This window comes from Mustela lutreola, chromosome 6 (genome assembly GCF_030435805.1).
Source record: "Mustela lutreola isolate mMusLut2 chromosome 6, mMusLut2.pri, whole genome shotgun sequence".
Taxonomy (NCBI): domain Eukaryota; kingdom Metazoa; phylum Chordata; class Mammalia; order Carnivora; family Mustelidae; genus Mustela; species Mustela lutreola.
The window spans coordinates 126155460-126295754 of record NC_081295.1 but is presented as its reverse complement, the minus strand read 5'-3'; positions in this window follow the sequence as shown (position 1 = coordinate 126295754).

Genomic DNA, 140295 nt, shown 5'->3' with positions numbered 1-140295 from the left:
GCGCTCCCCAGAAACAAGTCTGGGGAAGGCACAGCACGCCGCCCCCAGAGAAGAGAAGGAGCCATTGGCCTTGGGGTCGGGAAACGGTCGGGAAGCAGAAGAGCCTGCCCTGGCAGGAACAGCAGGCCGGTGGCAAGACAAATGTCACCCGCTCCCTTTGCAGAGAGACAAAGCCTGGCTAATAAGGAGACATGAAGGGACGACTAGGGCAGGGACGCGTGCTCCACTCTGAGGAAGGAGTCTAGGCAGAAGGCAGGCCTGTCCAGTGCCTCTGGTCCCAAGGGGACAGCATCTCCTTGGGCAACTGTCCGTAGGGCAGACTTGGGCTAGCTACCTGGCGCCATACCCGGAACTCGCAGAAACAGCTCCCTCGAGAAATGCGCAGTCAGGTGCCATCTTCCTCCAAGATGTGACAGCATTGTGGGCGGCAGGGTGTGTGCCGGGAAAAGAGTGGGGACAATCCCCGAAAGCTCCCCATTCCAGTAACGGGCAGTGTTCAGGGATCCTGTCGCCTCTCCTCTCCTGTGAGGAGGACACTGACCTAGCCCGCAAATCCGCCTGAGGGCCAGTGCCAAAGGCCAAAGTTGCCTACACCGGGAGATGGTAGTGTGCATAGAGTGCCATCCTAGGCAACGCACGCTGCTGCAGGGTTGTGGCTGTGTCTGCTTAGTTCACCCTGGCATGGTGAACCCAGGGCATCAACATGGAGTCCGGGAAAGCAAGGCCCAAGAGGCAGCAGCTCTCCCGCAGCTCTTCTATCCTGATGTGACAGAGCGAACAGCCAAAGCCTTGCTGAGGAAACAGCAGCGAAGTGCGGTTCGCGCCAAGGTGAAAACCTCTGCGAAAGCAGAGCAGTCGCTGGGAAATCAGAGTCTGTTCTGTGGGCTGCTGTTGCTGCTGGCCTTAGCCTAGTATTCGCAGCATGGCCGGAGAAACCCGCATAAAGCAAAAGCCTCTTTGCACTGGCACAACATCTGGGAAAGCACAGCATTCTTTGGGAAATCAGAGTCGGGTCTGTGGGATGCTGCCTGTTGCTTTCCAGAGCTAGTCTCCACAGCACGGTGTAATAAACCCGCATGGAGCGAAATCCTCTTTGCCTGGGCATCCCCTCTGCCTGAGAGAGAAGCATGGTTGCATATGTCTGTCACTGCGCTCCCTAGGAGCAAGTGTGGGGAAGGCGCAGCACGCCGTCCCTGGGGAAGAGAAGGAGCCCTTGGCCTTGGGGTCCGGAAACGCTCGGGAAGCAGGATAGCCTACCATGGCACGAACAGCAGGGCGGTGGCAAGACACGTGTCACCCGCTCCCTGTAATGAGAGATGGAAGCCTGGCTGCTAAGGAGACATGAGGGGATGACTAGGGCAGGGGTGCGTGCTCCACTCTGAGGAAGGAGTCTGGGCAGAAGGCAGGCCTGTCCTGTGCCTCTGGTCCCAAGGGGACAGCATCTCCTTGGCCACCTGTCCCAAGGGCAGACTTGGGCTTGCCACCAGGTGCCATACCCGGAACTCGCAGAAACAACCCCATGGAGAAACCGGCAGTCAGAAGCCCTGTTCCACCAAGATGTGGCAGCGTTGTGGGTGGCAGGGGGTGTGCCGCGGAAGGAGTGGAGACAGTACCCCACAGTTCCCAATCCTAGTGCACGGGCCTTGTGCAGGGATCCTGTCGCCTCCTCTCTCCTGTGGTGAAGGCACTGGCCTAGACCCCGAGTCTGCCTGATCGCCGGAGAAACGGCAAAGCCTTACCTACGCCAGGAGATGGTAATAGGCATAGAGTGCCATGATAGGCCACGCACGTTGCTGCAGGGTTGTGTCTGTGTCTATTTGTTCGGCTTAGCAAGGTGAAACCCGGGCGCGATCTTGGAGCCCGGAAAAGCAACGTCCCAGAGGCACCAGCTCCCCCGCAGCTCTTCTTCCCTGCCGCTACAGAGCGAACAAACAAAGCCTTGCTGAGGAAGCAGCAGCGAAGTGCGATTCGTGCCAAGCTGAAAACCTCTGCGAAAGCATAGCCGTCGCTGGGAAATCAGAGTCTGTTCTGTGGGCTGCTGTTGCTGCTTGCCTTAGCCTAGTATTATCAGCATGGCGGGAGAAACCCGCATTAAGCGGAAGACTCTTTGCACGGGCATCCCCTCTAGGAACGCACAGCATTCTTTGGGAAATCAGAGTCGGGTGTGTGGGACGCTGCCGGTTCCTTGCCAGAGCTTGTCTCCACAGCATGGTGTAATAAACCCGCATGGAGCGAAATCCTCTATGCCTGGGCATCCCCTCTGCCTGAGAGAGAACCGTGCCTGCGCCTGTGGAAAGAGCCTTAAGGAAAGGGACATGTCTGTCACTGGGCTCCACAGGAGCCTGTCTTGGGAAAATGCAGCACGCTGCCCCAGGAGAAGAGAAGGAGCCCTTGGCCTTGGGGTCGGGAAACGGTCGTGAAGCTGGAGAGCCGGCCCTGGCAGGAACAGCGGGCCTGTGGCAAGACAAGTGTCACCCGCTCCCTGTGCAGAGAGACGAAGCCTGGCTGCTAAGGAGACATGAGGGGACGATTGGGCAAGGGAGCGTGCTCCAATCTGAGGAAGGAGTCCGAGAAGGAAGGCCTTTCCTGTGCCTCTGGTCCCAAGGGGACAGCATCTCCTTGGCCACCTGTCCAGAGGGCAGAAGTGGGCTTGCCACCAAACTCCCGGCCCTGAACTCGCAGAATCACCTCCTGGAGGAATGGGCAATCAGATGCCGTCTTCCTCCAGGATGTGGCAGCATTGCCGGAGGCAGGGAGTGTCCCGGGGAAACAGGGACAGTTACCCATTACTCCCCATCCCAGGGCACGGGCGGTGTTGCAGTGATCCTCTCACGTCTCCTCAAGGATGGGGAAGGCACTGGCCTAGTCCCCTGTCCACCTGAACGCCAGAGCGAAAGGGCAGGCCTTGCCTATGCCGAGAGATGGCATTGTGAGCAGAGTGCCATCCTAGGCCACGCACGCTGCTGCAGGGTCGAGGCTGTGTCTGCTTAGTTCGGCTTAGCGAGGTGAACCCCGGGTGCGAACTTGGAGCCGAGGAAATCAAGGCCCAAGCGGCACCAGCTCTCCCGTGGCTCTTCTTCCCTGCCGCGACAGAGGGAACGACCAAAGGAGCAGTGAAGTGTGGATCGCGCCAAGCTGAAAACCTCTGCGAAAGCATAGCAGTCACTGGGAAATCAGAGTCGGTTCTGCGGGCTGCTTTTGTAGCTTGCCTTAGCCTAGTATTCGTTCGCAGCACGATGGGAGAAACCCGTAGAGAGCGAAAGCCCCTTTGCTGTGGCATCTCCTCTGGGAAAGCACAGCATTCGTTGTGAAATCAGAATCGGATGTGTGGGATGCTGCAGCTGAATGCCTGAGCTAGTCCCCGCAGAATGGTGGAAGATACCCGCATGGAGCGAAATCCTCTTTGCCCTAGCACCCCTTTGCCTAAGAGAAGCATGTTTGCACATCTGAAAGGGCCTTCAGGAAAGGGAAACGGCTGTCACCGCGCTCCCCAGAAACAAGTCTGGGGAAGGCACAGCACGCCGCCCCCAGAGAAGAGAAGGAGCCATTGGCCTTGGGGTCGGGAAACGGTCGGGAAGCAGAAGAGCCTGCCCTGGCAGGAACAGCAGGCCGGTGGCAAGACAAATGTCACCCGCTCCCTTTGCAGAGAGACAAAGCCTGGCTAATAAGGAGACATGAAGGGACGACTAGGGCAGGGACGCGTGCTCCACTCTGAGGAAGGAGTCTAGGCAGAAGGCAGGCCTGTCCAGTGCCTCTGGTCCCAAGGGGACAGCATCTCCTTGGGCAACTGTCCGTAGGGCAGACTTGGGCTAGCTACCTGGCGCCATACCCGGAACTCGCAGAAACAGCTCCCTCGAGAAATGCGCAGTCAGGTGCCATCTTCCTCCAAGATGTGACAGCATTGTGGGCGGCAGGGTGTGTGCCGGGAAAAGAGTGGGGACAATCCCCGAAAGCTCCCCATTCCAGTAACGGGCAGTGTTCAGGGATCCTGTCGCCTCTCCTCTCCTGTGAGGAAGACACTGACCTAGCCCGCAAATCCGCCTGAGGGCCAGTGCCAAAGGCCAAAGTTGCCTACACCGGGAGATGGTAGTGTGCATAGAGTGCCATCCTAGGCAACGCACGCTGCTGCAGGGTTGTGGCTGTGTCTGCTTAGTTCACCCTGGCATGGTGAACCCAGGGCATCAACATGGAGTCCGGGAAAGCAAGGCCCAAGAGGCAGCAGCTCTCCCGCAGCTCTTCTATCCTGATGTGACAGAGCGAACAGCCAAAGCCTTGCCGAGGAAACAGCAGCGAAGTGCGGTTCGCGCCAAGGTGAAAACCTCTGCGAAAGCAGAGCAGTCGCTGGGAAATCAGAGTCTGTTCTGTGGGCTGCTGTTGCTGCTGGCCTTAGCCTAGTATTCGCAGCATGGCCGGAGAAACCCGCATAAAGCAAAAGCCTCTTTGCACTGGCACAACATCTGGGAAAGCACAGCATTCTTTGGGAAATCAGAGTCGGGTCTGTGGGATGCTGCCTGTTGCTTTCCAGAGCTAGTCTCCACAGCACGGTGTAATAAACCCGCATGGAGCGAAATCCTCTTTGCCTGGGCATCCCCTCTGCCTGAGAGAGAAGCATGGTTGCATATGTCTGTCACTGCGCTCCCTAGGAGCAAGTGTGGGGAAGGCGCAGCACGCCGTCCCTGGGGAAGAGAAGGAGCCCTTGGCCTTGGGGTCCGGAAACGCTCGGGAAGCAGGATAGCCTACCATGGCACGAACAGCAGGGCGGTGGCAAGACACGTGTCACCCGCTCCCTGTAATGAGAGATGGAAGCCTGGCTGCTAAGGAGACATGAGGGGATGACTAGGGCAGGGGTGCGTGCTCCACTCTGAGGAAGGAGTCTGGGCAGAAGGCAGGCCTGTCCTGTGCCTCAGGTCCCAAGGGGACAGCATCTCCTTGGCCACCTGTCCCAAGGGCAGACTTGGGCTTGCCACCAGGTGCCATACCCGGAACTCGCAGAAACAACCCCATGGAGAAACCGGCAGTCAGAAGCCCTGTTCCACCAAGATGTGGCAGCGTTGTGGGTGGCAGGGGGTGTGCCGCGGAAGGAGTGGAGACAGTACCCCACAGTTCCCAATCCTAGTGCACGGGCCTTGTGCAGGGATCCTGTCGCCTCCTCTCTCCTGTGGTGAAGGCACTGGCCTAGACCCCGAGTCTGCCTGATCGCCGGAGAAACGGCAAAGCCTTACCTACGCCAGGAGATGGTAATAGGCATAGAGTGCCATGATAGGCCACGCACGTTGCTGCAGGGTTGTGTCTGTGTCTATTTGTTCGGCTTAGCAAGGTGAAACCCGGGCGCGATCTTGGAGCCCGGAAAAGCAACGTCCCAGAGGCACCAGCTCCCCCGCAGCTCTTCTTCCCTGCCGCTACAGAGCGAACAAACAAAGCCTTGCTGAGGAAGCAGCAGCGAAGTGCGATTCGTGCCAAGCTGAAAACCTCTGCGAAAGCATAGCCGTCGCTGGGAAATCAGAGTCTGTTCTGTGGGCTGCTGTTGCTGCTTGCCTTAGCCTAGTATTATCAGCATGGCGGGAGAAACCCGCATTAAGCGGAAGACTCTTTGCACGGGCATCCCCTCTAGGAACGCACAGCATTCTTTGGGAAATCAGAGTCGGGTGTGTGGGACGCTGCCGGTTCCTTGCCAGAGCTTGTCTCCACAGCATGGTGTAATAAACCCGCATGGAGCGAAATCCTCTATGCCTGGGCATCCCCTCTGCCTGAGAGAGAACCGTGCCTGCGCCTGTGGAAAGAGCCTTAAGGAAAGGGACATGTCTGTCACTGGGCTCCACAGGAGCCTGTCTTGGGAAAATGCAGCACGCTGCCCCAGGAGAAGAGAAGGAGCCCTTGGCCTTGGGGTCGGGAAACGGTCGTGAAGCTGGAGAGCCGGCCCTGGCAGGAACAGCGGGCCTGTGGCAAGACAAGTGTCACCCGCTCCCTGTGCAGAGAGACGAAGCCTGGCTGCTAAGGAGACATGAGGGGACGATTGGGCAAGGGAGCGTGCTCCAATCTGAGGAAGGAGTCCGAGAAGGAAGGCCTTTCCTGTGCCTCTGGTCCCAAGGGGACAGCATCTCCTTGGCCACCTGTCCAGAGGGCAGAAGTGGGCTTGCCACCAAACTCCCGGCCCTGAACTCGCAGAATCACCTCCTGGAGGAATGGGCAATCAGATGCCGTCTTCCTCCAGGATGTGGCAGCATTGCCGGAGGCAGGGAGTGTCCCGGGGAAACAGGGACAGTTACCCATTACTCCCCATCCCAGGGCACGGGCGGTGTTGCAGTGATCCTCTCACGTCTCCTCAAGGATGGGGAAGGCACTGGCCTAGTCCCCTGTCCACCTGAACGCCAGAGCGAAAGGGCAGGCCTTGCCTATGCCGAGAGATGGCATTGTGAGCAGAGTGCCATCCTAGGCCACGCACGCTGCTGCAGGGTCGAGGCTGTGTCTGCTTAGTTCGGCTTAGCGAGGTGAACCCCGGGTGCGAACTTGGAGCCGAGGAAATCAAGGCCCAAGCGGCACCAGCTCTCCCGTGGCTCTTCTTCCCTGCCGCGACAGAGGGAACGACCAAAGGAGCAGTGAAGTGTGGATCGCGCCAAGCTGAAAACCTCTGCGAAAGCATAGCAGTCACTGGGAAATCAGAGTCGGTTCTGCGGGCTGCTTTTGTAGCTTGCCTTAGCCTAGTATTCGTTCGCAGCACGATGGGAGAAACCCGTAGAGAGCGAAAGCCCCTTTGCTGTGGCATCTCCTCTGGGAAAGCACAGCATTCGTTGTGAAATCAGAATCGGATGTGTGGGATGCTGCAGCTGAATGCCTGAGCTAGTCCCCGCAGAATGGTGGAAGATACCCGCATGGAGCGAAATCCTCTTTGCCCTAGCACCCCTTTGCCTAAGAGAAGCATGTTTGCACATCTGAAAGGGCCTTCAGGAAAGGGAAACGGCTGTCACCGCGCTCCCCAGAAACAAGTCTGGGGAAGGCACAGCACGCCGCCCCCAGAGAAGAGAAGGAGCCATTGGCCTTGGGGTCGGGAAACGGTCGGGAAGCAGAAGAGCCTGCCCTGGCAGGAACAGCAGGCCGGTGGCAAGACAAATGTCACCCGCTCCCTTTGCAGAGAGACAAAGCCTGGCTAATAAGGAGACATGAAGGGACGACTAGGGCAGGGACGCGTGCTCCACTCTGAGGAAGGAGTCTAGGCAGAAGGCAGGCCTGTCCAGTGCCTCTGGTCCCAAGGGGACAGCATCTCCTTGGGCAACTGTCCGTAGGGCAGACTTGGGCTAGCTACCTGGCGCCATACCCGGAACTCGCAGAAACAGCTCCCTCGAGAAATGCGCAGTCAGGTGCCATCTTCCTCCAAGATGTGACAGCATTGTGGGCGGCAGGGTGTGTGCCGGGAAAAGAGTGGGGACAATCCCCGAAAGCTCCCCATTCCAGTAACGGGCAGTGTTCAGGGATCCTGTCGCCTCTCCTCTCCTGTGAGGAAGACACTGACCTAGCCCGCAAATCCGCCTGAGGGCCAGTGCCAAAGGCCAAAGTTGCCTACACCGGGAGATGGTAGTGTGCATAGAGTGCCATCCTAGGCAACGCACGCTGCTGCAGGGTTGTGGCTGTGTCTGCTTAGTTCACCCTGGCATGGTGAACCCAGGGCATCAACATGGAGTCCGGGAAAGCAAGGCCCAAGAGGCAGCAGCTCTCCCGCAGCTCTTCTATCCTGATGTGACAGAGCGAACAGCCAAAGCCTTGCTGAGGAAACAGCAGCGAAGTGCGGTTCGCGCCAAGGTGAAAACCTCTGCGAAAGCAGAGCAGTCGCTGGGAAATCAGAGTCTGTTCTGTGGGCTGCTGTTGCTGCTGGCCTTAGCCTAGTATTCGCAGCATGGCCGGAGAAACCCGCATAAAGCAAAAGCCTCTTTGCACTGGCACAACATCTGGGAAAGCACAGCATTCTTTGGGAAATCAGAGTCGGGTCTGTGGGATGCTGCCTGTTGCTTTCCAGAGCTAGTCTCCACAGCACGGTGTAATAAACCCGCATGGAGCGAAATCCTCTTTGCCTGGGCATCCCCTCTGCCTGAGAGAGAAGCATGGTTGCATATGTCTGTCACTGCGCTCCCTAGGAGCAAGTGTGGGGAAGGCGCAGCACGCCGTCCCTGGGGAAGAGAAGGAGCCCTTGGCCTTGGGGTCCGGAAACGCTCGGGAAGCAGGATAGCCTACCATGGCACGAACAGCAGGGCGGTGGCAAGACACGTGTCACCCGCTCCCTGTAATGAGAGATGGAAGCCTGGCTGCTAAGGAGACATGAGGGGATGACTAGGGCAGGGGTGCGTGCTCCACTCTGAGGAAGGAGTCTGGGCAGAAGGCAGGCCTGTCCTGTGCCTCAGGTCCCAAGGGGACAGCATCTCCTTGGCCACCTGTCCCAAGGGCAGACTTGGGCTTGCCACCAGGTGCCATACCCGGAACTCGCAGAAACAACCCCATGGAGAAACCGGCAGTCAGAAGCCCTGTTCCACCAAGATGTGGCAGCGTTGTGGGTGGCAGGGGGTGTGCCGCGGAAGGAGTGGAGACAGTACCCCACAGTTCCCAATCCTAGTGCACGGGCCTTGTGCAGGGATCCTGTCGCCTCCTCTCTCCTGTGGTGAAGGCACTGGCCTAGACCCCGAGTCTGCCTGATCGCCGGAGAAACGGCAAAGCCTTACCTACGCCAGGAGATGGTAATAGGCATAGAGTGCCATGATAGGCCACGCACGTTGCTGCAGGGTTGTGTCTGTGTCTATTTGTTCGGCTTAGCAAGGTGAAACCCGGGCGCGATCTTGGAGCCCGGAAAAGCAACGTCCCAGAGGCACCAGCTCCCCCGCAGCTCTTCTTCCCTGCCGCTACAGAGCGAACAAACAAAGCCTTGCTGAGGAAGCAGCAGCGAAGTGCGATTCGTGCCAAGCTGAAAACCTCTGCGAAAGCATAGCCGTCGCTGGGAAATCAGAGTCTGTTCTGTGGGCTGCTGTTGCTGCTTGCCTTAGCCTAGTATTATCAGCATGGCGGGAGAAACCCGCATTAAGCGGAAGACTCTTTGCACGGGCATCCCCTCTAGGAACGCACAGCATTCTTTGGGAAATCAGCTCGGGTGTGTGGGACGCTGCCGGTTCCTTGCCAGAGCTTGTCTCCACAGCATGGTGTAATAAACCCGCATGGAGCGAAATCCTCTATGCCTGGGCATCCCCTCTGCCTGAGAGAGAACCGTGCCTGCGCCTGTGGAAAGAGCCTTAAGGAAAGGGACATGTCTGTCACTGGGCTCCACAGGAGCCTGTCTTGGGAAAATGCAGCACGCTGCCCCAGGAGAAGAGAAGGAGCCCTTGGCCTTGGGGTCGGGAAACGGTCGTGAAGCTGGAGAGCCGGCCCTGGCAGGAACAGCGGGCCTGTGGCAAGACAAGTGTCACCCGCTCCCTGTGCAGAGAGACGAAGCCTGGCTGCTAAGGAGACATGAGGGGACGATTGGGCAAGGGAGCGTGCTCCAATCTGAGGAAGGAGTCCGAGAAGGAAGGCCTTTCCTGTGCCTCTGGTCCCAAGGGGACAGCATCTCCTTGGCCACCTGTCCAGAGGGCAGAAGTGGGCTTGCCACCAAACTCCCGGCCCTGAACTCGCAGAATCACCTCCTGGAGGAATGGGCAATCAGATGCCGTCTTCCTCCAGGATGTGGCAGCATTGCCGGAGGCAGGGAGTGTCCCGGGGAAACAGGGACAGTTACCCATTACTCCCCATCCCAGGGCACGGGCGGTGTTGCAGTGATCCTCTCACGTCTCCTCAAGGATGGGGAAGGCACTGGCCTAGTCCCCTGTCCACCTGAACGCCAGAGCGAAAGGGCAGGCCTTGCCTATGCCGAGAGATGGCATTGTGAGCAGAGTGCCATCCTAGGCCACGCACGCTGCTGCAGGGTCGAGGCTGTGTCTGCTTAGTTCGGCTTAGCGAGGTGAACCCCGGGTGCGAACTTGGAGCCGAGGAAATCAAGGCCCAAGCGGCACCAGCTCTCCCGTGGCTCTTCTTCCCTGCCGCGACAGAGGGAACGACCAAAGGAGCAGTGAAGTGTGGATCGCGCCAAGCTGAAAACCTCTGCGAAAGCATAGCAGTCACTGGGAAATCAGAGTCGGTTCTGCGGGCTGCTTTTGTAGCTTGCCTTAGCCTAGTATTCGTTCGCAGCACGATGGGAGAAACCCGTAGAGAGCGAAAGCCCCTTTGCTGTGGCATCTCCTCTGGGAAAGCACAGCATTCGTTGTGAAATCAGAATCGGATGTGTGGGATGCTGCAGCTGAATGCCTGAGCTAGTCCCCGCAGAATGGTGGAAGATACCCGCATGGAGCGAAATCCTCTTTGCCCTAGCACCCCTTTGCCTAAGAGAAGCATGTTTGCACATCTGAAAGGGCCTTCAGGAAAGGGAAACGGCTGTCACCGCGCTCCCCAGAAACAAGTCTGGGGAAGGCACAGCACGCCGCCCCCAGAGAAGAGAAGGAGCCATTGGCCTTGGGGTCGGGAAACGGTCGGGAAGCAGAAGAGCCTGCCCTGGCAGGAACAGCAGGCCGGTGGCAAGACAAATGTCACCCGCTCCCTTTGCAGAGAGACAAAGCCTGGCTAATAAGGAGACATGAAGGGACGACTAGGGCAGGGACGCGTGCTCCACTCTGAGGAAGGAGTCTAGGCAGAAGGCAGGCCTGTCCAGTGCCTCTGGTCCCAAGGGGACAGCATCTCCTTGGGCAACTGTCCGTAGGGCAGACTTGGGCTAGCTACCTGGCGCCATACCCGGAACTCGCAGAAACAGCTCCCTCGAGAAATGCGCAGTCAGGTGCCATCTTCCTCCAAGATGTGACAGCATTGTGGGCGGCAGGGTGTGTGCCGGGAAAAGAGTGGGGACAATCCCCGAAAGCTCCCCATTCCAGTAACGGGCAGTGTTCAGGGATCCTGTCGCCTCTCCTCTCCTGTGAGGAAGACACTGACCTAGCCCGCAAATCCGCCTGAGGGCCAGTGCCAAAGGCCAAAGTTGCCTACACCGGGAGATGGTAGTGTGCATAGAGTGCCATCCTAGGCAACGCACGCTGCTGCAGGGTTGTGGCTGTGTCTGCTTAGTTCACCCTGGCATGGTGAACCCAGGGCATCAACATGGAGTCCGGGAAAGCAAGGCCCAAGAGGCAGCAGCTCTCCCGCAGCTCTTCTATCCTGATGTGACAGAGCGAACAGCCAAAGCCTTGCTGAGGAAACAGCAGCGAAGTGCGGTTCGCGCCAAGGTGAAAACCTCTGCGAAAGCAGAGCAGTCGCTGGGAAATCAGAGTCTGTTCTGTGGGCTGCTGTTGCTGCTGGCCTTAGCCTAGTATTCGCAGCATGGCCGGAGAAACCCGCATAAAGCAAAAGCCTCTTTGCACTGGCACAACATCTGGGAAAGCACAGCATTCTTTGGGAAATCAGAGTCGGGTCTGTGGGATGCTGCCTGTTGCTTTCCAGAGCTAGTCTCCACAGCACGGTGTAATAAACCCGCATGGAGCGAAATCCTCTTTGCCTGGGCATCCCCTCTGCCTGAGAGAGAAGCATGGTTGCATATGTCTGTCACTGCGCTCCCTAGGAGCAAGTGTGGGGAAGGCGCAGCACGCCGTCCCTGGGGAAGAGAAGGAGCCCTTGGCCTTGGGGTCCGGAAACGCTCGGGAAGCAGGATAGCCTACCATGGCACGAACAGCAGGGCGGTGGCAAGACACGTGTCACCCGCTCCCTGTAATGAGAGATGGAAGCCTGGCTGCTAAGGAGACATGAGGGGATGACTAGGGCAGGGGTGCGTGCTCCACTCTGAGGAAGGAGTCTGGGCAGAAGGCAGGCCTGTCCTGTGCCTCAGGTCCCAAGGGGACAGCATCTCCTTGGCCACCTGTCCCAAGGGCAGACTTGGGCTTGCCACCAGGTGCCATACCCGGAACTCGCAGAAACAACCCCATGGAGAAACCGGCAGTCAGAAGCCCTGTTCCACCAAGATGTGGCAGCGTTGTGGGTGGCAGGGGGTGTGCCGCGGAAGGAGTGGAGACAGTACCCCACAGTTCCCAATCCTAGTGCACGGGCCTTGTGCAGGGATCCTGTCGCCTCCTCTCTCCTGTGGTGAAGGCACTGGCCTAGACCCCGAGTCTGCCTGATCGCCGGAGAAACGGCAAAGCCTTACCTACGCCAGGAGATGGTAATAGGCATAGAGTGCCATGATAGGCCACGCACGTTGCTGCAGGGTTGTGTCTGTGTCTATTTGTTCGGCTTAGCAAGGTGAAACCCGGGCGCGATCTTGGAGCCCGGAAAAGCAACGTCCCAGAGGCACCAGCTCCCCCGCAGCTCTTCTTCCCTGCCGCTACAGAGCGAACAAACAAAGCCTTGCTGAGGAAGCAGCAGCGAAGTGCGATTCGTGCCAAGCTGAAAACCTCTGCGAAAGCATAGCCGTCGCTGGGAAATCAGAGTCTGTTCTGTGGGCTGCTGTTGCTGCTTGCCTTAGCCTAGTATTATCAGCATGGCGGGAGAAACCCGCATTAAGCGGAAGACTCTTTGCACGGGCATCCCCTCTAGGAACGCACAGCATTCTTTGGGAAATCAGAGTCGGGTGTGTGGGACGCTGCCGGTTCCTTGCCAGAGCTTGTCTCCACAGCATGGTGTAATAAACCCGCATGGAGCGAAATCCTCTATGCCTGGGCATCCCCTCTGCCTGAGAGAGAACCGTGCCTGCGCCTGTGGAAAGAGCCTTAAGGAAAGGGACATGTCTGTCACTGGGCTCCACAGGAGCCTGTCTTGGGAAAATGCAGCACGCTGCCCCAGGAGAAGAGAAGGAGCCCTTGGCCTTGGGGTCGGGAAACGGTCGTGAAGCTGGAGAGCCGGCCCTGGCAGGAACAGCGGGCCTGTGGCAAGACAAGTGTCACCCGCTCCCTGTGCAGAGAGACGAAGCCTGGCTGCTAAGGAGACATGAGGGGACGATTGGGCAAGGGAGCGTGCTCCAATCTGAGGAAGGAGTCCGAGAAGGAAGGCCTTTCCTGTGCCTCTGGTCCCAAGGGGACAGCATCTCCTTGGCCACCTGTCCAGAGGGCAGAAGTGGGCTTGCCACCAAACTCCCGGCCCTGAACTCGCAGAATCACCTCCTGGAGGAATGGGCAATCAGATGCCGTCTTCCTCCAGGATGTGGCAGCATTGCCGGAGGCAGGGAGTGTCCCGGGGAAACAGGGACAGTTACCCATTACTCCCCATCCCAGGGCACGGGCGGTGTTGCAGTGATCCTCTCACGTCTCCTCAAGGATGGGGAAGGCACTGGCCTAGTCCCCTGTCCACCTGAACGCCAGAGCGAAAGGGCAGGCCTTGCCTATGCCGAGAGATGGCATTGTGAGCAGAGTGCCATCCTAGGCCACGCACGCTGCTGCAGGGTCGAGGCTGTGTCTGCTTAGTTCGGCTTAGCGAGGTGAACCCCGGGTGCGAACTTGGAGCCGAGGAAATCAAGGCCCAAGCGGCACCAGCTCTCCCGTGGCTCTTCTTCCCTGCCGCGACAGAGGGAACGACCAAAGCCTTGCAAAAGAAGGAGCAGTGAAGTGTGGATCGCGCCAAGCTGAAAACCTCTGCGAAAGCATAGCAGTCACTGGGAAATCAGAGTCGGTTCTGCGGGCTGCTTTTGTAGCTTGCCTTAGCCTAGTATTCGTTCGCAGCACGATGGGAGAAACCCGTAGAGAGCGAAAGCCCCTTTGCTGTGGCATCTCCTCTGGGAAAGCACAGCATTCGTTGTGAAATCAGAATCGGATGTGTGGGATGCTGCAGCTGAATGCCTGAGCTAGTCCCCGCAGAATGGTGGAAGATACCCGCATGGAGCGAAATCCTCTTTGCCCTAGCACCCCTTTGCCTAAGAGAAGCATGTTTGCACATCTGAAAGGGCCTTCAGGAAAGGGAAACGGCTGTCACCGCGCTCCCCAGAAACAAGTCTGGGGAAGGCACAGCACGCCGCCCCCAGAGAAGAGAAGGAGCCATTGGCCTTGGGGTCGGGAAACGGTCGGGAAGCAGAAGAGCCTGCCCTGGCAGGAACAGCAGGCCGGTGGCAAGACAAATGTCACCCGCTCCCTTTGCAGAGAGACAAAGCCTGGCTAATAAGGAGACATGAAGGGACGACTAGGGCAGGGACGCGTGCTCCACTCTGAGGAAGGAGTCTGGGCAGAAGGCAGGCCTGTCCTGTGCCTCTGGTCCCAAGGGGACAGCATCTCCTTGGGCAACTCTCCGTAGGGCAGACTTGGGCTAGCTACCTGGCGCCATACCCGGAACTCGCAGAAACAGCTCCCTCGAGAAATGCGCACTCAGGTGCCATCTTCCTCCAAGATGTGACAGCATTGTGGGCGGCAGGGTGTGTGCCGGGAAAAGAGTGGGGACAATCCCCGAAAGCTCCCCATTCCAGTAACGGGCAGTGTTCAGGGATCCTGTCGCCTCTCCTCTCCTGTGAGGAAGACACTGACCTAGTCCGCGAATCCGCCTGAGGGCCAGTGCCAAAGGCCAAAGTTGCCTACACCGGGAGATGGTAGTGTGCATAGAGTGCCATCCTAGGCAACGCACGCTGCTGCAGGGTTGTGGCTGTGTCTGCTTAGTTCACCCTGGCATGGTGAACCCAGGGCATCAACATGGAGTCCGGGAAAGCAAGGCCCAAGAGGCAGCAGCTCTCCCGCAGCTCTTCTATCCTGATGTGACAGAGCGAACAGCCAAAGCCTTGCTGAGGAAACAGCAGCGAAGTGCGGATCACGCCAAGGTGAAAACCTCTGCGAAAGCAGAGCAGTCGCTGGGAAATCAGAGTCTGTTCTGTGGGCTGCTGTTGCTGCTGGCCTTAGCCTAGTATTCGCAGCATGGCAGGAGAAACCCGCATAAAGCAAAAGCCTCTTTGCACTGGCACAACATCTGGGAAAGCACAGCATTCTTTGGGAAATCAGAGTCGGGTCTGTGGGATGCTGCCTGTTGCTTTCCAGAGCTAGTCTCCACAGCACGGTGTAATAAACCCGCATGGAGCGAAATCCTCTTTGCCTGGGCATCCCCTCTGCCTGAGAGAGAAGCATGGTTGCATATGTCTGTCACTGCGCTCCCTAGGAGCAAGTGTGGGGAAGGCGCAGCACGCCGTCCCTGGGGAAGAGAAGGAGCCCTTGGCCTTGGGGTCCGGAAACGCTCGGGAAGCAGGATAGCCTACCATGGCACGAACAGCAGGGCGGTGGCAAGACACGTGTCACCCGCTCCCTGTAAGGAGAGATGGAAGCCTGGCTGCTAAGGAGACATGAGGTGATGACTAGGGCAGGGGTGCGTGCTCCACTCTGAGGAAGGAGTCTGGGCAGAAGGCAGGCCTGTCCTGTGCCTCAGGTCCCAAGGGGACAGCATCTCCTTGGCCACCTGTCCCAAGGGCAGACTTGGGCTTGCCACCAGGTGCCATACCCGGAACTCGCAGAAACAACCCCATGGAGAAACCGGCAGTCAGAAGCCCTGTTCCACCAAGATGTGGCAGCGTTGTGGGTGGCAGGGGGTGTGCCGCGGAAGGAGTGGAGACAGTACCCCACAGTTCCCAATCCTAGTGCACGGGCCTTGTGCAGGGATCCTGTCGCCTCCTCTCTCCTGTGGTGAAGGCACTGGCCTAGACCCCGAGTCTGCCTGATCGCCGGAGAAACGGCAAAGCCTTACCTACGCCAGGAGATGGTAATAGGCATAGAGTGCCATGATAGGCCACGCACGTTGCTGCAGGGTTGTGTCTGTGTCTATTTGTTCGGCTTAGCAAGGTGAAACCCGGGCGCGATCTTGGAGCCCGGAAAAGCAACGTCCCAGAGGCACCAGCTCCCCCGCAGCTCTTCTTCCCTGCCGCTACAGAGCGAACAAACAAAGCCTTGCTGAGGAAGCAGCAGCGAAGTGCGATTCGTGCCAAGCTGAAAACCTCTGCGAAAGCATAGCCGTCGCTGGGAAATCAGAGTCTGTTCTGTGGGCTGCTGTTGCTGCTTGCCTTAGCCTAGTATTATCAGCATGGCGGGAGAAACCCGCATTAAGCGGAAGACTCTTTGCACGGGCATCCCCTCTAGGAACGCACAGCATTCTTTGGGAAATCAGAGTCGGGTGTGTGGGATGCTGCCTGTTCCTTGCCAGAGCTTGTCTCCACAGCATGGTGTAATAAACCCGCATGGAGCGAAATCCTCTATGCCTGGGCATCCCCTCTGCCTGAGAGAGAACCGTGCCTGCGCCTGTGGAAAGAGCCTTAAGGAAAGGGACATGTCTGTCACTGGGCTCCACAGGAGCCTGTCTTGGGAAAATGCAGCACGCTGCCCCAGGAGAAGAGAAGGAGCCCTTGGCCTTGGGGTCGGGAAACGGTCGTGAAGCTGGAGAGCCGGCCCTGGCAGGAACAGCGGGCCTGTGGCAAGACAAGTGTCACCCGCTCCCTGTGCAGAGAGACGAAGCCTGGCTGCTAAGGAGACATGAGGGGACGATTGGGCAAGGGAGCGTGCTCCAATCTGAGGAAGGAGTCCGAGAAGGAAGGCCTTTCCTGTGCCTCTGGTCCCAAGGGGACAGCATCTCCTTGGCCACCTGTCCAGAGGGCAGAAGTGGGCTTGCCACCAAACTCCCGGCCCTGAACTCGCAGAATCACCTCCTGGAGGAATGGGCAATCAGATGCCGTCTTCCTCCAGGATGTGGCAGCATTGCCGGAGGCAGGGAGTGTCCCGGGGAAACAGGGACAGTTACCCATTACTCCCCATCCCAGGGCACGGGCGGTGTTGCAGTGATCCTCTCACGTCTCCTCAAGGATGGGGAAGGCACTGGCCTAGTCCCCTGTCCACCTGAACGCCAGAGCGAAAGGGCAGGCCTTGCCTATGCCGAGAGATGGCATTGTGAGCAGAGTGCCATCCTAGGCCACGCACGCTGCTGCAGGGTCGAGGCTGTGTCTGCTTAGTTCGGCTTAGCGAGGTGAACCCCGGGTGCGAACTTGGAGCCGAGGAAATCAAGGCCCAAGCGGCACCAGCTCTCCCGTGGCTCTTCTTCCCTGCCGCGACAGAGGGAACGACCAAAGCCTTGCAAAAGAAGGAGCAGTGAAGTGTGGATCGCGCCAAGCTGAAAACCTCTGCGAAAGCATAGCAGTCACTGGGAAATCAGAGTCGGTTCTGCGGGCTGCTTTTGTAGCTTGCCTTAGCCTAGTATTCGTTCGCAGCACGATGGGAGAAACCCGTAGAGAGCGAAAGCCCCTTTGCTGTGGCATCTCCTCTGGGAAAGCACAGCATTCGTTGTGAAATCAGAATCGGATGTGTGGGATGCTGCAGCTGAATGCCTGAGCTAGTCCCCGCAGAATGGTGGAAGATACCCGCATGGAGCGAAATCCTCTTTGCCCTAGCACCCCTTTGCCTAAGAGAAGCATGTTTGCACATCTGAAAGGGCCTTCAGGAAAGGGAAACGGCTGTCACCGCGCTCCCCAGAAACAAGTCTGGGGAAGGCACAGCACGCCGCCCCCAGAGAAGAGAAGGAGCCATTGGCCTTGGGGTCGGGAAACGGTCGGGAAGCAGAAGAGCCTGCCCTGGCAGGAACAGCAGGCCGGTGGCAAGACAAATGTCACCCGCTCCCTTTGCAGAGAGACAAAGCCTGGCTAATAAGGAGACATGAAGGGACGACTAGGGCAGGGACGCGTGCTCCACTCTGAGGAAGGAGTCTGGGCAGAAGGCAGGCCTGTCCTGTGCCTCTGGTCCCAAGGGGACAGCATCTCCTTGGGCAACTCTCCGTAGGGCAGACTTGGGCTAGCTACCTGGCGCCATACCCGGAACTCGCAGAAACAGCTCCCTCGAGAAATGCGCAGTCAGGTGCCATCTTCCTCCAAGATGTGACAGCATTGTGGGTGGCAGGGTGTGTGCCGGGAAAAGAGTGGGGACAATCCCCGAAAGCTCCCCATTCCAGTAACGGGCAGTGTTCAGGGATCCTGTCGCCTCTCCTCTCCTGTGAGGAAGACACTGACCTAGTCCGCGAATCCGCCTGAGGGCCAGTGCCAAAGGCCAAAGTTGCCTACACCGGGAGATGGTAGTGTGCATAGAGTGCCATCCTAGGCAACGCACGCTGCTGCAGGTTTGTGGCTGTGTCTGCTTAGTTCACCCTGGCATGGTGAACCCAGGGCATCAACATGGAGTCCGGGAAAGCAAGGCCCAAGAGGCAGCAGCTCTCCCGCAGCTCTTCTATCCTGATGTGACAGAGCGAACAGCCAAAGCCTTGCTGAGGAAACAGCAGCGAAGTGCGGATCGCGCCAAGGTGAAAACCTCTGCGAAAGCAGAGCAGTCGCTGGGAAATCAGAGTCTGTTCTGTGGGCTACTGTTGCTGCTGGCCTTAGCCTAGTATTCGCAGCATGGCAGGAGAAACCCGCATAAAGCAAAAGCCTCTTTGCACTGGCACAACATCTGGGAAAGCACAGCATTCTTTGGGAAATCAGAGTCGGGTCTGTGGGATGCTGCCTGTTGCTTTCCAGAGCTAGTCTCCACAGCACGGTGTAATAAACCCGCATGGAGCGAAATCCTCTTTGCCTGGGCATCCCCTCTGCCTGAGAGAGAAGCATGGTTGCATATGTCTGTCACTGCGCTCCCTAGGAGCAAGTGTGGGGAAGGCGCAGCACGCCGTCCCTGGGGAAGAGAAGGAGCCCTTGGCCTTGGGGTCCGGAAACGCTCGGGAAGCAGGATAGCCTACCATGGCACGAACAGCAGGGCGGTGGCAAGACACGTGTCACCCGCTCCCTGTAAGGAGAGATGGAAGCCTGGCTGCTAAGGAGACATGAGGGGATGACTAGGGCAGGGGTGCGTGCTCCACTCTGAGGAAGGAGTCTGGGCAGAAGGCAGGCCTGTCCTGTGCCTCAGGTCCCAAGGGGACAGCATCTCCTTGGCCACCTGTCCCAAGGGCAGACTTGGGCTTGCCACCAGGTGCCATACCCGGAACTCGCAGAAACAACCCCATGGAGAAACCGGCAGTCAGAAGCCCTGTTCCACCAAGATGTGGCAGCGTTGTGGGTGGCAGGGGGTGTGCCGCGGAAGGAGTGGAGACAGTACCCCACAGTTCCCAATCCTAGTGCACGGGCCTTGTGCAGGGATCCTGTCGCCTCCTCTCTCCTGTGGTGAAGGCACTGGCCTAGACCCCGAGTCTGCCTGATCGCCGGAGAAACGGCAAAGCCTTACCTACGCCAGGAGATGGTAATAGGCATAGAGTGCCATGATAGGCCACGCACGTTGCTGCAGGGTTGTGTCTGTGTCTATTTGTTCGGCTTAGCAAGGTGAAACCCGGGCGCGATCTTGGAGCCCAGAAAAGCAACGTCCCAGAGGCACCAGCTCCCCCGCAGCTCTTCTTCCCTGCCGCTACAGAGCGAACAAACAAAGCCTTGCTGAGGAAGCAGCAGCGAAGTGCGATTCGTGCCAAGCTGAAAACCTCTGCGAAAGCATAGCCGTCGCTGGGAAATCAGAGTCTGTTCTGTGGGCTGCTGTTGCTGCTTGCCTTAGCCTAGTATTATCAGCATGGCGGGAGAAACCCGCATTAAGCGGAAGACTCTTTGCACGGGCATCCCCTCTAGGAACGCACAGCATTCTTTGGGAAATCAGAGTCGGGTGTGTGGGATGCTGCCTGTTCCTTGCCAGAGCTTGTCTCCACAGCATGGTGTAATAAACCCGCATGGAGCGAAATCCTCTATGCCTGGGCATCCCCTCTGCCTGAGAGAGAACCGTGCCTGCGCCTGTGGAAAGAGCCTTAAGGAAAGGGACATGTCTGTCACTGGGCTCCACAGGAGCCTGTCTTGGGAAAATGCAGCACGCTGCCCCAGGAGAAGAGAAGGAGCCCTTGGCCTTGGGGTCGGGAAACGGTCGTGAAGCTGGAGAGCCGGCCCTGGCAGGAACAGCGGGCCTGTGGCAAGACAAGTGTCACCCGCTCCCTGTGCAGAGAGACGAAGCCTGGCTGCTAAGGAGACATGAGGGGACGATTGGGCAAGGGAGCGTGCTCCAATCTGAGGAAGGAGTCCGAGAAGGAAGGCCTTTCCTGTGCCTCTGGTCCCAAGGGGACAGCATCTCCTTGGCCACCTGTCCAGAGGGCAGAAGTGGGCTTGCCACCAAACTCCCGGCCCTGAACTCGCAGAATCACCTCCTGGAGGAATGGGCAATCAGATGCCGTCTTCCTCCAGGATGTGGCAGCATTGCCGGAGGCAGGGAGTGTCCCGGGGAAACAGGGACAGTTACCCATTACTCCCCATCCCAGGGCACGGGCGGTGTTGCAGTGATCCTCTCACGTCTCCTCAAGGATGGGGAAGGCACTGGCCTAGTCCCCTGTCCACCTGAACGCCAGAGCGAAAGGGCAGGCCTTGCCTATGCCGAGAGATGGCATTGTGAGCAGAGTGCCATCCTAGGCCACGCACGCTGCTGCAGGGTCGAGGCTGTGTCTGCTTAGTTCGGCTTAGCGAGGTGAACCCCGGGTGCGAACTTGGAGCCGAGGAAATCAAGGCCCAAGCGGCACCAGCTCTCCCGTGGCTCTTCTTCCCTGCCGCGACAGAGGGAACGACCAAAGCCTTGCAAAAGAAGGAGCAGTGAAGTGTGGATCGCGCCAAGCTGAAAACCTCTGCGAAAGCATAGCAGTCACTGGGAAATCAGAGTCGGTTCTGCGGGCTGCTTTTGTAGCTTGCCTTAGCCTAGTATTCGTTCGCAGCACGATGGGAGAAACCCGTAGAGAGCGAAAGCCCCTTTGCTGTGGCATCTCCTCTGGGAAAGCACAGCATTCGTTGTGAAATCAGAATCGGATGTGTGGGATGCTGCAGCTGAATGCCTGAGCTAGTCCCCGCAGAATGGTGGAAGATACCCGCATGGAGCGAAATCCTCTTTGCCCTAGCACCCCTTTGCCTAAGAGAAGCATGTTTGCACATCTGAAAGGGCCTTCAGGAAAGGGAAACGGCTGTCACCGCGCTCCCCAGAAACAAGTCTGGGGAAGGCACAGCACGCCGCCCCCAGAGAAGAGAAGGAGCCATTGTCCTTGGGGTCGGGAAACGGTCGGGAAGCAGAAGAGCCTGCCCTGGCAGGAACAGCAGGCCGGTGGCAAGACAAATGTCACCCGCTCCCTTTGCAGAGAGACAAAGCCTGGCTAATAAGGAGACATGAAGGGACGACTAGGGCAGGGACGCGTGCTCCACTCTGAGGAAGGAGTCTGGGCAGAAGGCAGGCCTGTCCTGTGCCTCTGGTCCCAAGGGGACAGCATCTCCTTGGGCAACTGTCCGTAGGGCAGACTTGGGCTAGCTACCTGGCGCCATACCCGGAACTCGCAGAAACAGCTCCCTCGAGAAATGCGCAGTCAGGTGCCATCTTCCTCCAAGATGTGACAGCATTGTGGGCGGCAGGGTGTGTGCCGGGAAAAGAGTGGGGACAATCCCCGAAAGCTCCCCATTCCAGTAACGGGCAGTGTTCAGGGATCCTGTCGCCTCTCCTCTCCTGTGAGGAAGACACTGACCTAGTCCGCGAATCCGCCTGAGGGCCAGTGCCAAAGGCCAAAGTTGCCTACACCGGGAGATGGTAGTGTGCATAGAGTGCCATCCTAGGCAACGCACGCTGCTGCAGGGTTGTGGCTGTGTCTGCTTAGTTCACCCTGGCATGGTGAACCCAGGGCATCAACATGGAGTCCGGGAAAGCAAGGCCCAAGAGGCAGCAGCTCTCCCGCAGCTCTTCTATCCTGATGTGACAGAGCGAACAGCCAAAGCCTTGCTGAGGAAACAGCAGCGAAGTGCGGATCGCGCCAAGGTGAAAACCTCTGCGAAAGCAGAGCAGTCGCTGGGAAATCAGAGTCTGTTCTGTGGGCTGCTGTTGCTGCTGGCCTTAGCCTAGTATTCGCAGCATGGCCGGAGAAACCCGCATAAAGCAAAAGCCTCTTTGCACTGGCACAACATCTGGGAAAGCACAGCATTCTTTGGGAAATCAGAGTCGGGTCTGTGGGATGCTGCCTGTTGCTTTCCAGAGCTAGTCTCCACAGCACGGTGTAATAAACCCGCATGGAGCGAAATCCTCTTTGCCTGGGCATCCCCTCTGCCTGAGAGAGAAGCATGGTTGCATATGTCTGTCACTGCGCTCCCTAGGAGCAAGTGTGGGGAAGGCGCAGCACGCCGTCCCTGGGGAAGAGAAGGAGCCCTTGGCCTTGGGGTCCGGAAACGCTCGGGAAGCAGGATAGCCTACCATGGCACGAACAGCAGGGCGGTGGCAAGACACGTGTCACCCGCTCCCTGTAAGGAGAGATGGAAGCCTGGCTGCTAAGGAGACATGAGGGGATGACTAGGGCAGGGGTGCGTGCTCCACTCTGAGGAAGGAGTCTGGGCAGAAGGCAGGCCTGTCCTGTGCCTCAGGTCCCAAGGGGACAGCATCTCCTTGGCCACCTGTCCCAAGGGCAGACTTGGGCTTGCCACCAGGTGCCATACCCGGAACTCGCAGAAACAACCCCATGGAGAAACCGGCAGTCAGAAGCCCTGTTCCACCAAGATGTGGCAGCGTTGTGGGTGGCAGGGGGTGTGCCGCGGAAGGAGTGGAGACAGTACCCCACAGTTCCCAATCCTAGTGCACGGGCCTTGTGCAGGGATCCTGTCGCCTCCTCTCTCCTGTGGTGAAGGCACTGGCCTAGACCCCGAGTCTGCCTGATCGCCGGAGAAACGGCAAAGCCTTACCTACGCCAGGAGATGGTAATAGGCATAGAGTGCCATGATAGGCCACGCACGTTGCTGCAGGGTTGTGTCTGTGTCTATTTGTTCGGCTTAGCAAGGTGAAACCCGGGCGCGATCTTGGAGCCCGGAAAAGCAACGTCCCAGAGGCACCAGCTCCCCCGCAGCTCTTCTTCCCTGCCGCTACAGAGCGAACAAACAAAGCCTTGCTGAGGAAGCAGCAGCGAAGTGCGATTCGTGCCAAGCTGAAAACCTCTGCGAAAGCATAGCCGTCGCTGGGAAATCAGAGTCTGTTCTGTGGGCTGCTGTTGCTGCTTGCCTTAGCCTAGTATTATCAGCATGGCGGGAGAAACCCGCATTAAGCGGAAGACTCTTTGCACGGGCATCCCCTCTAGGAACGCACAGCATTCTTTGGGAAATCAGAGTCGGGTGTGTGGGACGCTGCCGGTTCCTTGCCAGAGCTTGTCTCCACAGCATGGTGTAATAAACCCGCATGGAGCGAAATCCTCTATGCCTGGGCATTCCCTCTGCCTGAGAGAGAACCGTGCCTGCGCCTGTGGAAAGAGCCTTAAGGAAAGGGACATGTCTGTCACTGGGCTCCACAGGAGCCTGTCTTGGGAAAATGCAGCACGCTGCCCCAGGAGAAGAGAAGGAGCCCTTGGCCTTGGGGTCGGGAAACGGTCGTGAAGCTGGAGAGCCGGCCCTGGCAGGAACAGCGGGCCTGTGGCAAGACAAGTGTCACCCGCTCCCTGTGCAGAGAGACGAAGCCTGGCTGCTAAGGAGACATGAGGGGACGATTGGGCAAGGGAGCGTGCTCCAATCTGAGGAAGGAGTCCGAGAAGGAAGGCCTTTCCTGTGCCTCTGGTCCCAAGGGGACAGCATCTCCTTGGCCACCTGTCCAGAGGGCAGAAGTGGGCTTGCCACCAAACTCCCGGCCCTGAACTCGCAGAATCACCTCCTGGAGGAATGGGCAATCAGATGCCGTCTTCCTCCAGGATGTGGCAGCATTGCCGGAGGCAGGGAGTGTCCCGGGGAAACAGGGACAGTTACCCATTACTCCCCATCCCAGGGCACGGGCGGTGTTGCAGTGATCCTCTCACGTCTCCTCAAGGATGGGGAAGGCACTGGCCTAGTCCCCTGTCCACCTGAACGCCAGAGCGAAAGGGCAGGCCTTGCCTATGCCGAGAGATGGCATTGTGAGCAGAGTGCCATCCTAGGCCACGCACGCTGCTGCAGGGTCGAGGCTGTGTCTGCTTAGTTCGGCTTAGCGAGGTGAACCCCGGGTGCGAACTTGGAGCCGAGGAAATCAAGGCCCAAGCGGCACCAGCTCTCCCGTGGCTCTTCTTCCCTGCCGCGACAGAGGGAACGACCAAAGCCTTGCAAAAGAAGGAGCAGTGAAGTGTGGATCGCGCCAAGCTGAAAACCTCTGCGAAAGCATAGCAGTCACTGGGAAATCAGAGTCGGTTCTGCGGGCTGCTTTTGTAGCTTGCCTTAGCCTAGTATTCGTTCGCAGCACGATGGGAGAAACCCGTAGAGAGCGAAAGCCCCTTTGCTGTGGCATCTCCTCTGGGAAAGCACAGCATTCGTTGTGAAATCAGAATCGGATGTGTGGGATGCTGCAGCTGAATGCCTGAGCTAGTCCCCGCAGAATGGTGGAAGATACCCGCATGGAGCGAAATCGTCTTTGCCCTAGCACCCCTTTGCCTAAGAGAAGCATGTTTGCACATCTGAAAGGGCCTTCAGGAAAGGGAAACGGCTGTCACCGCGCTCCCCAGAAACAAGTCTGGGGAAGGCACAGCACGCCGCCCCCAGAGAAGAGAAGGAGCCATTGGCCTTGGGGTCGGGAAACGGTCGGGAAGCAGAAGAGCCTGCCCTGGCAGGAACAGCAGGCCGGTGGCAAGACAAATGTCACCCGCTCCCTTTGCAGAGAGACAAAGCCTGGCTAATAAGGAGACATGAAGGGACGACTAGGGCAGGGACGCGTGCTCCACTCTGAGGAAGGAGTCTGGGCAGAAGGCAGGCCTGTCCTGTGCCTCTGGTCACAAGGGGACAGCATCTCCTTGGGCAACTGTCCGTAGGGCAGACTTGGGCTAGCTACCTGGCGCCATACCCGGAACTCGCAGAAACAGCTCCCTCGAGAAATGCGCAGTCAGGTGCCATCTTCCTCCAAGATGTGACAGCATTGTGGGCGGCAGGGTGTGTGCCGGGAAAAGAGTGGGGACAATCCCCGAAAGCTCCCCATTCCAGTAACGGGCAGTGTTCAGGGATCCTGTCGCCTCTCCTCTCCTGTGAGGAAGACACTGAACTAGTCCGCGAATCCGCCTGAGGGCCAGTGCCAAAGGCCAAAGTTGCCTACACCGGGAGATGGTAGTGTGCATAGAGTGCCATCCTAGGCAACGCACGCTGCTGCAGGGTTGTGGCTGTGTCTGCTTAGTTCACCCTGGCATGGTGAACCCAGGGCATCAACATGGAGTCCGGGAAAGCAAGGCCCAAGAGGCAGCAGCTCTCCCGCAGCTCTTCTATCCTGATGTGACAGAGCGAACAGCCAAAGCCTTGCTGAGGAAACAGCAGCGAAGTGCGGATCGCGCCAAGGTGAAAACCTCTGCGAAAGCAGAGCAGTCGCTGGGAAATCAGAGTCTGTTCTGTGGGCTGCTGTTGCTGCTGGCCTTAGCCTAGTATTCGCAGCATGGCAGGAGAAACCCGCATAAAGCAAAAGCCTCTTTGCACTGGCACAACATCTGGGAAAGCACAGCATTCTTTGGGAAATCAGAGTCGGGTCTGTGGGATGCTGCCTGTTGCTTTCCAGAGCTAGTCTCCACAGCACGGTGTAATAAACCCGCATGGAGCGAAATCCTCTTTGCCTGGGCATCCCCTCTGCCTGAGAGAGAAGCATGGTTGCATATGTCTGTCACTGCGCTCCCTAGGAGCAAGTGTGGGGAAGGCGCAGCACGCCGTCCCTGGGGAAGAGAAGGAGCCCTTGGCCTTGGGGTCCGGAAACGCTCGGGAAGCAGGATAGCCTACCATGGCACGAACAGCAGGGCGGTGGCAAGACACGTGTCACCCGCTCCCTGTAAGGAGAGATGGAAGCCTGGCTGCTAAGGAGACATGAGGGGATGACTAGGGCAGGGGTGCGTGCTCCACTCTGAGGAAGGAGTCTGGGCAGAAGGCAGGCCTGTCCTGTGCCTCAGGTCCCAAGGGGACAGCATCTCCTTGGCCACCTGTCCCAAGGGCAGACTTGGGCTTGCCACCAGGTGCCATACCCGGAACTCGCAGAAACAACCCCATGGAGAAACCGGCAGTCAGAAGCCCTGTTCCACCAAGATGTGGCAGCGTTGTGGGTGGCAGGGGGTGTGCCGCGGAAGGAGTGGAGACAGTACCCCACAGTTCCCAATCCTAGTGCACGGGCCTTGTGCAGGGATCCTGTCGCCTCCTCTCTCCTGTGGTGAAGGCACTGGCCTAGACCCCGAGTCTGCCTGATCGCCGGAGAAACGGCAAAGCCTTACCTACGCCAGGAGATGGTAATAGGCATAGAGTGCCATGATAGGCCACGCACGTTGCTGCAGGGTTGTGTCTGTGTCTATTTGTTCGGCGTAGCAAGGTGAAACCCGGGCGCGATCTTGGAGCCCGGAAAAGCAACGTCCCAGAGGCACCAGCTCCCCCGCAGCTCTTCTTCCCTGCCGCTACAGAGCGAACAAACAAAGCCTTGCTGAGGAAGCAGCAGCGAAGTGCGATTCGTGCCAAGCTGAAAACCTCTGCGAAAGCATAGCCGTCGCTGGGAAATCAGAGTCTGTTCTGTGGGCTGCTGTTGCTGCTTGCCTTAGCCTAGTATTATCAGCATGGCGGGAGAAACCCGCATTAAGCGGAAGACTCTTTGCACGGGCATCCCCTCTAGGAACGCACAGCATTCTTTGGGAAATCAGAGTCGGGTGTGTGGGATGCTGCCTGTTCCTTGCCAGAGCTTGTCTCCACAGCATGGTGTAATAAACCCGCATGGAGCGAAATCCTCTATGCCTGGGCATCCCCTCTGCCTGAGAGAGAACCGTGCCTGCGCCTGTGGAAAGAGCCTTAAGGAAAGGGACATGTCTGTCACTGGGCTCCACAGGAGCCTGTCTTGGGAAAATGCAGCACGCTGCCCCAGGAGAAGAGAAGGAGCCCTTGGCCTTGGGGTCGGGAAACGGTCGTGAAGCTGGAGAGCCGGCCCTGGCAGGAACAGCGGGCCTGTGGCAAGACAAGTGTCACCCGCTCCCTGTGCAGAGAGACGAAGCCTGGCTGCTAAGGAGACATGAGGGGACGATTGGGCAAGGGAGCGTGCTCCAATCTGAGGAAGGAGTCCGAGAAGGAAGGCCTTTCCTGTGCCTCTGGTCCCAAGGGGACAGCATCTCCTTGGCCACCTGTCCAGAGGGCAGAAGTGGGCTTGCCACCAAACTCCCGGCCCTGAACTCGCAGAATCACCTCCTGGAGGAATGGGCAATCAGATGCCGTCTTCCTCCAGGATGTGGCAGCATTGCCGGAGGCAGGGAGTGTCCCGGGGAAACAGGGACAGTTACCCATTACTCCCCATCCCAGGGCACGGGCGGTGTTGCAGTGATCCTCTCACGTCTCCTCAAGGATGGGGAAGGCACTGGCCTAGTCCCCTGTCCACCTGAACGCCAGAGCGAAAGGGCAGGCCTTGCCTATGCCGAGAGATGGCATTGTGAGCAGAGTGCCATCCTAGGCCACGCACGCTGCTGCAGGGTCGAGGCTGTGTCTGCTTAGTTCGGCTTAGCGAGGTGAACCCCGGGTGCGAACTTGGAGCCGAGGAAATCAAGGCCCAAGCGGCACCAGCTCTCCCGTGGCTCTTCTTCCCTGCCGCGACAGAGGGAACGACCAAAGCCTTGCAAAAGAAGGAGCAGTGAAGTGTGGATCGCGCCAAGCTGAAAACCTCTGCGAAAGCATAGCAGTCACTGGGAAATCAGAGTCGGTTCTGCGGGCTGCTTTTGTAGCTTGCCTTAGCCTAGTATTCGTTCGCAGCACGATGGGAGAAACCCGTAGAGAGCGAAAGCCCCTTTGCTGTGGCATCTCCTCTGGGAAAGCACAGCATTCGTTGTGAAATCAGAATCGGATGTGTGGGATGCTGCAGCTGAATGCCTGAGCTAGTCCCCGCAGAATGGTGGAAGATACCCGCATGGAGCGAAATCCTCTTTGCCCTAGCACCCCTTTGCCTAAGAGAAGCATGTTTGCACATCTGAAAGGGCCTTCAGGAAAGGGAAACGGCTGTCACCGCGCTCCCCAGAAACAAGTCTGGGGAAGGCACAGCACGCCGCCCCCAGAGAAGAGAAGGAGCCATTGTCCTTGGGGTCGGGAAACGGTCGGGAAGCAGAAGAGCCTGCCCTGGCAGGAACAGCAGGCCGGTGGCAAGACAAATGTCACCCGCTCCCTTTGCAGAGAGACAAAGCCTGGCTAATAAGGAGACATGAAGGGACGACTAGGGCAGGGACGCGTGCTCCACTCTGAGGAAGGAGTCTGGGCAGAAGGCAGGCCTGTCCTGTGCCTCTGGTCCCAAGGGGACAGCATCTCCTTGGGCAACTGTCCGTAGGGCAGACTTGGGCTAGCTACCTGGCGCCATACCCGGAACTCGCAGAAACAGCTCCCTCGAGAAATGCGCAGTCAGGTGCCATCTTCCTCCAAGATGTGACAGCATTGTGGGCGGCAGGGTGTGTGCCGGGAAAAGAGTGGGGACAATCCCCGAAAGCTCCCCATTCCAGTAACGGGCAGTGTTCAGGGATCCTGTCGCCTCTCCTCTCCTGTGAGGAAGACACTGACCTAGTCCGCGAATCCGCCTGAGGGCCAGTGCCAAAGGCCAAAGTTGCCTACACCGGGAGATGGTAGTGTGCATAGAGTGCCATCCTAGGCAACGCACGCTGCTGCAGGGTTGTGGCTGTGTCTGCTTAGTTCACCCTGGCATGGTGAACCCAGGGCATCAACATGGAGTCCGGGAAAGCAAGGCCCAAGAGGCAGCAGCTCTCCCGCAGCTCTTCTATCCTGATGTGACAGAGCGAACAGCCAAAGCCTTGCTGAGGAAACAGCAGCGAAGTGCGGATCGCGCCAAGGTGAAAACCTCTGCGAAAGCAGAGCAGTCGCTGGGAAATCAGAGTCTGTTCTGTGGGCTGCTGTTGCTGCTGGCCTTAGCCTAGTATTCGCAGCATGGCCGGAGAAACCCGCATAAAGCAAAAGCCTCTTTGCACTGGCACAACATCTGGGAAAGCACAGCATTCTTTGGGAAATCAGAGTCGGGTCTGTGGGATGCTGCCTGTTGCTTTCCAGAGCTAGTCTCCACAGCACGGTGTAATAAACCCGCATGGAGCGAAATCCTCTTTGCCTGGGCATCCCCTCTGCCTGAGAGAGAAGCATGGTTGCATATGTCTGTCACTGCGCTCCCTAGGAGCAAGTGTGGGGAAGGCGCAGCACGCCGTCCCTGGGGAAGAGAAGGAGCCCTTGGCCTTGGGGTCCGGAAACGCTCGGGAAGCAGGATAGCCTACCATGGCACGAACAGCAGGGCGGTGGCAAGACACGTGTCACCCGCTCCCTGTAAGGAGAGATGGAAGCCTGGCTGCTAAGGAGACATGAGGGGATGACTAGGGCAGGGGTGCGTGCTCCACTCTGAGGAAGGAGTCTGGGCAGAAGGCAGGCCTGTCCTGTGCCTCAGGTCCCAAGGGGACAGCATCTCCTTGGCCACCTGTCCCAAGGGCAGACTTGGGCTTGCCACCAGGTGCCATACCCGGAACTCGCAGAAACAACCCCATGGAGAAACCGGCAGTCAGAAGCCCTGTTCCACCAAGATGTGGCAGCGTTGTGGGTGGCAGGGGGTGTGCCGCGGAAGGAGTGGAGACAGTACCCCACAGTTCCCAATCCTAGTGCACGGGCCTTGTGCAGGGATCCTGTCGCCTCCTCTCTCCTGTGGTGAAGGCACTGGCCTAGACCCCGAGTCTGCCTGATCGCCGGAGAAACGGCAAAGCCTTACCTACGCCAGGAGATGGTAATAGGCATAGAGTGCCATGATAGGCCACGCACGTTGCTGCAGGGTTGTGTCTGTGTCTATTTGTTCGGCTTAGCAAGGTGAAACCCGGGCGCGATCTTGGAGCCCGGAAAAGCAACGTCCCAGAGGCACCAGCTCCCCCGCAGCTCTTCTTCCCTGCCGCTACAGAGCGAACAAACAAAGCCTTGCTGAGGAAGCAGCAGCGAAGTGCGATTCGTGCCAAGCTGAAAACCTCTGCGAAAGCATAGCCGTCGCTGGGAAATCAGAGTCTGTTCTGTGGGCTGCTGTTGCTGCTTGCCTTAGCCTAGTATTATCAGCATGGCGGGAGAAACCCGCATTAAGCGGAAGACTCTTTGCACGGGCATCCCCTCTAGGAACGCACAGCATTCTTTGGGAAATCAGAGTCGGGTGTGTGGGACGCTGCCGGTTCCTTGCCAGAGCTTGTCTCCACAGCATGGTGTAATAAACCCGCATGGAGCGAAATCCTCTATGCCTGGGCATCCCCTCTGCCTGAGAGAGAACCGTGCCTGCGCCTGTGGAAAGAGCCTTAAGGAAAGGGACATGTCTGTCACTGGGCTCCACAGGAGCCTGTCTTGGGAAAATGCAGCACGCTGCCCCAGGAGAAGAGAAGGAGCCCTTGGCCTTGGGGTCGGGAAACGGTCGTGAAGCTGGAGAGCCGGCCCTGGCAGGAACAGCGGGCCTGTGGCAAGACAAGTGTCACCCGCTCCCTGTGCAGAGAGACGAAGCCTGGCTGCTAAGGAGACATGAGGGGACGATTGGGCAAGGGAGCGTGCTCCAATCTGAGGAAGGAGTCCGAGAAGGAAGGCCTTTCCTGTGCCTCTGGTCCCAAGGGGACAGCATCTCCTTGGCCACCTGTCCAGAGGGCAGAAGTGGGCTTGCCACCAAACTCCCGGCCCTGAACTCGCAGAATCACCTCCTGGAGGAATGGGCAATCAGATGCCGTCTTCCTCCAGGATGTGGCAGCATTGCCGGAGGCAGGGAGTGTCCCGGGGAAACAGGGACAGTTACCCATTACTCCCCATCCCAGGGCACGGGCGGTGTTGCAGTGATCCTCTCACGTCTCCTCAAGGATGGGGAAGGCACTGGCCTAGTCCCCTGTCCACCTGAACGCCAGAGCGAAAGGGCAGGCCTTGCCTATGCCGAGAGATGGCATTGTGAGCAGAGTGCCATCCTAGGCCACGCACGCTGCTGCAGGGTCGAGGCTGTGTCTGCTTAGTTCGGCTTAGCGAGGTGAACCCCGGGTGCGAACTTGGAGCCGAGGAAATCAAGGCCCAAGCGGCACCAGCTCTCCCGTGGCTCTTCTTCCCTGCCGCGACAGAGGGAACGACCAAAGCCTTGCAAAAGAAGGAGCAGTGAAGTGTGGATCGCGCCAAGCTGAAAACCTCTGCGAAAGCATAGCAGTCACTGGGAAATCAGAGTCGGTTCTGCGGGCTGCTTTTGTAGCTTGCCTTAGCCTAGTATTCGTTCGCAGCACGATGGGAGAAACCCGTAGAGAGCGAAAGCCCCTTTGCTGTGGCATCTCCTCTGGGAAAGCACAGCATTCGTTGTGAAATCAGAATCGGATGTGTGGGATGCTGCAGCTGAATGCCTGAGCTAGTCCCCGCAGAATGGTGGAAGATACCCGCATGGAGCGAAATCGTCTTTGCCCTAGCACCCCTTTGCCTAAGAGAAGCATGTTTGCACATCTGAAAGGGCCTTCAGGAAAGGGAAACGGCTGTCACCGCGCTCCCCAGAAACAAGTCTGGGGAAGGCACAGCACGCCGCCCCCAGAGAAGAGAAGGAGCCATTGGCCTTGGGGTCGGGAAACGGTCGGGAAGCAGAAGAGCCTGCCCTGGCAGGAACAGCAGGCCGGTGGCAAGACAAATGTCACCCGCTCCCTTTGCAGAGAGACAAAGCCTGGCTAATAAGGAGACATGAAGGGACGACTAGGGCAGGGACGCGTGCTCCACTCTGAGGAAGGAGTCAGGGCAGAAGGCAGGCCTGTCCTGTGCCTCTGGTCACAAGGGGACAGCATCTCCTTGGGCAACTGTCCGTAGGGCAGACTTGGGCTAGCTACCTGGCGCCATACCCGGAACTCGCAGAAACAGCTCCCTCGAGAAATGCGCAGTCAGGTGCCATCTTCCTCCAAGATGTGACAGCATTGTGGGCGGCAGGGTGTGTGCCGGGAAAAGAGTGGGGACAATCCCCGAAAGCTCCCCATTCCAGTAACGGGCAGTGTTCAGGGATCCTGTCGCCTCTCCTCTCCTGTGAGGAAGACACTGAACTAGTCCGCGAATCCGCCTGAGGGCCAGTGCCAAAGGCCAAAGTTGCCTACACCGGGAGATGGTAGTGTGCATAGAGTGCCATCCTAGGCAACGCACGCTGCTGCAGGGTTGTGGCTGTGTCTGCTTAGTTCACCCTGGCATGGTGAACCCAGGGCATCAACATGGAGTCCGGGAAAGCAAGGCCCAAGAGGCAGCAGCTCTCCCGCAGCTCTTCTATCCTGATGTGACAGAGCGAACAGCCAAAGCCTTGCTGAGGAAACAGCAGCGAAGTGCGGATCGCGCCAAGGTGAAAACCTCTGCGAAAGCAGAGCAGTCGCTGGGAAATCAGAGTCTGTTCTGTGGGCTGCTGTTGCTGCTGGCCTTAGCCTAGTATTCGCAGCATGGCAGGAGAAACCCGCATAAAGCAAAAGCCTCTTTGCACTGGCACAACATCTGGGAAAGCACAGCATTCTTTGGGAAATCAGAGTCGGGTCTGTGGGATGCTGCCTGTTGCTTTCCAGAGCTAGTCTCCACAGCACGGTGTAATAAACCCGCATGGAGCGAAATCCTCTTTGCCTGGGCATCCCCTCTGCCTGAGAGAGAAGCATGGTTGCATATGTCTGTCACTGCGCTCCCTAGGAGCAAGTGTGGGGAAGGCGCAGCACGCCGTCCCTGGGGAAGAGAAGGAGCCCTTGGCCTTGGGGTCCGGAAACGCTCGGGAAGCAGGATAGCCTACCATGGCACGAACAGCAGGGCGGTGGCAAGACACGTGTCACCCGCTCCCTGTAAGGAGAGATGGAAGCCTGGCTGCTAAGGAGACATGAGGGGATGACTAGGGCAGGGGTGCGTGCTCCACTCTGAGGAAGGAGTCTGGGCAGAAGGCAGGCCTGTCCTGTGCCTCAGGTCCCAAGGGGACAGCATCTCCTTGGCCACCTGTCCCAAGGGCAGACTTGGGCTTGCCACCAGGTGCCATACCCGGAACTCGCAGAAACAACCCCATGGAGAAACCGGCAGTCAGAAGCCCTGTTCCACCAAGATGTGGCAGCGTTGTGGGTGGCAGGGGGTGTGCCGCGGAAGGAGTGGAGACAGTACCCCACAGTTCCCAATCCTAGTGCACGGGCCTTGTGCAGGGATCCTGTCGCCTCCTCTCTCCTGTGGTGAAGGCACTGGCCTAGACCCCGAGTCTGCCTGATCGCCGGAGAAACGGCAAAGCCTTACCTACGCCAGGAGATGGTAATAGGCATAGAGTGCCATGATAGGCCACGCACGTTGCTGCAGGGTTGTGTCTGTGTCTATTTGTTCGGCGTAGCAAGGTGAAACCCGGGCGCGATCTTGGAGCCCGGAAAAGCAACGTCCCAGAGGCACCAGCTCCCCCGCAGCTCTTCTTCCCTGCCGCTACAGAGCGAACAAACAAAGCCTTGCTGAGGAAGCAGCAGCGAAGTGCGATTCGTGCCAAGCTGAAAACCTCTGCGAAAGCATAGCCGTCGCTGGGAAATCAGAGTCTGTTTTGTGGGCTGCTGTTGCTGCTTGCCTTAGCCTAGTATTATCAGCATGGCGGGAGAAACCCGCATTAAGCGGAAGACTCTTTGCACGGGCATCCCCTCTAGGAACGCACAGCATTCTTTGGGAAATCAGAGTCGGGTGTGTGGGATGCTGCCGGTTCCTTGCCAGAGCTTGTCTCCACAGCATGGTGTAATAAACCCGCATGGAGCGAAATCCTCTATGCCTGGGCATCCCCTCTGCCTGAGAGAGAACCGTGCCTGCGCCTGTGGAAAGAGCCTTAAGGAAAGGGACATGTCTGTCACTGGGCTCCACAGGAGCCTGTCTTGGGAAAATGCAGCACGCTGCCCCAGGAGAAGAGAAGGAGCCCTTGGCCTTGGGGTCGGGAAACGGTCGTGAAGCTGGAGAGCCGGCCCTGGCAGGAACAGCGGGCCTGTGGCAAGACAAGTGTCACCCGCTCCCTGTGCAGAGAGACGAAGCCTGGCTGCTAAGGAGACATGAGGGGACGATTGGGCAAGGGAGCGTGCTCCAATCTGAGGAAGGAGTCCGAGAAGGAAGGCCTTTCCTGTGCATCTGGTCCCAAGGGGACAGCATCTCCTTGGCCACCTGTCCAGAGGGCAGAAGTGGGCTTGCCACCAAACTCCCGGCCCTGAACTCGCAGAATCACCTCCTGGAGGAATGGGCAATCAGATGCCGTCTTCCTCCAGGATGTGGCAGCATTGCCGGAGGCAGGGAGTGTCCCGGGGAAACAGGGACAGTTACCCATTACTCCCCATCCCAGGGCACGGGCGGTGTTGCAGTGATCCTCTCACGTCTCCTCAAGGTTGGGGAAGGCACTGGCCTAGTCCACTGTCCACCTGAACGCCAGAGCGAAAGGGCAGGCCTTGCCTATGCCGAGAGATGGCATTGTGAGCAGAGTGCCATCCTAGGCCACGCACGCTGCTGCAGGGTCGAGGCTGTGTCTGCTTAGTTCGGCTTAGCGAGGTGAACCCTGGGTGCGAACTTGGAGCCGAGGAAATCAAGGCCCAAGCGGCACCAGCTCTCCCGTGGCTCTTCTTCCCTGCCGCGACAGAGGGAACGACCAAAGCCTTGCAAAAGAAGGAGCAGTGAAGTGTGGATCGCGCCAAGCTGAAAACCTCTGCGAAAGCATAGCAGTCACTGGGAAATCAGAGTCGGTTCTGCGGGCTGCTTTTGTAGCTTGCCTTAGCCTAGTATTCGCAGCACGATGGGAGAAACCCGTAGAGAGCGAAAGCCCCTTTGCTGTGGCATCTCCTCTGGGAAAGCACAGCATTCGTTGTGAAATCAGAATCGGATGTGTGGGATGCTGCAGCTGAATGCCTGAGCTAGTCCCCGCAGAATGGTGGAAGATACCCGCATGGAGCGAAATCCTCTTTGCCCTAGCACCTCTTTGCCTAAGAGAAGCATGTTTGCACATCTGAAAGGGCCTTCAGGAAAGGGAAACGGCTGTCACCGCGCTCCCCAGAAACAAGTCTGGGGAAGGCACAGCACGCCGCCCCCAGAGAAGAGAAGGAGCCATTGGCCTTGGGGTCGGGAAACGGTCGGGAAGCAGAAGAGCCTACCCTGGCAGGAACAGCAGGCCGGTGGCAAGACAAATGTCACCCGCTCCCTTTGCAGAGAGACAAAGCCTGGCTAATAAGGAGACATGAAGGGACGACTAGGACAGGGACGCGTGCTCCACTCTGAGGAAGGAGTCTGGGCAGAAGGCAGGCCTGTCCTGTGCCTCTGGTCCCAAGGGGACAGCATCTCCTTGGCCACCTGTCCCAAGGGCAGACTTGGGCTTGCCACCAGGTGCCATACCCGGAACTCGCAGAAACAACCCCATGGAGAAACCGGCAGTCAGAAGCCCTGTTCCACCAAGATGTGGCAGCGTTGTGGGTGGCAGGGGGTGTGCCGCGGAAGGAGTGGAGACAGTACCCCACAGTTCCCAATCCTAGTGCACGGGCCTTGTGCAGGGATCCTGTCGCCTCCTCTCTCCTGTGGTGAAGGCACTGGCCTAGACCCCGAGTCTGCCTGATCGCCGGAGAAACGGCAAAGCCTTACCTACGCCAGGAGATGGTAATAGGCATAGAGTGCCATGATAGGCCACGCACGTTGCTGCAGGGTTGTGTCTGTGTCTATTTGTTCGGCTTAGCAAGGTGAAACCCGGGCGCGATCTTGGAGCCCGGAAAAGCAACGTCCCAGAGGCACCAGCTCCCCCGCAGCTCTTCTTCCCTGCCGCTACAGAGCGAACAAACAAAGCCTTGCTGAGGAAGCAGCAGCGAAGTGCGATTCGTGCCAAGCTGAAAACCTCTGCGAAAGCATAGCCGTCGCTGGGAAATCAGAGTCTGTTCTGTGGGCTGCTGTTGCTGCTTGCCTTAGCCTAGTATTATCAGCATGGCGGGAGAAACCCGCATTAAGCGGAAGACTCTTTGCACGGGCATCCCCTCTAGGAACGCACAGCATTCTTTGGGAAATCAGAGTCGGGTGTGTGGGATGCTGCCTGTTCCTTGCCAGAGCTTGTCTCCACAGCATGGTGTAATAAACCCGCATGGAGCGAAATCCTCTATGCCTGGGCATCCCCTCTGCCTGAGAGAGAACCGTGCCTGCGCCTGTGGAAAGAGCCTTAAGGAAAGGGACATGTCTGTCACTGGGCTCCACAGGAGCCTGTCTTGGGAAAATGCAGCACGCTGCCCCAGGAGAAGAGAAGGAGCCCTTGGCCTTGGGGTCGGGAAACGGTCGTGAAGCTGGAGAGCCGGCCCTGGCAGGAACAGCGGGCCTGTGGCAAGACAAGTGTCACCCGCTCCCTGTGCAGAGAGACGAAGCCTGGCTGCTAAGGAGACATGAGGGGACGATTGGGCAATGGAGCGTGCTCCAATCTGAGGAAGGAGTCCGAGAAGGAAGGCCTTTCCTGTGCCTCTGGTCCCAAGGGGACAGCATCTCATTGGCCACCTGTCCAGAGGGCAGAAGTGGGCTTGCCACCAAACTCCCGGCCCTGAACTCGCAGAATCACCTCCTGGAGGAATGGGCAATCAGATGCCGTCTTCCTCCAGGATGTGGCAGCATTGCCGGAGGCAGGGAGTGTCCCGGGGAAACAGGGACAGTTACCCATTACTCCCCATCCCAGGGCACGGGCGGTGTTGCAGTGATCCTCTCACGTCTCCTCAAGGATGGGGAAGGCACTGGCCTACTCCCCTGTCCACCTGAACGCCAGAGCGAAAGGGCAGGCCTTGCCTATGCCGAGAGATGGCATTGTGAGCAGAGTGCCATCCTAGGCCACGCACGCTGCTGCAGGGTCGAGGCTGTGTCTGCTTAGTTCGGCTTAGCGAGGTGAACCCCGGGTGCGAACTTGGAGCCGAGGAAATCAAGGCCCAAGCGGCACCAGCTCTCCCGTGGCTCTTCTTCCCTGCCGCGACAGAGGGAACGACCAAAGACTTGCAAAAGAAGGAGCAGTGAAGTGTGGATCGCGCCAAGCTGAAAACCTCTGCGAAAGCATAGCAGTCACTGGGAAATCAGAGTCGGTTCTGCGGGCTGCTTTTGTAGCTTGCCTTAGCCTAGTATTCGTTCGCAGCACGATGGGAGAAACCCGTAGAGAGCGAAAGCCCCTTTGCTGTGGCATCTCCTCTGGGAAAGCACAGCATTCGTTGTGAAATCAGAATCGGATGTGTGGGATGCTGCAGCTGAATGCCTGAGCTAGTCCCCGCAGAATGGTGGAAGATACCCGCATGGAGCGAAATCCTCTTTGCCCTAGCACCCCTTTGCCTAAGAGAAGCATGTTTGCACATCTGAAAGGGCCTTCAGGAAAGGGAAACGGCTGTCACCGCGCTCCCCAGAAACAAGTCTGGGGAAGGCACAGCACGCCGCCCCCAGAGAAGAGAAGGAGCCATTGGCCTTGGGGTCGGGAAACGGTCGGGAAGCAGAAGAGCCTGCCCTGGCAGGAACAGCAGGCCGGTGGCAAGACAAATGTCACCCGCTCCCTTTGCAGAGAGACAAAGCCTGGCTAATAAGGAGACATGAAGGGACGACTAGGGCAGGGACGCGTGCTCCACTCTGAGGAAGGAGTCTGGGCAGAAGGCAGGCCTGTCCTGTGCCTCTGGTCCCAAGGGGACAGCATCTCCTTGGGCAACTGTCCGTAGGGCAGACTTGGGCTAGCTACCTGGCGCCATACCCGGAACTCGCAGAAACAGCTCCCTCGAGAAATGCGCAGTCAGGTGCCATCTTCCTCCAAGATGTGACAGCATTGTGGGCGGCAGGGTGTGTGCCGGGAAAAGAGTGGGGACAATCCCCGAAAGCTCCCCATTCCAGTAACGGGCAGTGTTCAGGGATCCTGTCGCCTCTCCTCTCCTGTGAGGAAGACACTGACCTAGCCCGTGAATCCGCCTGAGGGCCAGTGCCAAAGGCCAAAGTTGCCTACACCGGGAGATGGTAGTGTGCATAGAGTGCCATCCTAGGCAACGCACGCTGCTGCAGGGTTGTGGCTGTGTCTGCTTAGTTCACCCTGGCATGGTGAACCCAGGGCATCAACATGGAGTCCGGGAAAGCAAGGCCCAAGAGGCAGCAGCTCTCCCGCAGCTCTTCTATCCTGATGTGACAGAGCGAACAGCCAAAGCCTTGCTGAGGAAACAGCAGCGAAGTGCGGTTCGCGCCAAGGTGAAAACCTCTGCGAAAGCAGAGCAGTCGCTGGGAAATCAGAGTCTGTTCTGTGGGCTGCTGTTGCTGCTGGCCTTAGCCTAGTATTCGCAGCATGGCAGGAGAAACCCGCATAAAGCAAAAGCCTCTTTGCACTGGCACAACATCTGGGAAAGCACAGCATTCTTTGGGAAATCAGAGTCGGGTCTGTGGGATGCTGCCTGTGGCTTTCCAGAGCTAGTCTCCACAGCACGGTGTAATAAACCCGCATGGAGCGAAATCCTCTTTGCCTGGGCATCCCCTCTGCCTGAGAGAGAAGCATGGTTGCATATGTCTGTCACTGCGCTCCCTAGGAGCAAGTGTGGGGAAGGCGCAGCACGCCGTCCCTGGGGAAGAGAAGGAGCCCTTGGCCTTGGGGTCCGGAAACGCTCGGGAAGCAGGATAGCCTACCATGGCACGAACAGCAGGGCGGTGGCAAGACACGTGTCACCCGCTCCCTGTAAGGAGAGATGGAAGCCTGGCTGCTAAGGAGACATGAGGGGATGACTAGGGCAGGGGTGCGTGCTCCACTCTGAGGAAGGAGTCTGGGCAGAAGGCAGGCCTGTCCTGTGCCTCAGGTCCCAAGGGGACAGCATCTCCTTGGCCACCTGTCCCAAGGGCAGACTTGGGCTTGCCACCAGGTGCCATACCCGGAACTCGCAGAAACAACCCCATGGAGAAACCGGCAGTCAGAAGCCCTGTTCCACCAAGATGTGGCAGCGTTGTGGGTGGCAGGGGGTGTGCCGCGGAAGGAGTGGAGACAGTACCCCACAGTTCCCAATCCTAGTGCACGGGCCTTGTGCAGGGATCCTGTCGCCTCCTCTCTCCTGTGGTGAAGGCACTGGCCTAGACCCCGAGTCTGCCTGATCGCCGGAGAAACGGCAAAGCCTTACCTACGCCAGGAGATGGTAATAGGCATAGAGTGCCATGATAGGCCACGCACGTTGCTGCAGGGTTGTGTCTGTGTCTATTTGTTCGGCTTAGCAAGGTGAAACCCGGGCGCGATCTTGGAGCCCGGAAAAGCAACGTCCCAGAGGCACCAGCTCCCCCGCAGCTCTTCTTCCCTGCCGCTACAGAGCGAACAAACAAAGCCTTGCTGAGGAAGCAGCAGCGAAGTGCGATTCGTGCCAAGCTGAAAACCTCTGCGAAAGCATAGCCGTCGCTGGGAAATCAGAGTCTGTTCTGTGGGCTGCTGTTGCTGCTTGCCTTAGCCTAGTATTATCAGCATGGCGGGAGAAACCCGCATTAAGCGGAAGACTCTTTGCACGGGCATCCCCTCTAGGAACGCACAGCATTCTTTGGGAAATCAGAGTCGGGTGTGTGGGACGCTGCCGGTTCCTTGCCAGAGCTTGTCTCCACAGCATGGTGTAATAAACCCGCATGGAGCGAAATCCTCTATGCCTGGGCATCCCCTCTGCCTGAGAGAGAACCGTGCCTGCGCCTGTGGAAAGAGCCTTAAGGAAAGGGACATGTCTGTCACTGGGCTCCACAGGAGCCTGTCTTGGGAAAATGCAGCACGCTGCCCCAGGAGAAGAGAAGGAGCCCTTGGCCTTGGGGTCGGGAAACGGTCGTGAAGCTGGAGAGCCGGCCCTGGCAGGAACAGCGGGCCTGTGGCAAGACAAGTGTCACCCGCTCCCTGTGCAGAGAGACGAAGCCTGGCTGCTAAGGAGACATGAGGGGACGATTGGGCAAGGGAGCGTGCTCCAATCTGAGGAAGGAGTCCGAGAAGGAAGGCCTTTCCTGTGCCTCTGGTCCCAAGGGGACAGCATCTCCTTGGCCACCTGTCCAGAGGGCAGAAGTGGGCTTGCCACCAAACTCCCGGCCCTGAACTCGCAGAATCACCTCCTGGAGGAATGGGCAATCAGATGCCGTCTTCCTCCAGGATGTGGCAGCATTGCCGGAGGCAGGGAGTGTCCCGGGGAAACAGGGACAGTTACCCATTACTCCCCATCCCAGGGCACGGGCGGTGTTGCAGTGATCCTCTCACGTCTCCTCAAGGATGGGGAAGGCACTGGCCTAGTCCCCTGTCCACCTGAACGCCAGAGCGAAAGGGCAGGCCTTGCCTATGCCGAGAGATGGCATTGTGAGCAGAGTGCCATCCTAGGCCACGCACGCTGCTGCAGGGTCGAGGCTGTGTCTGCTTAGTTCGGCTTAGCGAGGTGAACCCCAGGTGCGAACTTGGAGCCGAGGAAATCAAGGCCCAAGCGGCACCAGCTCTCCCGTGGCTCTTCTTCCCTGCCGCGACAGAGGGAACGACCAAAGCCTTGCAAAAGAAGGAGCAGTGAAGTGTGGATCGCGCCAAGCTGAAAACCTCTGCGAAAGCATAGCAGTCACTGGGAAATCAGAGTCGGTTCTGCGGGCTGCTTTTATAGCTTGCCTTAGCCTAGTATTCGCAGCACGATGGGAGAAACCCGTAGAGAGCGAAAGCCCCTTTGCTGTGGCATCTCCTCTGGGAAAGCACAGCATTCGTTGTGAAATCAGAATCGGATGTGTGGGATGCTGCAGCTGAATGCCTGAGCTAGTCCCCGCAGAATGGGGGAAGATACCCGCATGGAGCGAAATCGTCTTTGCCCTAGCACCCCTTTGCCTAAGAGAAGCATGTTTGCACATCTGAAAGGGCCTTCAGGAAAGGGAAACGGCTGTCACCGCGCTCCCCAGAAACAAGTCTGGGGAAGGCACAGCACGCCGCCCCCAGAGAAGAGAAGGAGCCATTGGCCTTGGGGTCGGGAAACGGTCGGGAAGCAGAAGAGCCTGCCCTGGCAGGAACAGCAGGCCGGTGGCAAGACAAATGTCACCCGCTCCCTTTGCAGAGAGACAAAGCCTGGCTAATAAGGAGACATGAAGGGACGACTAGGGCAGGGACGCGTGCTCCACTCTGAGGAAGGAGTCTGGGCAGAAGGCAGGCCTGTCCTGTGCCTCTGGTCCCAAGGGGACAGCATCTCCTTGGGCAACTGTCCGTAGGGCAGACTTGGGCTAGCTACCTGGCGCCATACCCGGAACTCGCAGAAACAGCTCCCTCGAGAAATGCGCAGTCAGGTGCCATCTTCCTCCAAGATGTGACAGCATTGTGGGTGGCAGGGTGTGTGCCGGGAAAAGAGTGGGGACAATCCCCGAAAGCTCCCCATTCCAGTAACGGGCAGTGTTCAGGGATCCTGTCGCCTCTCCTCTCCTGTGAGGAAGACACTGACCTAGTCCGCGAATCCGCCTGAGGGCCAGTGCCAAAGGCCAAAGTTGCCTACACCGGGAGATGGTAGTGTGCATAGAGTGCCATCCTAGGCAACGCACGCTGCTGCAGGGTTGTGGCTGTGTCTGCTTAGTTCACCCTGGCATGGTGAACCCAGGGCATCAACATGGAGTCCGGGAAAGCAAGGCCCAAGAGGCAGCAGCTCTCCCGCAGCTCTTCTATCCTGATGTGACAGAGCGAACAGCCAAAGCCTTGCTGAGGAAACAGCAGCGAAGTGCGGTTCGCGCCAAGGTGAAAACCTCTGCGAAAGCAGAGCAGTCGCTGGGAAATCAGAGTCTGTTCTGTGGGCTGCTGTTGCTGCTGGCCTTAGCCTAGTATTCGCAGCATGGCAGGAGAAACCCGCATAAAGCAAAAGCCTCTTTGCACTGGCACAACATCTGGGAAAGCACAGCATTCTTTGGGAAATCAGAGTCGGGTCTGTGGGATGCTGCCTGTTGCTTTCCAGAGCTAGTCTCCACAGCACGGTGTAATAAACCCGCATGGAGCGAAATCCTCTTTGCCTGGGCATCCCCTCTGCCTGAGAGAGAAGCATGGTTGCATATGTCTGTCACTGCGCTCCCTAGGAGCAAGTGTGGGGAAGGCGCAGCACGCCGTCCCTGGGGAAGAGAAGGAGCCCTTGGCCTTGGGGTCCGGAAACGCTCGGGAAGCAGGATAGCCTACCATGGCACGAACAGCAGGGCGGTGGCAAGACACGTGTCACCCGCTCCCTGTAAGGAGAGATGGAAGCCTGGCTGCTAAGGAGACATGAGGGGATGACTAGGGCAGGGGTGCGTGCTCCACTCTGAGGAAGGAGTCTGGGCAGAAGGCAGGCCTGTCCTGTGCCTCAGGTCCCAAGGGGACAGCATCTCCTTGGCCACCTGTCCCAAGGGCAGACTTGGGCTTGCTACCAGGTGCCATACCCGGAACTCGCAGAAACAACCCCATGGAGAAACCGGCAGTCAGAAGCCCTGTTCCACCAAGATGTGGCAGCGTTGTGGGTGGCAGGGGGTGTGCCGCGGAAGGAGTGGAGACAGTACCCCACAGTTCCCAATCCTAGTGCACGGGCCTTGTGCAGGGATCCTGTCGCCTCCTCTCTCCTGTGGTGAAGGCACTGGCCTAGACCCCGAGTCTGCCTGATCGCCGGAGAAACGGCAAAGCCTTACCTACGCCAGGAGATGGTAATAGGCATAGAGTGCCATGATAGGCCACGCACGTTGCTGCAGGGTTGTGTCTGTGTCTATTTGTTCGGCTTAGCAAGGTGAAACCCGGGCGCGATCTTGGAGCCCGGAAAAGCAACGTCCCAGAGGCACCAGCTCCCCCGCAGCTCTTCTTCCCTGCCGCTACAGAGCGAACAAACAAAGCCTTGCTGAGGAAGCAGCAGCGAAGTGCGATTCGTGCCAAGCTGAAAACCTCTGCGAAAGCATAGCCGTCGCTGGGAAATCAGAGTCTGTTCTGTGGGCTGCTGTTGCTGCTTGCCTTAGCCTAGTATTATCAGCATTGCGGGAGAAACCCGCATTAAGCGAAAGACTCTTTGCACGGGCATCCCCTCTAGGAACGCACAGCATTCTTTGGGAAATCAGAGTCGGGTGTGTGGGACGCTGCCGGTTCCTTGCCAGAGCTTGTCTCCACAGCATGGTGTAATAAACCCGCATGGAGCGAAATCCTCTATGCCTGGGCATCCCCTCTGCCTGAGAGAGAACCGTGCCTGCGCCTGTGGAAAGAGCCTTAAGGAAAGGGACATGTCTGTCACTGGGCTCCACAGGAGCCTGTCTTGGGAAAATGCAGCACGCTGCCCCAGGAGAAGAGAAGGAGCCCTTGGCCTTGGGGTCGGGAAACGGTCGTGAAGCTGGAGAGCCGGCCCTGGCAGGAACAGCGGGCCTGTGGCAAGACAAGTGTCACCCGCTCCCTGTGCAGAGAGACGAAGCCTGGCTGCTAAGGAGACATGAGGGGACGATTGGGCAAGGGAGCGTGCTCCAATCTGAGGAAGGAGTCCGAGAAGGAAGGCCTTTCCTGTGCCTCTGGTCCCAAGGGGACAGCATCTCCTTGGCCACCTGTCCAGAGGGCAGAAGTGGGCTTGCCACCAAACTCCCGGCCCTGAACTCGCAGAATCACCTCCTGGAGGAATGGGCAATCAGATGCCGTCTTCCTCCAGGATGTGGCAGCATTGCCGGAGGCAGGGAGTGTCCCGGGGAAACAGGGACAGTTACCCATTACTCCCCATCCCAGGGCACGGGCGGTGTTGCAGTGATCCTCTCACGTCTCCTCAAGGATGGGGAAGGCACTGGCCTAGTCCCCTGTCCACCTGAACGCCAGAGCGAAAGGGCAGGCCTTGCCTATGCCGAGAGATGGCATTGTGAGCAGAGTGCCATCCTAGGCCACGCACGCTGCTGCAGGGTCGAGGCTGTGTCTGCTTAGTTCGGCTTAGCGAGGTGAACCCGGGGTGCGAACTTGGAGCCGAGGAAATCAAGGCCCAAGCGGCACCAGCTCTCCCGTGGCTCTTCTTCCCTGCCGCGACAGAGGGAACGACCAAAGCCTTGCAAAAGAAGGAGCAGTGAAGTGTGGATCGCGCCAAGCTGAAAACCTCTGCGAAAGCATAGCAGTCACTGGGAAATCAGAGTCGGTTCTGCGGGCTGCTTTTATAGCTTGCCTTAGCCTAGTATTCGCAGCACGATGGGAGAAACCCGTAGAGAGCGAAAGCCCCTTTGCTGTGGCATCTCCTCTGGGAAAGCACAGCATTCGTTGTGAAATCAGAATCGGATGTGTGGGATGCTGCAGCTGAATGCCTGAGCTAGTCCCCGCAGAATGGTGGAAGATACCCGCATGGAGCGAAATCCTCTTTGCCCTAGCACCCCTTTGCCTAAGAGAAGCATGTTTGCACATCTGAAAGGGCCTTCAGGAAAGGGAAACGGCTGTCACCGCGCTCCCCAGAAACAAGTCTGGGGAAGGCACAGCACGCCGCCCCCAGAGAAGAGAAGGAGCCATTGGCCTTGGGGTCGGGAAACGGTCGGGAAGCAGAAGAGCCTGCCCTGGCAGGAACAGCAGGCCGGTGGCAAGACAAATGTCACCCGCTCCCTTTGCAGAGAGACAAAGCCTGGCTAATAAGGAGACATGAAGGGACGACTAGGGCAGGGACGCGTGCTCCACTCTGAGGAAGGAGTCTGGGCAGAAGGCAGGCCTGTCCTGTGCCTCTGGTCCCAAGGGGACAGCATCTCCTTGGGCAACTGTCCGTAGGGCAGACTTGGGCTAGCTACCTGGCGCCATACCCGGAACTCGCAGAAACAGCTCCCTCGAGAAATGCGCAGTCAGGTGCCATCTTCCTCCAAGATGTGACAGCATTGTGGGTGGCAGGGTGTGTGCCGGGAAAAGAGTGGGGACAATCCCCGAAAGCTCCCCATTCCAGTAACGGGCAGTGTTCAGGGATCCTGTCGCCTCTCCTCTCCTGTGAGGAAGACACTGACCTAGTCCGCGAATCCGCCTGAGGGCCAGTGCCAAAGGCCAAAGTTGCCTACACCGGGAGATGGTAGTGTGCATAGAGTGCCATCCTAGGCAACGCACGCTGCTGCAGGGTTGTGGCTGTGTCTGCTTAGTTCACCCTGGCATGGTGAACCCAGGGCATCAACATGGAGTCCGGGAAAGCAAGGCCCAAGAGGCAGCAGCTCTCCCGCAGCTCTTCTATCCTGATGTGACAGAGCGAACAGCCAAAGCCTTGCTGAGGAAACAGCAGCGAAGTGCGGATCGCGCCAAGGTGAAAACCTCTGCGAAAGCAGAGCAGTCGCTGGGAAATCAGAGTCTGTTCTGTGGGCTGCTGTTGCTGCTGGCCTTAGCCTAGTATTCGCAGCATGGCAGGAGAAACCCGCATAAAGCAAAAGCCTCTTTGCACTGGCACAACATCTGGGAAAGCACAGCATTCTTTGGGAAATCAGAGTCGGGTCTGTGGGATGCTGCCTGTTGCTTTCCAGAGCTAGTCTCCACAGCACGGTGTAATAAACCCGCATGGAGCGAAATCCTCTTTGCCTGGGCATCCCCTCTGCCTGAGAGAGAAGCATGGTTGCATATGTCTGTCACTGCGCTCCCTAGGAGCAAGTGTGGGGAAGGCGCAGCACGCCGTCCCTGGGGAAGAGAAGGAGCCCTTGGCCTTGGGGTCCGGAAACGCTCGGGAAGCAGGATAGCCTACCATGGCACGAACAGCAGGGCGGTGGCAAGACACGTGTCACCCGCTCCCTGTAAGGAGAGATGGAAGCCTGGCTGCTAAGGAGACATGAGGGGATGACTAGGGCAGGGGTGCGTGCTCCACTCTGAGGAAGGAGTCTGGGCAGAAGGCAGGCCTGTCCTGTGCCTCAGGTCCCAAGGGGACAGCATCTCCTTGGCCACCTGTCCCAAGGGCAGACTTGGGCTTGCTACCAGGTGCCATACCCGGAACTCGCAGAAACAACCCCATGGAGAAACCGGCAGTCAGAAGCCCTGTTCCACCAAGATGTGGCAGCGTTGTGGGTGGCAGGGGGTGTGCCGCGGAAGGAGTGGAGACAGTACCCCACAGTTCCCAATCCTAGTGCACGGGCCTTGTGCAGGGATCCTGTCGCCTCCTCTCTCCTGTGGTGAAGGCACTGGCCTAGACCCCGAGTCTGCCTGATCGCCGGAGAAACGGCAAAGCCTTACCTACGCCAGGAGATGGTAATAGGCATAGAGTGCCATGATAGGCCACGCACGTTGCTGCAGGGTTGTGTCTGTGTCTATTTGTTCGGCTTAGCAAGGTGAAACCCGGGCGCGATCTTGGAGCCCGGAAAAGCAACGTCCCAGAGGCACCAGCTCCCCCGCAGCTCTTCTTCCCTGCCGCTACAGAGCGAACAAACAAAGCCTTGCTGAGGAAGCAGCAGCGAAGTGCGATTCGTGCCAAGCTGAAAACCTCTGCGAAAGCATAGCCGTCGCTGGGAAATCAGAGTCTGTTCTGTGGGCTGCTGTTGCTGCTTGCCTTAGCCTAGTATTATCAGCATTGCGGGAGAAACCCGCATTAAGCGAAAGACTCTTTGCACGGGCATCCCCTCTAGGAACGCACAGCATTCTTTGGGAAATCAGAGTCGGGTGTGTGGGACGCTGCCGGTTCCTTGCCAGAGCTTGTCTCCACAGCATGGTGTAATAAACCCGCATGGAGCGAAATCCTCTATGCCTGGGCATCCCCTCTGCCTGAGAGAGAACCGTGCCTGCGCCTGTGGAAAGAGCCTTAAGGAAAGGGACATGTCTGTCACTGGGCTCCACAGGAGCCTGTCTTGGGAAAATGCAGCACGCTGCCCCAGGAGAAGAGAAGGAGCCCTTGGCCTTGGGGTCGGGAAACGGTCGTGAAGCTGGAGAGCCGGCCCTGGCAGGAACAGCGGGCCTGTGGCAAGACAAGTGTCACCCGCTCCCTGTGCAGAGAGACGAAGCCTGGCTGCTAAGGAGACATGAGGGGACGATTGGGCAAGGGAGCGTGCTCCAATCTGAGGAAGGAGTCCGAGAAGGAAGGCCTTTCCTGTGCCTCTGGTCCCAAGGGGACAGCATCTCCTTGGCCACCTGTCCAGAGGGCAGAAGTGGGCTTGCCACCAAACTCCCGGCCCTGAACTCGCAGAATCACCTCCTGGAGGAATGGGCAATCAGATGCCGTCTTCCTCCAGGATGTGGCAGCATTGCCGGAGGCAGGGAGTGTCCCGGGGAAACAGGGACAGTTACCCATTACTCCCCATCCCAGGGCACGGGCGGTGTTGCAGTGATCCTCTCACGTCTCCTCAAGGATGGGGAAGGCACTGGCCTAGTCCCCTGTCCACCTGAACGCCAGAGCGAAAGGGCAGGCCTTGCCTATGCCGAGAGATGGCATTGTGAGCAGAGTGCCATCCTAGGCCACGCACGCTGCTGCAGGGTCGAGGCTGTGTCTGCTTAGTTCGGCTTAGCGAGGTGAACCCCGGGTGCGAACTTGGAGCCGAGGAAATCAAGGCCCAAGCGGCACCAGCTCTCCCGTGGCTCTTCTTCCCTGCCGCGACAGAGGGAACGACCAAAGCCTTGCAAAAGAAGGAGCAGTGAAGTGTGGATCGCGCCAAGCTGAAAACCTCTGCGAAAGCATAGCAGTCACTGGGAAATCAGAGTCGGTTCTGCGGGCTGCTTTTATAGCTTGCCTTAGCCTAGTATTCGCAGCACGATGGGAGAAACCCGTAGAGAGCGAAAGCCCCTTTGCTGTGGCATCTCCTCTGGGAAAGCACAGCATTCGTTGTGAAATCAGAATCGGATGTGTGGGATGCTGCAGCTGAATGCCTGAGCTAGTCCCCGCAGAATGGTGGAAGATACCCGCATGGAGCGAAATCCTCTTTGCCCTAGCACCCCTTTGCCTAAGAGAAGCATGTTTGCACATCTGAAAGGGCCTTCAGGAAAGGGAAACGGCTGTCACCGCGCTCCCCAGAAACAAGTCTGGGGAAGGCACAGCACGCCGCCCCCAGAGAAGAGAAGGAGCCATTGGCCTTGGGGTCGGGAAACGGTCGGGAAGCAGAAGAGCCTGCCCTGGCAGGAACAGCAGGCCGGTGGCAAGACAAATGTCACCCGCTCCCTTTGCAGAGAGACAAAGCCTGGCTAATAAGGAGACATGAAGGGACGACTAGGGCAGGGACGCGTGCTCCACTCTGAGGAAGGAGTCTGGGCAGAAGGCAGGCCTGTCCTGTGCCTCTGGTCCCAAGGGGACAGCATCTCCTTGGGCAACTGTCCGTAGGGCAGACTTGGGCTAGCTACCTGGCGCCATACCCGGAACTCGCAGAAACAGCTCCCTCGAGAAATGCGCAGTCAGGTGCCATCTTCCTCCAAGATGTGACAGCATTGTGGGTGGCAGGGTGTGTGCCGGGAAAAGAGTGGGGACAATCCCCGAAAGCTCCCCATTCCAGTAACGGGCAGTGTTCAGGGATCCTGTCGCCTCTCCTCTCCTGTGAGGAAGACACTGACCTAGTCCGCGAATCCGCCTGAGGGCCAGTGCCAAAGGCCAAAGTTGCCTACACCGGGAGATGGTAGTGTGCATAGAGTGCCATCCTAGGCAACGCACGCTGCTGCAGGGTTGTGGCTGTGTCTGCTTAGTTCACCCTGGCATGGTGAACCCAGGGCATCAACATGGAGTCCGGGAAAGCAAGGCCCAAGAGGCAGCAGCTCTCCCGCAGCTCTTCTATCCTGATGTGACAGAGCGAACAGCCAAAGCCTTGCTGAGGAAACAGCAGCGAAGTGCGGATCGCGCCAAGGTGAAAACCTCTGCGAAAGCAGAGCAGTCGCTGGGAAATCAGAGTCTGTTCTGTGGGCTGCTGTTGCTGCTGGCCTTAGCCTAGTATTCGCAGCATGGCAGGAGAAACCCGCATAAAGCAAAAGCCTCTTTGCACTGGCACAACATCTGGGAAAGCACAGCATTCTTTGGGAAATCAGAGTCGGGTCTGTGGGATGCTGCCTGTTGCTTTCCAGAGCTAGTCTCCACAGCACGGTGTAATAAACCCGCATGGAGCGAAATCCTCTTTGCCTGGGCATCCCCTCTGCCTGAGAGAGAAGCATGGTTGCATATGTCTGTCACTGCGCTCCCTAGGAGCAAGTGTGGGGAAGGCGCAGCACGCCGTCCCTGGGGAAGAGAAGGAGCCCTTGGCCTTGGGGTCCGGAAACGCTCGGGAAGCAGGATAGCCTACCATGGCACGAACAGCAGGGCGGTGGCAAGACACGTGTCACCCGCTCCCTGTAAGGAGAGATGGAAGCCTGGCTGCTAAGGAGACATGAGGGGATGACTAGGGCAGGGGTGCGTGCTCCACTCTGAGGAAGGAGTCTGGGCAGAAGGCAGGCCTGTCCTGTGCCTCAGGTCCCAAGGGGACAGCATCTCCTTGGCCACCTGTCCCAAGGGCAGACCTGGGCTTGCCACCAGGTGCCATACCCGGAACTCGCAGAAACAACCCCATGGAGAAACCAGCAGTCAGAAGCCCTGTTCCACCAAGATGTGGCAGCGTTGTGGGTGGCAGGGGGTGTGCCGCGGAAGGAGTGGAGACAGTACCCCACAGTTCCCAATCCTAGTGCACGGGCCTTGTGCAGGGATCCTGTCGCCTCCTCTCTCCTGTGGTGAAGGCACTGGCCTAGACCCCGAGTCTGCCTGATCGCCGGAGAAACGGCAAAGCCTTACCTACGCCAGGAGATGGTAATAGGCATAGAGTGCCATGATAGGCCACGCACGTTGCTGCAGGGTTGTGTCTGTGTCTATTTGTTCGGCTTAGCAAGGTGAAACCCGGGCGCGATCTTGGAGCCCGGAAAAGCAACGTCCCAGGGGCACCAGCTCCCCCGCAGCTCTTCTTCCCTGCCGCTACAGAGCGAACAAACAAAGCCTTGCTGAGGAAGCAGCAGCGAAGTGCGATTCGTGCCAAGCTGAAAACCTCTGCGAAAGCATAGCCGTCGCTGGGAAATCAGAGTCTGTTCTGTGGGCTGCTGTTGCTGCTTGCCTTAGCCTAGTATTATCAGCATGGCGGGAGAAACCCGCATTAAGCGGAAGACTCTTTGCACGGGCATCCCCTCTAGGAACGCACAGCATTCTTTGGGAAATCAGAGTCGGGTGTGTGGGACGCTGCCGGTTCCTTGCCAGAGCTTGTCTCCACAGCATGGTGTAATAAACCCGCATGGAGCGAAATCCTCTATGCCTGGGCTTCCCCTCTGCCTGAGAGAGAACCGTGCCTGCGCCTGTGGAAAGAGCCTTAAGGAATGGGACATGTCTGTCACTGGGCTCCACAGGAGCCTGTCTTGGGAAAATGCAGCACGCTGCCCCAGGAGAAGAGAAGGAGCCCTTGGCCTTGGGGTCGGGAAACGGTCGTGAAGCTGGAGAGCCGGCCCGGGCAGGAACAGCGGGCCTGTGGCAAGACAAGTGTCACCCGCTCCCTGTGCAGAGAGACGAAGCCTGGCTGCTAAGGAGACATGAGGGGACGATTGGGCAAGGGAGCGTGCTCCAATCTGAGGAAGGAGTCCGAGAAGGAAGGCCTTTCCTGTGCCTCTGGTCCCAAGGGGACAGCATCTCCTTGGCCACCTGTCCAGAAGTCAGAAGTGGGCTTGCCACCAAACTCCCGGGCCTGACCTCGCAGAATCACCTCCTGGAGGAATGGGCAATCAGATGCCGTCTTCCTCCAGGATGTGGCAGCAATGTCGGAGGCAGGGAGTGTCCCGGGGAAACAGGGACAGTTACCCATTACTCCCCATCCCAGGGCACGGGCGGTGTTGCAGTGATCCTCTCACGTCTCCTCAAGGATGGGGAAGGCACTGGCCTAGTCCCCTGTCCACCTGAACGCCAGAGCGAAAGGGCAGGCCTTGCCTATGCCGAGAGATGGCATTGTGAGCAGAGTGCCATCCTAGGCCACGCACGCTGCTGCAGGGTCGAGGCTGTGTCTGCTTAGTTCGGCTTAGCGAGGTGAACCCCGGGTGCGAACTTGGAGCCGAGGAAATCAAGGCCCAAGCGGCACCAGCTCTCCCGTGGCTCTTCTTCCCTGCCGCGACAGAGGGAACGACCAAAGCCTTGCAAAAGAAGGAGCAGTGAAGTGTGGATCGCGCCAAGCTGAAAACCTCTGCGAAAGCATAGCAGTCACTGGGAAATCAGAGTCGGTTCTGCGGGCTGCTTTTATAGCTTGCCTTAGCCTAGTATTCGCAGCACGATGGGAGAAACCCGTAGAGAGCGAAAGCCCCTTTGCTGTGGCATCTCCTCTGGGAAAGCACAGCATTCGTTGTGAAATCAGAATCGGATGTGTGGGATGCTGCAGCTGAATGCCTGAGCTAGTCCCCGCAGAATGGTGGAAGATACCCGCATGGAGCGAAATCCTCTTTGCCCTAGCACCCCTTTGCCTAAGAGAAGCATGTTTGCACATCTGAAAGGGCCTTCAGGAAAGGGAAACGGCTGTCACCGCGCTCCCCAGAAACAAGTCTGGGGAAGGCACAGCACGCCGCCCCCAGAGAAGAGAAGGAGCCATTGGCCTTGGGGTCGGGAAACGGTCGGGAAGCAGAAGAGCCTGCCCTGGCAGGAACAGCAGGCCGGTGGCAAGACAAATGTCACCCGCTCCCTTTGCAGAGAGACAAAGCCTGGCTAATAAGGAGACATGAAGGGACGACTAGGGCAGGGACGCGTGCTCCACTCTGAGGAAGGAGTCTGGGCAGAAGGCAGGCCTGTCCTGTGCCTCTGGTCCCAAGGGGACAGCATCTCCTTGGGCAACTGTCCGTAGGGCAGACTTGGGCTAGCTACCTGGCGCCATACCCGGAACTCGCAGAAACAGCTCCCTCGAGAAATGCGCAGTCAGGTGCCATCTTCCTCCAAGATGTGACAGCATTGTGGGTGGCAGGGTGTGTGCCGGGAAAAGAGTGGGGACAATCCCCGAAAGCTCCCCATTCCAGTAACGGGCAGTGTTCAGGGATCCTGTCGCCTCTCCTCTCCTGTGAGGAAGACACTGACCTAGTCCGCGAATCCGCCTGAGGGCCAGTGCCAAAGGCCAAAGTTGCCTACACCGGGAGATGGTAGTGTGCATAGAGTGCCATCCTAGGCAACGCACGCTGCTGCAGGGTTGTGGCTGTGTCTGCTTAGTTCACCCTGGCATGGTGAACCCAGGGCATCAACATGGAGTCCGGGAAAGCAAGGCCCAAGAGGCAGCAGCTCTCCCGCAGCTCTTCTATCCTGATGTGACAGAGCGAACAGCCAAAGCCTTGCTGAGGAAACAGCAGCGAAGTGCGGATCGCGCCAAGGTGAAAACCTCTGCGAAAGCAGAGCAGTCGCTGGGAAATCAGAGTCTGTTCTGTGGGCTGCTGTTGCTGCTGGCCTTAGCCTAGTATTCGCAGCATGGCAGGAGAAACCCGCATAAAGCAAAAGCCTCTTTGCACTGGCACAACATCTGGGAAAGCACAGCATTCTTTGGGAAATCAGAGTCGGGTCTGTGGGATGCTGCCTGTTGCTTTCCAGAGCTAGTCTCCACAGCACGGTGTAATAAACCCGCATGGAGCGAAATCCTCTTTGCCTGGGCATCCCCTCTGCCTGAGAGAGAAGCATGGTTGCATATGTCTGTCACTGCGCTCCCTAGGAGCAAGTGTGGGGAAGGCGCAGCACGCCGTCCCTGGGGAAGAGAAGGAGCCCTTGGCCTTGGGGTCCGGAAACGCTCGGGAAGCAGGATAGCCTACCATGGCACGAACAGCAGGGCGGTGGCAAGACACGTGTCACCCGCTCCCTGTAAGGAGAGATGGAAGCCTGGCTGCTAAGGAGACATGAGGGGATGACTAGGGCAGGGGTGCGTGCTCCACTCTGAGGAAGGAGTCTGGGCAGAAGGCAGGCCTGTCCTGTGCCTCAGGTCCCAAGGGGACAGCATCTCCTTGGCCACCTGTCCCAAGGGCAGACCTGGGCTTGCCACCAGGTGCCATACCCGGAACTCGCAGAAACAACCCCATGGAGAAACCGGCAGTCAGAAGCCCTGTTCCACCAAGATGTGGCAGCGTTGTGGGTGGCAGGGGGTGTGCCGCGGAAGGAGTGCAGACAGTACCCCACAGTTCCCAATCCTAGTGCACGGGCCTTGTGCAGGGATCCTGTCGCCTCCTCTCTCCTGTGGTGAAGGCACTGGCCTAGACCCCGAGTCTGCCTGATCGCCGGAGAAACGGCAAAGCCTTACCTACGCCAGGAGATGGTAATAGGCATAGAGTGCCATGATAGGCCACACACGTTGCTGCAGGGTTGTGTCTGTGTCTATTTGTTCGGCTTAGCAAGGTGAAACCCGGGCGCGATCTTGGAGCCCGGAAAAGCAACGTCCCAGAGGCACCAGCTCCCCCGCAGCTCTTCTTCCCTGCCGCTACAGAGCGAACAAACAAAGCCTTGCTGAGGAAGCAGCAGCGAAGTGCGATTCGTGCCAAGCTGAAAACCTCTGCGAAAGCATAGCCGTCGCTGGGAAATCAGAGTCTGTTCTGTGGGCTGCTGTTGCTGCTTGCCTTAGCCTAGTATTATCAGCATTGCGGGAGAAACCCGCATTAAGCGAAAGACTCTTTGCACGGGCATCCCCTCTAGGAACGCACAGCATTCTTTGGGAAATCAGAGTCGGGTGTGTGGGACGCTGCCGGATCCTTGCCAGAGCTTGTCTCCACAGCATGGTGTAATAAACCCGCATGGAGCGAAATCCTCTATGCCTGGGCATCCCCTCTGCCTGAGAGAGAACCGTGCCTGCGCCTGTGGAAAGAGCCTTAAGGAAAGGGACATGTCTGTCACTGGGCTCCACAGGAGCCTGTCTTGGGAAAATGCAGCACGCTGCCCCAGGAGAAGAGAAGGAGCCCTTGGCCTTGGGGTCGGGAAACGGTCGTGAAGCTGGAGAGCCGGCCCTGGCAGGAACAGCGGGCCTGTGGCAAGACAAGTGTCACCCGCTCCCTGTGCAGAGAGACGAAGCCTGGCTGCTAAGGAGACATGAGGGGACGATTGGGCAAGGGAGCGTGCTCCAATCTGAGGAAGGAGTCCGAGAAGGAAGGCCTTTCCTGTGCCTCTGGTCCCAAGGGGACAGCATCTCCTTGGCCACCTGTCCAGAGGGCAGAAGTGGGCTTGCCACCAAACTCCCGGCCCTGAACTCGCAGAATCACCTCCTGGAGGAATGGGCAATCAGATGCCGTCTTCCTCCAGGATGTGGCAGCATTGGCGGAGGCAGGGAGTGTCCCGGGGAAACAGGGACAGTTACCCATTACTCCCCATCCCAGGGCACGGGCGGTGTTGCAGTGATCCTCTCACGTCTCCTCAAGGATGGGGAAGGCACTGGCCTAGTCCCCTGTCCACCTGAACGCCAGAGCGAAAGGGCAGGCCTTGCCTATGCCGAGAGATGGCATTGTGAGCAGAGTGCCATCCTAGGCCACGCACGCTGCTGCAGGGTCGAGGCTGTGTCTGCTTAGTTCGGCTTAGCGAGGTGAACCCCGGGTGCGAACTTGGAGCCGAGGAAATCAAGGCCCAAGCGGCACCAGCTCTCCCGTGGCTCTTCTTCCCTGCCGCGACAGAGGGAACGACCAAAGCCTTGCAAAAGAAGGAGCAGTGAAGTGTGGATCGCGCCAAGCTGAAAACCTCTGCGAAAGCATAGCAGTCACTGGGAAATCAGAGTCGGTTCTGCGGGCTGCTTTTATAGCTTGCCTTAGCCTAGTATTCGCAGCACGATGGGAGAAACCCGTAGAGAGCGAAAGCCCCTTTGCTGTGGCATCTCCTCTGGGAAAGCACAGCATTCGTTGTGAAATCAGAATCGGATGTGTGGGATGCTGCAGCTGAATGCCTGAGCTAGTCCCCGCAGAATGGTGGAAGATACCCGCATGGAGCGAAATCCTCTTTGCCCTAGCACCCCTTTGCCTAAGAGAAGCATGTTTGCACATCTGAAAGGGCCTTCAGGAAAGGGAAACGGCTGTCACCGCGCTCCCCAGAAACAAGTCTGGGGAAGGCACAGCACGCCGCCCCCAGAGAAGAGAAGGAGCCATTGGCCTTGGGGTCGGGAAACGGTCGGGAAGCAGAAGAGCCTGCCCTGGCAGGAACAGCAGGCCGGTGGCAAGACAAATGTCACCCGCTCCCTTTGCAGAGAGACAAAGCCTGGCTAATAAGGAGACATGAAGGGACGACTAGGGCAGGGACGCGTGCTCCACTCTGAGGAAGGAGTCTGGGCAGAAGGCAGGCCTGTCCTGTGCCTCTGGTCCCAAGGGGACAGCATCTCCTTGGGCAACTGTCCGTAGGGCAGACTTGGGCTAGCTACCTGGCGCCATACCCGGAACTCGCAGAAACAGCTCCCTCGAGAAATGCGCAGTCAGGTGCCATCTTCCTCCAAGATGTGACAGCATTGTGGGTGGCAGGGTGTGTGCCGGGAAAAGAGTGGGGACAATCCCCGAAAGCTCCCCATTCCAGTAACGGGCAGTGTTCAGGGATCCTGTCGCCTCTCCTCTCCTGTGAGGAAGACACTGACCTAGCCCGTGAATCCGCCTGAGGGCCAGTGCCAAAGGCCAAAGTTGCCTACACCGGGAGATGGTAGTGTGCATAGAGTGCCATCCTAGGCAACGCACGCTGCTGCAGGGTTGTGGCTGTGTCTGCTTAGTTCACCCTGGCATGGTGAACCCAGGGCATCAACATGGAGTCCGGGAAAGCAAGGCCCAAGAGGCAGCAGCTCTCCCGCAGCTCTTCTATCCTGATGTGACAGAGCGAACAGCCAAAGCCTTGCTGAGGAAACAGCAGCGAAGTGCGGTTCGCGCCAAGGTGAAAACCTCTGCGAAAGCAGAGCAGTCGCTGGGAAATCAGAGTCTGTTCTGTGGGCTGCTGTTGCTGCTGGCCTTAGCCTAGTATTCGCAGCATGGCAGGAGAAACCCGCATAAAGCAAAAGCCTCTTTGCACTGGCACAACATCTGGGAAAGCACAGCATTCTTTGGGAAATCAGAGTCGGGTCTGTGGGATGCTGCCTGTTGCTTTCCAGAGCTAGTCTCCACAGCACGGTGTAATAAACCCGCATGGAGCGAAATCCTCTTTGCCTGGGCATCCCCTCTGCCTGAGAGAGAAGCATGGTTGCATATGTCTGTCACTGCGCTCCCTAGGAGCAAGTGTGGGGAAGGCGCACCACGCCGTCCCTGGGGAAGAGAAGGAGCCCTTGGCCTTGGGGTCCGGAAACGCTCGGGAAGCAGGATAGCCTACCATGGCACGAACAGCAGGGCGGTGGCAAGACACGTGTCACCCGCTCCCTGTAAGGAGAGATGGAAGCCTGGCTGCTAAGGAGACATGAGGGGATGACTAGGGCAGGGGTGCGTGCTCCACTCTGAGGAAGGAGTCTGGGCAGAAGGCAGGCCTGTCCTGTGCCTCAGGTCCCAAGGGGACAGCATCTCCTTGGCCACCTGTCCCAAGGGCAGACCTGGGCTTGCCACCAGGTGCCATACCCGGAACTCGCAGAAACAACCCCATGGAGAAACCGGCAGTCAGAAGCCCTGTTCCACCAAGATGTGGCAGCGTTGTGGGTGGCAGGGGGTGTGCCGCGGAAGGAGTGCAGACAGTACCCCACAGTTCCCAATCCTAGTGCACGGGCCTTGTGCAGGGATCCTGTCGCCTCCTCTCTCCTGTGGTGAAGGCACTGGCCTAGACCCCGAGTCTGCCTGATCGCCGGAGAAACGGCAAAGCCTTACCTACGCCAGGAGATGGTAATAGGCATAGAGTGCCATGATAGGCCACGCACGTTGCTGCAGGGTTGTGTCTGTGTCTATTTGTTCGGCTTAGCAAGGTGAAACCCGGGCGCGATCTTGGAGCCCGGAAAAGCAACGTCCCAGAGGCACCAGCTCCCCCGCAGCTCTTCTTCCCTGCCGCTACAGAGCGAACAAACAAAGCCTTGCTGAGGAAGCAGCAGCGAAGTGCGATTCGTGCCAAGCTGAAAACCTCTGCGAAAGCATAGCCGTCGCTGGGAAATCAGAGTCTGTTCTGTGGGCTGCTGTTGCTGCTTGCCTTAGCCTAGTATTATCAGCATTGCGGGAGAAACCCGCATTAAGCGAAAGACTCTTTGCACGGGCATCCCCTCTAGGAACGCACAGCATTCTTTGGGAAATCAGAGTCGGGTGTGTGGGACGCTGCCGGATCCTTGCCAGAGCTTGTCTCCACAGCATGGTGTAATAAACCCGCATGGAGCGAAATCCTCTATGCCTGGGCATCCCCTCTGCCTGAGAGAGAACCGTGCCTGCGCCTGTGGAAAGAGCCTTAAGGAAAGGGACATGTCTGTCACTGGGCTCCACAGGAGCCTGTCTTGGGAAAATGCAGCACGCTGCCCCAGGAGAAGAGAAGGAGCCCTTGGCCTTGGGGTCGGGAAACGGTCGTGAAGCTGGAGAGCCGGCCCTGGCAGGAACAGCGGGCCTGTGGCAAGACAAGTGTCACCCGCTCCCTGTGCAGAGAGACGAAGCCTGGCTGCTAAGGAGACATGAGGGGACGATTGGGCAAGGGAGCGTGCTCCAATCTGAGGAAGGAGTCCGAGAAGGAAGGCCTTTCCTGTGCCTCTGGTCCCAAGGGGACAGCATCTCCTTGGCCACCTGTCCAGAGGGCAGAAGTGGGCTTGCCACCAAACTCCCGGCCCTGAACTCGCAGAATCACCTCCTGGAGGAATGGGCAATCAGATGCCGTCTTCCTCCAGGATGTGGCAGCATTGGCGGAGGCAGGGAGTGTCCCGGGGAAACAGGGACAGTTACCCATTACTCCCCATCCCAGGGCACGGGCGGTGTTGCAGTGATCCTCTCACGTCTCCTCAAGGATGGGGAAGGCACTGGCCTAGTCCCCTGTCCACCTGAACGCCAGAGCGAAAGGGCAGGCCTTGCCTATGCCGAGAGATGGCATTGTGAGCAGAGTGCCATCCTAGGCCACGCACGCTGCTGCAGGGTCGAGGCTGTGTCTGCTTAGTTCGGCTTAGCGAGGTGAACCCCGGGTGCGAACTTGGAGCCGAGGAAATCAAGGCCCAAGCGGCACCAGCTCTCCCGTGGCTCTTCTTCCCTGCCGCGACAGAGGGAACGACCAAAGCCTTGCAAAAGAAGGAGCAGTGAAGTGTGGATCGCGCCAAGCTGAAAACCTCTGCGAAAGCATAGCAGTCACTGGGAAATCAGAGTCGGTTCTGCGGGCTGCTTTTATAGCTTGCCTTAGCCTAGTATTCGCAGCACGATGGGAGAAACCCGTAGAGAGCGAAAGCCCCTTTGCTGTGGCATCTCCTCTGGGAAAGCACAGCATTCGTTGTGAAATCAGAATCGGATGTGTGGGATGCTGCAGCTGAATGCCTGAGCTAGTCCCCGCAGAATGGTGGAAGATACCCGCATGGAGCGAAATCCTCTTTGCCCTAGCACCCCTTTGCCTAAGAGAAGCATGTTTGCACATCTGAAAGGGCCTTCAGGAAAGGGAAACGGCTGTCACCGCGCTCCCCAGAAACAAGTCTGGGGAAGGCACAGCACGCCGCCCCCAGAGAAGAGAAGGAGCCATTGGCCTTGGGGTCGGGAAACGGTCGGGAAGCAGAAGAGCCTGCCCTGGCAGGAACAGCAGGCCGGTGGCAAGACAAATGTCACCCGCTCCCTTTGCAGAGAGACAAAGCCTGGCTAATAAGGAGACATGAAGGGACGACTAGGGCAGGGACGCGTGCTCCACTCTGAGGAAGGAGTCTGGGCAGAAGGCAGGCCTGTCCTGTGCCTCTGGTCCCAAGGGGACAGCATCTCCTTGGGCAACTGTCCGTAGGGCAGACTTGGGCTAGCTACCTGGCGCCATACCCGGAACTCGCAGAAACAGCTCCCTCGAGAAATGCGCAGTCAGGTGCCATCTTCCTCCAAGATGTGACAGCATTGTGGGTGGCAGGGTGTGTGCCGGGAAAAGAGTGGGGACAATCCCCGAAAGCTCCCCATTCCAGTAACGGGCAGTGTTCAGGGATCCTGTCGCCTCTCCTCTCCTGTGAGGAAGACACTGACCTAGCCCGTGAATCCGCCTGAGGGCCAGTGCCAAAGGCCAAAGTTGCCTACACCGGGAGATGGTAGTGTGCATAGAGTGCCATCCTAGGCAACGCACGCTGCTGCAGGGTTGTGGCTGTGTCTGCTTAGTTCACCCTGGCATGGTGAACCCAGGGCATCAACATGGAGTCCGGGAAAGCAAGGCCCAAGAGGCAGCAGCTCTCCCGCAGCTCTTCTATCCTGATGTGACAGAGCGAACAGCCAAAGCCTTGCTGAGGAAACAGCAGCGAAGTGCGGTTCGCGCCAAGGTGAAAACCTCTGCGAAAGCAGAGCAGTCGCTGGGAAATCAGAGTCTGTTCTGTGGGCTGCTGTTGCTGCTGGCCTTAGCCTAGTATTCGCAGCATGGCAGGAGAAACCCGCATAAAGCAAAAGCCTCTTTGCACTGGCACAACATCTGGGAAAGCACAGCATTCTTTGGGAAATCAGAGTCGGGTCTGTGGGATGCTGCCTGTTGCTTTCCAGAGCTAGTCTCCACAGCACGGTGTAATAAACCCGCATGGAGCGAAATCCTCTTTGCCTGGGCATCCCCTCTGCCTGAGAGAGAAGCATGGTTGCATATGTCTGTCACTGCGCTCCCTAGGAGCAAGTGTGGGGAAGGCGCAGCACGCCGTCCCTGGGGAAGAGAAGGAGCCCTTGGCCTTGGGGTCCGGAAACGCTCGGGAAGCAGGATAGCCTACCATGGCACGAACAGCAGGGCGGTGGCAAGACACGTGTCACCCGCTCCCTGTAAGGAGAGATGGAAGCCTGGCTGCTAAGGAGACATGAGGGTATGACTAGGGCAGGGGTGCGTGCTCCACTCTGAGGAAGGAGTCTGGGCAGAAGGCAGGCCTGTCCTGTGCCTCAGGTCCCAAGGGGACAGCATCTCCTTGGCCACCTGTCCCAAGGGCAGACTTGGGCTTGCCACCAGGTGCCATACCCGGAACTCGCAGAAACAACCCCATGGAGAAACCGGCAGTCAGAAGCCCTGTTCCACCAAGATGTGGCAGCGTTGTGGGTGGCAGGGGGTGTGCCGCGGAAGGAGTGGAGACAGTACCCCACAGTTCCCAATCCTAGTGCACGGGCCTTGTGCAGGGATCCTGTCGCCTCCTCTCTCCTGTGGTGAAGGCACTGGCCTAGACCCCGAGTCTGCCTGATCGCCGGAGAAACGGCAAAGCCTTACCTACGCCAGGAGATGGTAATAGGCATAGAGTGCCATGATAGGCCACGCACGTTGCTGCAGGGTTGTGTCTGTGTCTATTTGTTCGGCTTAGCAAGGTGAAACCCGGGCGCGATCTTGGAGCCCGGAAAAGCAACGTCCCAGAGGCACCAGCTCCCCCGCAGCTCTTCTTCCCTGCCGCTACAGAGCGAACAAACAAAGCCTTGCTGAGGAAGCAGCAGCGAAGTGCGATTCGTGCCAAGCTGAAAACCTCTGCGAAAGCATAGCCGTCGCTGGGAAATCAGAGTCTGTTCTGTGGGCTGCTGTTGCTGCTTGCCTTAGCCTAGTATTATCAGCATGGCGGGAGAAACCCGCATTAAGCGGAAGACTCTTTGCACGGGCATCCCCTCTAGGAACGCACAGCATTCTTTGGGAAATCAGAGTCGGGTGTGTGGGACGCTGCCGGTTCCTTGCCAGAGCTTGTCTCCACAGCATGGTGTAATAAACCCGCATGGAGCGAAATCCTCTATGCCTGGGCATCCCCTCTGCCTGAGAGAGAACCGTGCCTGCGCCTGTGGAAAGAGCCTTAAGGAAAGGGACATGTCTGTCACTGGGCTCCACAGGAGCCTGTCTTGGGAAAATGCAGCACGCTGCCCCAGGAGAAGAGAAGGAGCCCTTGGCCTTGGGGTCGGGAAACGGTCGTGAAGCTGGAGAGCCGGCCCTGGCAGGAACAGCGGGCCTGTGGCAAGACAAGTGTCACCCGCTCCCTGTGCAGAGAGACGAAGCCTGGCTGCTAAGGAGACATGAGGGGACGATTGGGCAAGGGAGCGTGCTCCAATCTGAGGAAGGAGTCCGAGAAGGAAGGCCTTTCCTGTGCCTCTGGTCCCAAGGGGACAGCATCTCCTTGGCCACCTGTCCAGAAGTCAGAAGTGGGCTTGCCACCAAACTCCCGGGCCTGACCTCGCAGAATCACCTCCTGGAGGAATGGGCAATCAGATGCCGTCTTCCTCCAGGATGTGGCAGCAATGTCGGAGGCAGGGAGTGTCCCGGGGAAACAGGGACAGTTACCCATTACTCCCCATCCCAGGGCACGGGCGGTGTTGCAGTGATCCTCTCACGTCTCCTCAAGGATGGGGAAGGCACTGGCCTAGTCCCCTGTCCACCTGAACGCCAGAGCGAAAGGGCAGGCCTTGCCTATGCCGAGAGATGGCATTGTGAGCAGAGTGCCATCCTAGGCCACGCACGCTGCTGCAGGGTCGAGGCTGTGTCTGCTTAGTTCGGCTTAGCGAGGTGAACCCCGGGTGCGAACTTGGAGCCGAGGAAATCAAGGCCCAAGCGGCACCAGATCTCCCGTGGCTCTTCTTCCCTGCCGCGACAGAGGGAACGACCAAAGCCTTGCAAAAGAAGGAGCAGTGAAGTGTGGATCGCGCCAAGCTGAAAACCTCTGCGAAAGCATAGCAGTCACTGGGAAATCAGAGTCGGTTCTGCGGGCTGCTTTTGTAGCTTGCCTTAGCCTAGTATTCGCAGCACGATGGGAGAAACCCGTAGAGAGCGAAAGCCCCTTTGCTGTGGCATCTCCTCTGGGAAAGCACAGCATTCGTTGTGAAATCAGAATCGGATGTGTGGGATGCTGCAGCTGAATGCCTGAGCTAGTCTCCGCAGAATGGTGGAAGATACCCGCATGGAGCGAAATCGTCTTTGCCCTAGCACCCCTTTGCCTAAGAGAAGCATGGTTGCACATCTGAAAGGGCCTTCAGGAAAGGGAAACGGCTGTCACCGCGCTCCCCAGAAACAAGTCTGGGGAAGGCACAGCACGCCGCCCCCAGAGAAGAGAAGGAGCCATTGGCCTTGGGGTCGGGAAACGGTCGGGAAGCAGAAGAGCCTGCCCTGGCAGGAACAGCAGGCCGGTGGCAAGACAAATGTCACCCGCTCCCTTTGCAGAGAGACAAAGCCTGGCTAATAAGGAGACATGAAGGGACGACTAGGGCAGGGACGCGTGCTCCACTCTGAGGAAGGAGTCTGGGCAGAAGGCAGGCCTGTCCTGTGCCTCTGGTCCCAAGGGGACAGCATCTCCTTGGCCACATGTCCCAAGTGCAGACTGGGGCTTGCCACCAGGTGCCATACCCGGAACTCGCAGAAACAACCCCATGGAGAAACCGGCAGTCAGAAGCCCTGTTCCACCAAGATGTGGCAGCGTTGTGGGTGGCAGGGGGTGTGCCGCGGAAGGAGTGGAGACAGTACCCCACAGTTCCCAATCCTAGTGCACGGGCCTTGTGCAGGGATCCTGTCGCCTCCTCTCTCCTGTGGTGAAGGCACTGGCCTAGACCCCGAGTCTGCCTGATCGCCGGAGAAACGGCAAAGCCTTACCTACGCCAGGAGATGGTAATAGGCATAGAGTGCCATGATAGGCCACGCACGTTGCTGCAGGGTTGTGTCTGTGTCTATTTGTTCGGCTTAGCAAGGTGAAACCCGGGCGCGATCTTGGAGCCCGGAAAAGCAACGTCCCAGAGGCACCAGCTCCCCCGCAGCTCTTCTTCCCTGCCGCTACAGAGCGAACAAACAAAGCCTTGCTGAGGAAGCAGCAGCGAAGTGCGATTCGTGCCAAGCTGAAAACCTCTGCGAAAGCATAGCCGTCGCTGGGAAATCAGAGTCTGTTCTGTGGGCTGCTGTTGCTGCTTGCCTTAGCCTAGTATTATCAGCATGGCGGGAGAAACCCGCATTAAGCGGAAGACTCTTTGCACGGGCATCCCCTCTAGGAACGCACAGCATTCTTTGGGAAATCAGAGTCGGGTGTGTGGGATGCTGCCTGTTCCTTGCCAGAGCTTGTCTCCACAGCATGGTGTAATAAACCCGCATGGAGCGAAATCCTCTATGCCTGGGCATCCCCTCTGCCTGAGAGAGAACCGTGCCTGCGCCTGTGGAAAGAGCCTTAAGGAAAGGGACATGTCTGTCACTGGGCTCCACAGGAGCCTGTCTTGGGAAAATGCAGCACGCTGCCCCAGGAGAAGAGAAGGAGCCCTTGGCCTTGGGGTCGGGAAACGGTCGTGAAGCTGGAGAGCCGGCCCTGGCAGGAACAGCGGGCCTGTGGCAAGACAAGTGTCACCCGCTCCCTGTGCAGAGAGACGAAGCCTGGCTGCTAAGGAGACATGAGGGGACGATTGGGCAAGGGAGCGTGCTCCAATCTGAGGAAGGAGTCCGAGAAGGAAGGCCTTTCCTGTGCCTCTGGTCCCAAGGGGACAGCATCTCCTTGGCCACCTGTCCAGAGGGCAGAAGTGGGCTTGCCACCAAACTCCCGGCCCTGAACTCGTAGAATCACCTCCTGGAGGAATGGGCAATCAGATGCCGTCTTCCTCCAGGATGTGGCAGCATTGCCGGAGGCAGGGAGTGTCCCGGGGAAACAGGGACAGTTACCCATTACTCCCCATCCCAGGGCACGGGCGGTGTTGCAGTGATCCTCTCACGTCTCCTCAAGGATGGGGAAGGCACTGGCCTACTCCCCTGTCCACCTGAACGCCAGAGCGAAAGGGCAGGCCTTGCCTATGCCGAGAGATGGCATTGTGAGCAGAGTGCCATCCTAGGCCACGCACGCTGCTGCAGGGTCTAGGCTGTGTCTGCTTAGTTCGGCTTAGCGAGGTGAACCCCGGGTGCGAACTTGGAGCCGAGGAAATCAAGGCCCAAGCGGCACCAGCTCTCCCGTGGCTCTTCTTCCCTGCCGCGACAGAGGGAACGACCAGAGCCTTGCAAAAGAAGGAGCAGTGAAGTGTGGATCGCGCCAAGCTGAAAACCTCTGCGAAAGCATAGCAGTCACTGGGAAATCAGAGTCGGTTCTGCGGGCTGCTTTTGTAGCTTGCCTTAGCCTAGTATTCGCAGCACGATGGGAGAAACCCGTAGAGAGCGAAAGCACCTTTGCTGTGGCATCTCCTCTGGGAAAGCACAGCATTCGTTGTGAAATCAGAATCGGATGTGTGGGATGCTGCAGCTGAATGCCTGAGCTAGTCCCCGCAGAATGGTGGAAGATACCCGCATGGAGCGAAATCCTCTTTGCCCTAGCACCCCTTTGCCTAAGAGAAGCATGTTTGCACATCTGAAAGGGCCTTCAGGAAAGGGAAACGGCTGTCACCGCGCTCCCCAGAAACAAGTCTGGGGAAGGCACAGCACGCCGCCCCCAGAGAAGAGAAGGAGCCATTGGCCTTGGGGTCGGGAAACGGTCGGGAAGCAGAAGAGCCTGCCCTGGCAGGAACAGCAGGCCGGTGGCAAGACAAATGTCACCCGCTCCCTTTGCAGAGAGACAAAGCCTGGCTAATAAGGAGACATGAAGGGACGACTAGGGCAGGGACGCGTGCTCCACTCTGAGGAAGGAGTCTGGGCAGAAGGCAGGCCTGTCCTGTGCCTCTGGTCCCAAGGGGACAGCATCTCCTTGGGCAACTGTCCGTAGGGCAGACTTGGGCTAGGTACCTGGCGCCATACCCGGAACTCGCAGAAACAGCTCCCTCGAGAAATGCGCAGTCAGGTGCCATCTTCCTCCAAGATGTGACAGCATTGTGGGCGGCAGGGTGTGTGCCGGGAAAAGAGTGGGGACAATCCCCGAAAGCTCCCCATTCCAGTAACGGGCAGTGTTCAGGGATCCTGTCGCCTCTCCTCTCCTGTGAGGAAGACACTGACCTAGCCCGTGAATCCGCCTGAGGGCCAGTGCCAAAGGCCAAAGTTGCCTACACCGGGAGATGGTAGTGTGCATAGAGTGCCATCCTAGGCAACGCACGCTGCTGCAGGGTTGTGGCTGTGTCTGCTTAGTTCACCCTGGCATGGTGAACCCAGGGCATCAACATGGAGTCCGGGAAAGCAAGGCCCAAGAGGCAGCAGCTCTCCCGCAGCTCTTCTATCCTGATGTGACAGAGCGAACAGCCAAAGCCTTGCTGAGGAAACAGCAGCGAAGTGCGGTTCGCGCCAAGGTGAAAACCTCTGCGAAAGCAGAGCAGTCGCTGGGAAATCAGAGTCTGTTCTGTGGGCTGCTGTTGCTGCTGGCCTTAGCCTAGTATTCGCAGCATGGCAGGAGAAACCCGCATAAAGCAAAAGCCTCTTTGCACTGGCACAACATCTGGGAAAGCACAGCATTCTTTGGGAAATCAGAGTCGGGTCTGTGGGATGCTGCCTGTTGCTTTCCAGAGCTAGTCTCCACAGCACGGTGTAATAAACCCGCATGGAGCGAAATCCTCTTTGCCTGGGCATCCCCTCTGCCTGAGAGAGAAGCATGGTTGCATATGTCTGTCACTGCGCTCCCTAGGAGCAAGTGTGGGGAAGGCGCAGCACGCCGTCCCTGGGGAAGAGAAGGAGCCCTTGGCCTTGGGGTCCGGAAACGCTCGGGAAGCAGGATAGCCTACCATGGCACGAACAGCAGGGCGGTGGCAAGACACGTGTCACCCGCTCCCTGTAAGGAGAGATGGAAGCCTGGCTGCTAAGGAGACATGAGGGGATGACTAGGGCAGGGGTGCGTGCTCCACTCTGAGGAAGGAGTCTGGGCAGAAGGCAGGCCTGTCCTGTGCCTCAGGTCCCAAGGGGACAGCATCTCCTTGGCCACCTGTCCCAAGGGCAGACTTGGGCTTGCCACCAGGTGCCATACCCGGAACTCGCAGAAACAACCCCATGGAGAAACCGGCAGTCAGAAGCCCTGTTCCACCAAGATGTGGCAGCGTTGTGGGTGGCAGGGGGTGTGCCGCGGAAGGAGTGGAGACAGTACCCCACAGTTCCCAATCCTAGTGCACGGGCCTTGTGCAGGGATCCTGTCGCCTCCTCTCTCCTGTGGTGAAGGCACTGGCCTAGACCCCGAGTCTGCCTGATCGCCGGAGAAACGGCAAAGCCTTACCTACGCCAGGAGATGGTAATAGGCATAGAGTGCCATGATAGGCCACGCACGTTGCTGCAGGGTTGTGTCTGTGTCTATTTGTTCGGCTTAGCAAGGTGAAACCCGGGCGCGATCTTGGAGCCCGGAAAAGCAACGTCCCAGAGGCACCAGCTCCCCCGCAGCTCTTCTTCCCTGCCGCTACAGAGCGAACAAACAAAGCCTTGCTGAGGAAGCAGCAGCGAAGTGCGATTCGTGCCAAGCTGAAAACCTCTGCGAAAGCATAGCCGTCGCTGGGAAATCAGAGTCTGTTCTGTGGGCTGCTGTTGCTGCTTGCCTTAGCCTAGTATTATCAGCATGGCGGGAGAAACCCGCATAAAGCGGAAGACTCTGCACGGGCATCCCCTCTAGGAACGCACAGCTTTCTTTGGGAAATCAGAGTCGGGTGTGTGGGATGCTGCCTGTTCCTTGCCAGAGCTTGTCTCCACAGCATGGTGTAATAAACCCGCATGGAGCGAAATCCTCTATGCCTGGGCATCCCCTCTGCCTGAGAGAGAACCGTGCCTGCGCCTGTGGAAAGAGCCTTAAGGAAAGGGACATGTCTGTCACTGGGCTCCACAGGAGCCTGTCTTGGGAAAATGCAGCACGCTGCCCCAGGAGAAGAGAAGGAGCCCTTGGCCTTGGGGTCGGGAAACGGTCGTGAAGCTGGAGAGCCGGCCCTGGCAGGAACAGCGGGCCTGTGGCAAGACAAGTGTCACCCGCTCCCTGTGCAGAGAGACGAAGCCTGGCTGCTAAGGAGACATGAGGGGACGATTGGGCAAGGGAGCGTGCTCCAATCTGAGGAAGGAGTCCGAGAAGGAAGGCCTTTCCTGTGCCTCTGGTCCCAAGGGGACAGCATCTCCTTGGCCACCTGTCCAGAGGGCAGAAGTGGGCTTGCCACCAAACTCCCGGCCCTGAACTCGCAGAATCACCTCCTGGAGGAATGGGCAATCAGATGCCGTCTTCCTCCAGGATGTGGCAGCATTGCCGGAGGCAGGGAGTGTCCCGGGGAAACAGGGACAGTTACCCATTACTCCCCATCCCAGGGCACGGGCGGTGTTGCAGTGATCCTCTCACGTCTCCTCAAGGTTGGGGAAGGCACTGGCCTAGTCCACTGTCCACCTGAACGCCAGAGCGAAAGGGCAGGCCTTGCCTATGCCGAGAGATGGCATTGTGAGCAGAGTGCCATCCTAGGCCACGCACGCTGCTGCAGGGTCGAGGCTGTGTCTGCTTAGTTCGGCTTAGCGAGGTGAACCCCGGGTGCGAACTTGGAGCCGAGGAAATCAAGGCCCAAGCGGCACCAGCTCTCCCGTGGCTCTTCTTCCCTGCCGCGACAGAGGGAACGACCAAAGCCTTGCAAAAGAAGGAGCAGTGAAGTGTGGATCGCGCCAAGCTGAAAACCTCTGCGAAAGCATAGCAGTCACTGGGAAATCAGAGTCGGTTCTGCGGGCTGCTTTTGTAGCTTGCCTTAGCCTAGTATTCGCAGCACGATGGGAGAAACCCGTAGAGAGCGAAAGCCCCTTTGCTGTGGCATCTCCTCTGGGAAAGCACAGCATTCGTTGTGAAATCAGAATCGGATGTGTGGGATGCTGCAGCTGAATGCCTGAGCTAGTCCCCGCAGAATGGTGGAAGATACCCGCATGGAGCGAAATCGTCTTTGCCCTAGCACCCCTTTGCCTAAGAGAAGCATGTTTGCACATCTGAAAGGGCCTTCAGGAAAGGGAAACGGCTGTCACCGCGCTCCCCAGAAACAAGTCTGGGGAAGGCACAGCACGCCGCCCCCAGAGAAGAGAAGGAGCCATTGGCCTTGGGGTCGGGAAACGGTCGGGAAGCAGAAGAGCCTGCCCTGGCAGGAACAGCAGGCCGGTGGCAAGACAAATGTCACCCGCTCCCTTTGCAGAGAGACAAAGCCTGGCTAATAAGGAGACATGAAGGGACGACTAGGGCAGGGACGCGTGCTCCACTCTGAGGAAGGAGTCTGGGCAGAAGGCAGGCCTGTCCTGTGCCTCTGGTCCCAAGGGGACAGCATCTCCTTGGCCACATGTCCCAAGTGCAGACTGGGGCTTGCCACCAGGTGCCATACCCGGAACTCGCAGAAACAACCCCATGGAGAAACCGGCAGTCAGAAGCCCTGTTCCACCAAGATGTGGCAGCGTTGTGGGTGGCAGGGGGTGTGCCGCGGAAGGAGTGGAGACAGTACCCCACAGTTCCCAATCCTAGTGCACGGGCCTTGTGCAGGGATCCTGTCGCCTCCTCTCTCCTGTGGTGAAGGCACTGGCCTAGACCCCGAGTCTGCCTGATCGCCGGAGAAACGGCAAAGCCTTACCTACGCCAGGAGATGGTAATAGGCATAGAGTGCCATGATAGGCCACGCACGTTGCTGCAGGGTTGTGTCTGTGTCTATTTGTTCGGCTTAGCAAGGTGAAACCCGGGCGCGATCTTGGAGCCCGGAAAAGCAACGTCCCAGAGGCACCAGCTCCCCCGCAGCTCTTCTTCCCTGCCGCTACAGAGCGAACAAACAAAGCCTTGCTGAGGAAGCAGCAGCGAAGTGCGATTCGTGCCAAGCTGAAAACCTCTGCGAAAGCATAGCCGTCGCTGGGAAATCAGAGTCTGTTCTGTGGGCTGCTGTTGCTGCTTGCCTTAGCCTAGTATTATCAGCATGGCGGGAGAAACCCGCATTAAGCGGAAGACTCTTTGCACGGGCATCCCCTCTAGGAACGCACAGCATTCTTTGGGAAATCAGAGTCGGGTGTGTGGGATGCTGCCTGTTCCTTGCCAGAGCTTGTCTCCACAGCATGGTGTAATAAACCCGCATGGAGCGAAATCCTCTATGCCTGGGCATCCCCTCTGCCTGAGAGAGAACCGTGCCTGCGCCTGTGGAAAGAGCCTTAAGGAAAGGGACATGTCTGTCACTGGGCTCCACAGGAGCCTGTCTTGGGAAAATGCAGCACGCTGCCCCAGGAGAAGAGAAGGAGCCCTTGGCCTTGGGGTCGGGAAACGGTCGTGAAGCTGGAGAGCCGGCCCTGGCAGGAACAGCGGGCCTGTGGCAAGACAAGTGTCACCCGCTCCCTGTGCAGAGAGACGAAGCCTGGCTGCTAAGGAGACATGAGGGGACGATTGGGCAAGGGAGCGTGCTCCAATCTGAGGAAGGAGTCCGAGAAGGAAGGCCTTTCCTGTGCCTCTGGTCCCAAGGGGACAGCATCTCCTTGGCCACCTGTCCAGAGGGCAGAAGTGGGCTTGCCACCAAACTCCCGGCCCTGAACTCGTAGAATCACCTCCTGGAGGAATGGGCAATCAGATGCCGTCTTCCTCCAGGATGTGGCAGCATTGCCGGAGGCAGGGAGTGTCCCGGGGAAACAGGGACAGTTACCCATTACTCCCCATCCCAGGGCACGGGCGGTGTTGCAGTGATCCTCTCACGTCTCCTCAAGGATGGGGAAGGCACTGGCCTACTCCCCTGTCCACCTGAACGCCAGAGCGAAAGGGCAGGCCTTGCCTATGCCGAGAGATGGCATTGTGAGCAGAGTGCCATCCTAGGCCACGCACGCTGCTGCAGGGTCTAGGCTGTGTCTGCTTAGTTCGGCTTAGCGAGGTGAACCCCGGGTGCGAACTTGGAGCCGAGGAAATCAAGGCCCAAGCGGCACCAGCTCTCCCGTGGCTCTTCTTCCCTGCCGCGACAGAGGGAACGACCAGAGCCTTGCAAAAGAAGGAGCAGTGAAGTGTGGATCGCGCCAAGCTGAAAACCTCTGCGAAAGCATAGCAGTCACTGGGAAATCAGAGTCGGTTCTGCGGGCTGCTTTTGTAGCTTGCCTTAGCCTAGTATTCGCAGCACGATGGGAGAAACCCGTAGAGAGCGAAAGCACCTTTGCTGTGGCATCTCCTCTGGGAAAGCACAGCATTCGTTGTGAAATCAGAATCGGATGTGTGGGATGCTGCAGCTGAATGCCTGAGCTAGTCCCCGCAGAATGGTGGAAGATACCCGCATGGAGCGAAATCCTCTTTGCCCTAGCACCCCTTTGCCTAAGAGAAGCATGTTTGCACATCTGAAAGGGCCTTCAGGAAAGGGAAACGGCTGTCACCGCGCTCCCCAGAAACAAGTCTGGGGAAGGCACAGCACGCCGCCCCCAGAGAAGAGAAGGAGCCATTGGCCTTGGGGTCGGGAAACGGTCGGGAAGCAGAAGAGCCTGCCCTGGCAGGAACAGCAGGCCGGTGGCAAGACAAATGTCACCCGCTCCCTTTGCAGAGAGACAAAGCCTGGCTAATAAGGAGACATGAAGGGACGACTAGGGCAGGGACGCGTGCTCCACTCTGAGGAAGGAGTCTGGGCAGAAGGCAGGCCTGTCCTGTGCCTCTGGTCCCAAGGGGACAGCATCTCCTTGGGCAACTGTCCGTAGGGCAGACTTGGGCTAGGTACCTGGCGCCATACCCGGAACTCGCAGAAACAGCTCCCTCGAGAAATGCGCAGTCAGGTGCCATCTTCCTCCAAGATGTGACAGCATTGTGGGCGGCAGGGTGTGTGCCGGGAAAAGAGTGGGGACAATCCCCGAAAGCTCCCCATTCCAGTAACGGGCAGTGTTCAGGGATCCTGTCGCCTCTCCTCTCCTGTGAGGAAGACACTGACCTAGCCCGTGAATCCGCCTGAGGGCCAGTGCCAAAGGCCAAAGTTGCCTACACCGGGAGATGGTAGTGTGCATAGAGTGCCATCCTAGGCAACGCACGCTGCTGCAGGGTTGTGGCTGTGTCTGCTTAGTTCACCCTGGCATGGTGAACCCAGGGCATCAACATGGAGTCCGGGAAAGCAAGGCCCAAGAGGCAGCAGCTCTCCCGCAGCTCTTCTATCCTGATGTGACAGAGCGAACAGCCAAAGCCTTGCTGAGGAAACAGCAGCGAAGTGCGGTTCGCGCCAAGGTGAAAACCTCTGCGAAAGCAGAGCAGTCGCTGGGAAATCAGAGTCTGTTCTGTGGGCTGCTGTTGCTGCTGGCCTTAGCCTAGTATTCGCAGCATGGCAGGAGAAACCCGCATAAAGCAAAAGCCTCTTTGCACTGGCACAACATCTGGGAAAGCACAGCATTCTTTGGGAAATCAGAGTCGGGTCTGTGGGATGCTGCCTGTTGCTTTCCAGAGCTAGTCTCCACAGCACGGTGTAATAAACCCGCATGGAGCGAAATCCTCTTTGCCTGGGCATCCCCTCTGCCTGAGAGAGAAGCATGGTTGCATATGTCTGTCACTGCGCTCCCTAGGAGCAAGTGTGGGGAAGGCGCAGCACGCCGTCCCTGGGGAAGAGAAGGAGCCCTTGGCCTTGGGGTCCGGAAACGCTCGGGAAGCAGGATAGCCTACCATGGCACGAACAGCAGGGCGGTGGCAAGACACGTGTCACCCGCTCCCTGTAAGGAGAGATGGAAGCCTGGCTGCTAAGGAGACATGAGGGGATGACTAGGGCAGGGGTGCGTGCTCCACTCTGAGGAAGGAGTCTGGGCAGAAGGCAGGCCTGTCCTGTGCCTCAGGTCCCAAGGGGACAGCATCTCCTTGGCCACCTGTCCCAAGGGCAGACTTGGGCTTGCCACCAGGTGCCATACCCGGAACTCGCAGAAACAACCCCATGGAGAAACCGGCAGTCAGAAGCCCTGTTCCACCAAGATGTGGCAGCGTTGTGGGTGGCAGGGGGTGTGCCGCGGAAGGAGTGGAGACAGTACCCCACAGTTCCCAATCCTAGTGCACGGGCCTTGTGCAGGGATCCTGTCGCCTCCTCTCTCCTGTGGTGAAGGCACTGGCCTAGACCCCGAGTCTGCCTGATCGCCGGAGAAACGGCAAAGCCTTACCTACGCCAGGAGATGGTAATAGGCATAGAGTGCCATGATAGGCCACGCACGTTGCTGCAGGGTTGTGTCTGTGTCTATTTGTTCGGCTTAGCAAGGTGAAACCCGGGCGCGATCTTGGAGCCCGGAAAAGCAACGTCCCAGAGGCACCAGCTCCCCCGCAGCTCTTCTTCCCTGCCGCTACAGAGCGAACAAACAAAGCCTTGCTGAGGAAGCAGCAGCGAAGTGCGATTCGTGCCAAGCTGAAAACCTCTGCGAAAGCATAGCCGTCGCTGGGAAATCAGAGTCTGTTCTGTGGGCTGCTGTTGCTGCTTGCCTTAGCCTAGTATTATCAGCATGGCGGGAGAAACCCGCATTAAGCGGAAGACTCTTTGCACGGGCATCCCCTCTAGGAACGCACAGCATTCTTTGGGAAATCAGAGTCGGGTGTGTGGGACGCTGCCGGTTCCATGCCAGAGCTTGTCTCCACAGCATGGTGTAATAAACCCGCATGGAGCGAAATCCTCTATGCCTGGGCATCCCCTCTGCCTGAGAGAGAACCGTGCCTGCGCCTGTGGAAAGAGCCTTAAGGAAAGGGACATGTCTGTCACTGGGCTCCACAGGAGCCTGTCTTGGGAAAATGCAGCACGCTGCCCCAGGAGAAGAGAAGGAGCCCTTGGCCTTGGGGTCGGGAAACGGTCGTGAAGCTGGAGAGCCGGCCCTGGCAGGAACAGCGGGCCTGTGGCAAGACAAGTGTCACCCGCTCCCTGTGCAGAGAGACGAAGCCTGGCTGCTAAGGAGACATGAGGGGACGATTGGGCAAGGGAGCGTGCTCCAATCTGAGGAAGGAGTCCGAGAAGGAAGGCCTTTCCTGTGCCTCTGGTCCCAAGGGGACAGCATCTCCTTGGCCACCTGTCCAGAGGGCAGAAGTGGGCTTGCCACCAAACTCCCGGCCCTGAACTCGCAGAATCACCTCCTGGAGGAATGGGCAATCAGATGCCGTCTTCCTCCAGGATGTGGCAGCATTGCCGGAGGCAGGGAGTGTCCCGGGGAAACAGGGACAGTTACCCATTACTCCCCATCCCAGGGCACGGGCGGTGTTGCAGTGATCCTCTCACGTCTCCTCAAGGATGGGGAAGGCACTGGCCTAGTCCCCTGTCCACCTGAACGCCAGAGCGAAAGGGCAGGCCTTGCCTATGCCGAGAGATGGCATTGTGAGCAGAGTGCCATCCTAGGCCACGCACGCTGCTGCAGGGTCGAGGCTGTGTCTGCTTAGTTCGGCTTAGCGAGGTGAACCCCGGGTGCGAACTTGGAGCCGAGGAAATCAAGGCCCAAGCGGCACCAGCTCTCCCGTGGCTCTTCTTCCCTGCCGCGACAGAGGGAACGACCAAAGCCTTGCAAAAGAAGTAGCAGTGCAGTGTGGATCGCGCCAAGCTGAAAACCTCTGCGAAAGCATACCAGTCACTGGGAAATCAGAGTCGGTTCTGCGGGCTGATTTTGTAGCTTGCCTTAGCCTAGTATTCGCAGCACGATGGGAGAAACCCGTAGAGAGCGAAAGCCCCTTTGCTGTGGCATCTCCTCTGGGAAAGCACAGCATTCGTTGTGAAATCAGAATCGGATGTGTGGGATGCTGCAGCTGAATGCCTGAGCTAGTCCCCGCAGAATGGTGGAAGATACCCGCATGGAGCGAAATCCTCTTTGCCCTAGCACCCCTTTGCCTAAGAGAAGCATGTTTGCACATCTGAAAGGGCCTTCAGGAAAGGGAAACGGCTGTCACCGCGCTCCCCAGAAACAAGTCTGGGGAAGGCACAGCACGCCGCCCCCAGAGAAGAGAAGGAGCCATTGGCCTTGGGGTCGGGAAACGGTCGGGAAGCAGAAGAGCCTGCCCTGGCAGGAACAGCAGGCCGGTGGCAAGACAAATGTCACCCGCTCCCTTTGCAGAGAGACAAAGCCTGGCTAATAAGGAGACATGAAGGGACGACTAGGGCAGGGACGCGTGCTCCACTCTGAGGAAGGAGTCTGGGCAGAAGGCAGGCCTGTCCTGTGCCTCTGGTCCCAAGGGGACAGCATCTCCTTGGGCAACTGTCCGTAGGGCAGACTTGGGCTAGCTACCTGGCGCCATACCCGGAACTCGCAGAAACAGCTCCCTCGAGAAATGCGCAGTCAGGTGCCATCTTCCTCCAAGATGTGACAGCATTGTGGGTGGCAGGGTGTGTGCCGGGAAAAGAGTGGGGACAATCCCCGAAAGCTCCCCATTCCAGTAACGGGCAGTGTTCAGGGATCCTGTCGCCTCTCCTCTCCTGTGAGGAAGACACTGACCTAGTCCGCGAATCCGCCTGAGGGCCAGTGCCAAAGGCCAAAGTTGCCTACACCGGGAGATGGTAGTGTGCATAGAGTGCCATCCTAGGCAACGCACGCTGCTGCAGGGTTGTGGCTGTGTCTGCTTAGTTCACCCTGGCATGGTGAACCCAGGGCATCAACATGGAGTCCGGGAAAGCAAGGCCCAAGAGGCAGCAGCTCTCCCGCAGCTCTTCTATCCTGATGTGACAGAGCGAACAGCCAAAGCCTTGCTGAGGAAACAGCAGCGAAGTGCGGTTCGCGCCAAGGTGAAAACCTCTGCGAAAGCAGAGCAGTCGCTGGGAAATCAGAGTCTGTTCTGTGGGCTGCTGTTGCTGCTGGCCTTAGCCTAGTATTCGCAGCATGGCAGGAGAAACCCGCATAAAGCAAAAGCCTCTTTGCACTGGCACAACATCTGGGAAAGCACAGCATTCTTTGGGAAATCAGAGTCGGGTCTGTGGGATGCTGCCTGTTGCTTTCCAGAGCTAGTCTCCACAGCACGGTGTAATAAACCCGCATGGAGCGAAATCCTCTTTGCCTGGGCATCCCCTCTGCCTGAGAGAGAAGCATGGTTGCATATGTCTGTCACTGCGCTCCCTAGGAGCAAGTGTGGGGAAGGCGCAGCACGCCGTCCCTGGGGAAGAGAAGGAGCCCTTGGCCTTGGGGTCCGGAAACGCTCGGGAAGCAGGATAGCCTACCATGGCACGAACAGCAGGGCGGTGGCAAGACACGTGTCACCCGCTCCCTGTAAGGAGAGATGGAAGCCTGGCTGCTAAGGAGACATGAGGGGATGACTAGGGCAGGGGTGCGTGCTCCACTCTGAGGAAGGAGTCTGGGCAGAAGGCAGGCCTGTCCTGTGCCTCAGGTCCCAAGGGGACAGCATCTCCTTGGCCACCTGTCCCAAGGGCAGACTTGGGCTTGCCACCAGGTGCCATACCCGGAACTCGCAGAAACAACCCCATGGAGAAACCGGCAGTCAGAAGCCCTGTTCCACCAAGATGTGGCAGCGTTGTGGGTGGCAGGGGGTGTGCCGCGGAAGGAGTGGAGACAGTACCCCACAGTTCCCAATCCTAGTGCACGGGCCTTGTGCAGGGATCCTGTCGCCTCCTCTCTCCTGTGGTGAAGGCACTGGCCTAGACCCCGAGTCTGCCTGATCGCCGGAGAAACGGCAAAGCCTTACCTACGCCAGGAGATGGTAATAGGCATAGAGTGCCATGATAGGCCACGCACGTTGCTGCAGGGTTGTGTCTGTGTCTATTTGTTCGGCTTAGCAAGGTGAAACCCGGGCGCGATCTTGGAGCCCGGAAAAGCAACGTCCCAGAGGCACCAGCTCCCCCGCAGCTCTTCTTCCCTGCCGCTACAGAGCGAACAAACAAAGCCTTGCTGAGGAAGCAGCAGCGAAGTGCGATTCGTGCCAAGCTGAAAACCTCTGCGAAAGCATAGCCGTCGCTGGGAAATCAGAGTCTGTTCTGTGGGCTGCTGTTGCTGCTTGCCTTAGCCTAGTATTATCAGCATGGCGGGAGAAACCCGCATTAAGCGGAAGACTCTGCACGGGCATCCCCTCTAGGAACGCACAGCATTCTTTGGGAAATCAGAGTCGGGTGTGTGGGATGCTGCCTGTTCCTTGCCAGAGCTTGTCTCCACAGCATGGTGTAATAAACCCGCATGGAGCGAAATCCTCTATGCCTGGGCATCCCCTCTGCCTGAGAGAGAACCGTGCCTGCGCCTGTGGAAAGAGCCTTAAGGAAAGGGACATGTCTGTCACTGGGCTCCACAGGAGCCTGTCTTGGGAAAATGCAGCACGCTGCCCCAGGAGAAGAGAAGGAGCCCTTGGCCTTGGGGTCGGGAAACGGTCGTGAAGCTGGAGAGCCGGCCCTGGCAGGAACAGCGGGCCTGTGGCAAGACAAGTGTCACCCGCTCCCTGTGCAGAGAGACGAAGCCTGGCTGCTAAGGAGACATGAGGGGACGATTGGGCAAGGGAGCGTGCTCCAATCTGAGGAAGGAGTCCGAGAAGGAAGGCCTTTCCTGTGCCTCTGGTCCCAAGGGGACAGCATCTCCTTGGCCACCTGTCCAGAGGGCAGAAGTGGGCTTGCCACCAAACTCCCGGCCCTGAACTCGCAGAATCACCTCCTGGAGGAATGGGCAATCAGATGCCGTCTTCCTCCAGGATGTGGCAGCATTGCCGGAGGCAGGGAGTGTCCCGGGGAAACAGGGACAGTTACCCATTACTCCCCATCCCAGGGCACGGGCGGTGTTGCAGTGATCCTCTCACGTCTCCTCAAGGATGGGGAAGGCACTGGCCTAGTCCCCTGTCCACCTGAACGCCAGAGCGAAAGGGCAGGCCTTGCCTATGCCGAGAGATGGCATTGTGAGCAGAGTGCCATCCTAGGCCACGCACGCTGCTGCAGGGTCGAGGCTGTGTCTGCTTAGTTCGGCTTAGCGAGGTGAACCCCGGGTGCGAACTTGGAGCCGAGGAAATCAAGGCCCAAGCGGCACCAGCTCTCCCGTGGCTCTTCTTCCCTGCCGCGACAGAGGGAACGACCAAAGGAGCAGTGAAGTGTGGATCGCGCCAAGCTGAAAACCTCTGCGAAAGCATAGCAGTCACTGGGAAATCAGAGTCGGTTCTGCGGGCTGCTTTTGTAGCTTGCCTTAGCCTAGTATTCGTTCGCAGCACGATGGGAGAAACCCGTAGAGAGCGAAAGCCCCTTTGCTGTGGCATCTCCTCTGGGAAAGCACAGCATTCGTTGTGAAATCAGAATCGGATGTGTGGGATGCTGCAGCTGAATGCCTGAGCTAGTCCCCGCAGAATGGTGGAAGATACCCGCATGGAGCGAAATCCTCTTTGCCCTAGCACCCCTTTGCCTAAGAGAAGCATGTTTGCACATCTGAAAGGGCCTTCAGGAAAGGGAAACGGCTGTCACCGCGCTCCCCAGAAACAAGTCTGGGGAAGGCACAGCACGCCGCCCCCAGAGAAGAGAAGGAGCCATTGGCCTTGGGGTCGGGAAACGGTCGGGAAGCAGAAGAGCCTGCCCTGGCAGGAACAGCAGGCCGGTGGCAAGACAAATGTCACCCGCTCCCTTTGCAGAGAGACAAAGCCTGGCTAATAAGGAGACATGAAGGGACGACTAGGGCAGGGACGCGTGCTCCACTCTGAGGAAGGAGTCTGGGCAGAAGGCAGGCCTGTCCTGTGCCTCTGGTCCCAAGGGGACAGCATCTCCTTGGCCACATGTCCCAAGTGCAGACTGGGGCTTGCCACCAGGTGCCATACCCGGAACTCGCAGAAACAACCCCATGGAGAAACCGGCAGTCAGAAGCCCTGTTCCACCAAGATGTGGCAGCGTTGTGGGTGGCAGGGGGTGTGCCGCGGAAGGAGTGGAGACAGTACCCCACAGTTCCCAATCCTAGTGCACGGGCCTTGTGCAGGGATCCTGTCGCCTCCTCTCTCCTGTGGTGAAGGCACTGGCCTAGACCCCGAGTCTGCCTGATCGCCGGAGAAACGGCAAAGCCTTACCTACGCCAGGAGATGGTAATAGGCATAGAGTGCCATGATAGGCCACGCACGTTGCTGCAGGGTTGTGTCTGTGTCTATTTGTTCGGCTTAGCAAGGTGAAACCCGGGCGCGATCTTGGAGCCCGGAAAAGCAACGTCCCAGAGGCACCAGCTCCCCCGCAGCTCTTCTTCCCTGCCGCTACAGAGCGAACAAACAAAGCCTTGCTGAGGAAGCAGCAGCGAAGTGCGATTCGTGCCAAGCTGAAAACCTCTGCGAAAGCATAGCCGTCGCTGGGAAATCAGAGTCTGTTCTGTGGGCTGCTGTTGCTGCTTGCCTTAGCCTAGTATTATCAGCATGGCGGGAGAAACCCGCATTAAGCGGAAGACTCTTTGCACGGGCATCCCCTCTAGGAACGCACAGCATTCTTTGGGAAATCAGAGTCGGGTGTGTGGGATGCTGCCTGTTCCTTGCCAGAGCTTGTCTCCACAGCATGGTGTAATAAACCCGCATGGAGCGAAATCCTCTATGCCTGGGCATCCCCTCTGCCTGAGAGAGAACCGTGCCTGCGCCTGTGGAAAGAGCCTTAAGGAAAGGGACATGTCTGTCACTGGGCTCCACAGGAGCCTGTCTTGGGAAAATGCAGCACGCTGCCCCAGGAGAAGAGAAGGAGCCCTTGGCCTTGGGGTCGGGAAACGGTCGTGAAGCTGGAGAGCCGGCCCTGGCAGGAACAGCGGGCCTGTGGCAAGACAAGTGTCACCCGCTCCCTGTGCAGAGAGACGAAGCCTGGCTGCTAAGGAGACATGAGGGGACGATTGGGCAAGGGAGCGTGCTCCAATCTGAGGAAGGAGTCCGAGAAGGAAGGCCTTTCCTGTGCCTCTGGTCCCAAGGGGACAGCATCTCCTTGGCCACCTGTCCAGAGGGCAGAAGTGGGCTTGCCACCAAACTCCCGGCCCTGAACTCGTAGAATCACCTCCTGGAGGAATGGGCAATCAGATGCCGTCTTCCTCCAGGATGTGGCAGCATTGCCGGAGGCAGGGAGTGTCCCGGGGAAACAGGGACAGTTACCCATTACTCCCCATCCCAGGGCACGGGCGGTGTTGCAGTGATCCTCTCACGTCTCCTCAAGGATGGGGAAGGCACTGGCCTACTCCCCTGTCCACCTGAACGCCAGAGCGAAAGGGCAGGCCTTGCCTATGCCGAGAGATGGCATTGTGAGCAGAGTGCCATCCTAGGCCACGCACGCTGCTGCAGGGTCGAGGCTGTGTCTGCTTAGTTCGGCTTAGCGAGGTGAACCCCGGGTGCGAACTTGGAGCCGAGGAAATCAAGGCCCAAGCGGCACCAGCTCTCCCGTGGCTCTTCTTCCCTGCCGCGACAGAGGGAACGACCAGAGCCTTGCAAAAGAAGGAGCAGTGAAGTGTGGATCGCGCCAAGCTGAAAACCTCTGCGAAAGCATAGCAGTCACTGGGAAATCAGAGTCGGTTCTGCGGGCTGCTTTTGTAGCTTGCCTTAGCCTAGTATTCGCAGCACGATGGGAGAAACCCGTAGAGAGCGAAAGCCCCTTTGCTGTGGCATCTCCTCTGGGAAAGCACAGCATTCGTTGTGAAATCAGAATCGGATGTGTGGGATGCTGCAGCTGAATGCCTGAGCTAGTCCCCGCAGAATGGTGGAAGATACCCGCATGGAGCGAAATCCTCTTTGCCCTAGCACCCCTTTGCCTAAGAGAAGCATGTTTGCACATCTGAAAGGGCCTTCAGGAAAGGGAAACGGCTGTCACCGCGCTCCCCAGAAACAAGTCTGGGGAAGGCACAGCACGACGCCCCCAGAGAAGAGAAGGAGCCATTGGCCTTGGGGTCGGGAAACGGTCGGGAAGCAGAAGAGCCTGCCCTGGCAGGAACAGCAGGCCGGTGGCAAGACAAATGTCACCCGCTCCCTTTGCAGAGAGACAAAGCCTGGCTAATAAGGAGACATGAAGGGACGACTAGGGCAGGGACGCGTGCTCCACTCTGAGGAAGGAGTCTGGGCAGAAGGCAGGCCTGTCCTGTGCCTCTGGTCCCAAGGGGACAGCATCTCCTTGGGCAACTGTCCGTAGGGCAGACTTGGGCTAGCTACCTGGCGCCATACCCGGAAGTCGCAGAAACAGCTCCCTCGAGAAATGCGCAGTCAGGTGCCATCTTCCTCCAAGATGTGACAGCATTGTGGGCGGCAGGGTGTGTGCCGGGAAAAGAGTGGGGACAATCCCCGAAAGCTCCCCATTCCAGTAACGGGCAGTGTTCAGGGATCCTGTCGCCTCTCCTCTCCTGTGAGGAAGACACTGACCTAGCCCGTGAATCCGCCTGAGGGCCAGTGCCAAAGGCCAAAGTTGCCTACACCGGGAGATGGTAGTGTGCATAGAGTGCCATCCTAGGCAACGCACGCTGCTGCAGGGTTGTGGCTGTGTCTGCTTAGTTCACCCTGGCATGGTGAACCCAGGGCATCAACATGGAGTCCGGGAAAGCAAGGCCCAAGAGGCAGCAGCTCTCCCGCAGCTCTTCTATCCTGATGTGACAGAGCGAACAGCCAAAGCCTTGCTGAGGAAACAGCAGCGAAGTGCGGTTCGCGCCAAGGTGAAAACCTCTGCGAAAGCAGAGCAGTCGCTGGGAAATCAGAGTCTGTTCTGTGGGCTGCTGTTGCTGCTGGCCTTAGCCTAGTATTCGCAGCATGGCAGGAGAAACCCGCATAAAGCAAAAGCCTCTTTGCACTGGCACAACATCTGGGAAAGCACAGCATTCTTTGGGAAATCAGAGTCGGGTCTGTGGGATGCTGCCTGTTGCTTTCCAGAGCTAGTCTCCACAGCACGGTGTAATAAACCCGCATGGAGCGAAATCCTCTTTGCCTGGGCATCCCCTCTGCCTGAGAGAGAAGCATGGTTGCATATGTCTGTCACTGCGCTCCCTAGGAGCAAGTGTGGGGAAGGCGCAGCACGCCGTCCCTGGGGAAGAGAAGGAGCCCTTGGCCTTGGGGTCCGGAAACGCTCGGGAAGCAGGATAGCCTACCATGGCACGAACAGCAGGGCGGTGGCAAGACACGTGTCACCCGCTCCCTGTAAGGAGAGATGGAAGCCTGGCTGCTAAGGAGACATGAGGGGATGACTAGGGCAGGGGTGCGTGCTCCACTCTGAGGAAGGAGTCTGGGCAGAAGGCAGGCCTGTCCTGTGCCTCAGGTCCCAAGGGGACAGCATCTCCTTGGCCACCTGTCCCAAGGGCAGACTTGGGCTTGCCACCAGGTGCCATACCCGGAACTCGCAGAAACAACCCCATGGAGAAACCGGCAGTCAGAAGCCCTGTTCCACCAAGATGTGGCAGCGTTGTGGGTGGCAGGGGGTGTGCCGCGGAAGGAGTGGAGACAGTACCCCACAGTTCCCAATCCTAGTGCACGGGCCTTGTGCAGGGATCCTGTCGCCTCCTCTCTCCTGTGGTGAAGGCACTGGCCTAGACCCCGAGTCTGCCTGATCGCCGGAGAAACGGCAAAGCCTTACCTACGCCAGGAGATGGTAATAGGCATAGAGTGCCATGATAGGCCACGCACGTTGCTGCAGGGTTGTGTCTGTGTCTATTTGTTCGGCTTAGCAAGGTGAAACCCGGGCGCGATCTTGGAGCCCGGAAAAGCAACGTCCCAGAGGCACCAGCTCCCCCGCAGCTCTTCTTCCCTGCCGCTACAGAGCGAACAAACAAAGCCTTGCTGAGGAAGCAGCAGCGAAGTGCGATTCGTGCCAAGCTGAAAACCTCTGCGAAAGCATAGCCGTCGCTGGGAAATCAGAGTCTGTTCTGTGGGCTGCTGTTGCTGCTTGCCTTAGCCTAGTATTATCAGCATGGCGGGAGAAACCCGCATTAAGCGGAAGACTCTTTGCACGGGCATCCCCTCTAGGAACGCACAGCATTCTTTGGGAAATCAGAGTCGGGTGTGTGGGATGCTGCCGGTTCCTTGCCAGAGCTTGTCTCCACAGCATGGTGTAATAAACCCGCATGGAGCGAAATCCTCTATGCCTGGGCATCCCCTCTGCCTGAGAGAGAACCGTGCCTGCGCCTGTGGAAAGAGCCTTAAGGAAAGGGACATGTCTGTCACTGGGCTCCACAGGAGCCTGTCTTGGGAAAATGCAGCACGCTGCCCCAGGAGAAGAGAAGGAGCCCTTGGCCTTGGGGTCGGGAAACGGTCGTGAAGCTGGAGAGCCGGCCCTGGCAGGAACAGCGGGCCTGTGGCAAGACAAGTGTCACCCGCTCCCTGTGCAGAGAGACGAAGCCTGGCTGCTAAGGAGACATGAGGGGACGATTGGGCAAGGGAGCGTGCTCCAATCTGAGGAAGGAGTCCGAGAAGGAAGGCCTTTCCTGTGCCTCTGGTCCCAAGGGGACAGCATCTCCTTGGCCACCTGTCCAGAGGGCAGAAGTGGGCTTGCCACCAAACTCCCGGCCCTGAACTCGCAGAATCACCTCCTGGAGGAATGGGCAATCAGATGCCGTCTTCCTCCAGGATGTGGCAGCATTGCCGGAGGCAGGGAGTGTCCCGGGGAAACAGGGACAGTTACCCATTACTCCCCATCCCAGGGCACGGGCGGTGTTGCAGTGATCCTCTCACGTCTCCTCAAGGATGGGGAAGGCACTGGCCTACTCCCCTGTCCACCTGAACGCCAGAGCGAAAGGGCAGGCCTTGCCTATGCCGAGAGATGGCATTGTGAGCAGAGTGCCATCCTAGGCCACGCACGCTGCTGCAGGGTCGAGGCTGTGTCTGCTTAGTTCGGCTTAGCGAGGTGAACCCCGGGTGCGAACTTGGAGCCGAGGAAATCAAGGCCCAAGCGGCACCAGCTCTCCCGTGGCTCTTCTTCCCTGCCGCGACAGAGGGAACGACCAAAGCCTTGCAAAAGAAGTAGCAGTGCAGTGTGGATCGCGCCAAGCTGAAAACCTCTGCGAAAGCATAGCAGTCACTGGGAAATCAGAGTCGGTTCTGCGGGCTGCTTTTGTAGCTTGCCTTAGCCTAGTATTCGCAGCACGATGGGAGAAACCCGTAGAGAGCGAAAGCCCCTTTGCTGTGGCATCTCCTCTGGGAAAGCACAGCATTCGTTGTGAAATCAGAATCGGATGTGTGGGATGCTGCAGCTGAATGCCTGAGCTAGTCCCCGCAGAATGGTGGAAGATACCCGCATGGAGCGAAATCCTCTTTGCCCTAGCACCCCTTTGCCTAAGAGAAGCATGTTTGCACATCTGAAAGGGCCTTCAGGAAAGGGAAACGGCTGTCACCGCGCTCCCCAGAAACAAGTCTGGGGAAGGCACAGCACGCCGCCCCCAGAGAAGAGAAGGAGCCATTGGCCTTGGGGTCGGGAAACGGTCGGGAAGCAGAAGAGCCTGCCCTGGCAGGAACAGCAGGCCGGTGGCAAGACAAATGTCACCCGCTCCCTTTGCAGAGAGACAAAGCCTGGCTAATAAGGAGACATGAAGGGACGACTAGGGCAGGGACGCGTGCTCCACTCTGAGGAAGGAGTCTGGGCAGAAGGCAGGCCTGTCCTGTGCCTCTGGTCCCAAGGGGACAGCATCTCCTTGGGCAACTGTCCGTAGGGCAGACTTGGGCTAGCTACCTGGCGCCATACCCGGAACTCGCAGAAACAGCTCCCTCGAGAAATGCGCAGTCAGGTGCCATCTTCCTCCAAGATGTGACAGCATTGTGGGTGGCAGGGTGTGTGCCGGGAAAAGAGTGGGGACAATCCCCGAAAGCTCCCCATTCCAGTAACGGGCAGTGTTCAGGGATCCTGTCGCCTCTCCTCTCCTGTGAGGAAGACACTGACCTAGTCCGCGAATCCGCCTGAGGGCCAGTGCCAAAGGCCAAAGTTGCCTACACCGGGAGATGGTAGTGTGCATAGAGTGCCATCCTAGGCAACGCACGCTGCTGCAGGGTTGTGGCTGTGTCTGCTTAGTTCACCCTGGCATGGTGAACCCAGGGCATCAACATGGAGTCCGGGAAAGCAAGGCCCAAGAGGCAGCAGCTCTCCCGCAGCTCTTCTATCCTGATGTGACAGAGCGAACAGCCAAAGCCTTGCTGAGGAAACAGCAGCGAAGTGCGGTTCGCGCCAAGGTGAAAACCTCTGCGAAAGCAGAGCAGTCGCTGGGAAATCAGAGTCTGTTCTGTGGGCTGCTGTTGCTGCTGGCCTTAGCCTAGTATTCGCAGCATGGCAGGAGAAACCCGCATAAAGCAAAAGCCTCTTTGCACTGGCACAACATCTGGGAAAGCACAGCATTCTTTGGGAAATCAGAGTCGGGTCTGTGGGATGCTGCCTGTTGCTTTCCAGAGCTAGTCTCCACAGCACGGTGTAATAAACCCGCATGGAGCGAAATCCTCTTTGCCTGGGCATCCCCTCTGCCTGAGAGAGAAGCATGGTTGCATATGTCTGTCACTGCGCTCCCTAGGAGCAAGTGTGGGGAAGGCGCAGCACGCCGTCCCTGGGGAAGAGAAGGAGCCCTTGGCCTTGGGGTCCGGAAACGCTCGGGAAGCAGGATAGCCTACCATGGCACGAACAGCAGGGCGGTGGCAAGACACGTGTCACCCGCTCCCTGTAAGGAGAGATGGAAGCCTGGCTGCTAAGGAGACATGAGGGGATGACTAGGGCAGGGGTGCGTGCTCCACTCTGAGGAAGGAGTCTGGGCAGAAGGCAGGCCTGTCCTGTGCCTCAGGTCCCAAGGGGACAGCATCTCCTTGGCCACCTGTCCCAAGGGCAGACTTGGGCTTGCCACCAGGTGCCATACCCGGAACTCGCAGAAACAACCCCATGGAGAAACCGGCAGTCAGAAGCCCTGTTCCACCAAGATGTGGCAGCGTTGTGGGTGGCAGGGGGTGTGCCGCGGAAGGAGTGGAGACAGTACCCCACAGTTCCCAATCCTAGTGCACGGGCCTTGTGCAGGGATCCTGTCGCCTCCTCTCTCCTGTGGTGAAGGCACTGGCCTAGACCCCGAGTCTGCCTGATCGCCGGAGAAACGGCAAAGCCTTACCTACGCCAGGAGATGGTAATAGGCATAGAGTGCCATGATAGGCCACGCACGTTGCTGCAGGGTTGTGTCTGTGTCTATTTGTTCGGCTTAGCAAGGTGAAACCCGGGCGCGATCTTGGAGCCCGGAAAAGCAACGTCCCAGAGGCACCAGCTCCCCCGCAGCTCTTCTTCCCTGCCGCTACAGAGCGAACAAACAAAGCCTTGCTGAGGAAGCAGCAGCGAAGTGCGATTCGTGCCAAGCTGAAAACCTCTGCGAAAGCATAGCCGTCGCTGGGAAATCAGAGTCTGTTCTGTGGGCTGCTGTTGCTGCTTGCCTTAGCCTAGTATTATCAGCATGGCGGGAGAAACCCGCATTAAGCGGAAGACTCTGCACGGGCATCCCCTCTAGGAACGCACAGCATTCTTTGGGAAATCAGAGTCGGGTGTGTGGGATGCTGCCTGTTCCTTGCCAGAGCTTGTCTCCACAGCATGGTGTAATAAACCCGCATGGAGCGAAATCCTCTATGCCTGGGCATCCCCTCTGCCTGAGAGAGAACCGTGCCTGCGCCTGTGGAAAGAGCCTTAAGGAAAGGGACATGTCTGTCACTGGGCTCCACAGGAGCCTGTCTTGGGAAAATGCAGCACGCTGCCCCAGGAGAAGAGAAGGAGCCCTTGGCCTTGGGGTCGGGAAACGGTCGTGAAGCTGGAGAGCCGGCCCTGGCAGGAACAGCGGGCCTGTGGCAAGACAAGTGTCACCCGCTCCCTGTGCAGAGAGACGAAGCCTGGCTGCTAAGGAGACATGAGGGGACGATTGGGCAAGGGAGCGTGCTCCAATCTGAGGAAGGAGTCCGAGAAGGAAGGCCTTTCCTGTGCCTCTGGACCCAAGGGGACAGCATCTCCTTGGCCACCTGTCCAGAGGGCAGAAGTGGGCTTGCCACCAAACTCCCGGCCCTGAACTCGCAGAATCACCTCCTGGAGGAATGGGCAATCAGATGCCGTCTTCCTCCAGGATGTGGCAGCATTGCCGGAGGCAGGGAGTGTCCCGGGGAAACAGGGACAGTTACCCATTACTCCCCATCCCAGGGCACGGGCGGTGTTGCAGTGATCCTCTCACGTCTCCTCAAGGTTGGGGAAGGCACTGGCCTAGTCCACTGTCCACCTGAACGCCAGAGCGAAAGGGCAGGCCTTGCCTATGCCGAGAGATGGCATTGTGAGCAGAGTGCCATCCTAGGCCACGCACGCTGCTGCAGGGTCGAGGCTGTGTCTGCTTAGTTCGGCTTAGCGAGGTGAACCCTGGGTGCGAACTTGGAGCCGAGGAAATCAAGGCCCAAGCGGCACCAGCTCTCCCGTGGCTCTTCTTCCCTGCCGCGACAGAGGGAACGACCAAAGCCTTGCAAAAGAAGGAGCAGTGAAGTGTGGATCGCGCCAAGCTGAAAACCTCTGCGAAAGCATACCAGTCACTGGGAAATCAGAGTCGGTTCTGCGGGCTGCTTTTGTAGCTTGCCTTAGCCTAGTATTCGCAGCACGATGGGAGAAACCCGTAGAGAGCGAAAGCCCCTTTGCTGTGGCATCTCCTCTGGGAAAGCACAGCATTCGTTGTGAAATCAGAATCGGATGTGTGGGATGCTGCAGCTGAATGCCTGAGCTAGTCCCCGCAGAATGGTGGAAGATACCCGCATGGAGCGAAATCCTCTTTGCCCTAGCACCCCTTTGCCTAAGAGAAGCATGTTTGCACATCTGAAAGGGCCTTCAGGAAAGGGAAACGGCTGTCACCGCGCTCCCCAGAAACAAGTCTGGGGAAGGCACAGCACGCCGCCCCCAGAGAAGAGAAGGAGCCATTGGCCTTGGGGTCGGGAAACGGTCGGGAAGCAGAAGAGCCTGCCCTGGCAGGAACAGCAGGCCGGTGGCAAGACAAATGTCACCCGCTCCCTTTGCAGAGAGACAAAGCCTGGCTAATAAGGAGACATGAAGGGACGACTAGGGCAGGGACGCGTGCTCCACTCTGAGGAAGGAGTCTGGGCAGAAGGCAGGCCTGTCCTGTGCCTCTGGTCCCAAGGGGACAGCATCTCCTTGGCCACATGTCCCAAGTGCAGACTGGGGCTTGCCACCAGGTGCCATACCCGGAACTCGCAGAAACAACCCCATGGAGAAACCGGCAGTCAGAAGCCCTGTTCCACCAAGATGTGGCAGCGTTGTGGGTGGCAGGGGGTGTGCCGCGGAAGGAGTGGAGACAGTACCCCACAGTTCCCAATCCTAGTGCACGGGCCTTGTGCAGGGATCCTGTCGCCTCCTCTCTCCTGTGGTGAAGGCACTGGCCTAGACCCCGAGTCTGCCTGATCGCCGGAGAAACGGCAAAGCCTTACCTACGCCAGGAGATGGTAATAGGCATAGAGTGCCATGATAGGCCACGCACGTTGCTGCAGGGTTGTGTCTGTGTCTATTTGTTCGGCTTAGCAAGGTGAAACCCGGGCGCGATCTTGGAGCCCGGAAAAGCAACGTCCCAGAGGCACCAGCTCCCCCGCAGCTCTTCTTCCCTGCCGCTACAGAGCGAACAAACAAAGCCTTGCTGAGGAAGCAGCAGCGAAGTGCGATTCGTGCCAAGCTGAAAACCTCTGCGAAAGCATAGCCGTCGCTGGGAAATCAGAGTCTGTTCTGTGGGCTGCTGTTGCTGCTTGCCTTAGCCTAGTATTATCAGCATGGCGGGAGAAACCCGCATTAAGCGGAAGACTCTTTGCACGGGCATCCCCTCTAGGAACGCACAGCATTCTTTGGGAAATCAGAGTCGGGTGTGTGGGATGCTGCCTGTTCCTTGCCAGAGCTTGTCTCCACAGCATGGTGTAATAAACCCGCATGGAGCGAAATCCTCTATGCCTGGGCATCCCCTCTGCCTGAGAGAGAACCGTGCCTGCGCCTGTGGAAAGAGCCTTAAGGAAAGGGACATGTCTGTCACTGGGCTCCACAGGAGCCTGTCTTGGGAAAATGCAGCACGCTGCCCCAGGAGAAGAGAAGGAGCCCTTGGCCTTGGGGTCGGGAAACGGTCGTGAAGCTGGAGAGCCGGCCCTGGCAGGAACAGCGGGCCTGTGGCAAGACAAGTGTCACCCGCTCCCTGTGCAGAGAGACGAAGCCTGGCTGCTAAGGAGACATGAGGGGACGATTGGGCAAGGGAGCGTGCTCCAATCTGAGGAAGGAGTCCGAGAAGGAAGGCCTTTCCTGTGCCTCTGGTCCCAAGGGGACAGCATCTCCTTGGCCACCTGTCCAGAGGGCAGAAGTGGGCTTGCCACCAAACTCCCGGCCCTGAACTCGTAGAATCACCTCCTGGAGGAATGGGCAATCAGATGCCGTCTTCCTCCAGGATGTGGCAGCATTGCCGGAGGCAGGGAGTGTCCCGGGGAAACAGGGACAGTTACCCATTACTCCCCATCCCAGGGCACGGGCGGTGTTGCAGTGATCCTCTCACGTCTCCTCAAGGATGGGGAAGGCACTGGCCTACTCCCCTGTCCACCTGAACGCCAGAGCGAAAGGGCAGGCCTTGCCTATGCCGAGAGATGGCATTGTGAGCAGAGTGCCATCCTAGGCCACGCACGCTGCTGCAGGGTCGAGGCTGTGTCTGCTTAGTTCGGCTTAGCGAGGTGAACCCCGGGTGCGAACTTGGAGCCGAGGAAATCAAGGCCCAAGCGGCACCAGCTCTCCCGTGGCTCTTCTTCCCTGCCGCGACAGAGGGAACGACCAGAGCCTTGCAAAAGAAGGAGCAGTGAAGTGTGGATCGCGCCAAGCTGAAAACCTCTGCGAAAGCATAGCAGTCACTGGGAAATCAGAGTCGGTTCTGCGGGCTGCTTTTGTAGCTTGCCTTAGCCTAGTATTCGCAGCACGATGGGAGAAACCCGTAGAGAGCGAAAGCCCCTTTGCTGTGGCATCTCCTCTGGGAAAGCACAGCATTCGTTGTGAAATCAGAATCGGATGTGTGGGATGCTGCAGCTGAATGCCTGAGCTAGTCCCCGCAGAATGGTGGAAGATACCCGCATGGAGCGAAATCCTCTTTGCCCTAGCACCCCTTTGCCTAAGAGAAGCATGTTTGCACATCTGAAAGGGCCTTCAGGAAAGGGAAACGGCTGTCACCGCGCTCCCCAGAAACAAGTCTGGGGAAGGCACAGCACGACGCCCCCAGAGAAGAGAAGGAGCCATTGGCCTTGGGGTCGGGAAACGGTCGGGAAGCAGAAGAGCCTGCCCTGGCAGGAACAGCAGGCCGGTGGCAAGACAAATGTCACCCGCTCCCTTTGCAGAGAGACAAAGCCTGGCTAATAAGGAGACATGAAGGGACGACTAGGGCAGGGACGCGTGCTCCACTCTGAGGAAGGAGTCTGGGCAGAAGGCAGGCCTGTCCTGTGCCTCTGGTCCCAAGGGGACAGCATCTCCTTGGGCAACTGTCCGTAGGGCAGACTTGGGCTAGCTACCTGGCGCCATACCCGGAAGTCGCAGAAACAGCTCCCTCGAGAAATGCGCAGTCAGGTGCCATCTTCCTCCAAGATGTGACAGCATTGTGGGCGGCAGGGTGTGTGCCGGGAAAAGAGTGGGGACAATCCCCGAAAGCTCCCCATTCCAGTAACGGGCAGTGTTCAGGGATCCTGTCGCCTCTCCTCTCCTGTGAGGAAGACACTGACCTAGCCCGTGAATCCGCCTGAGGGCCAGTGCCAAAGGCCAAAGTTGCCTACACCGGGAGATGGTAGTGTGCATAGAGTGCCATCCTAGGCAACGCACGCTGCTGCAGGGTTGTGGCTGTGTCTGCTTAGTTCACCCTGGCATGGTGAACCCAGGGCATCAACATGGAGTCCGGGAAAGCAAGGCCCAAGAGGCAGCAGCTCTCCCGCAGCTCTTCTATCCTGATGTGACAGAGCGAACAGCCAAAGCCTTGCTGAGGAAACAGCAGCGAAGTGCGGTTCGCGCCAAGGTGAAAACCTCTGCGAAAGCAGAGCAGTCGCTGGGAAATCAGAGTCTGTTCTGTGGGCTGCTGTTGCTGCTGGCCTTAGCCTAGTATTCGCAGCATGGCAGGAGAAACCCGCATAAAGCAAAAGCCTCTTTGCACTGGCACAACATCTGGGAAAGCACAGCATTCTTTGGGAAATCAGAGTCGGGTCTGTGGGATGCTGCCTGTTGCTTTCCAGAGCTAGTCTCCACAGCACGGTGTAATAAACCCGCATGGAGCGAAATCCTCTTTGCCTGGGCATCCCCTCTGCCTGAGAGAGAAGCATGGTTGCATATGTCTGTCACTGCGCTCCCTAGGAGCAAGTGTGGGGAAGGCGCAGCACGCCGTCCCTGGGGAAGAGAAGGAGCCCTTGGCCTTGGGGTCCGGAAACGCTCGGGAAGCAGGATAGCCTACCATGGCACGAACAGCAGGGCGGTGGCAAGACACGTGTCACCCGCTCCCTGTAAGGAGAGATGGAAGCCTGGCTGCTAAGGAGACATGAGGGGATGACTAGGGCAGGGGTGCGTGCTCCACTCTGAGGAAGGAGTCTGGGCAGAAGGCAGGCCTGTCCTGTGCCTCAGGTCCCAAGGGGACAGCATCTCCTTGGCCACCTGTCCCAAGGGCAGACTTGGGCTTGCCACCAGGTGCCATACCCGGAACTCGCAGAAACAACCCCATGGAGAAACCGGCAGTCAGAAGCCCTGTTCCACCAAGATGTGGCAGCGTTGTGGGTGGCAGGGGGTGTGCCGCGGAAGGAGTGGAGACAGTACCCCACAGTTCCCAATCCTAGTGCACGGGCCTTGTGCAGGGATCCTGTCGCCTCCTCTCTCCTGTGGTGAAGGCACTGGCCTAGACCCCGAGTCTGCCTGATCGCCGGAGAAACGGCAAAGCCTTACCTACGCCAGGAGATGGTAATAGGCATAGAGTGCCATGATAGGCCACGCACGTTGCTGCAGGGTTGTGTCTGTGTCTATTTGTTCGGCTTAGCAAGGTGAAACCCGGGCGCGATCTTGGAGCCCGGAAAAGCAACGTCCCAGAGGCACCAGCTCCCCCGCAGCTCTTCTTCCCTGCCGCTACAGAGCGAACAAACAAAGCCTTGCTGAGGAAGCAGCAGCGAAGTGCGATTCGTGCCAAGCTGAAAACCTCTGCGAAAGCATAGCCGTCGCTGGGAAATCAGAGTCTGTTCTGTGGGCTGCTGTTGCTGCTTGCCTTAGCCTAGTATTATCAGCATGGCGGGAGAAACCCGCACTAAGCGGAAGACTCTGCACGGGCATCCCCTCTAGGAACGCACAGCATTCTTTGGGAAATCAGAGTCGGGTGTGTGGGATGCTGCCTGTTCCTTGCCAGAGCTTGTCTCCACAGCATGGTGTAATAAACCCGCATGGAGCGAAATCCTCTATGCCTGGGCATCCCCTCTGCCTGAGAGAGAACCGTGCCTGCGCCTGTGGAAAGAGCCTTAAGGAAAGGGACATGTCTGTCACTGGGCTCCACAGGAGCCTGTCTTGGGAAAATGCAGCACGCTGCCCCAGGAGAAGAGAAGGAGCCCTTGGCCTTGGGGTCGGGAAACGGTCGTGAAGCTGGAGAGCCGGCCCTGGCAGGAACAGCGGGCCTGTGGCAAGACAAGTGTCACCCGCTCCCTGTGCAGAGAGACGAAGCCTGGCTGCTAAGGAGACATGAGGGGACGATTGGGCAAGGGAGCGTGCTCCAATCTGAGGAAGGAGTCCGAGAAGGAAGGCCTTTCCTGTGCCTCTGGTCCCAAGGGGACAGCATCTCCTTGGCCACCTGTCCAGAGGGCAGAAGTGGGCTTGCCACCAAACTCCCGGCCCTGAACTCGCAGAATCACCTCCTGGAGGAATGGGCAATCAGATGCCGTCTTCCTCCAGGATGTGGCAGCATTGCCGGAGGCAGGGAGTGTCCCGGGGAAACAGGGACAGTTACCCATTACTCCCCATCCCAGGGCACGGGCGGTGTTGCAGTGATCCTCTCACGTCTCCTCAAGGTTGGGGAAGGCACTGGCCTAGTCCACTGTCCACCTGAACGCCAGAGCGAAAGGGCAGGCCTTGCCTATGCCGAGAGATAGCATTGTGAGCAGAGTGCCATCCTAGGCCACGCACGCTGCTGCAGGGTCGAGGCTGTGTCTGCTTAGTTCGGCTTAGCGAGGTGAACCCTGGGTGCGAACTTGGAGCCGAGGAAATCAAGGCCCAAGCGGCACCAGCTCTCCCGTGGCTCTTCTTCCCTGCCGCGACAGAGGGAACGACCAAAGCCTTGCAAAAGAAGGAGCAGTGAAGTGTGGATCGCGCCAAGCTGAAAACCTCTGCGAAAGCATAGCAGTCACTGGGAAATCAGAGTCGGTTCTGCGGGCTGCTTTTGTAGCTTGCCTTAGCCTAGTATTCGCAGCACGATGGGAGAAAACCGTAGAGAGCGAAAGCCCCTTTGCTGTGGCATCTCCTCTGGGAAAGCACAGCATTCGCTGTGAAATCAGAATCGGATGTGTGGGATGCTGCAGCTGAATGCCTGAGCTAGTCCCCGCAGAATGGTGGAAGATACCCGCATGGAGCGAAATCCTCTTTGCCCTAGCACCCCTTTGCCTAAGAGAAGCATGTTTGCACATCTGAAAGGGCCTTCAGGAAAGGGAAACGGCTGTCACCGCGCTCCCCAGAAACAAGTCTGGGGAAGGCACAGCACGCCGCCCCCAGAGAAGAGAAGGAGCCATTGGCCTTGGGGTCGGGAAACGGTCGGGAAGCAGAAGAGCCTGCCCTGGCAGGAACAGCAGGCCGGTGGCAAGACAAATGTCACCCGCTCCCTTTGCAGAGAGACAAAGCCTGGCTAATAAGGAGACATGAAGGGACGACTAGGGCAGGGACGCGTGCTCCACTCTGAGGAAGGAGTCTGGGCAGAAGGCAGGCCTGTCCTGTGCCTCTGGTCCCAAGGGGACAGCATCTCCTTGGCCACCTGTCCCAAGGGCAGACTGGGGCTTGCCACCAGGTGCCATACCCGGAACTCGCAGAAACAACCCCATGGAGAAACCGGCAGTCAGAAGCCCTGTTCCACCAAGATGTGGCAGCGTTGTGGGTGGCAGGGGGTGTGCCGCGGAAGGAGTGGAGACAGTACCCCACAGTTCCCAATCCTAGTGCACGGGCCTTGTGCAGGGATCCTGTCGCCTCCTCTCTCCTGTGGTGAAGGCACTGGCCTAGACCCCGAGTCTGCCTGATCGCCGGAGAAACGGCAAAGCCTTACCTACGCCAGGAGATGGTAATAGGCATAGAGTGCCATGATAGGCCACGCACGTTGCTGCAGGGTTGTGTCTGTGTCTATTTGTTCGGCTTAGCAAGGTGAAACCCGGGCGCGATCTTGGAGCCCGGAAAAGCAACGTCCCAGAGGCACCAGCTCCCCCGCAGCTCTTCTTCCCTGCCGCTACAGAGCGAACAAACAAAGCCTTGCTGAGGAAGCAGCAGCGAAGTGCGATTCGTGCCAAGCTGAAAACCTCTGCGAAAGCATAGCCGTCGCTGGGAAATCAGAGTCTGTTCTGTGGGCTGCTGTTGCTGCTTGCCTTAGCCTAGTATTATCAGCATGGCGGGAGAAACCCGCATTAAGCGGAAGACTCTTTGCACGGGCATCCCCTCTAGGAACGCACAGCATTCTTTGGGAAATCAGAGTCGGGTGTGTGGGATGCTGCCTGTTCCTTGCCAGAGCTTGTCTCCACAGCATGGTGTAATAAACCCGCATGGAGCGAAATCCTCTATGCCTGGGCATCCCCTCTGCCTGAGAGAGAACCGTGCCTGCGCCTGTGGAAAGAGCCTTAAGGAAAGGGACATGTCTGTCACTGGGCTCCACAGGAGCCTGTCTTGGGAAAATGCAGCACGCTGCCCCAGGAGAAGAGAAGGAGCCCTTGGCCTTGGGGTCGGGAAACGGTCGTGAAGCTGGAGAGCCGGCCCTGGCAGGAACAGCGGGCCTGTGGCAAGACAAGTGTCACCCGCTCCCTGTGCAGAGAGACGAAGCCTGGCTGCTAAGGAGACATGAGGGGACGATTGGGCAAGGGAGCGTGCTCCAATCTGAGGAAGGAGTCCGAGAAGGAAGGCCTTTCCTGTGCCTCTGGTCCCAAGGGGACAGCATCTCCTTGGCCACCTGTCCAGAGGGCAGAAGTGGGCTTGCCACCAAACTCCCGGCCCTGAACTCGTAGAATCACCTCCTGGAGGAATGGGCAATCAGATGCCGTCTTCCTCCAGGATGTGGCAGCATTGCCGGAGGCAGGGAGTGTCCCGGGGAAACAGGGACAGTTACCCATTACTCCCCATCCCAGGGCACGGGCGGTGTTGCAGTGATCCTCTCACGTCTCCTCAAGGATGGGGAAGGCACTGGCCTACTCCCCTGTCCACCTGAACGCCAGAGCGAAAGGGCAGGCCTTGCCTATGCCGAGAGATGGCATTGTGAGCAGAGTGCCATCCTAGGCCACGCACGCTGCTGCAGGGTCGAGGCTGTGTCTGCTTAGTTCGGCTTAGCGAGGTGAACCCCGGGTGCGAACTTGGAGCCGAGGAAATCAAGGCCCAAGCGGCACCAGCTCTCCCGTGGCTCTTCTTCCCTGCCGCGACAGAGGGAACGACCAGAGCCTTGCAAAAGAAGGAGCAGTGAAGTGTGGATCGCGCCAAGCTGAAAACCTCTGCGAAAGCATAGCAGTCACTGGGAAATCAGAGTCGGTTCTGCGGGCTGCTTTTGTAGCATGCCTTAGCCTAGTATTCGTTCGCAGCACGATGGGAGAAACCCGTAGAGAGCGAAAGCCCCTTTGCTGTGGCATCTCCTCTGGGAAAGCACAGCATTCGTTGTGAAATCAGAATCGGATGTGTGGGATGCTGCAGCTGAATGCCTGAGCTAGTCCCCGCAGAATGGTGGAAGATACCCGCATGGAGCGAAATCCTCTTTGCCCTAGCACCCCTTTGCCTAAGAGAAGCATGTTTGCACATCTGAAAGGGCCTTCAGGAAAGGGAAACGGCTGTCACCGCGCTCCCCAGAAACAAGTCTGGGGAAGGCACAGCACGCCGCCCCCAGAGAAGAGAAGGAGCCATTGGCCTTGGGGTCGGGAAACGGTCGGGAAGCAGAAGAGCCTGCCCTGGCAGGAACAGCAGGCCGGTGGCAAGACAAATGTCACCCGCTCCCTTTGCAGAGAGACAAAGCCTGGCTAATAAGGAGACATGAAGGGACGACTAGGGCAGGGACGCGTGCTCCACTCTGAGGAAGGAGTCTGGGCAGAAGGCAGGCCTGTCCTGTGCCTCTGGTCCCAAGGGGACAGCATCTCCTTGGGCAACTGTCCGTAGGGCAGACTTGGGCTAGCTACCTGGCGCCATACCCGGAACTCGCAGAAACAGCTCCCTCGAGAAATGCGCAGTCAGGTGCCATCTTCCTCCAAGATGTGACAGCATTGTGGGTGGCAGGGTGTGTGCCGGGAAAAGAGTGGGGACAATCCCCGAAAGCTCCCCATTCCAGTAACGGGCAGTGTTCAGGGATCCTGTCGCCTCTCCTCTCCTGTGAGGAAGACACTGACCTAGCCCGTGAATCCGCCTGAGGGCCAGTGCCAAAGGCCAAAGTTGCCTACACCGGGAGATGGTAGTGTGCATAGAGTGCCATCCTAGGCAACGCACGCTGCTGCAGGGTTGTGGCTGTGTCTGCTTAGTTCACCCTGGCATGGTGAACCCAGGGCATCAACATGGAGTCCGGGAAAGCAAGGCCCAAGAGGCAGCAGCTCTCCCGCAGCTCTTCTATCCTGATGTGACAGAGCGAACAGCCAAAGCCTTGCTGAGGAAACAGCAGCGAAGTGCGGTTCGCGCCAAGGTGAAAACCTCTGCGAAAGCAGAGCAGTCGCTGGGAAATCAGAGTCTGTTCTGTGGGCTGCTGTTGCTGCTGGCCTTAGCCTAGTATTCGCAGCATGGCAGGAGAAACCCGCATAAAGCAAAAGCCTCTTTGCACTGGCACAACATCTGGGAAAGCACAGCATTCTTTGGGAAATCAGAGTCGGGTCTGTGGGATGCTGCCTGTTGCTTTCCAGAGCTAGTCTCCACAGCACGGTGTAATAAACCCGCATGGAGCGAAATCCTCTTTGCCTGGGCATCCCCTCTGCCTGAGAGAGAAGCATGGTTGCATATGTCTGTCACTGCGCTCCCTAGGAGCAAGTGTGGGGAAGGCGCAGCACGCCGTCCCTGGGGAAGAGAAGGAGCCCTTGGCCTTGGGGTCCGGAAACGCTCGGGAAGCAGGATAGCCTACCATGGCACGAACAGCAGGGCGGTGGCAAGACACGTGTCACCCGCTCCCTGTAAGGAGAGATGGAAGCCTGGCTGCTAAGGAGACATGAGGGGATGACTAGGGCAGGGGTGCGTGCTCCACTCTGAGGAAGGAGTCTGGGCAGAAGGCAGGCCTGTCCTGTGCCTCAGGTCCCAAGGGGACAGCATCTCCTTGGCCACCTGTCCCAAGGGCAGACTTGGGCTTGCCACCAGGTGCCATACCCGGAACTCGCAGAAACAACCCCATGGAGAAACCGGCAGTCAGAAGCCCTGTTCCACCAAGATGTGGCAGCGTTGTGGGTGGCAGGGGGTGTGCCGCGGAAGGAGTGGAGACAGTACCCCACAGTTCCCAATCCTAGTGCACGGGCCTTGTGCAGGGATCCTGTCGCCTCCTCTCTCCTGTGGTGAAGGCACTGGCCTAGACCCCGAGTCTGCCTGATCGCCGGAGAAACGGCAAAGCCTTACCTACGCCAGGAGATGGTAATAGGCATAGAGTGCCATGATAGGCCACGCACGTTGCTGCAGGGTTGTGTCTGTGTCTATTTGTTCGGCTTAGCAAGGTGAAACCCGGGCGCGATCTTGGAGCCCGGAAAAGCAACGTCCCAGAGGCACCAGCTCCCCCGCAGCTCTTCTTCCCTGCCGCTACAGAGCGAACAAACAAAGCCTTGCTGAGGAAGCAGCAGCGAAGTGCGATTCGTGCCAAGCTGAAAACCTCTGCGAAAGCATAGCCGTCGCTGGGAAATCAGAGTCTGTTCTGTGGGCTGCTGTTGCTGCTTGCCTTAGCCTAGTATTATCAGCATGGCGGGAGAAACCCGCATTAAGCGGAAGACTCTTTGCACGGGCATCCCCTCTAGGAACGCACAGCATTCTTTGGGAAATCAGAGTCGGGTGTGTGGGATGCTGCCTGTTCCTTGCCAGAGCTTGTCTCCACAGCATGGTGTAATAAACCCGCATGGAGCGAAATCCTCTATGCCTGGGCATCCCCTCTGCCTGAGAGAGAACCGTGCCTGCGCCTGTGGAAAGAGCCTTAAGGAAAGGGACATGTCTGTCACTGGGCTCCACAGGAGCCTGTCTTGGGAAAATGCAGCACGCTGCCCCAGGAGAAGAGAAGGAGCCCTTGGCCTTGGGGTCGGGAAACGGTCGTGAAGCTGGAGAGCCGGCCCTGGCAGGAACAGCGGGCCTGTGGCAAGACAAGTGTCACCCGCTCCCTGTGCAGAGAGACGAAGCCTGGCTGCTAAGGAGACATGAGGGGACGATTGGGCAAGGGAGCGTGCTCCAATCTGAGGAAGGAGTCCGAGAAGGAAGGCCTTTCCTGTGCCTCTGGTCCCAAGGGGACAGCATCTCCTTGGCCACCTGTCCAGAGGGCAGAAGTGGGCTTGCCACCAAACTCCCGGCCCTGAACTCGCAGAATCACCTCCTGGAGGAATGGGCAATCAGATGCCGTCTTCCTCCAGGATGTGGCAGCATTGCCGGAGGCAGGGAGTGTCCCGGGGAAACAGGGACAGTTACCCATTACTCCCCATCCCAGGGCACGGGCGGTGTTGCAGTGATCCTCTCACGTCTCCTCAAGGTTGGGGAAGGCACTGGCCTAGTCCACTGTCCACCTGAACGCCAGAGCGAAAGGGCAGGCCTTGCCTATGCCGAGAGATGGCATTGTGAGCAGAGTGCCATCCTAGGCCACGCACGCTGCTGCAGGGTCGAGGCTGTGTCTGCTTAGTTCGGCTTAGCGAGGTGAACCCTGGGTGCGAACTTGGAGCCGAGGAAATCAAGGCCCAAGCGGCACCAGCTCTCCCGTGGCTCTTCTTCCCTGCCGCGACAGAGGGAACGACCAGAGCCTTGAAAAAGAAGGAGCAGTGAAGTGTGGATCGCGCCAAGCTGAAAACCTCTGCGAAAGCATAGCAGTCACTGGGAAATCAGAGTCGGTTCTGCGGGCTGCTTTTGTAGCTTGCCTTAGCCTAGTATTCGTTCGCAGCACGATGGGAGAAACCCGTAGAGAGCGAAAGCCCCTTTGCTGTGGCATCTCCTCTGGGAAAGCACAGCATTCGTTGTGAAATCAGAATCGGATGTGTGGGATGCTGCAGCTGAATGCCTGAGCTAGTCCCCGCAGAATGGTGGAAGATACCCGCATGGAGCGAAATCCTCTTTGCCCTAGCACCCCTTTGCCTAAGAGAAGCATGTTTGCACATCTGAAAGGGCCTTCAGGAAAGGGAAACGGCTGTCACCGCGCTCCCCAGAAACAAGTCTGGGGAAGGCACAGCACGCCGCCCCCAGAGAAGAGAAGGAGCCATTGGCCTTGGGGTCGGGAAACGGTCGGGAAGCAGAAGAGCCTGCCCTGGCAGGAACAGCAGGCCGGTGGCAAGACAAATGTCACCCGCTCCCTTTGCAGAGAGACAAAGCCTGGCTAATAAGGAGACATGAAGGGACGACTAGGGCAGGGACGCGTGCTCCACTCTGAGGAAGGAGTCTGGGCAGAAGGCAGGCCTGTCCTGTGCCTCTGGTCCCAAGGGGACAGCATCTCCTTGGGCAACTGTCCGTAGGGCAGACTTGGGCTAGCTACCTGGCGCCATACCCGGAAGTCGCAGAAACAGCTCCCTCGAGAAATGCGCAGTCAGGTGCCATCTTCCTCCAAGATGTGACAGCATTGTGGGCGGCAGGGTGTGTGCCGGGAAAAGAGTGGGGACAATCCCCGAAAGCTCCCCATTCCAGTAACGGGCAGTGTTCAGGGATCCTGTCGCCTCTCCTCTCCTGTGAGGAAGACACTGACCTAGCCCGTGAATCCGCCTGAGGGCCAGTGCCAAAGGCCAAAGTTGCCTACACCGGGAGATGGTAGTGTGCATAGAGTGCCATCCTAGGCAACGCACGCTGCTGCAGGGTTGTGGCTGTGTCTGCTTAGTTCACCCTGGCATGGTGAACCCAGGGCATCAACATGGAGTCCGGGAAAGCAAGGCCCAAGAGGCAGCAGCTCTCCCGCAGCTCTTCTATCCTGATGTGACAGAGCGAACAGCCAAAGCCTTGCTGAGGAAACAGCAGCGAAGTGCGGTTCGCGCCAAGGTGAAAACCTCTGCGAAAGCAGAGCAGTCGCTGGGAAATCAGAGTCTGTTCTGTGGGCTGCTGTTGCTGCTGGCCTTAGCCTAGTATTCGCAGCATGGCAGGAGAAACCCGCATAAAGCAAAAGCCTCTTTGCACTGGCACAACATCTGGGAAAGCACAGCATTCTTTGGGAAATCAGAGTCGGGTCTGTGGGATGCTGCCTGTTGCTTTCCAGAGCTAGTCTCCACAGCACGGTGTAATAAACCCGCATGGAGCGAAATCCTCTTTGCCTGGGCATCCCCTCTGCCTGAGAGAGAAGCATGGTTGCATATGTCTGTCACTGCGCTCCCTAGGAGCAAGTGTGGGGAAGGCGCAGCACGCCGTCCCTGGGGAAGAGAAGGAGCCCTTGGCCTTGGGGTCCGGAAACGCTCGGGAAGCAGGATAGCCTACCATGGCACGAACAGCAGGGCGGTGGCAAGACACGTGTCACCCGCTCCCTGTAAGGAGAGATGGAAGCCTGGCTGCTAAGGAGACATGAGGGGATGACTAGGGCAGGGGTGCGTGCTCCACTCTGAGGAAGGAGTCTGGGCAGAAGGCAGGCCTGTCCTGTGCCTCAGGTCCCAAGGGGACAGCATCTCCTTGGCCACCTGTCCCAAGGGCAGACTTGGGCTTGCCACCAGGTGCCATACCCGGAACTCGCAGAAACAACCCCATGGAGAAACCGGCAGTCAGAAGCCCTGTTCCACCAAGATGTGGCAGCGTTGTGGGTGGCAGGGGGTGTGCCGCGGAAGGAGTGGAGACAGTACCCCACAGTTCCCAATCCTAGTGCACGGGCCTTGTGCAGGGATCCTGTCGCCTCCTCTCTCCTGTGGTGAAGGCACTGGCCTAGACCCCGAGTCTGCCTGATCGCCGGAGAAACGGCAAAGCCTTACCTACGCCAGGAGATGGTAATAGGCATAGAGTGCCATGATAGGCCACGCACGTTGCTGCAGGGTTGTGTCTGTGTCTATTTGTTCGGCTTAGCAAGGTGAAACCCGGGCGCGATCTTGGAGCCCGGAAAAGCAACGTCCCAGAGGCACCAGCTCCCCCGCAGCTCTTCTTCCCTGCCGCTACAGAGCGAACAAACAAAGCCTTGCTGAGGAAGCAGCAGCGAAGTGCGATTCGTGCCAAGCTGAAAACCTCTGCGAAAGCATAGCCGTCGCTGGGAAATCAGAGTCTGTTCTGTGGGCTGCTGTTGCTGCTTGCCTTAGCCTAGTATTATCAGCATGGCGGGAGAAACCCGCACTAAGCGGAAGACTCTGCACGGGCATCCCCTCTAGGAACGCACAGCATTCTTTGGGAAATCAGAGTCGGGTGTGTGGGATGCTGCCTGTTCCTTGCCAGAGCTTGTCTCCACAGCATGGTGTAATAAACCCGCATGGAGCGAAATCCTCTATGCCTGGGCATCCCCTCTGCCTGAGAGAGAACCGTGCCTGCGCCTGTGGAAAGAGCCTTAAGGAAAGGGACATGTCTGTCACTGGGCTCCACAGGAGCCTGTCTTGGGAAAATGCAGCACGCTGCCCCAGGAGAAGAGAAGGAGCCCTTGGCCTTGGGGTCGGGAAACGGTCGTGAAGCTGGAGAGCCGGCCCTGGCAGGAACAGCGGGCCTGTGGCAAGACAAGTGTCACCCGCTCCCTGTGCAGAGAGACGAAGCCTGGCTGCTAAGGAGACATGAGGGGACGATTGGGCAAGGGAGCGTGCTCCAATCTGAGGAAGGAGTCCGAGAAGGAAGGCCTTTCCTGTGCCTCTGGTCCCAAGGGGACAGCATCTCCTTGGCCACCTGTCCAGAGGGCAGAAGTGGGCTTGCCACCAAACTCCCGGCCCTGAACTCGCAGAATCACCTCCTGGAGGAATGGGCAATCAGATGCCGTCTTCCTCCAGGATGTGGCAGCATTGCCGGAGGCAGGGAGTGTCCCGGGGAAACAGGGACAGTTACCCATTACTCCCCATCCCAGGGCACGGGCGGTGTTGCAGTGATCCTCTCACGTCTCCTCAAGGTTGGGGAAGGCACTGGCCTAGTCCACTGTCCACCTGAACGCCAGAGCGAAAGGGCAGGCCTTGCCTATGCCGAGAGATGGCATTGTGAGCAGAGTGCCATCCTAGGCCACGCACGCTGCTGCAGGGTCGAGGCTGTGTCTGCTTAGTTCGGCTTAGCGAGGTGAACCCTGGGTGCGAACTTGGAGCCGAGGAAATCAAGGCCCAAGCGGCACCAGCTCTCCCGTGGCTCTTCTTCCCTGCCGCGACAGAGGGAACGACCAAAGCCTTGCAAAAGAAGGAGCAGTGAAGTGTGGATCGCGCCAAGCTGAAAACCTCTGCGAAAGCATAGCAGTCACTGGGAAATCAGAGTCGGTTCTGCGGGCTGCTTTTGTAGCTTGCCTTAGCCTAGTATTCGCAGCACGATGGGAGAAAACCGTAGAGAGCGAAAGCCCCTTTGCTGTGGCATCTCCTCTGGGAAAGCACAGCATTCGTTGTGAAATCAGAATCGGATGTGTGGGATGCTGCAGCTGAATGCCTGAGCTAGTCCCCGCAGAATGGTGGAAGATACCCGCATGGAGCGAAATCCTCTTTGCCCTAGCACCCCTTTGCCTAAGAGAAGCATGTTTGCACATCTGAAAGGGCCTTCAGGAAAGGGAAACGGCTGTCACCGCGCTCCCCAGAAACAAGTCTGGGGAAGGCACAGCACGCCGCCCCCAGAGAAGAGAAGGAGCCATTGGCCTTGGGGTCGGGAAACGGTCGGGAAGCAGAAGAGCCTGCCCTGGCAGGAACAGCAGGCCGGTGGCAAGACAAATGTCACCCGCTCCCTTTGCAGAGAGACAAAGCCTGGCTAATAAGGAGACATGAAGGGACGACTAGGGCAGGGACGCGTGCTCCACTCTGAGGAAGGAGTCTGGGCAGAAGGCAGGCCTGTCCTGTGCCTCTGGTCCCAAGGGGACAGCATCTCCTTGGCCACCTGTCCCAAGGGCAGACTGGGGCTTGCCACCAGGTGCCATACCCGGAACTCGCAGAAACAACCCCATGGAGAAACCGGCAGTCAGAAGCCCTGTTCCACCAAGATGTGGCAGCGTTGTGGGTGGCAGGGGGTGTGCCGCGGAAGGAGTGGAGACAGTACCCCACAGTTCCCAATCCTAGTGCACGGGCCTTGTGCAGGGATCCTGTCGCCTCCTCTCTCCTGTGGTGAAGGCACTGGCCTAGACCCCGAGTCTGCCTGATCGCCGGAGAAACGGCAAAGCCTTACCTACGCCAGGAGATGGTAATAGGCATAGAGTGCCATGATAGGCCACGCACGTTGCTGCAGGGTTGTGTCTGTGTCTATTTGTTCGGCTTAGCAAGGTGAAACCCGGGCGCGATCTTGGAGCCCGGAAAAGCAACGTCCCAGAGGCACCAGCTCCCCCGCAGCTCTTCTTCCCTGCCGCTACAGAGCGAACAAACAAAGCCTTGCTGAGGAAGCAGCAGCGAAGTGCGATTCGTGCCAAGCTGAAAACCTCTGCGAAAGCATAGCCGTCGCTGGGAAATCAGAGTCTGTTCTGTGGGCTGCTGTTGCTGCTTGCCTTAGCCTAGTATTATCAGCATGGCGGGAGAAACCCGCATTAAGCGGAAGACTCTTTGCACGGGCATCCCCTCTAGGAACGCACAGCATTCTTTGGGAAATCAGAGTCGGGTGTGTGGGATGCTGCCTGTTCCTTGCCAGAGCTTGTCTCCACAGCATGGTGTAATAAACCCGCATGGAGCGAAATCCTCTATGCCTGGGCATCCCCTCTGCCTGAGAGAGAACCGTGCCTGCGCCTGTGGAAAGAGCCTTAAGGAAAGGGACATGTCTGTCACTGGGCTCCACAGGAGCCTGTCTTGGGAAAATGCAGCACGCTGCCCCAGGAGAAGAGAAGGAGCCCTTGGCCTTGGGGTCGGGAAACGGTCGTGAAGCTGGAGAGCCGGCCCTGGCAGGAACAGCGGGCCTGTGGCAAGACAAGTGTCACCCGCTCCCTGTGCAGAGAGACGAAGCCTGGCTGCTAAGGAGACATGAGGGGACGATTGGGCAAGGGAGCGTGCTCCAATCTGAGGAAGGAGTCCGAGAAGGAAGGCCTTTCCTGTGCCTCTGGTCCCAAGGGGACAGCATCTCCTTGGCCACCTGTCCAGAGGGCAGAAGTGGGCTTGCCACCAAACTCCCGGCCCTGAACTCGCAGAATCACCTCCTGGAGGAATGGGCAATCAGATGCCGTCTTCCTCCAGGATGTGGCAGCATTGCCGGAGGCAGGGAGTGTCCCGGGGAAACAGGGACAGTTACCCATTACTCCCCATCCCAGGGCACGGGCGGTGTTGCAGTGATCCTCTCACGTCTCCTCAAGGATGGGGAAGGCACTGGCCTAGTCCCCTGTCCACCTGAACGCCAGAGCGAAAGGGCAGGCCTTGCCTATGCCGAGAGATGGCATTGTGAGCAGAGTGCCATCCTAGGCCACGCACGCTGCTGCAGGGTCGAGGCTGTGTCTGCTTAGTTCGGCTTAGCGAGGTGAACCCCGGGTGCGAACTTGGAGCCGAGGAAATCAAGGCCCAAGCGGCACCAGCTCTCCCGTGACTCTTCTTCCCTGCCGCGACAGAGGGAACGACCAAAGCCTTGCAAAAGAAGGAGCAGTGAAGTGTGGATCGCGCCAAGCTGAAAACCTCTGCGAAAGCATAGCAGTCACTGGGAAATCAGAGTCGGTTCTGCGGGCTGCTTTTGTAGCTTGCCTTAGCCTAGTATTCGCAGCACGATGGGAGAAACCCGTAGAGAGCGAAAGCCCCTTTGCTGTGGCATCTCCTCTGGGAAAGCACAGCATTCGTTGTGAAATCAGAATCGGATGTTTGGGATGCTGCAGCTGAATGCCTGAGCTAGTCCCCGCAGAATGGTGGAAGATACCCGCATGGAGCTAAATCGTCTTTGCCCTAGCACCCCTTTGCCTAAGAGAAGCATGTTTGCACATCTGAAAGGGCCTTCAGGAAAGGGAAACGGCTGTCACCGCGCTCCCCAGAAACAAGTCTGGGGAAGGCACAGCACGCCGCCCCCAGAGAAGAGAAGGAGCCATTGGCCTTGGGGTCGGGAAACGGTCGGGAAGCAGAAGAGCCTGCCCTGGCAGGAACAGCAGGCCGGTGGCAAGACAAATGTCACCCGCTCCCTTTGCAGAGAGACAAAGCCTGGCTAATAAGGAGACATGAAGGGACGACTAGGGCAGGGACGCGTGCTCCACTCTGAGGAAGGAGTCTGGGCAGAAGGCAGGCCTGTCCTGTGCCTCTGGTCCCAAGGGGACAGCATCTCCTTGGGCAACTCTCCGTAGGGCAGACTTGGGCTAGCTACCTGGCGCCATACCCGGAAGTCGCAGAAACAGCTCCCTCGAGAAATGCGCAGTCAGGTGCCATCTTCCTCCAAGATGTGACAGCATTGTGGGCGGCAGGGTGTGTGCCGGGAAAAGAGTGGGGACAATCCCCGAAAGCTCCCCATTCCAGTAACGGGCAGTGTTCAGGGATCCTGTCGCCTCTCCTCTCCTGTGAGGAAGACACTGACCTAGTCCGCGAATCCGCCTGAGGGCCAGTGCCAAAGGCCAAAGTTGCCTACACCGGGAGATGGTAGTGTGCATAGAGTGCCATCCTAGGCAACGCACGCTGCTGCAGGGTTGTGGCTGTGTCTGCTTAGTTCACCCTGGCATGGTGAACCCAGGGCATCAACATGGAGTCCGGGAAAGCAAGGCCCAAGAGGCAGCAGCTCTCCCGCAGCTCTTCTATCCTGATGTGACAGAGCGAACAGCCAAAGCCTTGCTGAGGAAACAGCAGCGAAGTGCGGATCGCGCCAAGGTGAAAACCTCTGCGAAAGCAGAGCAGTCGCTGGGAAATCAGAGTCTGTTCTGTGGGCTGCTGTTGCTGCTGGCCTTAGCCTAGTATTCGCAGCATGGCAGGAGAAACCCGCATAAAGCAAAAGCCTCTTTGCACTGGCACAACATCTGGGAAAGCACAGCATTCTTTGGGAAATCAGAGTCGGGTCTGTGGGATGCTGCCTGTTGCTTTCCAGAGCTAGTCTCCACAGCACGGTGTAATAAACCCGCATGGAGCGAAATCCTCTTTGCCTGGGCATCCCCTCTGCCTGAGAGAGAAGCATGGTTGCATATGTCTGTCACTGCGCTCCCTAGGAGCAAGTGTGGGGAAGGCGCAGCACGCCGTCCCTGGGGAAGAGAAGGAGCCCTTGGCCTTGGGGTCCGGAAACGCTCGGGAAGCAGGATAGCCTACCATGGCACGAACAGCAGGGCGGTGGCAAGACACGTGTCACCCGCTCCCTGTAAGGAGAGATGGAAGCCTGGCTGCTAAGGAGACATGAGGGGATGACTAGGGCAGGGGTGCGTGCTCCACTCTGAGGAAGGAGTCTGGGCAGAAGGCAGGCCTGTCCTGTGCCTCAGGTCCCAAGGGGACAGCATCTCCTTGGCCACCTGTCCCAAGGGCAGACTTGGGCTTGCCACCAGGTGCCATACCCGGAACTCGCAGAAACAACCCCATGGAGAAACCGGCAGTCAGAAGCCCTGTTCCACCAAGATGTGGCAGCGTTGTGGGTGGCAGGGGGTGTGCCGCGGAAGGAGTGGAGACAGTACCCCACAGTTCCCAATCCTAGTGCACGGGCCTTGTGCAGGGATCCTGTCGCCTCCTCTCTCCTGTGGTGAAGGCACTGGCCTAGACCCCGAGTCTGCCTGATCGCCGGAGAAACGGCAAAGCCTTACCTACGCCAGGAGATGGTAATAGGCATAGAGTGCCATGATAGGCCACGCACGTTGCTGCAGGGTTGTGTCTGTGTCTATTTGTTCGGCTTAGCAAGGTGAAACCCGGGCGCGATCTTGGAGCCCGGAAAAGCAACGTCCCAGAGGCACCAGCTCCCCCGCAGCTCTTCTTCCCTGCCGCTACAGAGCGAACAAACAAAGCCTTGCTGAGGAAGCAGCAGCGAAGTGCGATTCGTGCCAAGCTGAAAACCTCTGCGAAAGCATAGCCGTCGCTGGGAAATCAGAGTCTGTTCTGTGGGCTGCTGTTGCTGCTTGCCTTAGCCTAGTATTATCAGCATGGCGGGAGAAACCCGCATTAAGCGGAAGACTCTGCACGGGCATCCCCTCTAGGAACGCACAGCATTCTTTGGGAAATCAGAGTCGGGTGTGTGGGATGCTGCCTGTTCCTTGCCAGAGCTTGTCTCCACAGCATGGTGTAATAAACCCGCATGGAGCGAAATCCTCTATGCCTGGGCATCCCCTCTGCCTGAGAGAGAACCGTGCCTGCGCCTGTGGAAAGAGCCTTAAGGAAAGGGACATGTCTGTCACTGGGCTCCACAGGAGCCTGTCTTGGGAAAATGCAGCACGCTGCCCCAGGAGAAGAGAAGGAGCCCTTGGCCTTGGGGTCGGGAAACGGTCGTGAAGCTGGAGAGCCGGCCCTGGCAGGAACAGCGGGCCTGTGGCAAGACAAGTGTCACCCGCTCCCTGTGCAGAGAGACGAAGCCTGGCTGCTAAGGAGACATGAGGGGACGATTGGGCAAGGGAGCGTGCTCCAATCTGAGGAAGGAGTCCGAGAAGGAAGGCCTTTCCTGTGCCTCTGGTCCCAAGGGGACAGCATCTCCTTGGCCACCTGTCCAGAGGGCAGAAGTGGGCTTGCCACCAAACTCCCGGCCCTGAACTCGCAGAATCACCTCCTGGAGGAATGGGCAATCAGATGCCGTCTTCCTCCAGGATGTGGCAGCATTGCCGGAGGCAGGGAGTGTCCCGGGGAAACAGGGACAGTTACCCATTACTCCCCATCCCAGGGCACGGGCGGTGTTGCAGTGATCCTCTCACGTCTCCTCAAGGTTGGGGAAGGCACTGGCCTAGTCCACTGTCCACCTGAACGCCAGAGCGAAAGGGCAGGCCTTGCCTATGCCGAGAGATGGCATTGTGAGCAGAGTGCCATCCTAGGCCACGCACGCTGCTGCAGGGTCGAGGCTGTGTCTGCTTAGTTCGGCTTAGCGAGGTGAACCCTGGGTGCGAACTTGGAGCCGAGGAAATCAAGGCCCAAGCGGCACCAGCTCTCCCGTGGCTCTTCTTCCCTGCCGCGACAGAGGGAACGACCAAAGCCTTGCAAAAGAAGGAGCAGTGAAGTGTGGATCGCGCCAAGCTGAAAACCTCTGCGAAAGCATAGCAGTCACTGGGAAATCAGAGTCGGTTCTGCGGGCTGCTTTTGTAGCTTGCCTTAGCCTAGTATTCGCAGCACGATGGGAGAAAACCGTAGAGAGCGAAAGCCCCTTTGCTGTGGCATCTCCTCTGGGAAAGCACAGCATTCGTTGTGAAATCAGAATCGGATGTGTGGGATGCTGCAGCTGAATGCCTGAGCTAGTCCCCGCAGAATGGTGGAAGATACCCGCATGGAGCGAAATCCTCTTTGCCCTAGCACCCCTTTGCCTAAGAGAAGCATGTTTGCACATCTGAAAGGGCCTTCAGGAAAGGGAAACGGCTGTCACCGCGCTCCCCAGAAACAAGTCTGGGGAAGGCACAGCACGCCGCCCCCAGAGAAGAGAAGGAGCCATTGGCCTTGGGGTCGGGAAACGGTCGGGAAGCAGAAGAGCCTGCCCTGGCAGGAATAGCAGGCCGGTGGCAAGACAAATGTCACCCGCTCCCTTTGCAGAGAGACAAAGCCTGGCTAATAAGGAGACATGAAGGGACGACTAGGGCAGGGACGCGTGCTCCACTCTGAGGAAGGAGTCTGGGCAGAAGGCAGGCCTGTCCTGTGCCTCTGGTCCCAAGGGGACAGCATCTCCTTGGGCAACTGTCCGTAGGGCAGACTTGGGCTAGGTACCTGGCGCCATACCCGGAACTCGCAGAAACAGCTCCCTCGAGAAATGCGCAGTCAGGTGCCATCTTCCTCCAAGATGTGACAGCATTGTGGGTGGCAGGGTGTGTGCCGGGAAAAGAGTGGGGACAATCCCCGAAAGCTCCCCATTCCAGTAACGGGCAGTGTTCAGGGATCCTGTCGCCTCTCCTCTCCTGTGAGGAAGACACTGACCTAGCCCGTGAATCCGCCTGAGGGCCAGTGCCAAAGGCCAAAGTTGCCTACACCGGGAGATGGTAGTGTGCATAGAGTGCCATCCTAGGCAACGCACGCTGCTGCAGGGTTGTGGCTGTGTCTGCTTAGTTCACCCTGGCATGGTGAACCCAGGGCATCAACATGGAGTCCGGGAACGCAAGGCCCAAGAGGCAGCAGCTCTCCCGCAGCTCTTCTATCCTGATGTGACAGAGCGAACAGCCAAAGCCTTGCTGAGGAAACAGCAGCGAAGTGCGGTTCGCGCCAAGGTGAAAACCTCTGCGAAAGCAGAGCAGTCGCTGGGAAATCAGAGTCTGTTCTGTGGGCTGCTGTTGCTGCTGGCCTTAGCCTAGTATTCGCAGCATGGCAGGAGAAACCCGCATAAAGCAAAAGCCTCTTTGCACTGGCACAACATCTGGGAAAGCACAGCATTCTTTGAGAAATCAGAGTCGGGTCTGTGGGATGCTGCCTGTTGCTTTCCAGAGCTAGTCTCCACAGCACGGTGTAATAAACCCGCATGGAGCGAAATCCTCTTTGCCTGGGCATCCCCTCTGCCTGAGAGAGAAGCATGGTTGCATATGTCTGTCACTGCGCTCCCTAGGAGCAAGTGTGGGGAAGGCGCAGCACGCCGTCCCTGGGGAAGAGAAGGAGCCCTTGGCCTTGGGGTCCGGAAACGCTCGGGAAGCAGGATAGCCTACCATGGCACGAACAGCAGGGCGGTGGCAAGACACGTGTCACCCGCTCCCTGTAAGGAGAGATGGAAGCCTGGCTGCTAAGGAGACATGAGGGGATGACTAGGGCAGGGGTGCGTGCTCCACTCTGAGGAAGGAGTCTGGGCAGAAGGCAGGCCTGTCCTGTGCCTCAGGTCCCAAGGGGACAGCATCTCCTTGGCCACCTGTCCCAAGGGCAGACTTGGGCTTGCCACCAGGTGCCATACCCGGAACTCGCAGAAACAACCCCATGGAGAAACCGGCAGTCAGAAGCCCTGTTCCACCAAGATGTGGCAGCGTTGTGGGTGGCAGGGGGTGTGCCGCGGAAGGAGTGGAGACAGTACCCCACAGTTCCCAATCCTAGTGCACGGGCCTTGTGCAGGGATCCTGTCGCCTCCTCTCTCCTGTGGTGAAGGCACTGGCCTAGACCCCGAGTCTGCCTGATCGCCGGAGAAACGGCAAAGCCTTACCTACGCCAGGAGATGGTAATAGGCATAGAGTGCCATGATAGGCCACGCACGTTGCTGCAGGGTTGTGTCTGTGTCTATTTGTTCGGCTTAGCAAGGTGAAACCCGGGCGCGATCTTGGAGCCCGGAAAAGCAACGTCCCAGAGGCACCAGCTCCCCCGCAGCTCTTCTTCCCTGCCGCTACAGAGCGAACAAACAAAGCCTTGCTGAGGAAGCAGCAGCGAAGTGCGATTCGTGCCAAGCTGAAAACCTCTGCGAAAGCATAGCCGTCGCTGGGAAATCAGAGTCTGTTCTGTGGGCTGCTGTTGCTGCTTGCCTTAGCCTATTATTATCAGCATGGCGGGAGAAACCCGCATTAAGCGGAAGACTCTTTGCACGGGCATCCCCTCTAGGAACGCACAGCATTCTTTGGGAAATCAGAGTCGGGTGTGTGGGACGCTGCCGGTTCCTTGCCAGAGCTTGTCTCCACAGCATGGTGTAATAAACCCGCATGGAGCGAAATCCTCTATGCCTGGGCATCCCCTCTGCCTGAGAGAGAACCGTGCCTGCGCCTGTGGAAAGAGCCTTAAGGAAAGGGACATGTCTGTCACTGGGCTCCACAGGAGCCTGTCTTGGGAAAATGCAGCACGCTGCCCCAGGAGAAGAGAAGGAGCCCTTGGCCTTGGGGTCGGGAAACGGTCGTGAAGCTGGAGAGCCGGCCCTGGCAGGAACAGCGGGCCTGTGGCAAGACAAGTGTCACCCGCTCCCTGTGCAGAGAGACGAAGCCTGGCTGCTAAGGAGACATGAGGGGACGATTGGGCAAGGGAGCGTGCTCCAATCTGAGGAAGGAGTCCGAGAAGGAAGGCCTTTCCTATGCCTCTGGTCCCAAGGGGACAGCATCTCCTTGGCCACCTGTCCAGAGGGCAGAAGTGGGCTTGCCACCAAACTCCCGGCCCTGAACTCGCAGAATCACCTCCTGGAGGAATGGGCAATCAGATGCCGTCTTCCTCCAGGATGTGGCAGCATTGGCGGAGGCAGGGAGTGTCCCGGGGAAACAGGGACAGTTACCCATTACTCCCCATCCCAGGGCACGGGCGGTGTTGCAGTGATCCTCTCATGTCTCCTCAAGGATGGGGAAGGCACTGGCCTAGTCCCCTGTCCACCTGAACGCCAGAGCGAAAGGGCAGGCCTTGCCTATGCCAAGAGATGGCATTGTGAGCAGAGTGCCATCCTAGGCCACGCACGCTGCTGCAGGGTCGAGGCTGTGTCTGCTTAGTTCGGCTTAGCGAGGTGAACCCCGGGTGTGAACTTGGAGCCGAGGAAATCAAGGCCCAAGCGGCACCAGCTCTCCCGTGGCTCTTCTTCCCTGCCGCGACAGAGGGAACGACCAAAGCCTTGCAAAAGAAGAAGCAGTGAAGTGTGGATCGCGCCAAGCTGAAAACCTCTGCGAAAGCATAGCAGTCACTGGGAAATCAGAGTCGGTTCTGCGGGCTGCTTTTGTAGCTTGCCTTAGCCTAGTATTCGCAGCACGATGGGAGAAACCCGTAGAGAGCGAAAGCCCCTTTGCTGTGGCATCTCCTCTGGGAAAGCACAGCATTCGTTGTGAAATCAGAATCGGATGTGTGGGATGCTGCAGCTGAATGCCTGAGCTAGTCCCCGCAGAATGGTGGAAGATACCCGCATGGAGCGAAATCGTCTTTGCCCTAGCACCCCTTTGCCTAAGAGAAGCATGTTTGCACATCTGAAAGGGCCTTCAGGAAAGGGAAACGGCTGTCACCGCGCTCCCTAGAAACAAGTCTGGGGAAGGCACAGCACGCCGCCCCCAGAGAAGAGAAGGAGCCATTGGCCTTGGGGTCGGGAAACGGTCGGGAAGCAGAAGAGCCTGCCCTGGCAGGAACAGCAGGCCGGTGGCAAGACAAATGTCACCCGCTCCCTTTGCAGAGAGACAAAGCCTGGCTAATAAGGAGACATGAAGGGACGACTAGGGCAGGGACGCGTGCTCCACTCTGAGGAAGGAGTCTGGGCAGAAGGCAGGCCTGTCCTGTGCCTCTGGTCCCAAGGGGACAGCATCTCCTTGGGCAACTGTCCGTAGGGCAGACTTGGGCTAGCTACCTGGCGCCATACCCGGAACTCGCAGAAACAGCTCCCTCGAGAAATGCGCAGTCAGGTGCCATCTTCCTCCAAGATGTGACAGCATTGTGGGTGGCAGGGTGTGTGCCGGGAAAAGAGTGGGGACAATCCCCGAAAGCTCCCCATTCCAGTAACGGGCAGTGTTCAGGGATCCTGTCGCCTCTCCTCTCCTGTGAGGAAGACACTGACCTAGTCCGCGAATCCGCCTGAGGGCCAGTGCCAAAGGCCAAAGTTGCCTACACCGGGAGATGGTAGTGTGCATAGAGTGCCATCCTAGGCAACGCACGCTGCTGCAGGGTTTTGGCTGTGTCTGCTTAGTTCACCCTGGCATGGTGAACCCAGGGCATCAACATGGAGTCCGGGAAAGCAAGGCCCAAGAGGCAGCAGCTCTCCCGCAGCTCTTCTATCCTGATGTGACAGAGCGAACAGCCAAAGCCTTGCTGAGGAAACAGCAGCGAACTGCGGATCGCGCCAAGGTGAAAACCTCTGCGAAAGCAGAGCAGTCGCTGGGAAATCAGAGTCTGTTCTGTGGGCTGCTGTTGCTGCTGGCCTTAGCCTAGTATTCGCAGCATGGCAGGAGAAACCCGCATAAAGCAAAAGCCTCTTTGCACTGGCACAACATCTGGGAAAGCACAGCATTCTTTGGGAAATCAGAGTCGGGTCTGTGGGATGCTTCCTGTTGCTTTCCAGAGCTAGTCTCCACAGCACGGTGTAATAAACCCGCATGGAGCGAAATCCTCTTTGCCTGGGCATCCCCTCTGCCTGAGAGAGAAGCATGGTTGCATATGTCTGTCACTGCGCTCCCTAGGAGCAAGTGTGGGGAAGGCGCAGCACGCCGTCCCTGGGGAAGAGAAGGAGCCCTTGGCCTTGGGGTCCGGAAACGCTCGGAAAGCAGGATAGCCTACCATGGCACGAACAGCAGGGCGGTGGCAAGACACGTGTCACCCGCTCCCTGTAAGGAGAGATGGAAGCCTGGCTGCTAAGGAGACATGAGGGGATGACTAGGGCAGGGGTGCGTGCTCCACTCTGAGGAAGGAGTCTGGGCAGAAGGCAGGCCTGTCCTGTGCCTCAGGTCCCAAGGGGACAGCATCTCCTTGGCCACCTGTCCCAAGGGCAGACTTGGGCTTGCCACCAGGTGCCATACCCGGAACTCGCAGAAACAACCCCATGGAGAAACCGGCAGTCAGAAGCCCTGTTCCACCAAGATGTGGCAGCGTTGTGGGTGGCAGGGGGTGTGCCGCGGAAGGAGTGGAGACAGTACCCCACAGTTCCCAATCCTAGTGCACGGGCCTTGTGCAGGGATCCTGTCGCCTCCTCTCTCCTGTGGTGAAGGCACTGGCCTAGACCCCGAGTCTGCCTGATCGCCGGAGAAACGGCAAAGCCTTACCTACGCCAGGAGATGGTAATAGGCATAGAGTGCCATGATAGGCCACGCACGTTGCTGCAGGGTTGTGTCTGTGTCTATTTGTTCGGCTTAGCAAGGTGAAACCCGGGCGCGATCTTGGAGCCCGGAAAAGCAACGTCCCAGAGGCACCAGCTCCCCCGCAGCTCTTCTTCCCTGCCGCTACAGAGCGAACAAACAAAGCCTTGCTGAGGAAGCAGCAGCGAAGTGCGATTCGTGCCAAGCTGAAAACCTCTGCGAAAGCATAGCCGTCGCTGGGAAATCAGAGTCTGTTCTGTGGGCTGCTGTTGCTGCTTGCCTTAGCCTAGTATTATCAGCATGGCGGGAGAAACCCGCATTAAGCGGAAGACTCTGCACGGGCATCCCCTCTAGTAACGCACAGCATTCTTTGGGAAATCAGAGTCGGGTGTGTGGGATGCTGCCTGTTCCTTGCCAGAGCTTGTCTCCACAGCATGGTGTAATAAACCCGCATGGAGCGAAATCCTCTATGCCTGGGCATCCCCTCTGCCTGAGAGAGAACCGTGCCTGCGCCTGTGGAAAGAGCCTTAAGGAAAGGGACATGTCTGTCACTGGGCTCCACAGGAGCCTGTCTTGGGAAAATGCAGCACGCTGCCCCAGGAGAAGAGAAGGAGCCCTTGGCCTTGGGGTCGGGAAACGGTCGTGAAGCTGGAGAGCCGGCCCTGGCAGGAACAGCGGGCCTGTGGCAAGACAAGTGTCACCCGCTCCCTGTGCAGAGAGACGAAGCCTGGCTGCTAAGGAGACATGAGGGGACGATTGGGCAAGGGAGCGTGCTCCAATCTGAGGAAGGAGTCCGAGAAGGAAGGCCTTTCCTGTGCCTCTGGTCCCAAGGGGACAGCATCTCCTTGGCCACCTGTCCAGAAGTCAGAAGTGGGCTTGCCACCAAACTCCCGGGCCTGACCTCGCAGAATCACCTCCTGGAGGAATGGGCAATCAGATGCCGTCTTCCTCCAGGATGTGGCAGCATTGCCGGAGGCAGGGAGTGTCCCGGGGAAACAGGGACAGTTACCCATTACTCCCCATCCCAGGGCACGGGCGGTGTTGCAGTGATCCTCTCACGTCTCCTCAAGGATGGGGAAGGCACTGGCCTAGTCCCCTGTCCACCTGAACGCCAGAGCGAAAGGGCAGGCCTTGCCTATGCCGAGAGATGGCATTGTGAGCAGAGTGCCATCCTAGGCCACGCACGCTGCTGCAGGGTCGAGGCTGTGTCTGCTTAGTTCGGCTTAGCGAGGTGAACCCCGGGTGCGAACTTGGAGCCGAGGAAATCAAGGCCCAAGCGGCACCAGCTCTCCCGTGGCTCTTCTTCCCTGCCGCGACAGAGGGAACGACCAAAGCCTTGCAAAAGAAGGAGCAGTGAAGTGTGGATCGCGCCAAGCTGAAAACCTCTGCGAAAGCATAGCAGTCACTGGGAAATCAGAGTCGGTTCTGCGGGCTGCTTTTGTAGCTTGCCTTAGCCTAGTATTCGCAGCACGATGGGAGAAACCCGTAGAGAGCGAAAGCCCCTTTGCTGTGGCATCTCCTCTGGGAAAGCACAGCATTCGTTGTGAAATCAGAATCGGATGTGTGGGATGCTGCAGCTGAATGCCTGAGCTAGTCCCCGCAGAATGGTGGAAGATACCCGCATGGAGCGAAATCGTCTTTGCCCTAGCACCCCTTTGCCTAAGAGAAGCATGTTTGCACATCTGAAAGGGCCTTCAGGAAAGGGAAACGGCTGTCACCGCGCTCCCCAGAAACAAGTCTGGGGAAGGCACAGCACGCCGCCCCCAGAGAAGAGAAGGAGCCATTGGCCTTGGGGTCGGGAAACGGTCGGGAAGCAGAAGAGCCTGCCCTGGCAGGAACAGCAGGCCGTTGGCAAGACAAATGTCACCCGCTCCCTTTGCAGAGAGACAAAGCCTGGCTAATAAGGAGACATGAAGGGACGACTAGGGCAGGGACGCGTGCTCCACTCTGAGGAAGGAGTCTGGGCAGAAGGCAGGCCTGTCCTGTGCCTCTGGTCCCAAGGGGACAGCATCTCCTTGGGCAACTGTCCGTAGGGCAGACTTGGGCTAGGTACCTGGCGCCATACCCGGAACTCGCAGAAACAGCTCCCTCGAGAAATGCGCAGTCAGGTGCCATCTTCCTCCAAGATGTGACAGCATTGTGGGTGGCAGGGTGTGTGCCGGGAAAAGAGTGGGGACAATCCCCGAAAGCTCCCCATTCCAGTAACGGGCAGTGTTCAGGGATCCTGTCGCCTCTCCTCTCCTGTGAGGAAGACACTGACCTAGTCCGCGAATCCGCCTGAGGGCCAGTGCCAAAGGCCAAAGTTGCCTACACCGGGAGATGGTAGTGTGCATAGAGTGCCATCCTAGGCAACGCACGCTGCTGCAGGGTTGTGGCTGTGTCTACTTAGTTCACCCTGGCATGGTGAACCCAGGGCATCAACATGGAGTCCGGGAAAGCAAGGCCCAAGAGGCAGCAGCTCTCCCGCAGCTCTTCTATCCTGATGTGACAGAGCGAACAGCCAAAGCCTTGCTGAGGAAACAGCAGCGAAGTGCGGTTCGCGCCAAGGTGAAAACCTCTGCGAAAGCAGAGCAGTCGCTGGGAAATCAGAGTCTGTTCTGTGGGCTGCTGTTGCTGCTGGCCTTAGCCTAGTATTCGCAGCATGGCAGGAGAAACCCGCATAAAGCAAAAGCCTCTTTGCACTGGCACAACATCTGGGAAAGCACAGCATTCTTTGGGAAATCAGAGTCGGGTCTGTGGGATGCTGCCTGCTGCTTGCCGAAGCTGGTCTCCACAGCTCGGTGTAATAAACCGGCATGGAGCTAAATCCGCTTTGCCCCGGCATCCCCTCTGCCGGAGAGAGAAGCGCAGTGGCGCCTGTGGAAAGAGCCTTAATGAAAGGGACACTGCTGTCACTGCAGAGCGACGGAAGCCTGGCTGCTAAGGAGACACGAGGGGAAGATGAGGGCAGGGGAAAGGGCTCCACTCTGAGGAAGGAGTCTGGGCAGAAAGCATTCCTGTCCTGAGCCTTTGGGCCCAAGGAGACAGCAGCTCCTTGGCCACCTGTCCGTGGAGGATCATGGGCTTGCCACCAGGAGCCTACCCTGAACTCGAGAAACAACTCTCAGAAAGAACTGGCCATCAGATGCCGTCTTCCTCCAGGATGTAGAAGCTTGGAGGAGGTTCGGGGTTTAAGGTGAAGGCGTGGGGACAGTCCCCCAAAGCTCCCTATTCAGTGCAGGGGCGGTGTGCAGGGATCCTGTCACCTCTCCTTTCCTGTGGGGAGAGCACTGGCCTAGTCCGCGAGTCCGCCTGAGCGCCAGAGTAAAAGGCCAAGCGATGCCTACACCGGGAGAGGGTAGTGTGCATAGAGTGCCATCCTAGGCTACGCACGCTCCTGCACGGTTGTGGCTGTGTCTGTTTAGTTCTGCCTAGCAGGGTCAACTCAGGACGCTAACATGCAGCCCGGGAAAGCAAGGCCCAAGAGGCACCAGCGCTCCCGCAGCTCTTCTTCCCTGAAGCGACTGAAGCCTTGCTGAGGAAGCAGCGGCGAAGTGCTGTTCGCTCCATGCCAAAGACTCTGCGAAAGCACAGCGTTCTCTGAGAAATGTTCTGCGGGCAGCTGCTGCTGGCCTGAGCCCAGTCTCGCGGTGAGCGAAACCTGCATACCGCAAAAGCCTCTTTGCCTGGGCATCTCCCCTGGGAAATCACAGCATTCATTGGGAAATCAGAGTTGGGTTAGGGGATGCTGCTGCTGCTTGCCTGAGCTAGTCTCCACAGCACGGTGGAAGATACCTGCATGGAGCGAAATATTCTTTGCCCTAGCATCCCCTCTGCCTGAGAGAGATGCATGGTCGCACACGTCTGTCACCGCGCTCCCCAGGAGATATTGTGGGGAAGCAGAGCACGCCGCCCCCGGGGAAGAGAAGGAGCCATTGGCCTTGGGGTCGGGAAACGCTCGGGAAGCAGGATAGCCTGCCATGACACGAACGGCAGGCTGGTGGCAAGACAAGTGTCACCCGCTCCCTGTGCGGAGAGATGGAATCCTGGCTGCCAAGGAGACATGAGGGGACGCCTAGGGCAGGGATGCGTGCTCCACTCTGAGGAAGGAGTCTGGGCAGAAGGCAGGCCCGTCCTGTGCCTCTGGGCCCAATGGGACAGCATCTCCTTGGCCACCTGTCCCAGGGCAGACGGCCTTGCCACCAGGTGCCATACCCGGAACTCGCAGAAACAACCCCATGGAGAAACGGGCAGTCAGAAGCCCTCTTCCACCAAGATGTGGCAGCGTTGTGGGTGGCAGGGGGTGTCCCGCGGAAGGAGTGGAGACAGACCCCCACAGTTCCCCATCATAGTGCACGGGCCGGGTGCAGGGATCCTGTCGCCTACTCTCTCCTGTGGTGAAGGCACTGGCCTAGACCCCGAGTCTGCCTGAGCGCCGGAGCAAAGGGCATAGTCTTACCTACGCCAGGAGATGGTAATAGGCACAGAGTGCCATGCTAGGCCACGCACGTTGCTGCAGGGTTGTGACTGTGTCTGCTTAGTTCGCCTTAACAAGGTGAACCCCGGGCGCGAACTTGGAGCCTATGCAAGCAAGGCCGAAGATGCACCAGCTCTCCCGCGGCTCTTCTTCCCTGCCGCGACAGAGTGAACGACCAAAGCCTTGCTGAAGAAGCAGCAGCGAAGTGCGGTTCGCGCCAAGCTGAAAACCTCAGCGAAAGCATCGAGGTCGCTGGGAAATCAGAGTCGGTTCTGCGGGCTGCTTTGGTTGCTTGCCTTATTCTAGTATTCGCAGCACGATGGGAGAATCCCGCATAGAGCGAAAGCCTCTTTGCCGGGGCATCCCCTCTAGGAAATCACAGCATTCTTTGGGAAATCAGAGTCGGGTCTGTGGGATGCTGCCTGCTGCTTGCCGGAGCTGGTCTCCACAGCACGGTGTAATAAACCGGCATGGAGCAATATCCGCTTTGCCCCGGCATCCCCTCTGCCTGAGAGAGAAGCGCGGTGGCGCCTGTGGAAAGAGCCTTAAGGAAAGGGACACGTCTGTCACTGAAGAGCGACGGAAGCCTGTCTGCTAAGGAGACCCGAGGGGAAGATGAGGGCAGGGGAAAGGGCTCCACTCTGAGGAAGGAGTCTGGGCAGAAAGCATGCCTGTCCTGAGCCTTTGGGCCCAAGGAGACAGCAGCTCCTTGGCCACCTGTCCGTGGAGGAGGCATGGGCTTGCCACCAGGCGCCTCCCCTGAACTCGAGAAACAACTCCCAGAAAGAAGTGGCCATCAGATGCCATCTTCCTCCAGGATGTAGAAGCTTGGAGGAGGCTCGGGGTTTAAGGGGAAGGCGTGGGGACAGTCCCCCAAAGCTCCCTATTCAGTGCAGGGGCAGTGTGCAGGGATCCTGTCACCTCTCCTTTCCTGTGGGGAGAGCACTGGCCTAGTCCGCGAGTCCGCCTGAGCTCCAGAGTAAAAGTCCAAGCGATGCCTACACCGGGAGAGGGTAGTGTGCATAGAGTGCCATCCCAGGCTACGCACGCTCCTGCACGGTTGTGGCTGTGTCTGTTTAGTTCTGCCTAGCAGGGTCAACCCAGGACGCTAACATGGAGCCCGGGAAAGCAAGGCCCAAGAGGCACCAGCGCTCCCGCAGCTCTTCTTCCCTGAAGCGACTGAAGCCTTGCTGAGGAAGCAGCGGCAAAGTGCTGTTCGCTCCATGCCAAAGACTCTGCGAAAGCACAGCGTTCTCTGAGAAATGTTCTGCGGGCTGCTGCTGCTTGCCTGAGCCCAGTCTCGCGGTGAGCGAAACCTGCATACCGCAAAAGCCTCTTGCCTGGGCATCTCCCCTGGGAAAGCACAGCATTCATTGGTAAATCAGAGTTGGGTTAGGGGATGCTGCTGCTGATTGCCTGAGCTAGTCTCCACAGCACGGTGGAAGATACCCGCATGGAGTGAAATACTCTTTGCCCTAGCATCCCCTCTGCCTGAGAGAGAAGCATGGTCGCACACGTCTGTCACCGCGCTCCCCAGGAGCTATTGTGGGGAAGCAGAGCATGCCGCCCCCGGGGAAGAGAAGGAGCCATTGGCCTTGGGGTCGGGAAACGCTCGGGAAGCAGGATAGCCTGCCATGGCACGAACGGCAGGCTGGTGGCAAGACAAGGGTCACCCGCTCTCTGTGCGGAGAGATGGAAGCCTGGCTGCCAAGGAGACATGAGGGGACACCTAGGGCAGGGACGCGTGCTCCACTCTGAGGAAGGAGTCTGGTCAGAAGGCAGGCCTGTCCTGTGCCTCTGGGCCCAAGGGGACAGCATCTCCTTGGCCACCTGTCCCAAGGGCAGACGGCCTTGCCACCAGGTGCCATACCTGGAACTCGCAGAAACAACCCCATGGCTACTTCTCTTCCACGGGGGCGGCGTGCTCTGCTTCCCCACAATTGCTCCTGGGGAGCGCGGTGACAGACGTGTGCGACCATGCTTCTCTCTCAGGTAGAGGGGATGCTAGGGCAAAGAGTATTTCGCTCCATGCGGGTATCTTCCACCGTGCTGTGGAGACTAGCTCAGGCAAGCAGCAGCAGCATCCCCTAACCCAACTCTGATTTCCCAACGAATGCTGTGCTTTCCCAGGGGAGATGCCCAGGCAAAGAGGCTTTCGCGGTATGCAGGTTTCGCTCACCGCGAGACTGGGCTCAGGCAAGCAGCAGCAGCCCGCAGAACATTTCTCAGAGAACGCTGTGCTTTCGCAGAGTCTTTGGCTTGGAACGAACAGCACTTCGCCGCTGCTTCCTCAGCAAGGCTTCAGTCGCTTCAGGGAAGAAGAGCTGCGGGAGCGCTGGTGCCTCTTGGGCCTTGCTTTCCCGGGCTGCATGTTAGCGTCCTGGTTTGACCCTGTTAGGCAAAACTAAACAGACACAGCCACAACCGTGCAGGAGCGTGCGTAGCCTAGGATGGCACTCTATGCACACTACCCTCTCCCGATGTAGGCATCGCTTGGCCTTTTACTCTGGCGCTCAGGCGGACTGCGGACTATGCCAGTGCTCACCCCACAGGAAAGGGGAGGTGACAGGATCCCTGCACACCGCACCTGCACTGAATAGGGAGCTTTGGAGGACTGTCCCCACGCCTTCCCCTTAAACCCCGAGCCTCCTCCAAGCTTCTACTTCCTGGAGGAAGACGGCATCTGATGGCCAGTTCTTTCTGGGAGTTGTTTCTCGAGTTCAGGGTAGGCGCCTGGTGGCAAGCCCATGCCTCCTCCACGGACAGGTGGCCAAGGAGCTGCTGTCTCCTTGGGCCCAAAGGCTCAGGACAGGCATGCTTTCTGCCCAGACTCCTTCCTCAGAGTGGAGCCCTCTCCCCTGCCCTCATCTTCCCCTCGTGTCTATTTAGCAGCCAGGCTTCTGTCGCTCTGCAGTGACAGACGTGTCCCTTTCCTTAAGGCTCTTTCCACAGGCGCCACCGCGCTTCTCTCTCAGGTGAGGGGATGCCCGGGCAAAGCGGATTCCGCTCCATGCGGGTTTAATACACCGTGCTGTGGAGACTAGCACCGGCTAGCGGCAGGCAGCATCCCACAGACCTGACTCTGATTTCCCAAAGAATGCTGTGCTTTCCCAGAGGGGATGCCCCGGCAAAGAGGTTTTCGCTCTATGCGGGTTTCTCCCATCGTGCTGCGAATACTAGCCTAAGGCAAGCAACCAAAGCAGCCCGCAGAACCGACTCTGATTTCCCAGCGACCTCGATGCTTTCGCTGAGGTTTTCAGCTTGGCGCGAACCGCACTTCGCTGCTGCTTCTTCAGCAAGGCTTTGGTCGTTCACTCTGTCGCGGCAGGGAAGAAGAGCCGCGGGAGAATTGGTACGTCTTCGGCCTTGCCTTCCTGGGCTCCAAGTTCGCGCCCGGGGTTCACCTTGCTAAGCCGAACTAAGCAGACACAGTCACAACCCTGCAGCAACGTGCGTGGCCTAGCATGGCACTCTATGCCTATTACCATCTCCTGGCGTAGGTAAGGCTATGCATTTTGCTCCGGCGCTCAGGCAGACTCGGGGTCTAGGCCAGTGCCTTCACCACAAGAGAGAGGAGGCGACAGGATCCCTGCACCCGGCCCGTGCACTATGATGGGGAACTGTGGGGGTCTGTCTCCACTCCTTCCGCGGGACACCCCCTGCCACCCACAACGCTGCCACATCTTGGTGGAAGAGGGCTTCTGACTGCCCGTTTCTCCATGGGTTTGTTTCAATACTGTATACAAAGAAAGAAGTTAAATGAGTTATAATTCAGTCGAAGTATAGCTGGCCACTGTAAAACTTACCTTTGAATCTTTCTGGTATGAAATGTGATATCTGGCAATCTTGTCCAGTTCATTAAATCAGGTCATTTGTATGTTCTTATTACCATTTTGATAGCATAGAACATTTTATAACCCAGACATTTTACAATGGAACTATGATGCATGTATTTTCAAAAGTATAGACATACATGAAGCTATGAGGTCTATATGGTACTACAGTACCGTAGTACGGTACTGTAGTACCATATAGACTCAACAAATAAAAGTGTCCAAGGCTCTGAGTGAGATTTATGAATATTGTATGAGATTAGGCCAACATGTGGTTTTGATATAAATAATCTTTTCTTAAATTAGAATTACAATCGTTGAGTACATTGTTGAAAATGGCAGATAGATTTTAGCTATCTTTGCTCACTAGGGAAAATGGAAAAATGTTTAGTTTGGTCAGATTTTCACTTAACTTCTGAAAAATCTTACGTTTGAGAGAACCCTTCTGAAATAAGAATCCTTAAAGACATAACCCCTTTGGCACAAGTTTTCAAGAAACTTGTTTGATGTTGTAGACAATTATATGGCACACGTACTGTTCTAGATGTTTCATTCCAATAATATGTAAGCCATACCAAGGCTACATATACATATAGAGATGTTCCTCAGCTTACAAGGGGGCTACGTACAGAAAACATAAAAAATTGAAAATGCATTTAATACCCCTAAACTATCAAATATCATAGCTTACCTTAAGCTTATTTAAACATACTCAGAACACTTACATTTGCCTGCATTTGGGAAAAATCATCTTAAGCAAAGCCCATTTTATAACAAAGTATCCAATATCACATTCAATTTGTTAAATATTACACTAAAAAAAAAGAAGAATGGTAATATGTAGAATGCTTGCAAGAATATCAGGTGTTCACCCCTGTAATCTTCTAGCTGACTGGGAGCTCTGGCTCACTGCCGCTGCCCAGCATCACAAGATGGCACCATACCACATGTCACTGGCCCTTTTTATAAAGACCCAAATTCAAAATTCAAAGTACAGTTTCTACTGAATCACTTTCACTTTCACATCATTGCCAAATATAAGTTGAATCATTGTAAATCAGGAGCCATCTGATTTGAAAGTTAAATCACAGTCACCCATATACACACAAAAAAGGCCTTCATGTAGGGCCATCTATGGATCTCTAAACAACATAGCATGACATATCAAAGGCAAAAAATGGATGTGAAGGATGGGGTATGTGCAGGACAGACAATATCAACATTTATTTTACCTGCACAAACAGAAGGTTCCCTGATATGGAGAGAACTCTGAGTTCAAATGTTATTTCTCATTAAATGGCATAGTGATGATGAGGATTTAGTCAGACAGTGAAAGAGAGCAGTAAGCATAGTGTTAAGCGGTAAGACATTATAATACATTTGAACATCAAAAAACGTTGTGTTGGATCATCTGTTTATGTGAGTAAATAAATAAAGCTTCCTGGGGTTCTGATAGAGGTAAAGAAGACTGCTATATGATCCAAAGGGGCACATGCACCAAATGTTTATAGCAGTAATATCCACAATAGCCAATCTATGGAAAGAACTTAGATGTGAATCAACAAATGAATTATATATATGTATATATATATATATACATATATATATACATATATATATGTATATATATATATATATACATATGATGGAATACTATGCAGCCATCAAAAGAAATGAAATCTTGCCATTTGCGTTGACATGGATGGAACTGGAGGGTATTATGCTTAGCAAAATAAGTCAACCAGAGAAAGACACTATCATATGATCTCCCTGATATGAGGAAATGGAGGTGCAATGTGGGGGGTTTGGGGGACAGGAAAGGAGTAAATGAAACAAGATGGGAACAGGAGGGAGACAAACCTTAGGAGACTCTTAATCTCACAAAACAAACTGAGAGTTGCTGGGGGGTGGGTAGGGTAGGGAGAAGGTGGTGGGTTTATGAACATTGGGGAGGGTATGTGCTGTGGTGAGTGCTGTGAAGTGTGTAAACCTGGCGATTCACAGACCTGTACCCCTGGGGCTAATAATACATTATATGTTAATTTAAAAAAAAAGAAGAACAATCAAATGCTATGGTTTTCAGAAAAGAGTGTCTACTCAGGCATATTTTATTAAAGTAACCAAGTAAAATGATGGTCGAAAATTGGAATAACAGAAAACATAAAAATCAGAGATTTATAAAAGAGATATGGGACAGTGTAGAGAATATAGTCAATGATATTATAATAGTGTTATATGGTGACAGATGGTGGCTATATTTGTAGTGATCATAGAATAATGTATGGAGATATTGAAAACCTGAAACCAATGTAACACTGAATATCAACTATACTCAAATAAAAAAAATAGTAAAAATAAAACATTTTAATTTAAAAAGATAAAAATAGGGACAAGAATTTGAAAAGTGAATTTCAAAAAGAGTAAAGATGAGGCTAAGACATACTCTGAACCTTGAGGAAAACACCATTTTGAAGATTCTTCCCATTTTGAGAAAACTCAAATGAATCAATACCATAAAAGAACCCATTTTAACTGAGAGATGTAATGAATGCTCAAGAAATAATTTTATGACAGGATAATTCTTCCCTATGAAACAGCATACAGAAACCAGGGGAAACACCTGGAAGCAAAATAAACTATACTGAAAATAAGAATTAGGAAAAAGATAAATGATGAAAGATAAGAAAATTAGACCTGCGACAGAGACCTAGTGAAGAGAATTTTTAGCTTGTGGTTTAATGTTTTTGAGGATAATCTAGAGTTCATAACTGCCTTGAGGCAGGCTGGTTGTAGGCAGTTTAGGCAGACCCCTAAGACAGGCCTACTTTGGGCAGGTGGTGTTGGAGGAGGCCATTGGTCTGGACAAAGACAAATCCAACCATTTGACTAAAGTGTCTGTGAAGATGTTGAAGTCAGATGCAACAGAGAAAGACCTGTCAAACCTAATCTCAGAAATGGAGATGATGAAGATGATTGGACAGCACAAGGACACCATCAACCTGCTGGGTCCTGCACACGGGACGGTCCTTCATACACCATCATGGAATAAGCCTCCAAAGACAACATACAGGAGTACCTGCAGGCCCAGAGGCCTCCTGACCTGGAGTACTGTTACAATATCAGCCACAATGCAGCAGAGCAACTCTCCTCCAAGGACCTGGTATCCTGTGCCTACCAGGTAGCCTGAGGCATGGAGTACCTTGCCTCCAAGAAGTGCATACACCAAGACCTGGCCACCAGGGAAGTGCTGGTGACAAAGGACAACATGATGAAGATCTCAGACTTCAGCCTTGCCAGAGATATCATCCCATCAGTTACTATAAAAAGACAAGCAACAGTGGACTGCCTGTGAAGTGGATGGTCCCTAAGGCCATGTTTGACCAGATCTACATCCACCAGAGTGACTTCTGGTCTTTTGGGGTGATCCTGTGCAAAATTTTCACTCTGGAAGCCTCCCATATCCTGGAGTGCCTGTGGAGGTGGTTTTCAAGCTGCTGAAGGAGTCATTTGATGGATAAGCCAATAAGTGCACCAGAGAGTTATACACAATAATGAGGGGTGGCTGGCATGTGGTACCTTCAAGCTGCTGGTAGAAGACCTGGATCATACTGTGGCCTTGACCTCCAACCAGGAGTACCTGGACCTGTCCTTGGCCCTGGAACAATACTGTCTATGCTTTCCCAACACCCAAAGCTCCACCTGCTCCTCAGAGAAGAATTCCACCTTCTCTCATGTGCCGTTGCCCAGGGAGGCCTATCTGCCCTGACACCCAGCCCAGCTTGGACTCAAATGACTAGTATCCCTATTACTCCTGTCCAGATTCCGTCATAAGCTGTAACCCTTACCCCCCACCCTCCCTGCAAGACTCACTGCCTTCTCCTTGTCCCTTTCCTACTGGCAGGAGCCAGCTGCCTACCTGAGGCCTTCACCCCTTGAAGTTCACCTCTCTTACCCTTCCTCTTCCTCCTCCTTACAACCTTCTCATGAAAGAAAGGAACAGAGAGGCAGGTACTTGCTCGTGGCTACTTCCTTCCTTCCCATATGTTCGACCAAGACCCCTCCCTGGCATCTGGTACTACCTTGACGTCGACGGAGTTGGAGATGAGGCAAGCTGTCGGAGCTTTCCTGTTTGGGTTTTGTCTGCTTAGCATAACATGTAAGACTGAGTTCTGGTGGCAGGGACCTAGTCCTTGGGGCTATAGCATTAGTGAGGGGAGGTCAACTGCTCTGGGCCTTGGTTAAGAGCAACCCCTGCTCCAGAGATATGGTGCCAAGGGCTTATTAATTTTGATACTAATTTGCTTTGCTGACCAAATACCAGGTATCAAAAGATGGGAAGGCAAAGACTGGAAGCAGTGTTGTGACCATGGGGTCCAGCCCCAAACTATGAAGAAAATACAAAGTGTATAAATCTGAGTAAGTATATATTTACACACTTTTTAAATAGGTTGTTATCAAAGATTTAATCAATGGGTAATATGCTCCTCGTGGCTGGGAAGCATCAGTTGCCATATATTAAAAACAAAGAAAAGAGGTGTCGGGTGGCTTCCTCCATAAGTGTCCCTTCTTTTCAGGTCATGATCCCAGGGTCCTGGGATGGAGCCCCACATCAGGCTCTCTGCTCAGTGGGAAACCTGCTTCTCCTTTTCCCTCTGCCCTGCTTATAGTTCCTCTTCCTGTCTCTCTGTCTGTCATATAAATAAAATATTAAAGAAAAAAAACAAGAAAAAAAAAATGTTTTTAAAAGGTCTTTTTTTAAAAAAATTTTCTAGGGGTGCCTGGATGACTCAGTTGTTTAAGCAGATGTTTGCCGTTGGCTGCGGTCATGATTCCAGTGTACAGGGATCCAGCCCTGCATGGGACTACTTGCACCATAAGGAGCTTGCTTCTTCCTCTCCCTTTGCACGTGATTCCCCCTGCTTGTGTGCTTCTTCTCTCTCTCTCTCTTGCTGTCAATAAACAAAATAAAATCTTTTATTAATAAATAAATAAATAAATTTCTAAACCTACTTTCAGTTTTGGTCCCTTAACAAAAATTGCTACTGTTTCATTTATAAAAAAGAAAAAGGTAATTTAGAAAGATGCTTCCAGAGTTAAAAATCTGTTTTGTTTCTTTGTCAGGATTAAATATAGAAGGGCTTTAAAAAGTAAGAGAAAAAATATGCTATATTAACACTAATCACACTATAACTTTGGTGGTTATATCAAGATAATGAAAAGTGATTATAAGGCAAATTTCATTATCAGACATAAAGATCAAGTCAAAATTACAGAAGAGGAAAAGGATGAATTCATCAGGGAGTATAATAATTCTTGACTTTTAATACTTAATAACAGATTTGGGGATATATAGGGAAAAACTAAGAACAAAAATCATAACTTCTACCTTAGAAGAGAAATGGAAAAAAATTTCAACACCCTTATTTTAAGATTATATAGACAGATGGTCATCAAATTGGTAAGATATGTAAGGCTTGAACAAAATTATCAACTAACTAGATATGCTTGATACTACAGAACACTCCCAACAACCGCAGATTGCATATATCTTAAGCCATGATTTTCTTTGCAAAGGTCAACAGTGATAATGTTTAGTCATACATCCGTGTACCAGGAATGAAGTAGCATATTTCTTGAAAGACGCAGCTATCAAAGCTCCATTGAGAAACCGTAAGGATGGAGAAGGGATTTGCAAATTATATATCTGATAATGAACAACTACTCTGATTATTAAAAAATGAATAAAAATAAAAAACCTTACTAATAACTAAACAGAGTATCCAATTTTACATGTGAAGAAAATTATTGAAGAGACATGTCACCAAAAAGATATGATGGCTTATAAGCACATGACAAATTTCTCAACATTTAGACATTACAGAAATACAAATTAAAATCACAATGAGACATGCTTACATTTCTATTAGAATGGCTAAAATTATAAAGACTAATTGTACTTCGTCTGAGCTAGATTGGGAAGCAACAAAAATCTAAACTCTTTTTGGCATATATCATGATACCACCACTTTGGAAAATAGTTTCAAAATGTTTTTAAATGCAAAATATGTTGCAGTTACACAAATAGCCATTTTACTTCTAGGCATTTAACCAAGAGAAACAAACCCTATGTTCATACAAGGACTTGCATAAGAATTTCATATCAGCTTTATTTTTAAGAATTGAAAACAGTGGAAATGTTCATCAATGTCCATCAATAGAGCAAAGACAAATTATGATCTATTCATTAAAGAGATTACTATTCCACATCAATATGAACTATTTACAATTGGAGAGTCTCAAAGTAATGATGCTGAGAAAAGAAAAGCCAGGCAATGAATAGTATATACTGTGTGATTCCATGACTATAAAAAATCTAGAAAATACAAATTTATATATACTCACAGTCATCAAATATATTGGTGTGATTTTAGTGCCTTCTTCTGTGCTCCCACAGCTTCCTACACTTGGATCTCCGAGCATTTGTTACACCATGTGAAAATATGAACTCTTCTTCTTTATTCTGTCTTACTAGAATAAGAATCCTTGAAATTTTATGGACATTTGAACTCTCAGTTATTAGCAGAAATTCTAACACACAGTAAGTTTCCAAATATAAAAGCCAGAGTTTTACAATGACTTCTAAGCTTTTACATGATCTAGCCACTCATTTAACCTCTGTGACCTCTTTCCCTGCTACTCTTCAGGCACTCACAGTGGCCTCCTTGCTATTCCTCAGATATGCCAGGCACGATCCAACCTTATGGCCTTCAAGATAGCCAATTCCTTTGTCTGGAGTGACCTTATTGCTGATAGTCCTGGGCAAATTCATCACCTTTCCATACCTTTGTTCAATTGTCAGCTTCATTGTAACTACCCTGATCTTCCTATTAAAAATTTTAACTCCCCATCCCCTGCCTAGCAACCTTGATTTTTCTCACCCTGATCTAATTTTTCTTTTTCCCCATTGTACTCATCATTTTTGAATGCACTATGCAATTTATTATTAAGGTTTATAGCTTTTAATTGTCTCACCCATTAAAATAAAAGTTCTACAAAGCCAAGCATTTCATTTACCAGTGTAGTCTGAAGTAATATCTGCCATATAATAGGTTCAATAGACAATTGGTAAATTTCAGAATAAATTAATGTTGAGAATATACTGAATTTCATAAGTCATTTCAATAATTTTTTCCAAAAAATAAACTATGTAAAACATACCTTAAATTTACTTTCAAAATATTTTATACCATATAATGGACAATATACATAAGCCTTAAAGAAACAATCATATAAATAACCATAATACCACACTCCTAGATCCTCTCTGAACGCTCTAAAATAACCCTTCAAAGGAAATACATTTTTAAAAATAACAGATTTTTTGGCAAATAATTTAATAAAATAAATGTTTCCTTCATCTATGTAGATCATGATAAATGTTTTTAATAAGCATGAAATTATAACTCTGATGTGTGCTAAAATAAACCACCTGCTAAGGGTGAGAGAACAAAAATAAACATCATTTTTCCAAATAAGAGGAATTTATTACCTTTGAATCAAAGCATGTGGATTTGTTCAAACTGGCAATAAAGGAATATGGAGACACAAATCATAGAAATTCATATTTTAGATTTCTAAAAGACTTCGAAGTGAAGAGTATACATTCACTTCTCACTTATTGCTCCTACATATTCATGAATTTGAGAGAAAAAATAGGCCCTGTGTGTCTTAGCAACTAATGGGATATATTTTGATATTTACATGCTTACACATATTATGTGTTATAGTCTTCTCTTTTACATGCTGTAAAAAGGTTAACCCCTTTTCTGCAGAGATCTGAAATTGCGAAACAGTGCCTGAGTAGCTGAATTCATCTAATTCGAATTTCTTGCAGGTCTAAGACCTATTGTTTTTCACTTGACTGCCTCCTTTTTCATCTGTCAATTGGTTACAAATTCTGGTACTGAAGAGAATCCATTGGGGCTGGTGGCTCAGTGGGTTAAAGCCTCTGCCTTCAGTTCAGGTCATGATCTAACTGGGATTCAGACTCGGATCCTGGGATTGAGCTCCACATCGGGACATAATGTAACGACACATAGTTTATATGGGAGCCCTTTGGGTACTCTGGTGGATGAATGTTTTTAAATTAGTTTTTCATGGACATGGGGAGTTAGAGACGAGAAGGGAGGTGGGGGAAATTAGAAGGGGAGCTGAACCAAGAGAGACTATGGACTCTGAAAAACAATCTGAGGGTTTTGAGGGGCGGGGGGTGGGAGGTGGGGTACCAGGTGGTGGGTATTATAGAGGGCACTGCTTGCATGGAGCACTGGGTGTGGTGCAAAAAGAATGAATACTGTTATGCTGAAAATAAATAAAAAATAAATTAAAAAATATTAGTTTTTCGTAAACTACAAAAAAAAAAAGAAATGCGCTCCCATTTATAGCATACACTTTATGGTTCACAAAGCACGTGCCAACAATAAAAATAATGATGGGTTACCGTTACAATTCATAGAAAAGGAGGTACAGGGAAATTGAATGAAAGGGAATAACAAAGTAGGTTCATAAGTCAATCTTCCTTGTAAAAAAATTAACCTGAAAGTGCGTTTCTGCCACCTCTCTCCTGTGTGATATGATAAAGAACGACCACGATACATGAATTAGAGTTCGGGGTTTTGAAAAGCATAATAGCTTTATACCAACACTTGAGCTTTTATTTATTTATTTATTTATTGCTAACAAGATAGCTCGATTTGATATGCGCTTCCTGACAACCAACCTCAGAAATAATTCCATCTTCATGAGAAGTCAGAAAGAACCACAAACCAAACCTCAAGATAGATTCAAAGAGAAAATACTCTTTGAAAAATTTCCCTTCCTGGGGGACTGGAGTGGCTCAGTGAGTTAAAGCCTCTGCGTTTGGCTCAGGTCATGATCCTAGGGTCCTGGGATTGAGCCCCATGTCTGGCTCTCTGCTCAGTGGGGAGCCTGCTTCCACCTCTCTCTCTCTCTCTGCCTGCTCTCTGCCTAATTGTGATCTGTCTGTCAAATAAATAAATAAATAAATAAAATCTTTAAAAAAAATTTCCCTTCCTATCAGAAGCAGACCAAACCACTAACAAACACCGGGGTGCTGTGCTGTGGCCCAGTCGGGACTGTAGTACCCAAAGGACTTGCCGCCTTTGCGCTCCTGAGTTAGGCCATGCTGTTCTGCTCCTGCTGCCTGCTGCCACTCCCTGCCCCAAGGCTTCTCTGGACCACCCTCTGCACACAGGTAAAGTGACACTGCTCCGCGCCCTCACCTGGAGCAGAAAGCGCGGGATGCGACCTGGGGGCAGGGAGGGGGGTTGTCGAGGCCCAGCCTCCCGCGAACCCCAGGGCACCGGGACCACCCAGGACGCCGCACTGAACCCGGGTCCGCATGGGGTCGGGCTGGGGACAGCGCCTTGCGAGGTGCCCCCCGCCAGCTGGCGCGCTAGTCCCCATCGTTCGGCACCCACACGCGCCTGAGGACCCCCTTCCCTTCCCAGCCACAGCCCCGCTGCTTTTGTTCTGGACTTGGGATCCCAGGTGGAAACTATTCCCTCAGACCTCCCTGGCAGCAAGGAGGGCAGGGAGGGATTCTTCGTTTTCTGCCCTGGCTCTTCGTCTCTCCCCATTCACATGCCTTCTGGCTTCCCTTTCCTCTCCTCATTGTCAGTTTTATTAAATGGTTTTCTTCTGCATGTTGACCCGAAGAGCTATTTCATGAATGAATATACACGAAACTGAGTCGGAGCCCACCTGTGAGAGCCCACCTGTAGAGGCCTTTCATTAGAATGGTCTCTCGTTCTAGCCTCAGTTCAGAATACTGCATGTACCTGAGGACCGAGTCCAGATGTTTCTTTCATCTCTGACTTGAATTTGAAATCCTCCTCAGACTTCAGCTTCCAGGATTTCTCCAGTCCTTGCTCTCCCACTGTCTTGGTGGGGATCCACCATGAGTGTTGAACCCAGGAATGAATGAATGATATATACCCCAGATCGCTGGGGCTTTGTCTTGTTTTGCTGAGGTTGGAAAGGCTTGGGAGAGACCCCCTGTATGCAGATACAGAGCTGCATGCAATTGCTTAGATAAACGTGTTCCCCACTTAATTGCTTGGGCATTGAACATTTCGCCCTTAACCTGTGGCTTGAGCAGTTAGGAGGAGACAATCTGGAGGTGAATCAGAAGATGGCTGAATCCACATGGTGGTGGTCTGGGTTTGGGAGATTTTCCTGGAGATTCAAACGAAACATCTAAATTCTTCCAGTGGGGAGTGGTAAACATTTTATCGATGGGAGATGGAAAATAAATGGTCTGGTTAACCTTTCCCTCCCCTCAAAACCCATGATTTGAAAAAACAAAAAGGGAAGTGAAGGGAGAAATCCTTCCACTCCCATCCCCACTCACCTCCATAGCCACCTCCTCTTCCAAGAATCTAACAGACAAGGTGCCAAGAAGTGTTAGGTACCAGCAGTGGTCTCAGATCTCATTCAAGGATCATGGTGTAAGGCATTCAAAGAGATTGTGGGGGCACCGGGGTCCAATTAAGGGGGACATGTTTAAGGTTTGCCTGGTCCCCTCAAGATTAATGGCACTAGAGAAGATGAGCTTTGGGAACTAGAGCTGAAAGACCCCCTTCCTCCTTGGTAAAGGCTTATTTTAGCAACCTGATGTCCTCACAGCATCCCCTCTCCCCTTGCTGAAGGCTTGATTGTCCCCATAGCCAGATGGCAACACATACCAGGATGTCTATTGTCTGTGATCACCTGGTCTGTCAAGTGAAAAGATAAATGAGGAATAGAGTGTACCTGGGACTTTCCAGAGTGCTGAGCCAAGGCCCACCAGAACAAACCGTTGTGTCCTTGCCTTAAACCCAGTGCCTGACAATGCTTGATTTCAGTTGACCAATCAGATACCTGTAACCAAGCATCTGCTTCTGTAAACTCGCTTCCCGCCACCCCAACCTTGCCCTATATAATCTGCTCCCCAACTTAGCCTGGAGCGCTCAGCCCACAAAGGCTGATGAGTCCGCAGGCGCCTGTGTAATCAATAAACCTCTTGCAATTTGCATCCAGTGGAGGCTTGCTGTTAGATTCTTGGGTGCGGCTCCAGGGTCTTTCATAGCTTAATGGATACAACGTGTAAAAAGCTTCAGTGAGTCATGGTGGGAAGAGGCCATGAGGGCAGCAAATACAGTCTTAGATGAGGTTATTAATAGCACTACAGGCTCTAGATTTCCTGTGGTGGTGTTCTTGGCAAGACCAGCCCAGCCAAAGTGGATACTCACAACCTGGAACAGAGGGTCTTGGAGATCCCAGCACCTGAGGTATGATGAGAGGGTAAAATGATAGGAGGTGTCCTTTGGAAGGACTGTCTCCTTGACTTTAAAAGGGAGAACCCAAATCTGTAGGTGAAATCTTTTTGGCTACAAACAGGGCCGAGGCCTCCTAAGGTCAAGGACTCCTCGTCACTTGCAAAGATGTCGAAGAACATATTCAGACATTTCAAAGATGTCCTCATGTCCATCGGTTCCCACTCTGGAATTCTATCAATAAGGTGAGAGTTCCTCTAGTTGAAAAAAAGATCTAAAAAGACTTCCCTTTCTCATGTAATTTCTGTAACCTCCAGGACACACCCACCTCCCCCTTCCAGCTCTGTAATGAAGCCACAGCTGGTGCCAATTTGTGGAACTCCTTAAAGGCTATTCTCCCTTATATACCCCCGGACCAAGTTCCCATGCTCCCTCACCTGATTTCCTGCACTCACCTCCCACCTGGTGTGTTCACACCTGCAAGTGCCTTTTATCAACCCCTTTGCCAAAAGGCAGCCAGAGTGACCTTTCAAAGACCTATCAGTTCCTGGCATTTGTCTCCATAGAAATCTGCACTGATCTTCTAACAAATTCTCAGTCCTCCAAAGGCACCCATAACCCTCCCATCAGTCTCTTCATACCCCTCCAACTGACTGATGCCTGTTCTGCCCCATCTCTCTGCCCTTCAACCACACTGCCTCCCTCTTCCCGTGGAGACCCCTCATGGCGCCTGCCTCCAAGCACAGGTGATTCCCATTGATGGGAAGACCCTCTTCCTCTCCCCCATCTCCCCACTCCAGTTATTCCCACTTATTCGTGAGCTCACAAGCCCCATGGTACACACTCTCCATGCAGCCTGCTCTCTCTTTTCTAGCACTGGCCTCCGTTTCTAGCTGTGGTTGTGTCATGGATGTCCCTCCCCAGCCAGCCTTCCCTTTAGCTCCACCACCTGACACAGTGCCTGGCACGTAGTAAGCCCTGGCTAGCTTCTAAGAGCCTCACTGAGGGACTGAAAGCATTTTAAAAATGTCACCACAGCAATCAGACAACAAAAGGAAATTAAAGGCATCCAAATCGGCAAAGAAGAAGTCAAATTATCACTCTTCGCTGATGATATGATACTATATGTGGAAAACCCAAAAGACTCCACTCCAAAACTGCTAGAACTTATACAGGAATTCAGTAAAGTGTCAGGATATAAAATCAATGCACAGAAATCAGTTACATTTCTCTACACCAACAGCAAGACAGAAGAAAGAGATATTAAGGAGTCAATCCCATTTACAATTGCATCCAAAACCATAAGATACCTAGGAATAAACCTAACCAAAGAGACACAGAATCTATACCCAGAAAACTATAAAGTACTCATGAAAGAAATTGAGGAAGACACAAAGAAATGGAAAAATGTTCCATGCTCCTGGATTGGAAGAATAAATATTGTCAAAATGTCTATGCTACCTAAAGCAATCTACACATTTAATGCAATTCCTATCAAAGTACCATCCATCTTTTTCAAAGAAATGGAACAAATAATTCTAAAATTTATATGGAACCAGAAAAGACCTCGAATAGCCAAAGGGATATTGAAAAAGAAAGCCAACGTTGGTGGCATCACAATTCCGGACTTCAAGCTCTATTACAAAGCTGTCATCATCAAGACAGCATGGTACTGGCACAAAAACAGACACATAGATCAATGGAACAGAATAGAGAGCCCAGAAATAGACCCTCAAATCTATGGTCAACTAATCTTCGACAAAGCAGGAAAGAATGTCCAATGGAAAAAAGACAGCCTTTTCAATAAATGGTGCTGGGAAAATTGGACAGCCACATGCAGAAAAATGAAATTGGACCATTTTCTTACACCACACACAAAAATAGACTCAAAATGGATGAAGGATCTCAATGTACGAAAGGAATCCATCAAAATCCTTGAGGAGAACACGGGCAGCAACCTCTTCGACCTCTGCCGCAGCAACATCTTCCTAGGAACAACGCAAAAGGCAAGGGAAGCAAGGGAAAAAATGAACTACTGGGATTTCATCAAGATCAAAAGCTTTTGCACAGCAAAGGAAACAGTTAACAAAATCAAAAGACAACTGACAGAATGGGAGAAGATATTTGCAAACGACATATCAGATAAAGGACTAGTGTCCAAAATCTATAAAGAACTTAGCAAACTCAACACCCAAAGAACCAATAATCCAATCAAGAAATGGGCAGAGGACATGAACAGACATTTCTGCAAAGAAGACATCCAGATGGCCAACAGACACATGAAAAAGTGCTCCATATCACTCGGCATCAGGGAAATACAAATCAAAACCACAATGAGATATCACCTCACACCAGTCAGAATGGCTAAAATCAACAAGTCAGGAAATGAGAGATGCTGGCGAGGATGCGGAGAAAGGGGAACCCTCCTACACTGTTGGTGGGAATGCAAGCTGGTGCAGCCACTCTGGAAAACAGCATGGAGGTTCCTCAAAATGTTGAAAATAGAACTGCCCTATGACCCAGCAATTGCACTATTGGGTATTTACCCTAAAGATACAAATGTAGTGATCCAAAGGGACACATGCACCCGAATGTTTATAGCAGCAATGTCCACAATAGCCAAACTATGGAAAGAACCTAGATGTCCATCAACAGATGAATGGATCAAGAAGATGTGGTATATATACACAATGGAATACTATGCAGCCATCAAAAGAAATGAAATCTTGCCATTTGCAACAACATGGATGGAACTAGAGCGTATCATGCTTAGCGAAATAAGTCAAGCAGAGAAAGACAATTATCATATGATCTCCCTGATATGAGGAAGTGGTGATGCAACATGGAGGCTTAAGTGGGTAGAAGAATAAATGAAACAAGATGGGATTGGGAGGGAGACAAACCATAAGTGACTCTTAATCTCACAAAACAAACTGAGGGTTGCTGGGGGGAGGGGGTTTGGGAGAAGGGGGTGGGATTATGGACATTGGGGAGGGTATGTGATTTGGTGAGTGCTGTGAAGTGTGTAAACCTGGTGATTCACAGACCTGTACCCCTGGGGATAAAAATATATGTTTATAAAAAATAAAAAATTAAAAAAAAAAATAAAAATAAAAATAAAAATGTCACCACGTAGGCTCCACACTGTAGGCAGAAAAAGCTTTGCCTAGATTGACATTTTAGGGACGTATTCGTCAAGTTCACTGAGTTTACCTTGTAAAATTTAAAGAACAAAAAAGGACCTCTGTATCGCTTCGCATCTAACGAAGGCACATGTATACTATTAGACCACGTTATGAGCTTAATGGAAGGAGACAAGATGTTTTCGCTAAGAAAATGTATAAGACTGTTGAGGTCAAGAGGGAGGAAACAGTCCATTTGTTGGAGCATTGCTATCTTACTCTATCACAGCCACTAATAAAAATCTGACACGGGGTGAGTCAGAATTGTCTGTCAGAGATGAGTTAGATCTGGCTCATGTTCCTACAGACATGAAAGCCAGGAACGAAGAAGGAGGCTTTGAAAGCCTGGGTTGAGGAGGCGGTGTGGTTCACTGCGATGAGCTAAGTGCCCAGGGCCACTTGCAGACATGCGGGCCTGTGTCCTTCCTTTGTTCTGGGGTCCCTCTTGCACCATGTGGTGAGGCTGGTGGCTGGGAGCAGCTCAGGACAGGACCAGGTGGCATCTTACCTCTCCCACCCTCCTGTGGGCTCCCGTGGGCTCCAGTAGGTCCCAGGGGACAGCCTGCCTTCCTTGCAAAGCCCAGTAGCACTGGGAGCAGAAACTGGGACCAAAGAGTGAGCACCCTGTTTGACAAGGTGGACCAGACACCTCTTCTTCAGATGCAGGGGGAGCCCTGGCATGCTGACTCCTCCCTTCTCCCTTTCCCCTTTCCTCTCTTCCTCCCTCTTCCCTTCCCCTCTCTCCTTCCCTGGTGGTGCTCTTTCCCAATGCCCACTTCATCCCTTTTCCTTTCTACATGCCTGTCTTCTAGAGTTTCTTCTCTTTCCTCCCCATTACTTCCCTTCATCTGAATCTCCTCTTTGGTCCCTTTGTCCCCACTCTCTGCTCCTCCTCCCCTTCCCTGGCCCCTGTTCAGCTCCATACCAACTGCAGGCAGAGCTGGACTAACATGCTCACTTGCTAGCTCAGCCACCCTCCAGAGAAGTCACTCTTCAGTGGCCACCTTCCTGACCCCCTGGTCCCTTCTCCACTTCTTCAGATATTGCTCTGAAGTCTGAGGAGGACAGAACGGGGCTGCCACAGAATCGGGCCAGAAGAGAAACCAAACCATGTGTCCACACTGTCCCCCAGCACTGCTGCTCTGAGAGCTTTCGGAGTCCTCAACAGGGTTAGCATTTAGGGGCTTCTTCAGAACCGGGAGTGAAAACAACCATAGGTCAAAAGAAAAGCTATGGCCCCCACACAAAAATAATAGTCACAAATGAAAACTATGTTAACTCTGAAGTCCCAAAGTCTAAGAATTGCCTTGAATCTGTCACTAGAAAGCACCCAAGGCCTCACTCTCTGGGTTCTGGGTGCCCTGGGAATGGCAGGAGGGTCTGACAGGGGCGTGGATGTGGTGAACGATGGGGGCTAGCCCGCCCGCTGGCGGGGGGGGGGGGTACCTCGTGTGGCGCTGTCCCCAGCATGACCCCTTGGGGACTGGGTGTGGCGCGGCATCCAGGGTGGTCCAGGTGCCCTGGGTTTCCTGGGAGGCTGGGCCCCGACACCCCCCCCTCTCGTGGCCCGCGTTTTCTGTTCCAGGTGAGGGCGCGGCGCGGTGTCACCTTACCTGTGAGCAGAGGGGCCTCCGGGGAAGCCATGTGGCGGGGAGGGACAGCGCGGCCTGGGGGGCTAGGCTGGAGCGCGGGAGCGCAGGGGCGGCGAGTAAGGTGGGTCCTGCAGTCCCAACTGGGCCACAGCACAGCACCCTGGCGCTGCGTGCCCCTCTTCCGCCAAGCCCCTCCACCTCCTCGCAGACTCTCCGCTGCGTCTTCCGCGAGCTCACTTCCTGCCTTGGCAATTAGCAAAGCCCCTTCTCCGGGCCACCACCGACCCGCCCCCGCCCCCCTCCTTCCTGAGTCCTCCGGGAGCTCACTACCCGCTTTGGAAATTAGCAAAGCCCCTTCTCTGCGCCGCCCCCGCCCCCCTCCCTCCTGAGGCCCGGGCTGGGGCTGGGGTACAAGGTGAAGCCCTGGTGAGCTGCAAGCGTTGCCAGCGCCTGCACTGGGCAGCCTCCTAGCCTGGCTCCCTGAGCTGGTGTCAGCCTGCGGCCTGGCTGCGAAAAGATCACCAGTCCTAAATGCAGGCTGCACTCTTGGGTCAGTTTGCTGGCTTCCAGATTGCGCCCAAAGCCAGGAACCAGCTTCCCCAGCACAGGCCTGGGCTGAGATGCCTGCCTGGGATCTGTCTGAGCAGTCTCCTAGTCTCCAGGCAGGGATGGCACTTCGATCTGGATGTTTGGGTTTTTTGTTTGTTTCTTTTTGGTCATTGGTTATTACATGACCTCCAGGGTAGGTGCTCCACAAAGGGAGTGAAAACAGGACGCCTGATATATACGCATATGGCCATTCTAGAAAAATAGCTTGCGGTTCTCTCGGAAACCGGGCATTGGTCCTTGCACTATGGTTTAATAGAAAACGGATTATGCACCAAGTTACTTAAATGAGCATAGGTTGAAATCGTTTACTGAGAGTAAGTATTCAAAATAGTTATATTTTAACTAAATCTATCATCAATCATAACCTATTACACGAAGGTTACAGACAATTTAATGCAAGAGCACTCTCTTCAGGGTTTTAAATAATCTGTGTCTGTCTTGGTACATGAGAATGCAAAGATAGGAAATGGTTTGTAAAAGATCATATAATAGCTTTTACTAATTCTATTTATTTGGTAGACAGAGATCACAAGTAGGCAGAGAGGCAGGCAGAGAGAAAGATGGGGAAGCAGGCTCCCTGCCAAGCAGAGAGTCTGATGAAGGGCTCCATCCCAGGACCTTGAGATCATGACCAGAGCCCAAGGCAGAGGCTTAACACGCGGAGCCACCCAGGCACCTCCAGATGAAATACATTTCTGACTTAGAAACTTCAGATAGAATTTTTTGGTCCATGATGACAACTGAAGAAAATGTGTCATCCCTAAACCTAACCTTAACCCCTAACAACGCTGAAACCTAAGCTGACCTTAAAGCCCAAACTAGAACCCTGAATCCCAAACCTGAAATGGAACCCAAAGCCTGTACCTGAGCCCTGGATCCAAGCCCTGAACCACGAACCCAAACCCTAAACCAGACCTCCAAGTCATGAACCCTGAACACAAATCTCAGCATGAAGCCAAACAGCAGATTTGACCTTGAACTTTATCCCATAAGCCCTGAGTCTTAAAGCCTAAATCATAAACTTAAAGCCCTAAACTATAACTCTGTTCCCTTGTCCTTCACTCTAAATCCTCACCCTAACACTAAACCCAAAGCCTGATCTAGAACTCTGACTAAAACCTGAACCTGAACCCAAATTCAAACCCTTCACCACACTTTGCTTATGCACTTGCCATTGATGGATATTTGCAGTTTCTACCTTTTGATTCTTGTGAACATTGTTTGTGTTGGGGGCTAGGGTCAGGGTCTTAGATTAGGGTAGGGTCCAGGCTTGAGACCAAGTTGAGGTCAGTGTGTGGGTCTGCATCAGGGCCATGTTCAGTGCCACTGTTTGGGTCAAGGACTGTTGTAATTCCACATTGTTTCCAATTCATTGTTCCTTAGCAATTTGGGGGGAAGTGGGGGGGTATTGGGCTCCATGCAGCTTGAATTCCCGGAATGAAATGGCGTCAGCTGGACCCCGGGAGGGAGCAGGACCTTCCACTGAAGGGTGAGCTCCCACAGTCCTGCACTGCCTTCCACGGCCTGCAGAGGGCGCCAGACCCCAGCTCCCGCCCTGAGCCCAGGCTGCGCAGCCACAGCTGGGACCGGAGCCCCGCCTCTTCAGGACCCACTGTGGAGACTTCTGGAGAATGTGGGGCGCCTCCCACCCTGACAGGACAAGCTGAGGAGGGTGTGGCTCTGCATCCACACTGACCGGACCCGTTGTGGAGGACGCGCCCACACTGGCAGCAGTCCAACCTCCTAAGGACCAGACGCTGGAGGAGGTGAGGAGAAGCCGCCTGAGTGGACTGTCAAGGGGTTCGTGGTCTCAGGACCCCACAGAGGAAGGGCGCCCTGTGTAGACACTGGGGTTTCCGTCGTTTTGTGTGAGGAGACGTGGCCTCCTGCTGTGCTGTGCGCGGGGCTGTGGGGTCCCCCCTTTCTGGGCTAGGGTGCTCCTCAGTCCTAGTCTGTGTTTGTGTGCTCGCGGATTCGGTTCCTGGGGCTCCTCAGATGGTCTGCAGTCAGGGAGCGTCCGCCTGCTTCGGTGCTTGTGCTCCCCCCACCTCAGCCCTGCGGGGTCCTTCCCGTGTCCACACCCACTCCAGGCTTGCGCCGAGTCCGGAAATTCGGGAGCCAGAGTGAGGACTCTGTAGATGGTTTTGGGGAGAGTAGGTATTTTCCCAGTGTGGGTTCTTCCCTGAGCACAGTGCCTCCCCATCTCCGTGTGTCCCCCTCCCTGTCTGTCGTCATTGTTGCAGGGCTGTCAGAGGGCTGTCACCTTCTTGGTTCAGGGGCCTCCTGGGTATCTTGCTGTCTTGGATGCAGGTGTAAATGAGATCGTTCTCTGTAGTCTCTTTCTGATGGTTCCTTCCGAGCACGTAGGAGTGCCACTAATTTGTGCATATTGATTTTGTTCCTTGCAAGTTCTTGAATTTATTAGTTCGATTTGCCTTAAACTCAATCTGCCAGTTATTTGACCAGCAGCATGGGTTTATTTGGGAAGAGCAGAGAATGGCTGTCTGGGCTGAGCAAGCTACGGTCCCATCACAGGCAAGTGCGAGAAACAAGGAGAGGAACATTATTTCATGGAGGAGGAAGAAGTTGGGAAGGGTGCTTGAAGGAAAGTCCCCTGGAGAAAGGCAGGGTGATGGAGAATTCTCACCAGCTGAGCTGCAAAGCTCCTACAAAAAGTCAGGAGATGAACCTCCAGCTTCCCCTGTGGGGCCTGGAATTGGTGAGTCTCTCCTGTGGGGGATTGCAATGTGGGGTCTGTAATGGGCACTGAGCACCAGGCGCCCCCTTCCAGCCTCCCCTTCTGGCATCCCCAGTCCACTT